The sequence below is a fragment of the Felis catus genome, chromosome F1 (genome assembly GCF_018350175.1).
Source record: "Felis catus isolate Fca126 chromosome F1, F.catus_Fca126_mat1.0, whole genome shotgun sequence".
Lineage (NCBI taxonomy): Eukaryota > Metazoa > Chordata > Mammalia > Carnivora > Felidae > Felis > Felis catus.
In genome coordinates, this window is record NC_058384.1 from 2,101,026 (window position 1) to 2,223,768 (window position 122,743).

Consider the following 122,743-nt stretch of genomic DNA (forward strand, 5'->3'; position numbering starts at 1 on the left):
GGTCCCTAACCGGGAGTGGAGTTAGGGTACTAGACCAGTGGAGAGAGACAGATAAGCCTGCTACTATCCTAGACTTCACATTCTTTGGGGGAAGAGACAGATAATACACAAGTAAACAAATAGGATCACAGAGCCCGATGCGGGGCTTGAACCCACGAACCGCGAGACCATGACCTGAGCCAAAGGCGGACGCTTAAGCGATTGAGCCACCCAGGCGCCCCAGCCAAGAGCTTGAGAAGGAAGAGCCAATTCAGGACTCACCCTGGTGCCCCTTCAGCATCCTGTTTTTGCCGGGGCAGCTCTCCCGCTCCTTCGCCTGGACTGGAAAGCCTTCTTCTGTCGCTACAGCTTTCTGCCACTCCAGAAGACCCCCTTCCTGTCCCTCGTCCAAGCGCCGCTTCCTAGCAATGTTCCTAGAGATCATAAGCCCTATGAGGACAGGGTTGTTGCTTGCGCGGTCACTGCTGTGTTCCCAGCATCCAGAATTGTGCCTGACGCGCAGCTGTCGCTCGATATATATTCACGCAGCGAGAGTGAACTTCCAGAATCCACCAGGTAAGCAACCGGACACGTACCCGGGTGCTTATGCATTCCACTCCACAACTAGAATGAACTTGTGGCCTATCTTCACAGGGATAGATAACACTTCCATTTCACAGATGGACAGCTCAGTTGGTTCAGATCATCCAAGACCCGAACGATTTCATGTAAAAGTCTCTCCCTTCCCTAGGAATATTTTTTACAGCCAAAAAAATAGACGCTCTGGAAAAATGGAGCCCGTGAAGGGAACGTTACCCACGTCATTTAACATTTCTCGAGGAGATAACGAATTTAATTGATGGGGCACGGCTTTCCTGGATCGATTCAACAGCAAATATTTCGCTTCCCTGAAAACAAAACAGAACAAGCAAAACAAAACTCTGCTCGGCCTCAGTGACAGGAACTCTCCGCTAGCAGCTCTGCCTGGGCTGTTTTTTGTTTTGTTTTGTTTTTTTGCATGTGTGGTTTTAGGAGAGGCTTCCAGATCGCATGTGCTCTGCACAGCAACCACGGACACTTAACATCCATTAAATAATAATGAGACAGGAGGCCTGGAGTTTTTCTGCTGCTCCCAGGTCTGTCCCTTACTTAAGTGACCTTGGACAAACCCATTCCCTCCCTGCTCTCTGATTTCCGCGCGCCTGTTTCAGGGTAATGTTTACGACTAAGGTGCTTTATAAAATCTGGGGATCGCGACTGGCACTTCGCCCTTCGCCCGGGCGGCGTAGCTCCCCCGCTATCCCCCGGGGATGCCCGCAGGAGCCCCGGGGGAAGCGCCCGCGCACCGCCGTGCCGCGCTGGCGGGGCCGTCCCGGGGACGGTCCGGGCGTCCCGGGCCGCGGCGGGTCGGCTTCCCGGGCTACCGAGGGCTGGAAGGCGGGTGAAGGCGACCGTCCCCGGACCGCCCCTCCCTCCCGGCCGCCGCTCTGCGCCGCGCGCCAGCTGTGCGGGCCGCCCCGGCCGGCCGTCCCCGGGCACCGGGCCGCGGCCGCGGGGGGCCCCGGGCGGCCGGCGGGGAGGTGCGGGGACCGACAGGCGGGCCGCGCGGCCGCGCATTGTTGTCGCGCTCGCCGAGCACAGCCATCTTGCGTCGGGCGGCCCGGCGCCGCCACCTGCGGGGAAAGTTGCGCGCGGGCGGGCCGTCCGCCCCGGGGCCCCCGCGGCCGCGTAGCCCCCCCCCCCGGGCCGTCCCCCCCCCCTCCCCGCCGCCCCGCCCCCACGCCGCCCGCAGGCCCGGGCGTTCACCGGCCGCGCCCGCCGCCCCTCCCCCACCGCCCCTGGGCGCCCCGACCCCGGGCTCCGGGCGCGGGATGACGTGGGCGCCAGCGGGGTGGGGGGGGAGGAGGGGGCGGCGGGCGGTTTGGGGGGGGGGGGGAGCCGAGCGCGGGCGCGGGGCCGGGGGCGCGCGGGCCGGCCGGCCGGCGGGCGGGCGGGCGGCCGTCGCGGCGGGAGCCGGCGGCCCTCCGGCACGTCTTTTGTGTTTGTACACACTCGGCGCGAGGCGGCCGCGGGGAGGGAGCGGGCGGCGCGCGGGGGAGGGGCGAGCGCGCGCCAGCGAACGAACGCGCGGGGGGAGGGGCGGGGGCGGGGCGCTGGCGGGGGCCGGGGGCGGGGCCGAGCCTTCCCTCCATTGTGTGTGATTGGCTGGCGCGCGGCGCGGGGGCGGGGCGGCGTGTGTTGGGGGCCAGCCTCGGTGTCAGCCATCTTTCAATTGTGTTCGCAGCCGCCGCCGCGCCGCCGTCGCTCGCTAACGCCAGCGCCGCCTCTAGCTCGCCGAGCTCCAGCCGAAGGAGAAGGGGGGTAAGTTTCCCCGGCCGCCCGCCTCCCCGGGACCGGGCCCCGCTCGCCGCCCGCCGCCGCCCGGGCCCCGGCGCCGCGGGCACGGCCCCCCCCCCGGCCCCCCGGGCCCGGCCCGCAAACTTTTTGGCCCAGAAATGGAGGTGAGGAGCGAGTTTCCGCGTCCCCGAGGCGGCGGCGGCGGCGGCTCTCCCCCGTCTCTCGCCGCCTCAGCCCCACAGCAGCAGCCGCCGCGGCGCCGAGCCGCTCTCCCTCCTCCCCGCGCCCCCGGCTCCCCTTTCTTCGGCCAAATCCCGCCCGCCGCCCCTTCCCGGGACCCCAGACCCTCACCACGACCCGCGCGGGCCCCTTCCCTGCCGCCCCCGGGCCCCGGGCCCCGGTTTTCGGGCGGGAAAAGGGGGGAAATCGCCGCCGCTTCGCACCCCGGGCTAACTCGCTTTTTGCTGCCTCCCCACAGTTGTTGCTGAGCTTCACCATCTTGTCTCTCTTCTCTGGTCACCGACCATGTTTTCTCCCCCGTCTCTCTCTCTTCCCCGTTTCGAGAACGGAGGAGAATTTTTTCAGAGAGGGACATTTTTTTTTTTCTCCTTTTTTGGAGAAGCGGAAACTTGATGCATTGGAAATGCAAAAAAAACTTTTGCATTTTGGAGGGCGGCACGTGGCGGGGGATCGGGGCGTTTCGGAGCGGCTTGGGTGCGTCGTGCCCCCGGGAGGAAGGGGCTCCGGGCGCCGATGGTTGGCGTGTGGGTCGGGGCGCTGGGGGCCGCGGCGGGGGCGCGGGGGGCCGGGCCCAAAAGTTTCCGCGGGCCGGCGCGGGCGGCGATCACAGCCCGGCTGCGGGGCGCTCGGCTGCGGCGGAGCCCACGACGGCCGGCCGCGGGACCGGGCTTTGTGGAGAGCCGGCCGCCGGGCGCCGCTGTCCCCTCCCGCGTCCCCGGGCGCCGTGTTGTCAACACGCTGTGGAAACGCGACCCCAGGCGTGTTTTCAGAGCTTCGCCCGGGTCCGTCCGCGGCCGGGCGCCCGGCGGTGGGGGGCGCGGGGGTGGGGGGGGAGACCGGAGGCTTTTTGCCGAAATTTGACTCGACCTTTCTGTGTTTTGTGGCTTCGTTCTTTGGACTTGTTTGCGGGTCGGATGTTTGCAGACGTTTCTGATTTCTACTTTAATTAAAGAGAGGGAGGCCGAGGCCGTTAGGGGGGTCTTTTTGTTTTGCCGTCGGTCTTTGGAGGGATGGTCGGCGTTAGAGGTCCCAATTTCCGAGTCCCACAGTTTGTTTCGAGAAGTCCTGTCTGGGTGGCAGGCGTGATCTGCACCCTGGCGAATTATATAACATGACGGACATTGTTGGGTTTTTTTTGTTTTGTTTTGTTTTGTGCTGGGCCTAATTTCCAGCCTGGCGGGGGCGGGGGCCGGCAGTGGCAGGAAAACTTGAACGTCTGGGGGGGTCGTGTGTATGATTTTTGTTTTTGATGCTGGTAGGTAAGTGAGGAGGTCTCAGTACCATGGCTCGTACAAAGCAGACTGCCCGCAAATCGACCGGGGGTAAAGCACCGAGGAAGCAACTGGCTACAAAAGCCGCTCGCAAGAGTGCGCCCTCTACTGGAGGGGTGAAGAAACCTCATCGTTACAGGTATTTTTTTTTTTTTTAAAGAGGAACTAGTGGGATAGAGTCCGTCTACGGAAGCAGCAATTGTAAAATATAATGAAAAGATGTATAACCAGCAGACTTTTTGATCTAGGGAAACCGATGTTTTTCCTCTTTTGAATATTTGCTAATACTTTAAAAACGTATGCGCGTGTGTGTCCCAAAACATAGTGTTGGGTCTTGTCGGAATGTTTTATTTTGAAGCTACCCAGAGCCCAAAGGAGACCTACTGAATCACCGATGATGTTAATGAGATAGATTCTCGTTTTATTTAGTTGTTATGTTAGTAACGTGTGTTTTTAAAATAATAAAGTGTTTTTTAAGTACATGTGTGAGGATGGACACTCGTTTTTGGCAAAATAATACATTTTGATACCAATTCTATTTTAATAATACTCAAGGTGGGGTGTTTTGTTTGAGTAAAGTTCTTCATTTACTTAAATGGGTGTATTTCCTCGTTAGCAGTCTGGTGTTGAGCTGCCCTCAGCAGTGTTGTTAAGGGCATCCGCCGTTAGAGGGCAGAAGCTGTCTGTACTTAGCCTCTGCAAATGATTTTATAGTTACTCTAAAATAAAAGCTCACAGAGTGGGAAGAAATAAGTCAGACTTGAGGTACGTTTTTGTTGACACTTAATAAAAATAAAAAAAAAAAGATGCACAAACACTCTGCCCTGTGGAAGGCACACCGCGCCATCAGGAGTATCCAGACTTCATCATTCCTGACGGATGAGCCGTAGTCAAAGTAAACGTGTTCTGGGAAATGGGCCTTGAGTATACCTGAGTGTGTTTTTAAATGAAGCCCACTGAGTGGTGTTGGTGCGTCTTTTAGAAGAAGCAAAGCTAGTAATACCAAATTGACAAGAGTCTGAATGTTGACTTTTTATTAGTGGCCTCACACCCTCCCAAGTAATGATACGTTATTGACGCCCCTGTGTTAAGACGAAGAAAGTGAATGGGACTCGGATAAATGCCCTGCTCAGAATCTCCTTTCATGTTACGCTTTTTGCTTTCAAGGAATGGTTCTGTTACTCTCGACAGCTTTGAATATTCAGAGCATAAACTGATGAGGGAAATTTTATACCCAAGCTAAAAAACAGAAAACGGGTGGTTTATTTTTTGGACGATGACTGGATTTGTTAAAGCTAACCGCTTATCTTTGTTAAAGATAACCATTTGTTTAATGTTGTTTTGTTTTGTGTTAAGGCCTGGTACCGTGGCACTCCGCGAAATTAGACGTTACCAGAAGTCCACTGAACTTCTGATCCGCAAACTTCCTTTCCAGCGTCTGGTGCGAGAAATTGCTCAGGACTTCAAAACAGACCTGCGCTTCCAGAGCGCGGCTATCGGTGCTTTGCAGGTAAAGTGGCGGGTGGGGACGGCTCTGAGAGTCGGCCGTCCTGCTGTGTACCAAGAACAGTTCTAAGTCTTTCCACGTGCTTTGATCGGCACAGCCCGTAAGGTGGGCCATACCTTTGCTTCACCGTTGAGATGTCAGAAAGGTTAGGTTGCTCAAGGTCATACACACCGAAAATGCGACTTGAACCCATTTGGGTGACAGTCCTCATCTGAACCCATCTGGCTCCGAACGGTATAACGTTCGTTCCGGTATACCGTCTTTCAGTTTTTTAAACATTGCGTTGAGAACGGTGTCTCGAGGAAAAAAGAACCCTCTTGTTCGGTCATGGGTGCTGCGGGACATTACAAAGATGTGGGACTAAGGTCTGTGTTGGTCATCAGTTTTAAGCAGTGATCGCTGGAAAAGGCATGGAGAGTTGGTGTCTTTCTGGATGCGCAGAGGCCACGCGAGAGGGGAGCGCGGTGTCGGTGGGGAGCCTGTGCACTGAGCTGAAGGAAGCACCCAGCTAGCTGGCATGGGCTTGGCCGTAGGGAGAAAAGGTGCGCTTCGAGATCACACCGTACGTGTTAAGGGGCAGGGATGTCAGGACTTGGAGTTGGCCAAAGAGGATTATGGATCTCCGCTTAAATGGGAAGCACGTTGAATTTAATCTCCACACCAGGTGTCAGAACTCTGAGAAGTACGGTCTTAGAGGTGGTTACATATCCATAATATTTGTGTCTTGTCCCAGCATTAAAACTTGAAATGCCCACGGGTAACATGCTTGATTAGAGGTGAGAATATAATTAATACCAATCACTAACGTGTAACCTGTTTTATATTGTGTTTGGCATGTTTTAGATCGGTGTATCTCAGACTACTGCCTCCATGAGAGCAGGGGTTTGGAAGTGACTAAAAGTGCGGATTTCTAGGCACCACAGACGTGAATCAGAATCCCTGGGGGTGCGGGGACCACAGTCCACATGCGCTCCATTGGAGGATTGTGAGGCTGCTGTTGCCGTGGCGAGCTTTGGCTTTACATGGGAGGGAGATTTGATAGGTGGGTTCTATGCTGAAGTGCGATTGGTTGAGCTGTTTCTATGGTTAGTCTGAACTGGGTTTGATTGGTGGATTCCAGGAGTAGGCATCCATTAAATTCTCAATGAATTGAAATTACTGAAATTTCAAACTACTAAAATCTTCTAGCGCTGGTACTTAAAACTCTTTTTTCTGTTTTAATCGTTGTTTACCGTGAGGTCTCCTTTCGTCTATCACTACAGTTGCAAGTCACATTTTGCCCGCTGTATTTTCCAAGATTGTCAAGCATATGATACAAAGCTGCTAGTTTTGGTTCCTAGTCCCAGTTAGCCAGGACTGTGCTTAAAAAACCCATTATACTGGGAAGTCCCAACGTGTTCGTGTTAAACGGTCGGTCCGTGGTAGAGCCTTGTAAATGGAGATTACTAAGCAATCTGGGCAAAACACTATGTCTTTCCAGTTCATGTGTAAACTTCACGGTCACTGGCACGAAGGTGTGTGGTTTAGGTTAGCAAGTGTTCCTGTATTGGTTTTGAGCACAATGTTTCCTTCTGCTGCCTGTACTCCAGCAGTTAGATGGCTGTTTGGAAAGAGTAATCTTTGTTACCAGTTTTTTTGTGCACGTGTTTGCTTTCTGTATCCACGCACTTCAGTTCTCTCAAAGACAGGGATGGAGAATTTGCTGGTGGAAATAACAGAAGAGAGCAGTTGAAATAAAATTCAAAAAGTCTTTTTATTTTTGGTTTAGAATCACACAGTTGACAAGTTTCCTAATAGAACTAAATGAGATGGGGAGGTGGTGCGGGGGGGGGGTGAGGGGTAAAGAAATTAGTCTGGGTTTGCCATACGATACTCAGGAACGGACGGACTTAAAATCTAACCTTTGTCTTTAATGTCTGAGAGTTTGGACTTGAGGTATCCTCGTGTTAAAAACGTAGACATTGGTGTTTCGAAATGATGGGAGAATCAGACATTGAATATAGTCAACGCGTTGTAAATTAACATTTCCTTCTAGTTGTAAGATACTTTTTCTTTTGCCATTATCTCAAAATTGGTTTGTTGGGCTATAAATTTATGTGGCAGTCTTTCATTCCCATTAGAGCCTTCCCGTTGAGAAGGTTTTAGGATCTGTGTAATAGAATTAGAAATATATGGGTCATGGTCAAATCCCCCGTGGGTATAGAATACTCTCCCAGAGCCGACCAGACATAACCCTATAAAACCAGTAGCCGGGCTCCAAGACAGAAGTGAGAATGGCCACGTGCCATTCGGAGCAGTACCAGGGAGCCCATGGATCATTCTGCTCTTAAATGGTCTCAGAACCACGGGACCTGTTGGCTTGTCCATCTAGCAGCTCACAGTGCTACGTTTTGCAGAAGCATTCTGGATGGGCGTGAGGCCGGGTGAAACAAAATCAAAGTGGTGTCTTGCCTGAGGAACGTCAGTCCTATTTGATGTGTGTGGTGAGCCCATCGGAGCCCACACTATGCCTTGGTCTCCACACCTCTCACCCATTCCTTAGAATATTGTAAGAATGAATCCCCGGCTGTTAAAGGCTTTTGCCTTCATTACATCCTTTGGAATGTTTGCATGGAAAAGATGTAAACTTACTTGGGGTTAGATTTAAAAAGCAAACATTTGTTGAACATCTACTCCAAGGCAAGGTGTCGTGAGTAGAAAACAAGACTCTATTATAAAGTTACGTACATAAGAGGGTGGCTCTGGCCAGAGAAGCAGCAGGGAGTCTGGAGGAAGGAGTTCAAGGCTTTGTGCCCTTGGGAGCTGGGAGTGGAAGTGCTTGCTTCCTCCTGCTCGGAAAGTCTGAGCTAGGCCTTAGTGGGTAGATAAAACCTGACTCTTAAATGCAGCAGGAGGCTCCTGGGGGGCCCAGTCAGCTAAGCGTCTGACTCTTGATTTTAGCTCAGGTCATGATCCCACGGTTCCTGATCCCGCAGTTCCTGAGTTCGAGCCCCACATCCATTAGTATAGAGATTCCTTGGGATTCTCTCTCTCTCTCTCTCTCTCTCTCTCTCTCAAAACTAAATAAACATTAAGAAAAAACGCAGCAGAAGAACATTGTAGGGGTTGTAAAATTTAGATGAAAGAAATTTTCATAGAAGAGAGACATAAGGCAAAAAAATTGAAGATATATAAATGTGAAGGGCGTACTTTTTCATAAGATGATAATGTGAACCAGTTGAATTAATTGTTGCTGCGTTGATGCTTGGGAAAGCAAGTCTCCGTAGTTTTATTGCAAAATCACAAGCAAATCTGCCTGTTCCTGTCTACATATTTTGTGTTATGTAGCATAAGTGGCTGAAATTGCTCAAGTGTCGGGTGGCATCATTTTTAGCTTTATTGTTACCTAAGGGTTCCAAAATGGAAAATATTTTTTTTATTAGGACAAAAACAGCAACTACAGGAATCTTGGTTTTTCTAAGTATCTTGATCAGAGAAGTAACTTTTCTACAGAGAAGGCGACAAGGCCAGACAGCCCCGTCTGGTGCTCCTGAGCCACTAAAACAGCTGGGCGGGTGACTGGACTGGTAAAACGGTTTCTGCCTCTCGGAATGAGGAAGCAAATGTGACTTCGGCTAAAGGACTCTTTAGCTTTTCAGACAGCTGTAAGGTCTACTAACCTGACTTGCCAAGTGTCCGGGAACAGTTCCCACAGCTGGCGGTTTCTGAGTGGTGGTAGAGAGAGGGGGTGCCTTCAAAGACTCCTCGAGTGTAATGAGAAAAACCAGAGGGATCCATATTAATACGAGAGGGGAAAAGGTCACTGCGGGTTGGGGAGCACAGAGGAAGGTGCGCTTGGAGGGGGCACATCTAGGCAAAACAGGTCCAAGAATGTAAACAACGCCAGCGTGTTGTGCTCTGGGACCCGTGGGCCCCACGTGATAGAACGGAGGTGGAAAAGAAAAGGTTGATGGGGGGACCATGTGATGGAAGCCAGTTGTCCGCTGTGTTGGATTATTGGCAAGCAAAGGTTCAGGCAGATACTCCGGGGCGAGCGGGATTCGGGATGAGGAGGACGCTGGCGAGGAGACAGGATTAGAGTCTAAGCTGGAGTTCCTGGATTAAATGGGATTCGCCGAAGACGTTTCGGTGGAGAAGAGATCGCGTGTTAACAGGAGAAAAATCGAAGCTTAGTGACGAAATCGTTTGACTCTTGTGTAATTTGCTGAAGGTTTCCAAGCTCGAGCCTTCCGCTTTTCCTCAACTGCCTTTCAGCCTGTCCCCCAGGTTTTAAAACGTACCCGTTTGGTGAGCAGGTCAGCGTCTTCTGGAGCGGCTTTTCAGAGGTCCGAAAACCTCGTCATCTGAACCGGTACAGACTGCCCCGTGACGGGTGCTAATAACGCCATTGATGCCTTTTTCTTTGCTCCTTTGCAGGAGGCAAGCGAGGCCTACCTGGTGGGCCTCTTCGAAGACACCAACCTGTGTGCTATCCATGCCAAACGTGTAACAATTATGCCAAAAGACATCCAGCTAGCGCGCCGCATACGTGGAGAGCGTGCTTAAGAATCCACTCTGATGGAAAACGTTTCGTTCTTTTAAAAAAAAAAAAAAAAAAATTTCTCTTCTTCCTGTTATTGGTAGTTCTGAACGTTAGATATTTTTTTTCCATGGGGTCAAAAGGTACCGAAGTATATGATTGCAAATGGAAAAATCGGGGACAGAAATCAGGTATTGGCAGTTTTTCCATTTTCATTCGTGTGTGAATTTTTAATATAAATGCGGGGACATAAAGCATTAATGCAAGTCAAAATGTTTCAGTGAACACGTTTCAGCAGTTCAACTTTATAACAATTATAAATAAACCTGTTAAATTTTTCTGGACAATGCCAGCATTTGGATTTTTTTAAAACGAGTAAATTTCTTATTGACGGCAACTAAATGGTGTTTGTAGCATTTTTATCATACGGTAGATTCCATCCATTCACTATACTTTTCTAACTGAGTTGTCCTACATGCAAGTACATGTTTTTAATGTTGTCTGTCTTCTGTGCTGTTCCTGTAAGTTTGCTATTAAAATACATTAAACTGTACCTGCTTTTGGTCTTTATTCTCACCCCTGCCCGTGTAGTTCAGTCACTTGAACCGTTAAGAGTCATTTTAGTGCCAAGCGGTTTGTCACCTCCCGTCTGAGACGAGACCGTTGAGAGACGGAGAAAGGATACGTTCTGTGTGGAAAGGAAGCTGGAGCTGTTGGTTTTCCTCCTGGTTTAAAATTTGCAGAGAGTAAATCTGTTCGTGAAAACCAGATCCTTTGGATCTGACCCTTTGGATACGTGGTGCTCCAACCGGGCGAGTCCCCACCCACCCGGCGGAAGCACATGGAAACGGGGAAACCTTCCTGAGGTCTGTCCACTGACAGACCTGCGCCGTTGAACTTTGTTCCGCAAGTGTAACGGTAAGTCTGGCTCCGCAGCGAGGGCCCTGGAGGCGCGTCCACCCCGAGGTGACCGGTCAGGCCCCGAGACTTGCTTCCCGGCGCGGTTTCCCTCGGGGAGGGGAGCGCACGTTCTGCGGCCGGGAACGCGGCCCTGGTGGGCGCGCTGGTTCCAACGCCGCAGCGCGTGGAGCTGCTCTCGAGTCCGGCGGAACTAGGTCATCGACGGGCCGAGAACAGTCCGGGAGAACGTTGGGCTGCTGCGCCGCTCGTTCACGGGCTCTTTCTTGACTTCATTTTCATTTTTATTTTTTATGTTGATTTATGTTTGACAGAGACAGAGCATGAGCGGGGGAGGGGCAGAGAGAGAGGGAGACACACATTTCAGAGCCTGCTTCCAGTTTGTTGACGTGGGGTCATAGTTTTGTGTGTGTTCTTAAGTAAACTCTCTGCTCCACGTGGAGCTTGAACCCTGAGGTCCGGAGGCACATGCGCCACCGACTGAGCCGGCCCGGCCGCCCCCTAAGAGCCAATTTTTAATGAGCTTCCCCAGTCCGGTTTTGGCAGGCGCACACAATAGGCCCTCGCCGCCTGTTCGTGGAAACGGACGGGAGAGCGGGGGTCTCCGATGGGTTAGGAGAGGCCGCGCTTTGAGCCGAGTCCCTTAGGATTTGTACTAAACTGTACTTTACAAAGCTTTAGCTTTGCCAACTAAAAAGCCTGTTTCTGCCTTTCGCATGAAGCGGTCAGGGTACCCGTTAACCCATCTTGTTGAGTGAGGAGTCCTTGACTGCTGCGGTCTGGGCACGAACATACAGTAAGTCGCAGGTTATAAAACGGAGCGGTTAGAAGCCGCCCGGGACCGCATAGATGAGGCTGGCGCTCCGCGCACGCTGTGATGGGCTCGTCCCGATATTCCACGGTCTGTCAACATCTGACGTGTTCTATTCCGAGGAGGCGGGGAATTCATTCCTACTTACAAAGGAGGCGATAACTTCGGGAGGATTATTCTTCGTTACCGGTGTGTACGACTCGCACAGTTTTAGTTCGGGGCCGTTACCGGACTTGCGGGTGTGAGTGACCTGCCGGCCCCTTGGTCCCTGGGTTCATGTTCAGTAACAGGTGGTAATCTCTCCCCCACTGCTACGCTTTGGAATCCTTACCTGACAACGCCACCTGGGAGAAGTGCCCAATCGGATTTGCCCCCAAAGTGACGTGGGGGGGGGGGGCTGCGGCTCAACTCCTTACGCCTCGTTAAGCTCAGTCTTCCACATCTTCAACAAGCTGACCCACTTTGGAAGACCAAAGTAACTTGCCAAAACAGCTAGTTAGCGCCTCTTACGCTTCCAGAAAATATTCCTAAAGTCTTACAGAAGAAAAACCCGACATTACAGGGTAAGATACAAATAATTTTAGGTTCGGTAGGTCTTGGAAAATCAGGGGAATACTTGAACTGGGAGAACTTCGGGGCAGGAATTTGGAGACCGTTCTCTTAAGCAAGTGGAGCGAATGTCACCTGGCTGATAGACTTGGGTGAGCAGGTGCCCGAAAGTCCCCAAGTTTCCCCTCCGATCTGTACAGTCTAAAATCCGAGAGGAAGTAAATTCCAATTTGCAGGCTTGAGCCCATCAAGGATCTGCTAGATGCTGAGGATGTAAAAGCATAAATGCCTCCAACTCAACAGCCGGGACGGGGTCACCCTTCTCTACCGATGTCCTACATGAAGAAGCTTGTCCGAGGTCACAGTTCACCCAGACAGGATTTGGTCTCCAGTTGACTCTGTCCAGGGCCTCGCCCTCCCACTGCCACGCTCTGAGCGTTATTTTTGCCGGGAGTGACAGACGTTAGGGAAAGTCTCTGACAGTGGGAACAAGTCAGGAAAAAGGACAAAACTGGGAAGGAGGGGGACAGACGATAGAAATCACAGGAAAACCCTCTGCCTTTTTTTGCCACCTGTTCCGTCTCCAGCAGTCCCCTAAATTCCTCCCTCTCCCTCACCTCCGTAAATCCCACTGATGCTTACTCCAAAATGGCATCTGAGACTTTGCAGTGACACTCCTGCCCCCTACTCCAAGCTGCCACCTTCCACCCGGACCACGGCAACACCTTATATCTGCACCCCCACCCCTGGCCCTTCACACAGCCTCCGGAGAAATGCTGCTAAAGCCAATCATTTCAGGACGTCCCCAACTTAAAAAAATACCGAATGGTCAGGGCGCCTGGAGGGCTCTGTCGGCTGAGCATCCAACTCTTGATTTCGGCTCAGGTCGTGATCTCACGGTTTGTGGGTTCGAGCCCCATGTCAGGCTCTGCACTGACAGTGTAGAGCCTGCTTGGGATTCTCTCCCCTGCCCCGTCCCTCCCCCCCTCCCCTTGTGCTCTCTCTCTCAAAATAAATAAACTTAAATTTTTTAAATTTTATTTTGAGAGAGAGAGAAAGCACGAGTGGGGAAAGGACAGAGAGGGAGACACAGACTCCGAAGCAGGCTCCAGGCTCTGAGCTGTCAGCACAGAGCCAGGTGTGGGGCTTGAACTCATGAGTTGTGAGATCATGACCTGAGCCCCCCAGGTGTCCCCCCCACACACACAATTTTTTTAAAATATCGAATGGCTTCCATTGCACACTGACTACCACCTAAACTCGTTGGCTCATGAGTCCCCATGTGACTTGGCCTTCCAGTCTGTCCACCTGTCGCTTACTAGGGTGCAGCCAAACCCCTGCCCACCTGCCTTTTTGTCACCCCCTTGGCTTTATTGCCTGAGGATGCATCGAAACCTGAAATGCCCTCGCTCGCTTTTTTATTGGCCATGCCCGCTAGCACGAGCTGAAAGAACCAGGTTTCGCGAGTTTTCCACGGTAACCCCAGGGGTGGCACAGAGTAAGCCTGTATGAAAATCGGCCGGAGTCCGCTAGAGGGACGGGGTGTTGCCGCTTTCCTTCCGATTTTAACACTTCTGAGACCTTCACGGACGGGCTGCTGTTGGATCGGATCCCCACTGAACCTCATGTCATTAGGTGTGGGGCTCTAAACGAATCAGGACCGGGTGTACCTTCACCATTGATAAGGGGAGTCAAATCGATAACATTAGTGGCGAAACCCTAGGCCAGAAGCATTCTAAAGTCGTCATGAACACTTTTCGACGCTATTAAACGTCTCTTGGAAAGTTCTAGTCAAGGAGAAAATATGTTTTTGAAAAAGGAAATCATTATTTGCAGGACGCCTTCGTGGTTCAGAGTTCAGGCTCTGGGGGCGACGGGGTGACTCCGTCGGTGAAGCGTCCGACTCCGGCTCAGGTCATGAGCTCGCGGTTTGTGAGTTTGAGCCCCACGTCAGGCTCTGTGCCCACCGTGCGGAGCCTGCTTGGGATTCTGTCTCCTTCTCTCTCTCTGCCCCTCCCCCACTCACTCTGGTGCGCTCTCTCAGGAAATGAATAAACATTAAAAAAAAATTTTTTTTTTTAATTAAAAAGAGTTCAGGCTCTGGAGGGGCGCCTGGCTGGCTCAGAAGAGCACGTGACCCTTGATCTCAGCGTCATGAGTTTGAACCCCACCTTGGGTGTGGAGATTACTAAAAAGAAATTTTTTTTGGTAAAGATCTCAGGAGCTGAACTGCCACTCTAAGCCACTCTCCTAGCAGTGTGACTTTGGAAAACTTGCCCAGTCTCCCATGCCTCATTCATGAAGTATGTAGGAAGCACCTACTATGCGCCAGGCGCTGTGGTGGGAATATGGAAGACAGCAAAACAACGTCCCCAGTCCTCTTGGGGAAAGTACAGTCTCGTGGGGGAAGTGGACGATAAAGAAGTAAAACACATTTAAAAAATAAAGTAGGGGCGCCTGGGGGGCTCAGTTGGTTAAGCAACCAACTCTCAGTTTCAGCTCAGGTCACGATCTCACGGTTCGTGGGTTCGAGCCCTTGCATCGGGCCCTGGGTTCTCTCTCCTTCTCTCTGCTCCTCCCCTGCTGTGTCTCTCAAAATAAATAAACATTAAAAAAAAAAAAAAAAAAGACCTGCCTGAAAGAAAGGAGAGCCATTTTATTTTTGAGAGAGAGAGAGAGAGAGCGCGAGTGACCAGGAGCGGGGAGGGGCAGAGAGAGGGAGACACGGGATCTGAAGCAGGCTCCAGGCTCCCAGCCGTCAGCACAGAGCCCGACGCGGGGCTCGAACTGAGAGTTGTCCACTGGAGATTGGCAACACGGAGGTGATCGTGATCTTGACAAAAACAGTCTTGGGGAAATAGAGGGCGCGAGACCCGATGGGAGTGGAGTCAAGAAGAGACCGGGGCTTCAATCAAAATAATTGCACTCGCAGGCGCCTGGCCGGCTGGATGGAACGCACAACTCTCGATCTCGGGGTGGTGAGTTCGAGCCCCACGTTGAGCGGGCTTAGAGCTGACTTGAAAAAATAAATAAAAAGAGAATCGGAGGAAAGGAATTGGAATCAGCAAGAAGAGGGAACTCCAGAAGTTTTGCTTAAAATACAGGGAGATGGAAACTAGCTGAAGAGAAAACAGGACCGCGGGTTGGTTGGCTTGTGTTTTTCTCCCTGTAAGATAAGAGAAATAGAATGTTTGCTACTGAGTCTCTTCTATGTGTTGTTGGGGTTGTGCGGATTGTATGAATCAAAACATGGCAAGTGCTTGGAACTCTTTCCGGCACGTAGTAAATGCTCAATAAATATTCACTGCTAGTTTTGTTATAAAATTATTATTTTTTTCCATTTTTTTAACGTTTATTTATTATTTTTTTTTAATTTTTTTTCAACTTTTTTATTTATTTTTGGGACAGAGAGAGAGACAGAGCATGAACGGGGGAGGGGCAGAGAGAGAAGGAGACACAGAATCGGAAACAGGCTCCAGGCTCTGAGCCATCAGCCCAGAGCCCGACGCGGGGCTCGAACTCCCGGACCGCGAGATCGTGACCTGGCTGAAGTCGGACGCTTAACCGACTGCACCACCCAGGCGCCCCACGTTTATTTATTTTTGAGACAGAGCATGAACGGGGGAGGGTCAGAGAGAGGGAGACACAGAATCTGAAACAGGCTCCAGGCTCTGAGCTGTCAGCACAGAGCCCAACGCGGGGCTTGAACTCATGGACCGCGAGATCATGACCTCGGCCGCTTAACCGACTGAGCCACCTAGGCGCCCCTAAAATTGTTATTAACAAATAATACTTATCCTGAAAGCCTAAGAGTTTCAATTACAAAATTATTGGGTTTAAAAAAAAAGAGTTTAATGTTTGTTTATTTTGGAGAGACAGAGAAAGAGACAGAGCATGAGCAGGGGAGGAGCAGAGAGAGAGAGGGAGACCCAGAATCCGAAACAGGCTCCAGGCTCTGAGCTGTCAGCAAGGAGCCCGGCACGGGGCTCGAACTCACAAACCGCGAGATCATGACCTGAGCCAAAGTTGGACTGGACGCTTAACCGCCTGAGCCACCCAGTGCCCCACAAAATTATTGGTTTTAATGAGATCTCAGTAAGATAGCAGGCTATGAAATATACAAAGGTCAACAGAATTTCTATACATTACCAATAACTAGCTACAAATTTATAATGAAACTAATTGTTGGTTATAAGATCAACATAAAAACTGTAATGTAAAAAATTCTATCTACAATGTCCACTTCTCGATAACACGCCAAAAAATAAGCTTAGGAAGTGTGTGAGAATTATTTTTAAAAAATCTTTTTTGAAGACCATAGAAAAGATCTGACTACATCAAGAAAGATGTATATTCCTTGATGGAAATGCTCAATACCGTAAAGATTTTAGATTCTTCCACACTGAGACAATCTCAACAAAATTTCTAACAAGATTTTTAATGGAACTTGGCGCTAATTCTGAGTTCATCCGGGAGAGAAAATATGCATGCAAGAATTAAGAAACTTTAGGGGCGCCCGGGGGGCTCCGTCGGTTAAGCATCGACTTCGGCTCAGGTCATGATCTCACGGTTCATGAGTTCGAGCCCCGCGTCGGGCTCTGCGCTGACAGCTCGGAGCCTGGAGCCTGCTTCGGATTCTGGGTCTCCCTCTCTCTCTGCCCCTCCCCTGCTCACACTCTGTCTCTCTCTCAAATAAAGATAAAAAAAAATTGAAGAAAAAAAAGAAATTTTGGAAACTTCCTTGAAACAAACGTCAAAGTATATTATAAAGCTATAAGATGTAAAACTAATACCTGCAGAAGGTAAGCAAATAGATCAATGGAACTAAAGAGTCAAGAAACAGAACCCAGACTGTGTGGGAATGCAATATATAATATAGTGGTAAAAACTTGGATAAGAGGGGCGCGCGGCTGGCTCCATCCGTGGAGTGTGCAACTCTTGATCTTGGGGTTGTAGGTTCGAGCCCCACCTTGGGTGTAGAGATTACTCAAAATAAAATAAAATCTTAAAAGAGGAAGAAGAAAAAGAAAACTTGGCTAAAGGTGACCCGTCGAGTTTTTAAAGTGAAAGAGAATTGCACTATTCATGAGAGAGCATGTGTTTTGTTTTGTTTTTTTACTTTTTTTAATGTTTATTTATTTTTGAGAGACAGAGACAGAGCATGAGTGGGGGAGGAGCAGAGAGGGAGATCTGAAGCAGGCTCCAGGCTCCAAGCCGTCAGCACAGAGCCCCAGGCGGGGCTCGAACTCGTGACCTGAGCCGAAGTCGGATGTTTAACCAACTGAGCCACCCAGGCGCCCCTCTTCACATGTTTTAATACGCTTCCCCAACATCTCCACCATAAACCTACAAATGGCAGCACTGTTTTGTATAACCGAGACATCTGAACAACCCAAATGTCTATCAGTGGAGAAATGGCTAAATAAAATTTTATGGAGTGATACTAAGAAGTACCGTGTAGCCATTACACAGAACGAGGCAGAGAAACCTATAGATGCTGACGTGGGAAAAGGTCCAAGCTCTACAGTGACACAGAACAAGCACACTGCGGGTAGTAGGTTTCTTTCTAGGAGTTTAACAACAAAGGCAGTGAACACACACCCCAGAACCTCTGTAGGTACGTGCGTGGAGATGGCCATATTACACACACATATTACAGGCCCGGGCCTGGAAAGGTCTGGACACGCCCGCCGGGTGGCTCATCGCCCCAGCCCCAGGGGGACCTTGGGACTGGGCAACCACTCGCTCAGGAGCAAGGCCTCAGACGCCGCCGCCCAACTTGTCACAACGGCGGGAAGGACGCACGGAGTGCCGAACACCTGCTCGCCCTAACCGCGCCTGGCTCTCCCGGGGACCTTCGGGGCCGAGCGCCACCGTGTGCGCCGCAGAGATGGCAGGACCCGGGCTCAGAGCGTCCCCACCTCCCCAGCCCCGCCCGGTCCGCGTCTCCGTCGCGTCCCTGGTTCCGGTTCGCGGGAGCCGTCGTGTCTGGACCCCCAGGTGGCATCCTTTTGCTGTCAGCAACGCGTGCACTGCGGCACCGGCAGGCGGCCTAGCCCATACCCGCGGGCGGGACACGTAACCTCCACCAGCCTCAGTTTACCAGTCTGAAACACAGGGACCACGGGGACAGGCACGAGGGGATTTCATGGGGCTTATTAGGAGTGAGCCTCTTTTTTTTTTTTTAAGTTTCTTTCTTTCTTTTGAGGAATCTCCACCCGCAAGGCGGGGCGCGAACTCACCACCCCACCGGGAGATCAGGACTCCAACGCTCCACCCACCGATCCAGCCGGGCGCCCAGGACCGAGCATTTTTAAGACGTAAAAGACACGTGGTACAAGAACCCTGGGGTTCCGGGCGGCACCTCTTTGGGTTTGCGTCGTGAGCGGATGAGATCGTGGAGAGGGTGCTGGCAGGGCCCGAAGCGGAGGGCGGCCGTGCGGGGTGCGTACACGACACGACAGGACGCGCGACAAGGGCTCCGCGCAGCCGGGGTCCCCGGGGTCCCGTCCACCTCCGCTCGGGGACGCCGGCCCTCCACGCCCTCCAGTCCCGCACATCGCCCCCACGTTCGCAGGGCGCACCGGGGGCTCTTCCCCGTCTGAGCGCTTCTGCAACCGTCTCCCGACCTCTGCTTGCGGCCTCCGCTCCCCTGCTCTGCCCCCCCCCCCCTGCCTTCCTCTTTCCTCCCCTCTCCTGCGGACTTCCCTCCTCTGCCCTCCCCTCTCCGCCCCTTCGGACTTCCCTCTCCTGCCCTCCCCTCTCCTCCCCTTCCCTCCCCTCCGCTCCCCAGCCCTCCCCTGAGGCCTCCCCTCCACTCCCTGGCCGCCTCCCCTGCTTTCATCTCCCCTGCTCTCTCCTCCCCTCCCCTGTGGTCTCCCCTCCCCCCTCTTCCCCTCCCTCAGGCGTCCCGGAGACCTCCCCACCGAGCTAGCAGAGCGGGCCAGCCCCCGCCTTCCTCCAGGCCCCCTCGCCTCTCCCCAGCACTCCGCGGGCTGCAGCGGCCGTCCCCAGACCACGCCCCTCGGGGTCCACGCCCCTCGGGATCCCGCCGCGCCCTCCCTGACCACGCCCTCCAGCTTCCGGGGCGTCCTCGGGCCCCTCCCAAGCGCAGCTCCCGAGACCACGCCCCTGGAGAGTCTCGCCGCGCCCTCTCAGACCACGCCCTCCGAGACCACGCCCCCGCGCTCCCGCCGGGTCCCAGGCCACGCCCCTGATCACGCCTCTCCGAGTCCCGGCCGCTGCGCGCCCGCCTAGCGCTCCGCCCTGCAGCGCGCCGCGCGCTAGTCTCCCCCGCGACCGTGGGCCTCGGCCGCCCGGAGCTGGACGCGGGCTCGCTGTCCCCGCAGCCCCTCCGGCCACAGGTTCGGGACCCCGGCCCGCGAGCTGCAGCCGCGGCCCTGAGAATGCCGCGCCTCCTGCCGAGGGCGCCCGGCACGCGGCCCCTCGGAAGACAAAGCTGCTTAGTGCTCGCCGCGTCCCGAGCAGGTGGGAGAGAATGATCTCTTCGGCGGCGGAGGAGCCCCCAGCAGCCGCGTCCCCCGGCGGGGCTGGGGGCAACCCCGGGGCAGCCGCCGCCCCCAGCCTCCCCCTACCCGCCGGCTCCCTTGCGCCGGGTTCGGCTTCGTCATTCCCGGGGCCGCGCGGCCTCGGGCTCAGCCTCTGCTAGGAGCTGGGACAGAGGATGACCCGGCGGCCCCCAGGTCCCCGGTCGGGAGAAGGCTCGTCCTACGGGGACACGCGGGAGGGAAGGGGCTGGGACTGAGCGCTTGGCCAGGGTGTCATTCCCGACCGCCTCGACGGTGAGCAGGGCTTACACGGGTCAGGACCAGAGAGAGACACCCGGCCGCGCTCGGGCTCAGGATCAGATTTCACTTAGGAACCAGGCTTGCGGAGTTGCGGCAAAGAGGTCGGTTAGGAGGTCACCCCAAGGCCTGCGGAGCTGCCCCTGGGGAGGAGGGAATCCCAAGTCCTGGAGAAGCCAAGTCTTGGGGACAGGGAAGTGGACGGGTATATAGGTGGCCTTCCACAGTCCCACGGTGGAAGCTCCCAAGGGCAAGGGCGGCTTAAAGGCTCAGCTCCCATTGTCTGGGGAGAGGGCGTGGGGAGGCCGGAGGAAGGGACCCCAGCACAAGCATCACCTGCAAGGCAGCCTTGCCCAGAGGTCTTAACAGGACCATTTTGTACATCAGAGACTGCCTCCCCGCCCCCCAACCAGACAGAATCAAGCTATTTTTCCAAGGAGAGGGCACATCCAGCCAGAAGGTGCTTCCTCCCTTTGGGGATCTCAGCCCAGGATCTCCCCAGAGCCTCCCTCCCTTCCCCTCTGCAGGGGCGGGGGGGGGGCACCAAGGAAGTATTTCCCACTCTGGGGGAGTAAAGAACAATGGCTGAGACCCAGATTTCCAGGGACCTAGGAACCTCATGTTGAAAATGGTTGACAAACCCCTTTCAGGGGGAGATTTGGCCTCGTATTCGGGGTGAACAGAGATGTTCTTGAGTATCTTCTCCACCACGAGCCAAGCACCGTGCTAAGCTTTCACGCTGCCCTCACAGCCACCCTCCCCGCCCCCCGGAAATAAGCGTTGTCCCCCCTGTTTCAGAGACAGGGACACTGAAGCTGCCGGTGGTGAGATGACAGGCCCCAATCACACAGCCATTAAGGGGCAGAGTCAGAATTGCAAAGCAACCTTGACCGCCTTCAATTTTGGCAGGAGAATGACTCCAGATACGGTACCTAGGAAAGGCTTTCCGGCTGGACCGATGGGGACCGTACCTGGGCGTCTCTGCCCCGGCCCGGGTCCGAACCTCCTGCTTTCCTGCTGCCCCAGCAGGCTCCACTGGGAGCACTGGGCAGGAGGCCAAGGGGACCCCTCCCCCGTGGGCCTCCCGTGTTCCTTCTTGGGCCTCCAGGTCCCGGACATGCCACCCCCAGTCTGAAGTGTTCAACCCGGTTCGTAGTCTGTCTGGCCTCCTCGTCACACGGCCGCATCCCCAGAGACATTAGCCCCACGTGGACGGGGCCCCTTTCAGGAGCCCACCCCCCAGCCGAGGCTCAGCGCCCTCTCGGAGGTCCCTGTGTGAGAAGTTTCCACATTCTCCTAATTCCTGCAGCCCTGGGAGGGTGGCCTTTTCCAGCAGTTGCTCCCTTCAGGAGGCCTCACGGCTTTCTCCTTACCTTTCGGTTACTAGCTAATGAGTTTTTCTTACGTGCTTAACACTCCTGTGGTTTTGTTTTTTAAATTTTTTAATTGTTTATTTTTGAGACAGAGAGAGACAGAGCATGAACGGGGGAGGGGCAGAGAGAGAGGGAGACCCAGAATCCCAAGCAGGCTCCAGGCTCCGAGCCGTCAGCCCAGAGCCCGACGCGGGGCTCGAGCTCACGGACCGCGAGATCGTGACCTGAGCCAAAGCCGGACGCTTAACCCACGGAGCGCCCCCCAGGCATCCCAAGACTCCTTTAAAATAAATGTCCGTTGTGACACTTGCGGTGGCTTCTGTCTCGGGACCAGGCGTGGGGTGTCCGGGGCTCTCCCGCCCCCTCCTGCCCAGGCCCGAGTTTTGTGGCCGCGGGAGGGACAGCACGACACAGTGGGCTCTGATTCAGAGCCTCCGCTGGACCCCGGAAGCCAGGAACCCTTCCACAGCTTCCGCTGGAACCCTTCGATGTGGTGTCTCCCCACAGGCCCCGCAACTGGGTCAGTCTATCAGGCCAGCTGCTTCTGAGTGATGAGTGTGTGGTGAAACCAGTTAATTCCAGGGACATCGGCCCCTTTGCTGCTGCGCTTCGGATGTGAAGCGACTTCCTTGATCGGAAGCAGTGTCGCGTGGAAGGTTAGGACGTGAGCGAGGCAGGCCCGTGTGTGGTGGTGCCGGGGGGATCCCTTCCGGGCGGGAAGGGCAGTTCCGTGTCCAGGATCTGGGTAGAATCCGCGGGGGACAAATCTCTGCCCCTTCCACGAGGGGAAGGGACCGGTGTCATCAGCCTGCTGCTAGGAGGCCGGCCGGGCCCCGCGTGGTCGGTCTCTGCCGCTGGCACAGGGACAGCAGGTGGCCCCGTCGGCACTGGGGAGGGGAGGCCACGCAGAGCCCCACACCTGCCACCACAGCCGCTCGGTTGCCTCGTCCCTGGGACAAGACGCTGACTGATGCCCAGAGGACGAGTTTCCTCACCCGTCAGGAGCCTCTTCGGCAGTGGATACCCTCCAGGGGGCAGTCGCGTGGGACACAGGTACCCTGACATGCCTTGTGTGTTTGGAGAGACCCGTCGGGTCCTTCCCCCGGCCTCCTTGTCACCAGTGCCCACCATATTCCCTCCCTCCCCTCCCCCCCCGCCCCCAGCGGACCTGTGCGGATCCACACTTCTGGCCGTCTCTCAGTCCAGACAAATGTGCCTCGGAGTGCTGTCCCCGGGGCAGGATCCCCGTCACCGCCGTCCGCCAGGGCTTCCCCGGACGAGGGCTGGAGGGCTGCCGCTGTCCCCTTGCTGCCCATTCCTGCGGAACCATCCGTAAACTACACCCGAATTCTTTCCCTCTCAGCTGATTACAGGAATTTTCTTTTCTTTTCTTCTTAAGTTTATTTATTTATTTTGAAGGAGAGAAAGAGAGAGAGAAACCCAGGCAGGCTCTGCGCCGTCAGCACAGAGCCTGATGTGAGGCTCGAACCCACGAACTGTGAGATCATGACCTGAGCTGAGATGGAGAGTCGGATGCTCAACTGACTGAGCCTCCCCACCCCCCCCCCAAGGCGCCCCCAGGCCCGAGGATTATCAGGTCTGCTACATCACCCGGTCCAAACAGAAGAGGACCTTGCTCCGCCCCCTGCCCGCAGAACCTTCTCGCTTGCTCAGGTCCTCACTCGAAACTCTCGCCTCCTGTATTTCTTTACAACGACCCCCAATTTTTTACCTGCACGATCGCAACCTCACCCTTAGCAGTGGCGTCTGGGATGGACTGATTGTATTTCTCCTTGTGTGTAAGTAAAACAAATACTTGATTGAAAGTAAGAACTTTCCATCTGAACGCTCCCTGAAATACCCGGGGCCCTGCAGTCCCCCCTGGGGACACGCTCGCAGGGGCGAGGGGGGGCAGGACGGGCACAGCTGTTTGACCGCACTTTTCAGTTCTTGTTTCCTGGAACCAGCTGAAATCTGACTCTGAGCCCTCGGCCACCAGGGTGGGCAGAAATTTGATTTCGGCTGTTATGGCAGATGGGCCACCCTAGGTTCTTCTAGAACTAATGCCAGTCCCACATCGGGGGAGGGGGGATCTAGTTACCATCCCCCTGAACCTGGATGGACCCACGGCTCCCCTGTAGTCAGCGGAAAGCCGCGGAAGTGACTCTGTGCCACGGACAGTGACGCCAGGTGCACCTTGTGAGAGCCCGAGGCACCGGGTAGGCAATCTGACGCCCTTGAAGTGACCGGGCCCCAGGAGAGCCCTCTTCTGGGACCAGGCGTAAGCGACGGAGGCTTACGGGACCCAGGTCACCCCCAGCCCGGAGCCCCAGCCATCTCGGGGTAAAAACAAGCGGCCTCACTGTGGGTTTGTTCTAAAAAAATTCTTTTTTAATTTAATGTTTATTTATTTTTGAGAGAGACAGAGACAGAGCGTGAGCAGGGGAGGGACAGAGAAGGAGACAAAGAATCCGAAGCAGGCTCCAGGCTCTGAGCCATCAGCACAGAGCCGGCCGCGGGGCTCGAACTCAAACTGTGGGTTTGTTTTTTTCTTTTTGAAAACTCCCGCCCCGCAGGAACCGTCTGCCTTCAAGACAAATGGTTGTTTTGTGCCACCAAGTTTGGGGGGTTTCTTACACGGCAGTAGGTGTGGGTGACCCTTCCCGGTGGCCTTCCTTAGGTGACCGTGGGGTCACTCCCTCAGGACCCATTGTCCCCTCGCCCCCAGCGGAAAGCTGCCTTGTGTCCAGGCTCTGGAGGTGGACATCGAGGCTCGGGGCCAACGTTGCCCACACAGTCCCCACGTCGGCACAGTCTCGGGCTCGGGGCAGGGGCCTGTGTGACTCTTTTGGAGCTGATGACAGTGGAGAGGATATTTGATGGGAACTTTTGCATTTCAGATTTTATTTTTAAGTAATCTCCACACGCAGTGTGGGGCTTGAACTCACAACCCCGAGACCAAGAGTCACACGGTCCACCCACCCGGCCAGCCAGGCGCCCCCGATGGGACCTTCTGAGAAAACAATGAGGATTTCTCCCTCTTTGGAGACAGATTCCACAGGTGCTCCCACACACGTACACAGCCCCCCACCCCACGGCCAAAGAAGAGACGCTGACGAATTTGCCGTGACCATGAGAGGGAGCCAGCTTTCGGAGGAAAGTTAAGAGTGTCGAAACCAGATTCGAGGCAGAAAACAGCAACAGCAACAAACCAGGCCCCAAAAGGGAGAGCTGCGCCCCTAAATCAAACCCAGCCTGAAGCTGTCTCTAAGTGACCGCAGGTGAAGCCGGGGGCACGTTGTCGTCTCTCAACCAAGGAAACGGGTCACGAGGAGGCATTTAAACTAAACACATCCCATAAGAATTCCAAGACTTGGGGCGCCCGGGGTGGGGGGCTCAGTCGGTTAAGCATCTGACTCTTGGTTTCAGCTCAGGTCACAATCTCACGGTTTTGTAGGTTCGAGCCCCACGTCAGGCTCCACACTGACAGTGCAGAGCCTGCTTAGGATTCTCTCTCTGCCCCTCCCCTGCCCGTGCTCTCTCTCTCAAAATGAATAAACGTTAAAAAAATAAATAAAATGTTAGGGTAAAAACATTCTTTCTCCATCAGGATGCCCTTGCGTACAGAAGTGAGCCCTGCTCCGCGCGAGGGACGTCAGCATGGGAAGCAAGCTAACAGAAGCACGAAGAATGAGAGAGGGGCAGAGAGAAGTAGCCAGGGCCCTGGTGACGTCAGAAACCTCTGGAAGCCCTCTCCACCTCTGCACTGCTCAGTTATTAAGTTAATACACTGCCACGATGTTTTTTTATCTATTTATTTTTTAGTTGTTTTCAACGGGCTTTCTTACTTATTCATTTTTATGTAAGCTCTGCACCCAACATGGGGCTCGAACTCATGACCCTGAAATCAGGAGTCTCATGCCCCACCCGCTGAGCCAGCCAGGTACCCCAATAGGCTTTGTTTTCATTTCTCTATCATCTATCATCTATCAATCACCTATCTATCTATCTAAAGTTGGTTTCACTGCTCAGCACAAAGCCCAGCGCAGGGCTTGAACTCAGGACCCTGAGATCAAGACCTGAACTGAGATGCTTAACTGTCTTACGCACCCAGGCGCCCCTAGGCTTTACATTTTTGAGTGGTTTTAGGCTCCCGGCAAAATTAAGCAAAATGTACAAAGCGTTCCCCTACAGCCCTGCCCCACACAGGCATGGCCTCGGTCGTTTGCTGCATAGTTCAGCCCACTGTCAACCCCCCCCCCCCCACACCAGAGTGGGACATTTGCTACAGTCAGTGACCCTGTGCTGACACATCGCAATCGCCCGAAGGCCGCAGTTTAGGGTTCATGCTTGGGCTGTACATGCTGTGGGTCCACCATCATTATTGTTTTTTTTTTTAATATTTATGTATTTTGAGAGGGGGGAGGGGCAGAGAGAGAGGGAGAGACAGGCTCCCAAGCAGAGATCAGCGCAGAGCCCGACGTGGGGCTCGAACCTCGAACTCCCAAACTCCGAGATTATGACCTGAGCCAAAGTCAGACACTTAACCGACTGAGCCACCCAGGCACCCCTTGATAAATTCTTATTTATTGAAAGACCTCCAGTCGAGAAATAGAGAAGTAATTATTAGGTAGGAATGCACGGCACATGATTATGAGGAAGTCCCACCGGATCCTATTCCCAAATTATAGTCTCTCTGCTAAATTCCAGAGCATTTATACTAGGAAGCATTGATTTTTTTTTTTTTAATGTCATCAGATGCGTCTTTTTTGCAAATATTTTCTCCCCATCTGGGGTTTCTCTTCTCGTTCACTTGATAGCATCTCTGTCCCAGAGCAGAAGGTTTTAATTTTAATGAAGTCTGGCTTCTCGATTATTTCTTTCATGGGTCACGTCTTGGATGCTGCAGCTAAAAAGTCGTCACCAGGGGCGCCCGGCTGGCTGGTCAGTTAAGCGTCAGACTTCGGCTCAGGTCATGATCCCACAGTTGGTGGGTTCGAGCCTCATGTCGGGCTCTGTGCCGACAGCTTGGAGCCCGGAGCCTGCTTCGGATTCTGTGTCCCCCTCTCTCTTGGCCCCTCCCCAACTCACACTCTGTCTCTCGCTCTCAAAAATAAATTAAAAAAAAAAACAAACATTAAAAACATTTAAAAATAATAAAAAATAAAATAAAAAGTCGTCCCCAGACCCAAGGTCAGCTAGACATGCTCCTAAGGGTAACTTCTGGGAATTCTAGTTCCACATTGTACATTTCGGCCTGGGATCCCGTGAGAGTTCGCTTTGGTGAAGGCTGGAAGGTCTGTGTCTCGCGTCCCCTTTTTTGCAGGCGGATGTCCGGCTGTTCTAGCATCACTTGTTGGAAAGCACAATTGCATTTCGGTTTTTGAATTTGCAGACAGCCGACCCCGCCCCTTATCCTTGGGGCACGCCTGCCAAGACCCCCAGGGGACGCCTGAGACCGCAGCTGGTTCTGAGCCCCACCCAGACTGGTACGCACACACCTCCGAGGAGGTTTAATTTCTAAACTAAGCACAGCGAGGGGTGAACAACAGTAACTAATGATCAAACAGAACGATTATTACAATGTATTGTAATGACAGGTATGTGCAAACGGTTTCTCTTTCTCTCTCTCTCTTGCTTTCAGAATATCTTATTGTCCTGTGCTCCGCACCCCCCCCCCAAATCTTGTGACGATGTGAGACGATGAGATGCCCCCGTGGTGAGGTGACGTGCGTACCTGATGGAGCACTGGGCTACCGTTGACCTTCTGAGGCTGAGTCAGAAGAAGGACCATCTGATCCTGACTGTGGTTGACCACGCGTCGCCGGTCTTCGGGGACTTCCGGAAGTTTCCGTGAGCATTTCTGTACAGGTTTTGCGTGAATATAAATTTTCATTTCTCCAGGGTAACTACGCACGAACGGGTCTCTTTATCTTTTAGGTCAGTTTAATTATTTGGGGTTTTTTTTCTTTATTTTTTTAAGGTTCTATTTTGGGGGCTCCTGCGTGGCTCAGTCGGTTAAGCTTCTGACTCTTGATTTCTGCTCCGGTCCCGATCTCATGGTTTGTGCGATCGAGCATCGCATCCGGCCCTGCGCTGGTGGCGTGGAGCCTGCTTGGGATTCTCTCTCTCCCTCTCTCTACCCCTCTGCCACTCACGCTGTCTCTGTCTCTCTCAAAATAAATAAAATTTAAAAACTTAAAGTTTACATACGTATTCTCCAGGGAAGGACGCTTGCTCGCGGGGCCCAGGCCCCAGGCGGGGAGAAATCCCAGCAGCCCCCGTGGCAGGTTCACGTGCAGGTGCGTGGCCACAGGTGCAGCTGAGGTCCCAGCCAACAAGCAGCGTGTGATCGAGCCCTCCTCTCGGTGATTCCGCCCCCAGCCTTTGAGTCCAGGCCCAAGCCGATGCCACAGAGGAGAGACCAGCTGTCCCCGGCAAACCCTGCCCAAATAGCAGATTTGTGAGCAAAATAACTTGACGCTAAGTCCTGGGGTTCATTCTGCAGGAACAGGCAACCACAGCAGGACCCCTCTTCTGTCCCCGGCTCTCTCCTGCGGGCCTCACAACGTGTCCCCCCCGCCCCCCACCGGGGCACCCAGCTAAGGCCAGAAAGGACAAGATGGTAACTTACTACCTTGCCAGGTGTGTCCCCAGTACCCTCTCCCCTCCTCTATAGTCACGTGGCCCAGTTCAGGTTAGCCCGTGCGGCGGGACCACATTGGGCCGCATCCCTGGGAGCGAGCTACATCTGCCTGCTTCCGTCCCAGACGACGGGGTGTGAGCGGATGTAACGCGTCTGCTGACGTCAGGCCTGGGGCACGTGCCCGCACGCGGGCTGGGACACAGATGGGCTGACCTTACGACCCCTCCAGGGGGTGGAGGGACCACCGCACCCAGGAGACCGCGGTCCCTGAAGGAGGACAGCAGCGGACCCGTCCTGAGCCGCTCTGCTCTCCCCGCGTCGGTGCCTGGGACGGAAAGAAACCGCGATCTTGCCTGAGTCGCTGTCTCGGGGTTTCTCAGTTACCCCGGCTTAGCCTCCACCCAAGTAATACCGGAAGTGAGTGTCTCAAGCCCGGTGAGCTGACCCTCGCTGAGACGCAGGGCACAGGAGAGCCCGTCTGCTTCCTTAACATGGGACAGGAAACACACAGGCAGGAAACATAGCTGGACACTCACCTGCTGCGAGGAGCCCCGCGTAGCAGGTGCCACCGAGGGGGCCGCGGGAAATCCGAAGGCGGAGGGAGAGCCTTCAGAAGGAGCCGTGAGCAAGCGTCCTGCGGAGACAGAGGCCGAAATCGAAGGCCAGAACCGGAGAGACGGAAGTGGGGCCAAGGGCAGTCCAGATAAAGGAAGGAGAGGCACAGGGCCGACGCGGGAGGGCGCCCGATCCTTCGGGGGAGACGCGGAGGCCACGGTACGCGGTTCAAAGGGCTCGGTAAACACCGAGGAGCCGGTGCCGTGGGGCTTAAACCCAACGTGGCCAATCCTAAACGATTCTTTCCTGTTTCTATTCGGGAACTGTCTGCAAACAAATCTCTACCTGATGAGCAGCTTAAGCATAATTGCACCTCGTGTGTTACGTGCATATTTCACTGCTTTATTAAATCCTTCAAACAACATAGTTCTGGGAGGTGTAATTAACCTCTTGAGAACATTACCTCGCAACACAATAAATGAGCCATACGCTTCGGTTAGTCTTTCGAAAGACCCCTCAGTCTGTGCGGTCTGCAGTGGCACTGAGTGGGGCCGTGTGGAGGACCCCCATTCCCCACGCCTGAGTGATTGGGCCAGAGAGGGACACGTGGCCCAGGCAGGGCCAATCAGAGTCCTTCCCTACGATCCACCCACAAAGGCAGGAAGAGAAGTTTGCAGGGGACCTAATCGCAGGACTCTAAAGAGGGGCTGCCCTACGGGGGAAGAGAGCCTGTTGTCAAAGCCGAGCAGAGATGACAGATGGACAGAGACCCAACGGTGCCGAGTCCCCGGAGCTCCTCCCCCACCTGTTCCCGGGCTCCTGCCTGACTCTCGGGCTAGTGCATTCCTCCCCAAGTTGCATTTCTGTCACTTACCACCAAGAATCCTGGCTCAGCGTGACCCTTAGTGCGACATCTCAACAAACTTCCAAACCCTTGACTGCAAAACATACTAACATTTCACGAGCCACGTCCCCCAGGGGGGCAAGCTGCCAAATAGCTATGACAAGGCCCTGACCATAAGATGCATCCCGGTTTCATGAGGGGCGCCTGGGTGGCGCAGTCGGTTAAGCGTCCGACTTCAGCCAGGTCACGATCTCGCGGTCGGTGAGTTCGAGCCCCGCGTCGGGCTCTGGGCTGATGGCTCAGAGCCTGGAGCCTGTTTCCGATTCTGTGTCTCCCTCTCTCTCTGCCCCTCCCCCGTTCATGCTCTGTCTCTCTCTGTCCCAAAAATAAATAAACGTTGAAAAAAAAATTAAAAAAAAAAAAAAAAGATGCATCCCGGTTTCAGAAACAGAAGAATAAGGGGGGGAAAGGGACTCCCTAGAACGGATAAATATGGCAGCCGTGTGCCCGTGGATGCGTCACCGAGTCTCTGTCATGGTCAGTGTCCTCATCCACAAAGCAAGGACAGGACGATCATACCCACGACACAGGATCGGGAGGGTTAGAAATACAACACAGTGGAACTGTCTACACACAGACGTTCTTAGCAGCGTTACTCAAGAGTCAAAAACTGGAAACACCGTCAACTGGTTGGATGGGTAGGCGGAGCGGGGGCCAGCCGGGCTCCCCAGCGAGAAGCAGAAACGACACCATGCTGTGCCACGATGTGCCTTGGAAACATTCTGCACCGGAAAGAAGCCAGACGTGAGAGACAGCACATCGTAGAATTGATTTATGTGAAATGTCCGGAAAAGACAAATCTATAGAGACAGAAAATAGATGAGTGCTTGTCTGGGGCAGGAAGAAAGCAGGAGCGACGGAGAAGGGGCGTGAGGGATCTTATCTGCGCCGCAGTCGCGTTCTACAAACCCACCCACCGTGACGGGCGCGCGGCCGGGCGATCTACTAAAAATTGGTTGGGGTGTATCCTCGAAATGAGTGAATCAGACAACATGGAAAACACGACTCAATAAAGTGATTACTATTATTACTTTTATTTTGAGAGAGAGAGAGAGGGGGGCTGAGCAGGGGAGGGGCAGAGACAGAGGGAGACAGAGAGAATCCCAAGCAGGCTCTGCGTCCATCGCCCAGAGGCCGATGCGAGGCTCGAACCCACAAACTGTGAGATCATGACCTGAAGTCAGGAGTCGGCCATGCAACCGACTGACCCACCCAGGCGCCCCGATAAAGTTATTATTAAAGAACTAGATGTCGAGGTGCGGGGGGGGGGGGGCTCAGTCAGTGAAGTGTCCGGCTCTTGGTTTCGGTCCAGGGCACGATCTCACGGTTCGCGAGTTCTAGCCCCACATAGAGCTCTGCGCTAATGGCGTAGAGCCTGCTTGGGATCCTGTCTCTCCCTCTCTCGGCCCCTCCCCTGCTCAGTCTCTCGCTCTGTCTCCCTCTCAAAATAAATAAATAAAAGATTTAAACAAAAAGATGTCAAGTGTCTAGAACAGACACGGTGGGTGCTCAAGAAATGGCGACCCTCCTCTGATCCTGGGGTCCAGGTTCCTGACTCCACAAGGCCGCGCCTTCCTGGGCAGCTGGGTGGGAGGTGCGCTGTTCTTTGACATGCTGCAGGGGCTCCCCGGGGGGCACCCAGAGGAAGCACTGCTTCTCGAAACTGCTGTGGTCAGAGACCGCAGCAAGGCCCCGTCTCCAGAGAGCCGACTGGGGAACCTCCCTCCACCCTCCGCCACCCCCACACACAGACCGAGAGGCTGGTGACCTACGGTGTCTCAGATCTGTCCTGGACTCAGTAAAACTCACAGGAACACCAAGAAACGAGGCTCATTTCACCTCCTGGAAAACGAGTCGCGTCCCCGAGACTCTGCAACCCAGGTGAACCTTAGGCTTGTCCGCCTCCCGAGGGCGGGGCGGCAAGGACGAGCCTCGGGACCTGTCCGCCCGTCGGTTTAGTGACCCTCAGCGTGCCCAGATGCTCGGACACCGCCAGGAACTTGTGACACCGTCCCAGAGAGACTCTTCTCGGAAGGCCGTTCAGCACAAGGCGGGACTCGGCTCCAGGAGAGGCCCTGGCCTCCCTTCCCTCCCCCTGCCCGGCCGCTGGACAGAAATGCGGGCTTCGGGCTCAGGGAGCCCGCCAGGAACCACGGCGCTCTCTCTCTGCTGCGCGGGTCACCTTGCGGTGGACATTCTGGGACGCCGTGAGTGGCCACACCGCGCTGGCGGCTTCCTTCCCGGGGCTCCTTTCCGGCACCTGCTGGGGCCGATGGGGAACTGAGCCCCCTTGGTCCTTCCTGCCTTCTTCCTTCCCGGAACTGAGAGGCAAGGGTCAGAGCGCCAGCAGCCATCTTGTGTCACGAGGCAGCCTCGAGAACGGTGGAGAATTAAATGAGAATTAAATGGTGAAGCCCGGGTTCCTGTAACCGTGGGGCTGCCGTCCCAGCCTGGAGTCCCTGCCTCCCGACTTTTTACGCAAAGTCATAGACACTCGTAACTCCGTTCAAGTTGACGTCGTGTCGCACGAGCCGTGCCTTCCTGAAACACAGCCTGCCCGTCAGATAAACTTTTCATTCACTGACTTCCACACGTAGGACGATCCTGGGTGCTAATCAACGGTCCCCTAAAACGTTCTGTGCGAATCATCTCTCTGCAGATTCAGTCGCTGTTCCCCGCGGACTCACTTTATGAGTCTCAGGGAGGCCTTTGGGAGTCGGTATTCCATTGGCAGTGATGCCCTGCCCGTGTTGGCACAAGGCTTACAAATGCGTCACTCCCCGCTCGGGTGGGCGATGACTAAACAGCACTCGAGAGTCCTGCAGCGTCACTCGAAAGAGAAGAATCTTTCTGCCAGATGGGTGTAATTCCCACCCCTAACGTGTGTGCGACCTTGCAGTCAATAGAGCAGCCCACGGCTGAGGGGAGGTGACCCCGGGTCCACCCTAGAGGGTGGAGCCGGTGTTTTGGGTGGATGTGGCCTCAGAGGCAGGCCCCCGGATAGAGGCACAGCCCCTGAGCAGGTGCATCCGGGGCCCCTGAGCTGGCTGAAACGAGCCCCTCGGGAGAAATTCCGAGAGCGCATCCTCCCTTGGACATTCACGGCCTCGGGTGTTATTAACAAGCAAAGTTTTAAAGGGGTCGGAGGTCAGATCCATTTAGGAAAAGTGCCCACAGGGATCTCTCCAAGCCTTGCCCTCGCCCCAGTCCCACTGTTCCAGGACCCTGGGGGTGGGCGAGCGCAGGGCACCCTCAGGGGGACTCTGCCCACCACGCAGGCCGGTGCTAGGTTAAGGCGCCGCTTCTTCCCAAGTCCCAGCTTCCTTTCGTTACCGACCACCGGGCACCGGGCACCGCGCTGGGCTCTGCTCAGCGCCCCGGGACCCAGGGTCGTAGGACGGCGGGTGGCCAGTGAGGCGCGAGGCAGGAGCTCCAGGCTCGGCGAGGGCGGCGCCCGTTGGGGTGCACAGATCCTCACCTGGAGGACTGCCAGCCGCACCCCTCCCCAGCACGCTCCCCGAAGGCGGATGGGAAGGACCAGGTTCCTTGTGTCCAGTGGGGCGCCAGGCCCCGCCCACAGCCCGAGAAGAGGAAGTAACTCTCTGGGGGCGGGGCGGGGCCAGCTCTGCCCGAATGGGGGAGGGGAGAGGGGAAGGGAAGGGAGGGGAGGGGGAAGGGTAGGAAGGAGGAGGAAAGGAGAGGGGAGGGGGTAAGGAGAGGGGGACAAGGGGGAAGGGAGGGGAGGAGGAAGAAGGAGGAGGAAAGGAGGGGGAGGGGAGGAGGAAGGGAGAGAGAGGGGAGAGGAGAAAGGGGGAGGGAGGGGCGCCCTGGGGTGCACAGGAAGCAAAGGAGAAATGCCACTTCCTTCTCCCCTGGCTACTTCTCTGTTTTGTAGTCAAAGAGATGAGCTCTCCTCGCCCAGCTCAGTCCCTGGAGAGCGCTCTTGAGCTGAGTTGTGAGTTCGAGCCCCACAATGGATGTAGAGATGACTCAAATCTCAGAGGAGAAACAAAGGCGGGCAGGATTGGGAGGGGGGGCACACCCACCTAGGGGCAAATCAAGTGGCTTCCGGCAGCACTGGAACAGCACTATCCAGCGGCCGGGCCACCCATCCGGACACCCACCCATCCGGCCACCCGCCCGGCCACCGCCAGGCCCCAGCTTGCCCTAGGTCCTGTGGACGCTTCACGCCCCACAGAAGGCCTCTGCTCTCTGTCCCCTCAAGGACGTGACTCCAGCCGCTGTCCCCTCTCCACCGGTCACCTCGGGCGGCAGGGACAGTGCCACCATTTCTCTCACTTCTCGGGCCACAGGAGCGCTTTCCAGCTCACCTCCCTCCCAGCTACCCGCTCCTCTCCCTTTACAGGGAAACTCTGCGGTGCGCCTCCCCCTTCCTCCTGGACCCACCCTGGGCTCCCCTCCTGGCCCCTCCAGCAAGGCTCTTGCCACCTCAGCAGTGACCTCGTGGCCGCTGGACCACGTGCTCAGTCCTCATCGTCGACCTTGCGACAAGGGACAGGATGCTCACTCCGTCCTCCTGGCGACACCCTCTCTGGGGGTTGTGGGACACCACACCTGCCCGCCTTCCCACCCGGCTCCCCGCTCCTGCAGGCTTTCCCTCCCTCTGACTGGCTGTGTTATGGGGGGTCTGTGGCTCAGTCAGTCCGTGGACCCCTTCTCTCTCCAAGTCCCTCCCGAGATGGACACTGTCCAACGCAAGCCTGATATGAACCGCATGTGTCCTTTAGCATTTTCTCGGGGCGCCTGGGTGGTCGGTTAAGCGTCTGACTCCTGACTTCAGCTCATGTCATGATGGCGGGTCACGGGATGGAGCCCCGAGCAGGGCTCCGAGAAGCCTGCTTAAGATTCTCTCTCTCCCACTCCTCTTCCCCACCTGTGCCCCCTCTCTCTGTCTCAAAATAGAATCTAAAATAAAATCAATTTTCTAGGAACCAGGTTGGAAACGTAAAAAGGAAACAAGGAGGGGCGCCTGGGTGGCGCAGTCGGTTAAGCGTCCGACTTCAGCCAGGTCACGATCTCGCGGTCCCTGAGTTCGAGCCCCGCGTCGGGCTCCGGGCTGATGGCTGGGAGCCTGGAGCCTGTTTCCGATTCTGTGTCTCCCTCTCTCTCTGCCCCTCCCCCGTTCATGCTCTGTCTCTCTCTGTCCCAAAAATAAATAAACGTTGAAACAAAAAAATTAAAAAAAAAAAAAAGGAAACAGCGAGATTGATTTTAAGACTACATTAACCCTAGGGGCACCTGGTATTCGATGTAAAAATTATTGAGATACTTAACTTTCTTGTACTAAACCTTCGAAATCCAGTTTGCATTGAACACCTGCAGCGTCTCTCAATGTGGACACTAAATTTTCACTGGACTTTTTAAATTTATTTTTCATAGTCTCGACACCAAGGCCGGGGCTCAAACTCACCACCCCGAGGTCAGGAGTCCCATGCCCTTGCAACTGAGCCAGCCAGGCGCCCCTCATTGGAAACTCTTTTTTTTTTTTTAATGTATATTTATTTTTGAGAGACAGAGAACGCGTGCGGGAGGGGCCGAGAGAGGGAGACACGGAATCCAGGCTCCAGGCTCCAGGCTCCGAGCTGTCAGCACAGAGCCCGACGCGGGGCTCGAACCCCTGAACCGTGAGACCGTGACCTGAGGCGGAGGCCTAACCGACTGGGCCCCCAGGCGTCCCTCCACTAATTTCAAGTGCTCAGTAGCCACAGGAGGCTGGTGGCTCCCGCAGGCCACAGCGCGGAGCTAGATAATCCCAGCAAACTGCGGCTGTCGACGCCAGGAGGGCTGTGTGGTGACCTCCCGTATTTATGTCCGGCCCGCGCATCTCCGCACTGCAGGCCCGTCGGACCGGTGTCTGCTCAACCCTGCGCCTGGCTGTCTAACGGGTGCCTCGACCCGGCCTGTTCAAACCGGGCTCCCACAACTAGCAAGGCGTTTTCCCCCGACCCGGTTAATGACAACGACTCTCTTCCGGTTGCTGAGGCCCAAACCGTAGTGCTCCTGGACTCCCTTCCCTCTCTCCTACCTCCTATCTGGCGCGGCCATAAGCCCTTCGAGAGACTTCCAGAATCCCACCGACCACTTCTCCTGTCCCTGTCACCCTCCTTGGCCACGCCCGGTCGGCTCTCCCGGGATTGGGATTTGTTCTGAGGACCTTCCGTCTGGGCCGGCGGCTCCGGGCGCGGCTCCTGCCGTCTGTTCCCCACACAGAACGCTGCCTGGAAAAGAAGTCACACTTGCGCCCCCCTCCGGTCACAAGCCTGCAGGGCTCCCACCTCCCCCAGGAGAGAGTCAGCGGTGGCCCACAAGGCCATCCAGCGCGCGACCCTGCCCTGGTGCCCCTCCACCCCCAGCTCCTGCTGCTCCCGCCACACTGCCCCCCCTCCACCTCTCCCCCCCCCCCCCCCCCCGCGGTTCTGGAGCGCGGCGGGCCACCACGTGTCTCTCTCTGCATGACTGCCTCCTTCAGGCCTGTCCTCAAACTCCACCGTCGCCTTCCCAGTCACCTACCTGAAAGCCACCTCTCCTGTGAGCACACTTCCTATCCCCCCCTTCCCGGCTGCTCTTCCCCGAGCCCTCGTCGCCAACATGTGGCGCATTCCACTGAGGCTAGTCTGTCTCTGCCATCACAACCTCCGCTCGATCCCCAGTGCCCGGAACGGTGCCCTGGAAGCTCTGAGGCCCCGCATACACATTTTTGAACGAACGGATCGAGTCGCAGGCGGGGAAAGCCCTGGCGCAAACCCGGGGGCGGCTGCTACCTTCCGAGGCCTGGAGGCGGGGAGGCCTCGCGCGCCGGAACTGCCCTCTGCGGGAGGGCGGCGGGGCTGCGGGCGAAGGGGTTGCGGGGAAGGCGGGGGCGGCGACCGCCTCCGGGCCCAGGGGGTCCGCGCAGATCCGGAAACTCGGAAGCAGCAGAGCGCGGCTTTCAACGCCAGGTGGGGGGGTGGTGTCGAGGACCCTGAACGACGCACGGCCCCGCGGGCGGGCCGGGCTTTGTCCCGGGAGGAGGAGCCGCGGACCCCGGGCCCCGGTGGGCCCAGGGCCCAGGCGGCCCTCCCCCCGCTCCGTCCGCCGTCCCGCCCGCGGGGCCGCGAAAGAGGCGCGTGGAGGCCGCGGAGGCGCGCGCGAGGGCGCGGGGGCGCGCAGGGCCGCGCGGAGAAGGCGGGCGCTCGGCCGGGAAGGGCGCCGGCGCGGGGAGGCCTCGGAGGCGGGGGGAGGCGAGCGCGGGGGCGGGCGCGGGGGCGCGCAGGGCGCGGGGCCGTGCGCGGAGGGCGGGCGCGCCCCCGCGGGGCGCACAAAGAGGCGCCCCTTCCCGGGCACCTGCGAGCCGCGCGGGGCTTCCCTGCTCGCGGCCGCCGACCCCCCACCCCCACCCCCACCCCCACCCCGCGGCCGGTATTTATTTGCGCTGGCGGAGGGGGGCGGGGCCTCCGTCTGGGACCAGAAAATCTTTCCAGGAAGTTTGCTCCTATTAATACTCGAGTTCCTGGCAGCTGCTCTCTGCGCGGGGGGGCGGGGCGCAGTCCTGGCGCCTCCCGGGACCGTCCCCGTCGGTGCGGGTTCTCGGGAGCGGGGCGGGGTGGCCGGGCCGCCAGCTTTGGGCGATTAGCGGGCGGGGTGGTGGGGGGGGGTGGTGGCGGTGGGACCCCTTGCCGGGCGGGGGCGACCTGGAGGCCCCGAGGTCCGGACGCCCGCCGCGACCTTGGTGCAGCCACGGGGCGGGAGGACGCTGCGGCAGCCGCTTGACCTTTGAAACTTGCGTGCTTCTCGCCGCCACCTTGCAAGCTCAGCGTCAGCTCCAGTCTGCAGAGGGGGACAATGGAGCTCAGAGAAGTTCGGCACGCTGTCTGAGGTCACGGCGCCGCCGCCCAAGCGAGGGCCCAGGTTTCTGACACGTGTCTCGCGGGACGCGGTCCCTTGGAAGCAGGCGTAACAGGATTGATCCTGTCGTAGCGGCCAACGGAATCGGCCCCCAAAGGGGCACCGCGGGAAGCTGCCGGCCCGCACGCGGCACCTGGGAGCCTGCCGGGTGTCGTCGATCCCCTTCGGGCGCCGCAGAGAGGCCTGCGCGGCGCCCATCACCAACCCCCCCCCCCGCCCCCCGGCGCATCAATCACTTCGCCAAAGAAAATTTGTTCTTAACATCCCTCAGGTGCATGTGTAGATGAGATCGGAAGCGGTTGACAGCTGCCTCTGGAGTCGTGGGTTCCTGACAAATGCTAAGGGACACGCACAGCCACATGGCACTGTCTCTTCCCCAGTATTTTCTTTCTTTCTTTTTTAAACGTTTATTCGCCTTTGAGAGACAGAGCGTCAGCAGGGGAGGAACAGAGAGAGAGGGAGACACAGGATCCGAAGCAGGCTCCAGGCTCTGAGCTGTCAGCACAGACCCCACGCGGGGCTCGAACCCATGAGACCATGACCTGAGCCAAAGTCGGAGCCTTAACCGACTGAGCTCCCCAGGCGTCCCTCTCTTCCCCAGTATTGTGAAGGCAGCCGTGGACACAAGGGCAACCTTTCCGCTCCGGGGTATCGGCCCCCACCTGCTCAGGGACTCTGTCCAGCTCGGCGTGGAGGTGGGTCACCACTCCAGGGCCACACTTAGAAACTTGGGCCAAAGGAAGTTTGGCTCGTGAGCCTTCTTACTCTCGTCGCCAGGGTCCCCTCCCCCTCCCTGCCTCCTCCGCCACCCGTGTGTCTCCCAGGTGGCCGGAGGAGGATGGAACACATCCGGGCATTTTCAGGTGGGACCTGCCATCCAGAAAGTCCTCCCCGACGCGCCCTCGCAGGAACAATACTTAAAGCCCCCTGATGGAGCACGGAGAGCCGGCTGTCGCATCTGTCTCCCTGGGACGCCGGGCTTGGTGATCAGTGGGGGGAATCTCAGCCCTCTGCTGGCTGCAGTCAGCTGAGGAGGCTTTCTGGAAGCTTAAGTCCTCAAGCATGGCTGCCTCCGGGAGCTTCCCCCGCTGCCCTGAGCTGGACCCAAAGGGCCCTGCTTCTGTTTGCATTCATGCTACCAGAGCGGTCCGTGGGGGTAGGGGGAGGGGGGGTCCGCGACACAAATGCCCACTCCCCACTTGGGTGGCCCGGGCCCACCAGCTGCCTTCACTTTTGGTAGCATCAGCTATTTTAATGCAGAGTTAGGCACACAATCCTTGCTAAAAATAAATACAAAGGAAAACCCCAAAGTAGCTGAGCCTATTTGAATACCTTTTACTTTTCTTGTCCCTGGTTCTTTTGTCTTCTCCTTGTAAGTCTGGAGCTGCCTGTCGCACAGGGCCCACCCTGAGCGGCTCGGGGCTCCCGCCCTTGTCCTGTGGCCGCACAGCCCAGACGTGACCATGGGCAAGAACAGAGTCAGAGGGACTGAGGGAAGGAAAGAAGGGAGCCCGGACAGCCATTTCTTGGAGCGCGGTTTATTGAAAAAAAAAAAAAAAGAATTTTTTTTTTTTACATTTATTTATTTTCGAGAGAGGGCACAAGTGGGGGAGGGGCAGAGAGAGAAGGAGACACAATCGGAAGGCGGCTGCAGGCTCCGAGCTGTCAGCACAGAGCCCGACGTGGGGCTCGAACTCATGAACCTCTAGATGGTGACCTGAGCCCAAGTCGGACGCTTAACCGACTGAGCCGCCCCAGCGGCCCCAGGGTAAAGGTTTTTCTTGGGTTGCTGGGTTCTGATTGCCTTGGGCTCTAAATAACCCACGGACCGGACCGAGGTGGCGTATTTTGGGGTGTTGTGTTTCCCCCTCCCACTGACGCAAAGTGGACAGACACCTTTGGGGTATCCACTGTTCCATTTAATTAAACAAGGAGGCCACGAGACTGATGTGGCGGCAATCCCCTGGGGGCCCACCTGAGCAAACCAAAATCCTAGTCTGTAAATGCCTCAAGGTCCCAATATCCAAGATGGAGACAGGATCACAAAGCGGGGGGCTTAGGCTATGGCCAAGTGCACCATTTCCTTTCTCTGCTCTGCACTTTCTCTATTTAAGTCCTGCCCCTGGCTCCTGGCCGAGCCCTCCTCACCACTTCCTGCTTGGTGCTGGGCCAGGCCAAACGATTTTTGGTCAAATAAATTCTTAAAATACCTTTTTTTTTTTTTTTTTTAATATACAACCTGGACTGGAGTCGATGACCCTTCTATTTTTCTGGGGACTGATCCTCATCCAAGGAGGTAATTTCCACCTCGCGTGTCATTATAGCCTTCCCAATCCCTGGTCCCCTAAGGTGGACAGCCTCAGGGGTGGACAGGCGGCCAGATCCCTGGAAGTTGGCACTGGGCAAGGGAGAGAAGGAGAGGGACAAAGTCCAACACCTGGGTCCCTCAGTGAGTTTCTACTCCCTCCCTTTTTTTCAGAATACGGGTCAAACTTGCCTGTTTCTTTGCACGTCTCACACTTTTTTTTTTAATTGAGAAATGGACATTTTATTTTCTGTCATGTTACGAATACTTTTTTTTTTTTTTTTTTTTACAAACGGGCATTTTAAAGTTTATTTCTTTTGAGAGAGAGAAAGAGGGAGAGCTTGAGCGCAAGTCGGGGGTGGGGGGCAGAGAGAGAGAATCCCAAGCAGGCTCTGTCTGCACTGTCATTGCAGAGCCTGATGGCGGGGTTTGAACCCACGAGCGGTGAGATCATGACCTGACCCGAAATCGAGAGTTGGGCACTTAACTAACTGAGCCACCCAGACGGACCTACAAACGGACATTTTCAGTTTATTTATTTTGAGACAGAGACAGCGCAGTGAGCGAGGAGCAGAGAGAGAGAGAGAGAGAGAGAGAGAGAGAGAGAATCCCAAGCAGAATCCACGCTATCAGCGCAGAGCCCCATGCGGGGCTCGAACACACGCACTGTGAGATTATGCCCTGAGCCCAAACCAAGAGCTGGACGCTCAACCGAGTGAGCCACCCAGGCGCCCCCCAGTGGACATTTTAGATAATACATGGTACCAGGTCTGGGTTCCGGGCCCTCCCCTTGCCATGGTCATTGTTGGATTTGGGGCGTTCATTGGCTTGATAGGAAGAATCCTGTGGAGTGTGGCTCCTGCTCCCTGCTCAGTTTTGTCTTTCCTTTTTAAAATTTATTTTGAGAGAGAGAACACGCGTGAGAATGTGAGTGGGGGACGGGCCGAGGGAGGGAGACACAGAATGCGAAGCAGGCTGCAGGCTCCCACCCGTCAGCACCCATCCCGACACGGGGCACGAACTCACGAACCGTGAGATCATGACCTGAGCCCAAATCAAGAGTCGGACGCTCAACCCACGGGCCTCAACCCCAGGAGCCCCTTCTTGTTTTGTTTTGTTTTGAACAGTATGTGACTCTGTTGTGATTTTGCACGCCTCACTCTTGATACGAATTTGACTCACTTATTTACTTGTGTAGATGACACAGTCACGTGGTTCAGAATTGGAAAGGATCCAAAAGGTACCGAGGGCCAAGCCCCCTCCATCCCCGGGGCCCCGCACACCAGCCCGGTCTGTGGAGGCCCACCCAGCTCGGCATGCCCGGCGGAAGGTTCCAGCTCCCAGCCACACGGCAAATGTGTCCCTGCCACCGGGGTGATGCGGCCACCGTGCAGGCAGGACCGCCTTGACCAGAGGGAGGCCTTGTCCTTCAAGGACCCAGCGCGTGTTCGTGGGAGGGGTGGGCAATCAAGGGGGCAACACCGTTTAACATTTTAACTCAGGGGAAACTGAGGCTCAGAAAACTCAGGTGACTTCCCAAAGGACACTCAGCTTTTAAGGAGTTTTATTGGTTACCTACTGATGGGTAACAAATTACCCTAAGACTCAAGTCACTTAAAAACAACACATCTTGGGGCACCTGACTCTTGATTTCAGTTCAGGTCATGATCGTGTGGTTTGTGAGTTCAAGCACCACGTCCGGCTCCACACTGATAGAAGCCTGCTTGGGATTCTCTCTCTCTCTCTCTGTCTCTCTCTCTCTCTGCCCCTCCCCCACTCACTCTCTTTGTCTCTCAAAATAAACAACAACAACAAAACTAAAAAAAACCCCAATACATCTTGCTTATGCCTCACATTGTATGTGGGAGTTCAGGTCTGGCTGTTTCTGGCTCTGGGTCTCTCAGGAGGCTGTCGCCAGGAGAGGAGCCCGAGCTGCAGTCATCTGAAGGCTTGACCGGGGCCGGAGGCTTCACCCCCAAGGCCGCTCACTCCCGCGGCTGGCGAGTTAGTGCGGCCTGTTGGCCTGAGCCTCAGCCCCTCGCCAGGGGCCTCTCTGAAGGTGGCTCAAAGGGCCTCACGACACGCTGGCTTCTTCCCCCAGAGCGAGCAAGGCCAGCGAGAGAGAGGCACACGGAGGCCGCGACACCCTTTGTGACCCAGGCTCGGATGTCACCTGTCATGACCGCCACCTCCTGTTCCCTCTACGGGAGTCACCAGGCGAGGTCCAGCTCGCACCCCACGGGAGGGGACTGTGCCCCATCCCTGGAAGGGAGTCGTGCCGAGGAATCGAGGGCACGTTTTAACACCATCACAGGGCTGATCCAGGCCTTAACTTTAGTGTGCAGGACCCCAAAGCCCTGGGGGCTCGTGGGGCCCACTCTCAGGATGTGAGGCACTGGGGCAGGCAGTGAGGCCTTTGCCCTCGCGATGCCCCCATCTAGATGCATCACGAGGACAAGACCCCACGAGGCAACAGAGGCCCTGGCTTGAGGGATGCAGACGGCGCTCACGGCCAAGGCCAGAGTGGGCCCGGGGCCCGGGGGAAGACTGACATGCTGACATGGCAGGAGGGAGGAGGTGTCCCGGGCCAGGGCACATGTGACAATGAACCCGGAGAGACGGAGCTGGGAGAGCGGCCGGGGGACACCAGGGGGCCCCCGAATTGAGGGGGAAAGCCACAACCAGGTCCCGGGACTGGAGAGCTAGGCCCTTGTGTCCCAGCCCACCTCACGCTGGCCATGTCAGCTGGACCGGGACACTGCATGATGCTCCCTTCCCTCTGGGCGTCACGGCTCCGCCTGGGCCCCGGGGACGGGTGCCGATGGCCTCACATGCGCCTTGTCTCCCCCGTGATCACAAGAGCGCCTCTCCTATCTGGGCTCGGATTTCTGCTGAGCCCCGCTCACCCTCCCTCGGGCTGCTCGGGGACCCGGCCTGTCAGGAAAGCGTCCCACTCTGGGTGTCTCTGACCCCCACCTCCAGGCAGCTCCCAAGGGTGACCCCCCGTCCCTGGGAGAGAGGCCCCCTCTTGCCAGACGTACCCTGGATGATGCGAGGGCTGGTATCCTTGGGGGGGTGGGTCCGAGTCGGGGGGGATTCTCCCCCGTCAGGTGATCCCGTTCCAGGGGGGGCGATGTCACCTCCTGAGGGGCAGTGTCTGCCATCAGCGGGGAGGTTCATTCAAAGAGCCCCCCCTTTGACGCTGACGGTAACGATGATGACTGTGAGGGAGCCCGAACCCATCAGCCAGGCCCCGCACCCCTGCAGGCTCCGCCGGGGCTCCTCGGCAGGATGGCCGAGGGGGAGGGCGATGCTCTGTGACATCTGTCACCCCTCCGACCTTGGGCTGCTTTGCGCTACGTTCAGGAAGGGAGGAGGGGGAGGGAGGGAGGGAGCGATATTCAGTGACAGGGAGAAGGGAGAAGGGAGGAGGGGGAGGGAGGACGAGGAGGCTTCTGAGGCCGGGCACCTGCTTTGGTGGGTAGGAGGAGGAGTAAAAGGCCCATTTTGGGGAGCAGGAGGGAGTCTGAAGGAGGAGGTGATGGGTCGGGATGAAGCAAATGTCTTCCTGCTGACTGCAGGCAGGGAGACTGAGGGGCTTGGTACCTGCCCGAGCAGGCCCTGGGGGGGGGGGGTGGCGCGGGTGAGGCCGAAGGGAAGAGGGCCCTCGGGGCTGAGCCAGGCGGGACAAGGCCTCCTGACTCTGCCGCTCTTGCTGTCCTCATGGGACATCTGTCCCTATCCCAGACAGGGGTCCCAAAGGGCCGTGGCTATTCAGTCAGTGGATAACCAGTCCTGCCTCCAGGAGGCGGGGGACATGAGGGAAAATGGAAGGAAGAAAGCCCAAGGGGCTTCAGGGAGGAGGGTCCAGGCTACGTGCACAGCCCCGAGCCCCAGGCTATCCTGCCGTGGCCAGAGAAAGTTCCACGGGGAACCTCTCGCAGCCTTTTGGCCAACCCTGGCGGTGGAGGTCTCTGGGCAAGGCACCCCTGGTCTCAGAGAGGCCGAGGGACTTGGCCCAGGCCACACAGCTCGTAAGCAATGAAATCAGAGTCCTTTGCCCCAGTATTAGGAAGTAAGAAGTGCTCTCGGGGAACCCCCAGCTCCTCGGGACAGCCTGATTCAGAGGAAGGGTCAGGAAGTGCGGGCAGGACAAATACATGAAGAACAGACAGAACAGGACGAATGAGATCTGCAGCACCAGGGCCTTCTGCACCTGCCGCCCACGGGACGGGGCCCCTCTCTCCTGAACGGCCTCTAAAGCCTCCCACGTCGCAAGGGTCCGGGACAGTGGGGGACTGTGTGGAAGGCAAGCAGGTGGCCCCAGGTGGCCCTCACCCTCCGGCCAGGGCAGGTAGGGCGTCACCCCCAGAGGAGGCACAAGGCTGCTGGGGAGGGGGCTTAACAATCCAGACGGGTGTCAGGAGGGCCCCGCCAAAGACCGGCCTCCCTGGCCTCGGCCTCCTCCCGCAGCCCGGGAGGCCGCCTCTTCGGACTCGGGAAAAATTCACAAAGTTCAGGGGACTTCAATGCAGCGAGCTGGCAGTGACATCTACTAATGGACAGGTCCTGCCCAGCACCGAATGGCCCAGGGAAGGGCAGAGTGGCCACCCCCACGCTGGAGTCTCTCCTTGCCAGAGGGTCCATACCCCACATGGAGTCCTTGAGCCCAAGATGCCGTCTCCTCCATCCTGGAGTCCTGTCTGGACTGGGGTGGTGGGGAGCAGGGAAGGAGTGGGGGTCCCCACAAGCAGCACCCACTCCAGGCAGGGCTGGAGGTCCTGACCAGCACACCTAGGACAGCTGGCCAGTGAGAATGCTCCCCAGATGGTCTCCAGATCGCTTCCAGCTGGGGCATATAGAGTGGCCAAAGAATCTGTCCTAGGGAGTGGGGGTGTAGAAGGGGAAACTGAGGCAGGACGAGACCCAGCTTTAGTAGCCCCGAGCTAAGTGGGCCAGGATCCTGACTCCCTTCTGGAAAGGACTGAGGGACCAGGAGGAAACTGGTACCTACTGACCAGCCCCGAGCCGGCTCCCCATCGCATACCTGCCCTTGGCCCCGAAGGGGTTCAGAGCAAGTCTCCCCAGAATGTGCCCCTCTGTGGGCTATTTGAGGTGAAGGCCATGAAGGCGTAGCCGACTCAAGAGACACTTGTGCTCTTCCCTTAACGTTCTAGAATGAAAATCGTCCTGCGGGAAACCTTGGCACAGGGAGGGCCAGCACCTGCCCTGAGGTCACACAATGACCCAGCTGGGTTCTCCGACGGGTGACCCCGAGGCAGGGGTGGCCAGCCCGGGTCTGGGTCTCAGGCAGAGTGTGCTCCGGGGAGAGGGCGACGGCGCCGAGGCGCCCTCCGGTGGCCGCCGCGCGCGGAAGCCGGCCGCCGGAGTGCCCCGGCCGGCAGCCGGACGGGGGCGACAGCGGCCGGGGACCGCTTCGCGCTCGCGTTTCCTTTTTAAAAGAAGCACGTCGGCGCCGAAAGCGAATTTCTGTAAAATCGAGGAGATCGCTAGGGCCCCGCGGTCTGCAAAGCCCCCGCCGCCCAGCCGGCGCGGAAGAGCGAGAGCGGGGAGCGGCGGCGAGAGGCCCCCTCGCCTATTGTTGTGGCCGCGCGGGGCCCACCCCGGGGGGGCGGGGCGCCGGCCCGTGACGTCAAGCCCCGCCCACCGGCCCGCGCCGCCTTTGTCCGCCGCCGCGCGACTCCTCCCCTGCGGGCGCCGTCGGCCGCGGGTCCCCAGCGCGGCCGGGCCCCGAGCTCCGGGACAGACCCCGGGCCCCTCCGCGTCCTAAGAACCGCCTTCCTTTGCGGACGCAGCGGGAGGCGCCCGGGCCTGGCCTGTGAAGCCAGAAGCGAGGGCAGTTTTTCGGCGGCCGCCACCGCCCGGGACTGCGTTCCGCTCCTCGATGCTGCCGGGCGGGGGCGGGGCGGGCCCTCCGGCGGGACGAGCAGGGAGTCACAGCGGGGCACTGCAAGCACCGCCCCGGGACTCGCACGCGTGGTGGCGGGGGTGGCCGAGCGCAGAGGACTGGAAGGGGGGCGGGGGTGGGGGCCGGGGCCTGCACCTGGCAGGTGCCCGGGGCCTTTCTGCGAGGGGTGGGGGGGGAACCGCTTGGAGGAGCAGAGGCTGCAGGTTGGCCAGGTATTGGGGGAATGGGGGGGGGGGGTGTGTGTGAATAAGGCCGAGGGTCCCACAGGGTAGAAAGGGCACCTGTGAGGTGGCCCTCGGGGCGGAGCGGGGCCGAGCCTGGGTGAAAGGGTACTAAGCTCACGGCTCGTAGAAGTGGCAGCTTACTGCGGACCTAGGGACAGCACGGCAGCAGCCAACGCGGGCCAGGCGGCTCTTCTCTCGGGCTCCTTCCTGCGACGTGCTGAGGGCGACCGCGGTCGGTCCTATCGGGATGAGGCTCCCAAGTGACAGCTCACCAAGCCTCTTAGGTCCTCAACTACTTTGAAAACCCGGGCATATCGCCTCCTATGGTTGTGGAAACTGCTTTCATAAGGTCACCCCCCCCCCCCCCCCCCCCCCCCGGCAACACCTGGGTCCTGACCCTTCTTGCTAGGCCGCAGCCCCTCGCTCCGCAGACTACAGGTCCCTGCTCCGACCAGGTGTCCCTCACACCTGTGGCACTTGGAAGGAACCCCTGAAAGGTGCCTGGGCCCCACAGGGAGGTGGCCGGCAATCACGACCAACCCTGACGACCTTCAGCAGAAGAGTTATTGGTCGGGGGACGGGTGGCACATGTCCCTGCATCTCCGCCTCGCTGGCTCCAGGGGGAGCTCTCGGTGCGCCCCCGGGTCTGGGTTCTGCGCCCCAGCTCCCCACAGGGGGGAGAAAGGGTAGCTGGACCCTGTCACCCCTGGCGACTCACAGGAGGGGGATCGCTCCCCATAGGAAGGCGGTGTGGACGCTGGAACCTCCCCCCACCCCCTTAATTGGGGCAGCAAGACACAGGCCTCAGAGCCCAGTGCTGGGCGTGAGATGTTGGAAGGCGCCAGCATCCCAGGCTGAGGGCACCCCGAGGGGAGAGGAGAGGGCCACTGGGGGCCTGGTAGCCCAGGAAGGGGCGGAGTCAGAGGACGGCAACACGTTTTTTTTTTTTGTCTTAGAAACTTTAAAAAAAATGTACAGAAAGAGTATATAAGAGGAAAGCCTCCCTCCCCCCACCCCGCCCCCACCCCCAGAGGCCCGTGTACTGACCAGCCGCCCCCACCCCCCAGTTTCAAAATTCTAAGAGGCCAGGTTTGGGTTTCTTTTACTGCCCACAAGCAGACTCAGGCAGGAGGGGGGCTGGACTGTGGATTTGGGACCCACAGGCGGGTGGCGTTGTGTGTGACAGGGAAGTGGCTGGTTTCCCTTTTGTTAGTTTGGGAAACTCTCTCTCCTTCTATTCTGAAGGAGAGCCCTGCTGGATAGTGTTCTTGGCTGCAGACTTTTGCCTCTTAGCACCTGAATACATCATGCTGCTCCCTTCTGGTCTCTGAAGTTTCTGCTGAAAAATCCAGATAGCCTTATGGGATTTTCCTTGGATGTAACTGCTTTCTCTCCTCTTGACGCTTTTAAAATTCTCTCTTTATCCTTAGGTTTTGCCATTTTATTTACTGGCTGGCCTGGTATGGAACTCTACGGGTTGGTTTTTTGGGGGGCTCTCTGAGCCTCCTGGGTCTGGGTTTCTGTTTCCTTCCCCAGATTCAGGAAGTTTTCAGCTTTTATCTCCTCAAATAAATGTTCTGCCTCCTTTTCTCTCTCTTCTTCTGCTGCTACCCCTGTAACTCGACTGTTATGCTTGATGGTGTCGCGGAGTTCCCTAGGTCTGTTCTCATCTTGCACAACTTTTCTCACTCTCACTGGCTCCGCTTGGTGACTTTCCACTACTTTGTCTGGGCTGCTGCTCTGCCCTTGTCCGGTCTCTTCTTTCTTATTTTTTCCAGATGGTCTCTTGTTCGTTTCTTTTAGTGAGTTGATCATCTCTTCCCGGTCCTTTTTTAGGTGTTTTAGGTCTTTCTGGATGTTCTCCAGGCTTTCCTCCACTGTAGCCAACATCTTTAGGAGGGTTACTCTAAATTCTAGATCAGTTACAGAACACGTCTCCGTTTTGGTTACGTCTCTCGCTGTGGTTTTGTTCTGTTCTTTCATTTGGGACCTATTCCTCCGTCTCCTCATTTTGTCTACTGCTGCGTCTGTGTCTCTGTTAGCAAAGTCAGCTGCGTCTCCCGCACTTAAAGCAGTGGCCTTAGGAAGACGAGGTCCTGTAGTGCCCCGCGGTGCAGTGTCCCCTGTTAACGGGAAGATGGCGCTTCAGGGGCGTCCCTGTGTGCGTTGCTACGGTAGCAGTTGCTACTGCTGTGGCTGAACTGCGCTGGCCTTCCGTGCAGTGGCTCTACCTGTTGTGGGCAGGATCGGGTCCCTGTGCGGTTAGTGGGTCGGTCTGGGGCGCACTGGATCAGACCCGGAGTTTGCTAGAGATCCGGTAGCTCCAAACTGCAGGGCACTTCCCCTGCGCTGTCGGGGAGGGGGGGGGGGGGGGAAGGTTTATTGGTGGGCAGGCCGAAGTCACACTGGTGTGTACCTTATCTTCCCCTCTCCCAGGGGCAGGACTCACTGTGGAGTGGTGTGGCCCGTCTGGGCTGCTCGCACACTGCCAGGCTTGTGGTGCTGCTTCGATGGGAACTGGCCACGAACCGACCTAGCGGATCCCAGGGAGTGGATCTGCACAGGGGCGGGAGGGACAGGTTTAGCTCGCTTTGCCCACGGCGGTCCCCTGCGGGAGGGGCCCTGCAGCACCGGAAGGACAGACCCGGCGGAGGGATGGATCCCCAGAAGCACAGCGTTGGGGGACTGCGCGGTGCAAGTTCGGTGGCGGGAACTGGTTCCCTTTGGAATTTCCGCTGGGGGATGGGAGAGGGAAATGGCGCCCGCCAGCTCCTTTGTTCCCCCGCCGAGGTCTGTCCTCCCAGGCTCAACAACTCCCTCCCGTAGGCCCCAGGCGCTTTTCAAACTGTGGTTCCGGCCGGTATCCCCGCGGCTCTTTGTCCCGCAGTCTTTGTAGAGGGAGGACTTGGCGTCCACTCGCCCTCCCCCCTCCCCGCGAGCAGAGATGCTGACTTTTAAAATTCCAGAGGTTGAGTCCCGCTGGCTGTCAGAACCCACGCAGTCCGGCCCCTCCGCTTTCGCGGCCAGACTCCGGGGGCTCTGCCTGGCCGGGCGGGCTGCCCCTCCGCGCGCGCCGCTCCCTCCCGCCAGTCCGTGCAGCGCGCACCGGCTCTCCGGCCTTCCTACCCTCTTCCGTGGGCCTCTCGCCTACGCTTGGCTCCGGAGAGTCCGTTCTGCTAGTCTTCTGGCGGTTTTCTGCGTTACTTAGGCCGATGTGGGTGGAATCTAAGCGATCAGCGGGACCAGGTGAGCCGAGCGTCCTCCTGCGCCACCATCTTCCCAGCGTCTGCGCTTCCCGCCTCCAGGCTTCCCAAGTCTGCGCCTCCCGCTTCCCAGCGGGCAGTGCGGGGCTGCTCCGGCATGGCCACTAGAGGGCGCCAACGCCAGAACATGAGGCCCCCGGAGGGGGGGGGGCGCGGGCTCGTGATTCACTGCACTTCCGGGAGCACCAGCGGGGGGCCCACAGGAGCGACTGCGGGGTCCGCGCGCCCCGTCACCTGCCCCTGCAGGGGAAGCTGGCGGGGGTTCTCTCCGCTGGGCACCGTGGTTCCGGACGGCTCTGGATGGCCGCACCGGGGGGCCTGCCATCAGGTAGAGGAAGGAGACGCTGGACGGACCACAGTAGGCGTTCTGGGCCCTGCTCTAGTGGGTCGGTTCCCAAACAGGGTGACGTGAGGGTGACGCGCGGGAGCCCCCAGCCTGCAGCCAGGGGAGGGAGGAGGTGATCCTTGTCCCCTTTATCCAGGAAAGCAGTAGGATTCCTGTCCCATCCCCAACCTCCCTGTCTCCAAGTTCAGCGCCCCCAGCCAGGTCACCCACCCACAGCAGGGCCACGTCTCCCCCTCCTCCCCGCGCCCACCCGGGGACTGGCACTCCTGTCTGCCTTTGTTAAAGAAATGAATGTGCAGGGGCACTCGTGTGGCCCAGGTGGTTGAGCCTGGGACTTCGGCTCAGGTCGTGATCTTTCTGTTCGTGAGTTCGACCCCTGCATCAGGCTCTCTGCGGTCAGTACAGACCCTGCTTCGCAACCTCTGTCCCCCTCCCTGCCCCTCCGCAGTTCACGTGCGCGCGCGCGCTCTCAAAAATGAATAAGCATTGGGGCGCCTGGGTGGCGCAGTCGGCTGAGCGTCCGACTTCAGCCAGGTCACGATCTCGCGGTCCGTGAGTTCGAGCCCCGCGTCAGGCTCTGTGCTGATGGCTCGGAGCCTGTTTCCGATTCTGTGTCTCCCTCTCTCTCTGCCCCTCCCCTGTTCATGCTCTGTCTCTCTCTGTCCCAAAAATAAATAAAAAACTTGAAAAAAGAAAATGAATAAACATTAAGAAAACATGAATTTGCAGAGAAACATTAGCCCCCAGCCCCAGTTCCCGCACACTGTAGGTGCTGGAGGGGGTGTGTGGAGGAGAACAGAGTCCAGGCTGATTCGAATCCCCATCCCAGAGTCTTCTGTCTGCGAGACAAGCTGTGGCCCAGAGGATTTCCCAAGGATGGGTGAGCACCCCCACCCCGGGGTGACCTTGCACACTTGTGCAATGAGGGGGGGGGGGGTGTGTGTGCTCCGTTTCCTCCCCTCGGATCTGGGGAGCCTGGGACTACTTCTGAAGCCACGTTCGAAGATGGTAGTCCACGCACTGGCACTGGATGCTCTCTCCAGGGACATCTCACCCACCCTCCACGCTTGTGCGCCGCGGAGAAGTCCACCTACCCCGAAGATGTTGGGCGGCGGGACCGCAGGGAACCAGACACGCCGAGGCCTCGCTGTCCTAGTCTCAGTGGTGGAGTCACGGCAGCCTGAGCCAGAGGCAGCAGTGAGCCTTCTGGTGGCCGCACCCAGAGGTGACAGAGATGGGCACCGATGGGCTGGCCCGACCCAAGCTGCAGATTCGCTACCGACATAGGTAGCTTTAGGTCACTCCATCCTGGCTTGGTGGGTCTCACAGCATCAGACACTGAAACACAACCCCAAAGCCGGGGATGACCGACCGTCCCGATTCGCTTGGGCCTGAACGGTTTGCTAAAACTGAGAGAGCCCCGGGACTGCGGAGGGGGGTGAAGCAGTGACTCCCAAAAGGCTGCCAGATGGCAGGGCCCTTGCTGGCTCGATGTCCCAGTGTCACGGGCATCCACACCGCGAGGGCAGGTGCTCAAGGCTATTTGCTGTGACTTGTCACTGAATGTTGTAGAGTCCCCGCTCCAAAGTGCTCCTGAGCCCCAACAATGCATTTGTGTGGCCTGGTGACCTCCCTGTCCCCGACAGCATCTAGTGTCAAGCTGAGACGATCGGGTGTCCCCCTCAACGACAGACTCAGCCACCTTCCCCAGCACAGTCCGGGGCGTCGGCCCCATCGCCTGCTCTGGGAGTGGGGGTGAGGAACGACACTCCTTGTAGGGACACCACCCACTCCTTACTCGGGTTTGAAGGTGGCCTGACGGTACCGGCAGGAGCTGGTGGTTGCTGGAGGTGGGAGACGGATGGTCCTGGGCGCAGAGCAGGTGGGTGAAAGCGGAGAAGGCCCCCGCATCCAAATCTGGCTCATCAGGTTTCCAGAGGGTAACTGTGTCTCCAAACTGGGCGCCTCCCACTTACTGACCGCCAAGGGCGTTTACACACAAATCTCTCCGCGCCAGCTAAGAAGGCCAAGCAGGATCTCCCATTTCCTGGATTACAAAGGCGGACGCCCCTAAACCGGCCTCCCCTGGTCCCCGGGAACCCCGGCCTGAGAGACCCGTGGCCCAGGAACCGGCACAGCGCCAGCAGGACACTGGGGGCCAGCGGAGCAATGATCTTCAAGAAACAAGCGGTCACTGGGGTCAGATGCCGTAAAGCAGCCGGGCACAGAGGTAGCGATAGCTTTACCCACAGATCGTTGGTGACCTTCGGGGGGGGGGGGGGGGGGCGGGGCACAAGCCAGCCTCTTGTGGAGACGGCAGAGGCCAGGACTCCTTCCGCGGTGAGGGGAGAGCGGGCAGGAGCAAATGGGGGCGGGGCTCAGGGGACTCTTTCTTCCTCTATGATGATCGTGAACCTGCTTCTTCCGGGCTAACGAGTGCGGCCAGGTGGGGGCGGCGGGGGACAAGGTCAGCAGAGGTGGGGGGCGGGGTGTGTGTGCAACAAACCGGCTCCAGGCTTGCGTCTCTTTGCCCGTCCTGCAAACCTTCCATGAGCCGGCAGCCTCGTCCCCACTTTGTCGGTGGCGCGGCGCCCCGAGTGGCGCTCTTACCAATGAACCACAGTCACGGGCCTGTATTTACAGGAAAATGGTAAATCCATTGGAGTGCACATATCGAGGCCCACAGGATGAGAAGACCAGGGTTCCCGTGTGAAACGGTAGCTTCAAATCTAGTTTGGGTTCTGCCGCAAAGGACACGTTTGAGGGAGGCGTGGGGTGGCTGGAAGTGGGGGGGGGGACAGGCCGCTGGGGACCGTGACAAGTCTGGACTTGGCTTCCGCTCATTTTTCCTTTAAATGTGTCTCCAGAACCTGGGGCTGTTTGTGGCCAGGGTGGAGGACGGAGAGCTCTGTGGTAGGGGTACCAGCACCGATGGACCCCCGCGCCCGGAGGCTCCTCACCTCCTCTCCTGTCCTTGGAATGTGGCCCCAGGGGGCCTCTCCGGGAAGCTGCCCCAAGGACGGCCTTGAGACAGAGATGTGGCGCCGGGAGCATCTGGAGGGTATGGGTGACCGAACCCCGTTGCGGCCGCTCTGTGAACTGTTAGGACGTGGCGGGCAGGTGCGGGGGTCCAGCATCCTGCAGCCCCAAGACAGGCCTCGTAGGTCAGTTCCCTGTGTTCACTGCACCTGCCCCCTGCCCACCTGGAGCGGCCTCTTTCCTCCGTCCCTCCCTGTCCTCCGTGTCCGGGGGCCGGACTCAGATCACGGCCGGGAGCCAGCACTGCGAACCAGCCCCCAGGAGGGAAGATCGGTCACGGGCATCTCAGACGTCAGTCGTCTGGTCCGACCCTCCTACTTCACGGGCAAGGAACCCAAGTCTGGCCCAGGGAAGTCTACCGTCCCGTCAGCCTCAGAGCTGCTGGCCGTGCGCACCCGTCACGCTGGGTGACGGGTGGGAGCGGCCGTCCCGGGAAGACGGGGAAACTGAGGAAAAGACACAGGCAGCCCGTTCGGACGCTAGCAACTAGCACATGGGGCCAGAAAGTACTCCCGAGACTCCAGCACCCCACTCTTAGGCCAGGAGAAACAAAAACCCTTCATCGTACGTGATCGCCCAGGACTGGCTGGCTGTCCCCGTGCTCTGTGCCGGCTTCCCCCGCGACTCCACGGACAGCCCCTCGGCCAGAGACAACACTCACAGAATAGTGGTAAATGGGACGTGAATGTTTGCCGCGGGATTTCCAATCCTTTGAGGCATTTAATCATACGAAAGAGCTAAATGAGCCTGTTCCAGGAGAGACTCTGGCCCATTCTCCCAGGCAGCTCACCAGGAACGGCTTCTGGGGACAGGTATCAGCCCTGTCACTCCCCGACCCCCCACCCCACCCACAATTAACTGAGGCTTCGGGCTATCGCTGGTTGCATATTTACAGAAGGCTCGGCTCTGAGGACCCCTGACCACTGTGGGGGAAAACACAGGCCGAGCCCCTCAGTCTCCTCCCAGACTGAGGAAAAAAAAAAAAACAAAACAAGGGCAGAAACTCCTCGAAGAGCATTCAAATAAACGTCTTTGAAACGGCAAAGGAAACGCTTAACCGAGCGCTCACCTCAAAGGATGATCGGCCACCAGCCACGACAGGGCCGTCCCTCCGACCGGACGGGGACTCTGAAGTCCAGCGGGTGGGCTGGTGTGTCAGCCCCTCCTCTCCGTCCTCTGTGCTGGTCGTCGAACGGGGTTAGCAATCCGACTCGTGCCGCTCAGTCAAAAAGCAACGGCCTCCCCCAAATTCGTCCGTCCAACCCACAGCATGGGAGAAAATATTCGCTCATCACAGAGCTGCTAAGGGATGGCTACCCAGGATCCAAAGAACCTCCACGACTCAAAGACAAAACGACCCGATTTAAAAACTGGCAAAGGACTCGAATAGGTGTTTCTCTGGAGCAAACATATAAACAGCCAAGAGGCAGACAAAAAGATGCTCCAAAGCACAGAGCTCCATGTGGGCTCTGCGAGCTTCCCTATGTTGCCCACATGGAATTAAATTACAAACCAACAACAGAAAAACACTCGGGAAATACCCAAATATTTAAAAAGAAACCGTGCACTTATCTAAATAACTCCTGCATCAAAGAAGAAATCACACAACAAACTAGAAAATATTTTAAATGAAGGCAAAAAAAAAAAAAAAAAAAAAAAAGCCAAATACCAAACTTACGGGATGCAGCGTTTTAAACCAAAGTTTAACGGACAATTTACACCTTCAGATTATTAAAGAAAGATCTCCAATTAATAACCTAAGTTTCTACCTTAAGAAACTGGTGGGAAAGGGGGACAATTAAGCCCAAAATAAGCAAAAAGAATGAATAAGTAGAATCAATTCAATTTAAAATATAGAGACAATGAGAGGGGAAAAAAAAAATCAATGAAACCAACAGCTTATTCTTTGAGAAAATCAATAAATTTATATTTCTCTAGCCAACGAGATCAAGAAAGAGAGAAGAGGGGGCGCCTGGGTGGCGCAGTCGGTTAAGCGTCTGACTTCAGCCAGGTCACGATCTCACGGTCGGTGAGTTCGAGCCCCGCGTCGGGCTCTGGGCTGATGGCTCAGAGCCTGGAGCCTGTTTCTGATTCTGTGTCTCCCTCTCTCTCTGCCCCTCCCCCGTTCATGCTCTGTCTCTCTCTGTCCCAAAAATAAATAAACGTTGAAAAAAAAAATTAAAAAAAAAAAAAAGAGAGAGAAGACAGAAATTACCTATGGGAACAAAAGAAAACACTACAGATCAAGATAGTATATAATGTGAAAAGTTATGATAGAATTTATGCATAGAAGTGAGTTGATAAAATGGAAAAGTTCCTTGAAAGGAAAAAACTACAAAGCAGCTCCACTCAAGAAGACACCAATAACCCAAATATACACATCAAAGAAAAGGAATTCACAGGTAAAATCAATCAATAAATAAAATTCCAGGCCTACATGTGGCTTCTCTGGAGATTTCTCCCAAAATTTAAAGAAGAAATAACTATTCCAGCAAATAGAAGAGTATACTTCCTAATTCATTTTATGAGGCCTTCATCAGTGACACCAAAGGCAGACCAACACACTACCAGAAAACAAACTCCATATTGATATCCTTCATGAACACAGGCATAAAAATCCTTCATACGTATTAACAAATTGAATCCAGGGGTATATAAAAAGGATCATTACCAAGTGGGGTTTATCCTAGAAACATGAAGTTGGTTCAACATCTGAAAAGAAATCAGTGTACTTTACCGCAGCAACAGGCTAATAAAGAAAAGTCACGTGATCTCATCTCTGCAGATGCAGAAAAAGCATTTGGCAATATTCAACATACAATAAAAACTCCCAGCAAACTAAGAGTAGATGGGAACTTCCTCAACCTGATAAAGAAAAGCCTAGAGCAATCATCATCCTTAATGGTTCAAGACTGAATGTCTTCCCTTTAAGATGGAATGAAGAAAGGACTTCTTCCTACTCTTTCTAAACATTGTACTGGAGAGATCCTACCCAGTACAATAGGCGAGAAAAAGAAATAAAAGGCATACAGACTGGAAAGAAAGAACCATCTTTATGGAAGACATCATCTTCTACAGACAGTCTTTTTTCTCTTTTTTTTAATGTTTATTTTTGAGAGCGTGTGTGCGAGCGGGGGAAGGGGAGAGAGAGAGAAAGAGAGAGAGACAGACAGACATAGGATATGAAGCAGGCTTCACACTGTCAGCACAGAGCCCGATGTGGGGCTCGAACTCCCAGAACCGTGAGATCATGACCTGAGCCAAGTCTGACACTTAACCGACTGTGCCACCCAGGAGCCCCACTACATAGACAGTCTTAAATAATTTACAAAAAAGTGACTAGATGTAAAAAAAATTAGCAAGTACACACTCCATACTAAAAAAGTCAACTGAACAACTGGAAATTGCAATTTAGGGGAAAAAAAAGTACCATTTATAATATTATCAAAAAAACATAAAATACCTAGAAATAACTCTAAAAAAATGTTTAAGAATTGTACAGTATAAATCACAAACTACCGGTGAGAAAGTTAAAGGCTTAAATAAATGGATCTATACCATGTTCATGAACTAGAAGACCCAATATTGTTAAGATGTCAATTCTCCCACACATATGATTGATTCATTCATTCCTTCACTCATTGTAAAAGTAATCACTGTATCCAACATGAGGCTTGAACTCATGACCCTGAGTTCAGGAGTCCCATGCTCTACTGACTGAGCCAGCCAGAAGCCCCTATGATCAACTCGTTTTTGACAAAAGATGCCAAGGTAATTCAAGAGGAAAGTTTTTTTTTTTTTTTAATTTTTTTTTTCAACGTTTTTTATTTATTTTTGGGACAGAGAGAGACAGAGCATGAACGGGGGAGGGGCAGCGAGAGAGGGAGACACAGAACCGGAAGCAGTCTCCAGGCTCTGGGCCATCAGCCCAGAGCCCGATGCGGGGCTCGAACTCACGGACCGTGAGATCGTGACCTGAGCTGAAGTTGGACACTTAACCGACTGAGCCACCCAGGTGCCCCGGAAAGATCGTTTTTTAAATAAATGGTGGCAGAACAAGCAGGAGACAGGAGACCATGACGACAACACAGCTAAAATAAAAACAGTCACTCTTGAGGGGCACCGGCACTGAGCGGCAGGGGGGAATGTGGGGACTCAGTCGGTTAAGCGTCCGACTCTTGATTTCAGCTCAGGTCATGATCTCACAGTTCCTGAGTTCGAGCCCCACAATGGGCTCCGCACTGACCGTGCAAAGCCTGCTTGGGATTCTGTCTCCCTCTCTCTCTGCCCCTCCTCCACTCAGGTGCCCTCCCTCTCTCTCTCTAATAAACATTCCCACACTCAGTGCGGAGCCTGACACAGGGCTCGATCTCACAACCGTGAGATCATAACCTGAGTCAAAATCAAGGGCCAGACGCTTAACCGACTAAGCCACCCAGACGCCCCACAAAATAATTTTCAAGTGAAGACAGCTACAGAGTGTATTAAGGGAGAAGGTAGAAATGTGTACTTATCTCCTTGGATTTCATATAAAGTTCAAAAGCATTCTGCATAACCATATTATCTCCCTTTTCTGGCAACATACATCGTTACAATCATCATATGGAATTAAAACATCAAAATCAGGGTAACGATCTTTGGAAGGAGGAAAGGGCAAGTGTAATCAGGAAAAGGTCCACAGGGATCAAACTCTTTCATTAACGTTTTAATACTTAGACATGCTCTGAAGCACAGAAGGCAAAGAAAAAAAAAAAAAAAGGCAAACGTGACCAGTGTGGGTGGTAGGTACATGAGTCTCATACCGCACACTTTTCCGAATGCTAGATTTTTGTTAACTGAAAATTAGGGGAAAAAAAGACCAGAAGGAAATTCCCAAATGACAGCTATTCTTAGTGGTAAGGTTATAATTTTAGTTTTCTGCTTTTCATCTGTATATACGGTCTAAATTTTCCACAATAAGCGAGTAGGACTCTTGTAATGGGAAAAAAATTAATGAGAGCTACGTATTTCAACACTCACCTGACAAACGCAGTCTGTCCACTCCTTTTTCAGAGCAGACACGCCGTGTCTTGAGTTTGGGCTGGGCCCGAGTCTGCAGCTAGAGGGGGCCATGGAACTCAGTACTTGTGGGTGGAAGAGAAGTGAGGGTTCTCTCCTTAATAGTGGGCATGCACCCCACCCCCAAAGTGGAAATGTGTTCCAGGCAAGCCTGCTTTTTTGTTTTTTAATTTATTTGAGACAGAGCGAGAGAGAGAATCCCAAGCAGGCTCCGCGCTGTCAGCACAGAGCCCGACATGGGGCTCGATCCCACAAACCAAACCGTGAGATCATGGCCTGTGCGAGACCACGAGTCGGACGCTTCACTGAGCCCTCCAGGCGCCCCTAGGCAGGTCTGCTTCTAACCATGCACACAAAACACCACCATCCCAGGGGATGGTGCTGTGGAGAAACAAGATTAAAGAAACCCGGGGGAGGCGCCTGGGCGGCTCACTCGGTTGAGCATCCGGGCCCTTGATTTCGGACGATCCCAGGGTCACGGGATTGAGCTCTGCGTCAGGCTCTGCCCTGAGCACGGAGCCTGCTTGAACCTGTCTCTGTTCCTCTCCCCCACACTCTCTAAAATAAAATTAAGAGAAACTCGGGTCTCTCACTCATCTCATGACGTACCAGACAGATTCGCCCTGCATTGCCTGCCTCCTCTGGCCTGTTTGTAAGATCAAATGATCTTATTTGAGCTACTTTATTTTCGAGCCTCTGTTGTCCCAGGTTAGACCGCATCATAACTAATGACGGCAGGGAAGACCGCTACAGGGCTGCGTTTTCCATCTCTGCTACTGAAAATACCACCTAAGAACACGGATCAATCTTTTATTTATTTATCGTTTAAAAAAAAAATTTAAGGGGGCGCCTGGGTGGCTCAGCTGGTTAAGCGTCCGACTTCGGCCCAGGTCGTGAGTTTGAGCCCCGTGTCGGGCTCTGTGCTGACAGTTCAGAGCCTGGATGGAGACTGCTTCCGATTCTGTGTCTCCCTCTCTCTCTGCTCCTAACCCACTCACATTCTGTCTCTGTCTCTCTCAAAAATAAACAAACATTGAAAAAAAATTTTTTTAAATAAATAAACTTAAAAAAAAAATTAAGAGAGCACACATGGGTGCATGTATGCATGAACAGAGGAGGGGCAGAGGGGGAAAGAGGGAATCTTAAGCAGGCTCCACGCCCAAAATGGAGCCCAACACAGGGCTAGATCTCATGACCCTGGGGATCATGACCTGAGCCAAAATAAAAGTCAGATGCTTAGGGGCGCCTGGGTGGCTCAGTCGGTTAAGTGTCCGACTCCGGCTAAGGTCATGATCTTGCAGTTTGTGAGTTTGAGCCCCATGTCAGGCCCTGTGCTGACAGCTCAGAGCCTGGAGCCTACTTCTGATTCTGTGTCTCCCTCTCTCTCTGCCCCTCCCCTGTTCATGCTCTGTCTCTCAATAATAAATAAACGTTAAAAAAAATTTTTTTTTAAATAGAAAAAAAAAGTCAGATGCTTAACCGACTGAGCCACCCACGCACCCCTCAATCTTCTATGAAGGCAATCTAAGCTCTCTCAATCAACCTAGAAAGTACTACAATATTCCAAAGTAAATCCCACGAAGGTCTTTCATGACATATGACAGGCTAATGATTAAATGTTCATACAGAAAAATGGTTCAAAAATAGTAAAGAAAAAGCATCAAAAAAAAAAAAAAAAAAACAACCCCAGGGGAGAGTTGCTTTGTATGAAAATGTATTTTAAAACTATAGTAATTTATAGTATTAGCACACTGAATTGTCAGATAAATGGGACAGAGCTCAGAAGCAGACATATATAGATATACATATATATTATCTATGGACACAAACAGAAGTCATAAACGAAAAAGCTGAATAAAACTAACAATGTGGTTTAGAATGTCTACGACCAAACACAGACACGTATAAACACACCTAACGCCACAAACAAAATTAACAGACCTGCAAGAAACTGGAAGAAATACTTACATCTAATGAATGATCAGCATACAGCTTATGTTTTTAATGCTAATAAATCCATATAAAAACGATCTAATTGAAAAATGGGTCAAAGGACACAAACCGGCAATTTATAGGAGAGGAAATACAAAGGACCAATAAAAATCGATGCGTCACCTTACTGGTTATCAGGGAAACACACATGAAAATGAAACTTCATCTTTCACCCGTCGGATAGACTTAGACTGAAGTCTGATGATATCAAGGGTGGGAAAAAGCAGTATCTTCTCGGACACGATGGAGCTGGAGGGGAAATTAGTTCAGCCGCTCTGGAGGACAATTTGGCAGGGTGGATTAAAATAAAAAATGCACAGAACTCATGATCCGGCAGTTCTCACTTCTCAGTATCTACAGATGTGCGGAAAGACACGTAAAAGAGCGCTCACTGGAACAGCACTTAGGATGAGAAATCAGAAGCAACCTCAAAGGTTCAATTCACAGAAAAATGGCCAAAGAATAACTCTGTGGAAGAGACCCAGCCGATGGCAAGAACACGGCAGACCTACACTTAGTAAAAGGAAAATCCCCCATTAACACAGACTGGAATTTTAAAAGTTGCAAAACGCAGGCCTTACGAAAACCAGGTTTACATTTCTCTATTTTGCCACACCAAAAAAAAAAAAAAAAGAAAAAAAGTTATGTCACCTTCAACGAGACACTTAAGTTAGTGATCTTGGCAAAGGGGAAAAACTTGGACTTGTGCAGACACGACATTAAAGAAAGGTTAAAACAAATCAGCACTTGTAATCAAAGTTGTACCTGCTCTCTTCACAGACTTGCAAGTTGCCAGTTCAGCGCCAGGCTGAACTGGGCAATCACGCTTAAGGCCTGGTTAGAGAACCACAAGGAAGGAGTTAAGGGCTCCGGTCTACATACTGTTATCCCACGTGTGATGGCCTGAGTCCAAATGCCAAGGTCAATTCTGGAGAAGCCAGCCAGCTGGTTTCCTGGTACTTAGATTAAGTATCCTAATCAAATCACGGCCTACTAAGGGGCACGTCAGCCAATGGAAATGGAGCCAATGCTTCTTTCGTTACAAGAGAAATCGGGCAAAACAGTTAAGTACCTGAGACAGCGATCATGTAGTAAGTTCAAAATAAGGGTGTCAAAAGGACAATAACCAAGTTGATTTCAAAAACTTTGAATAAGAAGGTCAAAGAATCCTAGGCAGATAATATGCGAGATCAAACTGCAACTCTGATCAGTACCCACTTTTGAAAAATTAAGTGAAGGGAAATAAAGTTAAGATTCGCTCTACCCCGAGTAGATCACATGCACACATATTTGGGCGGCAGACAGGAGTGCTGGATTGAGCTTGGGGAAAGACAGGTTTGGCTGCAGACTGCCAGTGAATTATCAGCAGTCGCGTATTTCGAACCGGCTGCCTCTCCTCTTCCAGAAGGCAGATGGTCAAGGCTCAGCGGCACGGTCCAGGATGTGCTCACACATCAACAGCTCTCAGCTGTTCTCTGGTCTGGCTTCCCGGAACCCCAACAGCTCAGAATGACCACCTCATTCGGTGTCTCCAAGTTTCAACCAAACAGAATTCAAATTTAAGGTCCGAGCGGCCCTGCGTCTCAGTGGGGTCATTTTTAGAGGAGTTTCTGGCACTCCGCGTGATACGGACCGGGGAATTCCCCTGATGGGTACTTCTCGGGCGTCACACCTCAGGAACTATTTGAAAGCGGGTGGTCCCCACGTCCTTCAAGGAATGCACTACGCACGTGGTTGTACAGGGAAAACGATTTTATACGTCCTCAAGGAGTCTTTCCGTCGTAAGTCTGGAAAGTTCAAAATCTATTTTCACTCACGGGGATAATTCATGGCAAAAACTATCAATAATCAGTCAGAAATAGTTTGTTGTTGGTTTTTAACTTCTTAAAACAGGAAAGATCATTTAGAACATCTCTTCTGGTCCGTCTAAAATGAGGCAATACGGAACTAACGCTTCCGAGAGTAACGGTATCAATGAAACGTCAACAGGTTACAGATAAACATTTTAATTGATTAAATATATTATTTTCAAGATCTTTTTGAAATCGCACTTGTACTGTACTAATCAACAGCCAAAGGCAATAGAAAAGTCTAAAACCAAAAATGTTCTGACGTGAGCACATGACGAACCACCGCTACGTAAAGTGACATAAACTGCTCCCGAGAACGAGGGTCTTTTCAGAAGACGATTTATCTTAACATGGGCAAGAACAAATCTGTACTCAAAGGCTGGAAGAAATATATATTAGTGCCTGCTTTTTAAAAGTTTATTTTACATTTTAAATACAATATTTTCTCGTTAAAAAAAAAAAAAGCCAAGAAGCGCCTAACCCCATGGTTCCTCTACCGTACGTACGCGCACGCGCATGGACAGCCTGAACGTGTTCTGGACAGAACGGTGTGGACGTCTTTGAGCTGGAACCAGTGAATCCAAATTAAAGAACACAAATCAAGCACTGCTCAGAGGAGAAAATAATCCAGTTTCCGAATAACCAAAAGAGAAGAGGGTTAGGTATGTACAAAACCAGGTATTAAAAACCAGAAAAGAAACGCACACACGACAAACAGCCCCTCGTGTAGTGAACTGTATAGAACGCAGCTTAATCAACGGAGACCCTCCTACAAGAAGTGATTTAAGATCTGAAGTTTTAAAAATCTAAAAATCTAAGTATTTCAGTAACAACATCCAGTAACGTTTCGTGTGTAGTGCCGTCTCGGTCACGTTCTATCTACACCACCCTCCCTCCTGAAAACAAGAATCTCTACGCTAGTCCATCACTTCTACCAACTTGCGGCTGTTTATCCATATATGTTCTCGGTAAGGGACACAAAGGTGTCCTCTTCCCATCTACAAAGACATAATGCAGATTAAAGCTATAGAACAATTTAAGCATGGGCATCTGTTTTTCCAATTCTCTCCAGTACGCAATTCCCCACCGGAACTGGGTAGGGTTCGTGCCTAAGCATGAACACAGGAAAGGAAAACGGACTGTCTCTGGCAGTGATTTCCTTGTAGTGCAACGTTATTCCCCATACACTCAATTGTACTGAAGTGATTTTACATACTTTAATTCAGTAGGTGTCAATTTGAGTTTACAAAACCCCCTAACTATATGCTCGTGTAGAAAACAGGTTCAATTTGAGATGCTCTACAAAGCCAAATCGAGACAAAAAGGAATTAATTCTGCTTTGTCACCGGTAAGGGGGAGTCCCGGAGGGAGAGAAAAGGACTCGAGTTGGCAGAGGCCTGCTAACAACATGGACCTCTGAGGTGTTGTGTGTCTTGACGGTTCAATTACCAATCGGCTTTGAACGTTCTTAAGATCATCTCGGAAAATAATTCTCTGTAATAGGCCTCTGAACTAGACGGCCGTACTCAATGCAAACACAATCTGGGTCGTTCAGAACAAAAGCGAATCGAGGCAACTTTTCTATTATAACCTGTGGGGTCTTGAGTCTGTAAGTTTTCAAAACGATGACCTTCATTTCAAAACGATGACCTTCGTCCAAGTCAGCTGCACCTCAGGCAGACTGCGAACGTAAGGATTTCCGATCCGAGGTCACCGTGACCACGGGCTCTCGTCAACCACGTGCAGCGGGCAGCAATGGACTCACCGTCAGCCGGGTGGGGTCAACGTGGGGAGGTTTTATTTCGGAGACCTTATAGATTTCACACGTTGCTCGCGTAACTTCTGCATCCACTAGCGACCCTGCCGGTCGGCACCCAAGGGCCAAACGGGTCCGAGGACTCCCTCTAACCCCAGAGGATTAATGCTAGAGTCTCAAGGAAACCCTGAGTCCCCCCCGACGAGAGTTCACGGACCATCAGACCAAAATCAAAAGGGGAGACGCTGACTGCAATGCTCCACAAAAGTCAAAAGAAATTCCGAACCAAGTGCCGTCTTCTGCCCAACCCTAGACTCCAGACTCCGCGACACCATCTTTATCTAGTATAATAGACTCTGTAGTAGACCGACTTTGACCTCCACAAAGAGTAGGAGTTGTCAAACTTGAGGAGGTAGACTCCTCTCCCTGGGTATTGGTGGCTGCCGGCATACACCTCCTCGTGACAGTCCCGCCGGTACACAGGCACGACCTCGTCCAGCAGGGGCTTGGTGGCGTTCTTTCTGGCTTTCTCCTCACTGCTGACGTTCTCTGTGGGAAAGAACGGAGGCACGTCAGTGAACGGGTCCGGGAAAGCCACGTGCGTCCAGCACCGAAACCCCATCCTTCGAGAAACTGCTCATCGGGAACTCTCCGGAGCCATCTGTGACTTTCGCACGCGGGCTTATTCCCGCCTTCCTTGGTTCGCTCACTCCTCTCCCTAGCAGCCACAATCGGGGGGTGCGGGCGGCGGGCGCCCTCTCTCCCCCTGGACTCTGACAACCGCTCCCGCTTCGGAGCCCCGGTCCTCCCTCCCTGTCCGCACCCAGCCAGCCTCCTCTTCCTCCAGGTGGGCGGCATCTCACTGTCCGAGCGACACCAAGGGAAACGAAGCTCTCGTTCTCTCCCTCCTCGACAATATGAAAACCCCGTTTCGGGAAGGGGGACCGAAGGACTGTTACCTTCTGTCGATCTTAGATATAAAGAGTAAAATGGGGAAGCCGCAGTAGAGGTAGGCACCGAGAGATACTCTGAAAGCCCATTACTGTCATCACAGGCCCGTGTAACCCAGGGATGATCCCAGTGGCAAAACACGAGCTCTGATTCTGGGTTTGCCCCTGGGAATAGTTCCCGAACTGTAATGAGATGAGGTTAGGAAAAAAGAGCGAGCGAGAACAACGTCGAACCAGCTTAAAATCGGTTTCACGTATTGAACATAAACACTGTCGGGAAAACAGGTCAGAAGAACATGCAGGTTCCTAACTCGGCACGGTGAATTCCGGCCACGGCAGTTAACCGCGCAAGGGCTGTCGTCAGGAATTTAAACCAGGCAAGTCTGAGAAAGTCTTCCGGTCCAGAGGAACTGAATGAGACAGGGTGACTCAATGTAATGCGGCATCCCGGATGGGACCCTGGAACGTTAGACAAAAACTAGGGAAATCTGAATACATAACGGCCTTGAGCTCATGACGACGTAGCCACATGGGTCCATCGGTGACGATGAACGTACCACAGTACAACACGGATGCTAGCAACAGGGGAAGCTGGGTGCGCGTATACAGGAACTCTTTGTACTATCTGCAACTTTTCTCTGTAAGTCTAAAACTGTTTTAAAATAAAAAATTGAAGAAAAAAAAAAAAAAAAAAGAGCAAACGACACTCTGATAAAATAGGCCCAAATCCAATTTGCTTTATCGCAGCAATACTGAAGTGTTTGCAAATGGGAAATACAGAGTCATTCAAAATGCAAAACCCTTAGGGCGCCTGGGTGGCTCAGTTGGTTAAGTGGCCGACTTCGGCTCAGGTCATGATCTCACGGTCCGTGAGTTCGAGCCCCGTGTCGGGCTCTGTGCTGACAGCTCAGAGCCTGGAACCTGTTTCAGATTCTGTGTCTCCCTCTCTCTGACCCTCCCCCATTCATGCTCTGTCTCTGTCTCAAAAATAAATAAATGTTAAAAAAAATTAAAAAAAAAAAATGCAAACCCTTGCCTATAAGGATACCCATGGATTATTGGTCCATTAACCCAGGATCCCGATTCTGTTCAAAATCTGTAAAACTGGAGGCCGCTGGGATACATGAGCAGTGCACCTTTCGTCAGTTAACCAAAGACTCGGGACCTGGCAACACTCATGCCAGTGACGAATCCGGACAGGAAGGAGTTACCGGCCACAGAGGAAACCAACCCCTCTGGCTTTCAAGCCTGAGTGGAGAAAAACCAAGACAACGAACAGGAGGACTGGCCTGCCCTTCCCCCTTAAACCAAGCTACGGGGACCCCCATCAAAAGCGCAGTGGCCTTTGCAAGGGGGCACGCAGACAAACGCGGCCTGGGAGCTCATCTCCCAAAGGAGACAGGCTCTCTCCTGGCAAACATCTCCCGGGAGCCGGAAATCCTCACTGCGGTCTCTGTCCACACAGAGGGACGAATGGATTAGCTGCAGATGGCAACCATCTCATGACTGGGAACAGCACAGGCACCGGGGACTCCATTCCCACCCGAGGGGCACCGAATGCTAGGGCAAAGATCCGGGGTCACGGTCCCACCTCTGGACAGGCACCGGACCCCAGCCCTTTTTACCAGCGCCCTTCCCAAAATCGAGAGCCCCCAAGCGACTCAGCGGAGGGCTCACACCGGGAAGCAACCTCCCTCTAAGAGGCTCCAGCAGGCAGGCCTGGAGAAATCTGTCTCCTTCTGAACCGAGAATGCCTCTCTCTGATTCACAAAGCCCTTCAGAATCACAACCGTCCGCACGCAAGCTCCCCTTCCCAGACTCCTGCGATGCCTGTCCTTCTGGTGCGGGCAGCAGCGTGCACGGGCAATGCTTTCTCTCGCTGCTGCCCCCTCCACCCCGAGACAAGGCTGCTGCGAACAGAATGCCACGTGAAGACAGAGCTCCCCCTCCAGGCCCCGGGCCCACGCGTGTGTTTCCGTGAGTGACCTGAGGGCCAGGCGTGCGCACGTGCGGTGATGCGGTCCCACTGCCCACCTCGAAAGCCGACTCAACTTTTAGCCTCCCTACAACTACCTCTTTTAATCTACCCCAGTGGGATCTCCGTGAAACACCGCCAACCCTCTCCAGGACAAACGGTCTGTTCACAAGTCAGCCGAAAGTTGAGCTGGGCCCCAGGACGGAGGAGGTGCCTCTCCACTGTCACGGTCAGGACATTCCTCCCATGCCGCCCTCCACCAAGCTGACATACGGACCCAAGCGCCCAACTAGTACGCGCACAAGCCCCGGGCTCTCACTTCCATGCAAACAAAACCAAGGAGACCATCTTCTCAATTAGTAAGCGTGTATCTTATAACCTACCTCCCAGACGAGAGAGTTTACACTGCTCTTGGAAACACTCCATTTTGCTTACTTAGAGAAAATAAAAAATTACTTTCCTGTAAAATGGGGAATGGCTGAAATTTTTCTTTAGCTACGATATTCTGGCATGAGCTTCTGTATCTATGTAAAAACAAAGTCTTAAGAGTAAAATCAAAAAAGCGAATGATCAGAAATGTAAATTTAAGTAAATTCCAGAGTTGGCAGAATTTCTTGCTTACTCTTTAAAAAATTTTCAGAATCGTCTTGCACATTTGGCTTTTCAACACAAAATGCTCAAAGTAAAACACTATTCAGGAGGCAGTAAAACAGCCCCCTGCCAGAGAGCCCTGCTGGGCACTACAACAATGTCCCGTTCAGGCCCCAGTCCCTTCCGGGAGGCTGGCCCGTCCCTCAGCCTTTATGGCTAAGGTCACGCTAATGAAGACACGAATCCCTGTCGCAAAAGCGTTAACCGAGAAGCACGAGGCGGGCTGATGCGTGACACCCCCCACCCCCCTCGGCACCTGCCACTGCGGACCCACGGCCTTACCTTCCTCTTCCTCGTCGTCGTCACTGGACTCGCTGACATGCACGCTGACAGCAGTGTTTGGAGAGTCTGTCCATTCAAAGTACACCCCAAAGCCAATGTCATAATTGTCTGTAGCAAATTCCCAAAAGAGATACGATCCCTCTTCGTGGGTGGGGACGCGAACGGTGACCACTTCTCCTCGGCCCACTGTAATCACAGAGTCCGCGTCCTGCCGAATCTTCTCTTTGAAGTCTTTGATCTGGGGTCGTGTCCACATGGACGGAGCTGCTATTACTGGAAGAGATTCTAAAGACAACAGGAATGCAGGAATGACACACACTGAAGAGGACGAGCCTTCACCTGGAGGCACCGAACCCGCATACCGCCCCTGCCCGCCCCAGGCAGGCGCACCAAGGGCCATCTGGTCTACCTCAGTTGTACTTGGGGTTGAGGACTCCGAGGAACATACAGGCTTCCCGTGGAAGTCTCCCCTCACTGGCTACATCTGCCAATGTCACCAGCTATCCAGAGGCCACCACACCACTTCAGGGGACAAATGCAATCCACAATCTAAGAAGTGATTTTTTTTTTTTTTTTTCCAACACTCTGATTATGTATGGGGATTTAAGACTGACCCTGGAAAACTCGTAGCTGGACCCAGGAAAATATTCTAATAAAAAAGGGAGATCCGGGGGCCCCGGATGGCTCAGTCGGTTACGCATCCAGCTCTTGACCGGCTCAGGTCATGATCTCACAGTTCATGGGTTCGAGCCCTATGTTGGGCTCTACACTGGCAGTGTGGAGTCTGCTTGGGATTCTCTCTCTCCCTCTCTCTCTGCCCCTCCCCCACTCATGTGCACACACGTTCTCTCTCAAAATAAACAAACTTAAAAAAAAAAAAAAAGAAGATGGGGCGCCTGGGTGGCTCAGTCGGTTCAGCGTCTGACTTCGGTTCAGGTCACGATCTCGCGGTCCGTGAGTTTGAGCCCCGCGTCAGGCTCTGGGCTGATGGCTCAGAGCCTGGAGCCCACTTCCGATTCTGTGTCTCCCTCTCTCTCTGCCCCTCCCCCATTCATGCTCTTTCTCTGCCTCAAAAATAAACATAAACATTAAAAAAAAAAAATTTTTAAAAAAAAAGAAGAAAAAGAAGGGAGATCTGGATTTAGGAATAAATTCACTTTTGGATCTGGACAAAGAAAACCGGGCTTTGACTTCAATCACTCTGTCAAAAACAAACAAACAAAAACAACAACAACAACAACAACACTCTTGACCTCTGAAGTCAAGTTCTAGGGGCTATTCTAAAGGAGCTCAAAGAAACAGAAAAACTCGGACAGGACTGGCCCCGCTAGGGACTGAACAGAGAGGATTAAGTCTTGTCGCTTGAGCAGCGTTTATGTGCACCAGACTACTCAGGTTTTCCAGATGTGGTCACAGAACCTTTGACAAAGGTTCATTTGAAAATACTGACAAACGTGGGGCGCCTGACTGGCTCAGTCGGTAGAGCATCCGACTCTTGATCTTGGGATCGTGAGTTCGAGCCCCACATCGGGTGTAGAGATTACTTGAAAAAAACAAAAACAAAAACAAAAAACTGATAAACTCTTACACGGAAAAAAAGAAGAGGGGTTAAGCCACAGGACATCAGGTCTTTTCCAAGCTGTTTTCTGTTACTCTAACAAGACAAGGCAGATGTCTGAAACCGCCTTTCTTGTGAACCACACCACCGCCCAGGCCGTGTCCCTGACACGCTCTCCCTTCCTTCCTCAGTTAGCTCCTACTCTGGCTTCGGCTCTCGCGGCTCAGTCGTCTCTTCCCCAGGAAGCCTCTGCCGACCTCTGTGACTAGGTCACAGTCCCCTCATCACACACTCTCCACCTACGACCGCGGTACTCCAGTTTCTAAACCACAGGTAACGCGTGACAGGCAGCCTCCAAGACGCACCCCACCCTGTGAGCCTCACCTCTGGGGACTCACGCACTTGGGAGGTCGCCAGCCACCATATCCCGGGGCCGGTATGTGGGACCAAGAGAATACAGCAGAAGCGCGGATACGTGATTTCCAAAGTCAGAATGTAAGAGACATGCCACCTCTGCGTTGATCTCTTGGACCGTGTTCCCTGGAGGAGAGGCTTCACGGGGCAAGGAACCGAGGTCTCCCGCCAAGAGCCAGCCCCGACTTGCCGGTCGGGAGAAGGAACCACCCTGGGCAGAACCTCTGCCCCCTGGCAGCATCCTGACCCACGGGACCAGGACGACCACCGCTCGGCTGAGCCGCGCCTCCGTTCCCGAACCCCCCGTAATCCCTCACCTACCGTGTGAGATGACGACCACTGGTTACCCGTGAGCTGCGAAATTTGGGTCTTATTTGTTACACAGCAGCAGATAACCAACACACAACCCCAAGTGTCCAAAAGACATCCGATCTGCCCTTCCTTCTATGCTGTCCTAACGGTCACCAGAAGCATCAGATTCTGACGTAAAGGGTAAAAAAGCATCCAACTCTCACAAATAGGTAACTGCTCTCCGAAGCTAGTTAGCCGGACTCCCGACGTGCCTTCCGTGAACTCAGTTACGACCTCTGGACAGATCAACACAGAGGCCAAACCATACCTTTTGGTCCATTCTCCACGGCTTCTTCTGCAGCTTCCGGTTCGAGGTCTTTCTCGGAGCTGTCCGTGTGGGCTTTGGCCTGTCCGTTAACCGACGTCCTATCACTCGGCACAGCTGTGTTCACCTTTGCCGGCGTAGGCAAAGCGGCTCCCCCAACCGCTACCTCTTGCTGCTTCTGGAGCGCCGCCTGCGAGTGGAGAAAGAGTGAATATCCGCTGACCGGGCCAGCATACAACACGTGAGCCCTGGGGCAGACTCTGGCCCATGTTTGGGTCCTACCAAAGCACTCCGCTCCAAGAAATTACTAATAGACTTCATCCACTGTATCCCATCTGTGATGAACATTACAGATGTGACATTGGAATAAAAGCTAAAAACGATCCAAATTATCATGGACGAAACCTGCACCGGAAGGTCATGTTTGCGTGACCTGAGGATCGCTAGAAAAACTGACCAGGAAAAATTAAAATAGAGAGACATAATCAACCCCAAATACAACCGAAGGTAAACACTGAACACAGTAACGTTTGTTCTTAAAACGGACAGAAGAAGATCTCGATCAGATTCAGAAACCTACAATCTGAATCAGGACAATTACACTGGGTAGAAATAAATGATCACGAAGGAAAACTCACAAAGGCAGAAACTACCATTGGTAAAAGCTCCCTTCCGGGCCTTCCCTCCCGCTCCCCCTGCTGTAAGCGGTATGACCAGCCTCACCTAGAACACTGCAGATGTGCTTTGCCTGTGTGTCAACATTATCCACTTGGAATGTATAATAAATGCTCTTTTTCGTGTCTGGCATCTTTTACTAAACATTATCTCTGTAAGGTTCATCCACAGAGTGGTAAGAAATTGTAATTTGCGCTGCTAGGACATTTCATTGTGAAATTACAAAATTCATCTGTTTTACTGTTGGTGAGCCCTCGGGCATTTAAGTAACTTTAAACTAAAACAAGAGGTCATAAGTAAGCGTACGTTTATGAAAGTAGAAAACAAAGCACAGGGGAAAAAGCATCGGTAATCTCACGGTTCAGGACGGTGACGCAGTTTAGCGTATCTGTATTTACATTTAACGTGTCACCTGCAAACCGACTACTTCAACGAACAGCGACACTTTCTCCGGTGCTAACGCAGGCGAGTGATACGCGGAAGACTTCAAAATACCTTCTTCCGAGGCCCGGATTCTCAGTCTTTCCCCATCAGTCTCCAGAAAGAGTACCAGCGTCCAGAAAAAGAGCATGCAACCAACCCAAGTGGGCAAACCCAGAACATTCAGTGAATGACAGGCAAGCAAAAGAAAGCATTTCTGTTGGTGATCAGCAAGCCCGGGCTCACACGGTCACTGTCCAGGAGGCCACGCTTGAATTCCTCCAGCAGAGCGAACCCCCTTGGGGATCCCACTGTCCACCAACGGATTCTAACTATCACGTAGAACAGATCATACCTCTTTCTTTATATCATCTCTCATCTGTACTTTGGGAAGTTTTAAAAGCACCGGAAGGTATAGAACAATCACCCACGTAACTACACCTCCACACGAACAAGTCTTAGCATTCTGTCACTTTGCTCTGTATTTATAAAGAAAATTAACACTTTATGAGGGCTGAGGTCTCCTCTGATCCTTCCCCAACCCCTTTCCTTCTCCATTCCCAACGACATCCAATATGGTCGATCACTGTAATCCAAATTACGGATTCCAGTTCTTTCTGGTTCTCCTTCCAAGATTCTTGGTTTGCAGGTATCTTGATTTGCAAGATTCTTGACTGCAAGATTCTGTTCTCTTATTTAAACGGCAGCAACCTCTGAACAGGACGGGGCGTGTGAGCCACCCTGCTGAAAAACCACCTCGAGGCCCGTCACAGAAGCAGGGACGGGGGTGGCAGGCTAAAATAAGAACGGGCTTTCGAGGACAGCAGAGAAACCCCTCGGAATTCCCATTTATTGTCTTGAATAAACCAGGCGAACGTCATTTTCATCCTCTCACGAACGACAAAAATCTGCCCTTTCCCTCTCGGTAACGCTGAAGACCCCAGGGAAGAGGTACTTGAAGCGAGGAGTGAATTTTCAAAGAACTTAAAGAGGTTGGCAAGACGGCTAGGAACGCAGAGCCACCACCGCGCCCCACGTTCTCCTCGCTCTGACTTTTGGACCGGCAACGGGTGCTTTAGGAGCGAAAACTCCATGAGTAAAGCCGGCCAGGTTAACTCCAGAGGCAGTCACGCCTCGGCCCGATGGGCAGCGCGAGTGTCAGACCGGCCCTCTGCTGGAGGCACCGGACACTTTCACGTGGCAGCTCGCTCTGTGAGGGGAACGGGACGGGCACCGGGACTTTCGTCGCCTTCTTGCAGACCAGGGGAAAGGGCGGGAAACTCAGACGGCAGGTGACGCGTCTGATAGGCAACAAGACAAGGGCAGAGCCGGGACAGGATCCGAGTGTCATGTGACCCCCCCCCCCCCCCCCCCACTGCCGTGCCTCTCCCCTCCTGCGTGGGGCAGGGAGCCGGAGAAGCACTGGCGGCCACGGCACCTGCCGCTGCCGTCAACGCGGCCAGCCCGGCTCTGCCGGATCAGCCGACGGCCTCCGGGGACGGTCCTCCCGCGGGCGGTGGTCCGGCCCGTGACCCCCGCCTGCCAGGGCCGCCCTGGGAGACACCGCCCCCGCCCCGCTCCCCTTACCCCTCCCCCCCCCACCCCAGCCCCAGGCGCACCTGCTGCTGGGCCAGCTGCGCCTGGTACAGCTGCTGCATGTACTGCTGGTAGTGCTGCTCCTGCAGCTGGCGCACCAGGAGCTGCTGCTGCTCCGAGCTGCCCGGGTACTGCTGCGCCGCGTACTGCCGGAACTGCGCGGCCGTCTGCGAGTTCAGCGCCGCCATGATCTGCTGCCTGCAAAACGCGGAGAACGCCCGCCGGTCGCACCACGGCCGCCGCGCCGGGCCGCGCGTCCCCGCTCTCCGTCCCGACCGGCCGTCGCCCCTCGGAGGCTCCGGGCGGCCGACGCGGACCCGTCGGCCCGGGTCCCGGGCCCAGAGGAAAGGTCTCGGGAAACACGCTCGGCCTCGGGTCCATCGGGAGGCTCTCCGAGGAAGAGCCGGCACGGACGCGGAGGGTACTACGTGCCACCAGGCCCGGCGCCGCCGCCGCAACGACGGACCCCGCAGCCCCCGGTGCGCGCCCCTCGGCCCGAGCGTTCCCGCGCGAGGCCGCCGGGGCGCTCAGCACCCCGGCGGGGGCGAGGCCGAGAGGCGGGGCGCGGCGTCCGGGGACGTGCCCGAGATCACACCAATGGAGCAGCCGGGGCCGGGGTTCAAGTCCCGGCAGGCCTCTCGGACCCGGCCGCTGTCAGAGGGGGACTGGCCTCTAGGCCAGAGGGGAGACACTGAACCGTGGGCCGCGGCTTCTCGACCTGAATAGAGGAGGAGCGGCGAGGGGCAGAAGAGTGACTAGAAGAGGACGCGAGGGGCCCTGGGACGTGGAAAGAAAGCCAGTGAAAACCTGAGGGTCTCTTGCATCTAATTGAAAGCCCGCCTCAGGGCGCCTGCATAGCTCAGTCGGTTAAGTGGCCGACTTCGGCTCAGGCCGTGATCTCACGGTTCGTGGGCTCGAGCCCCGTGTCAGGCTCTGAGCTGTCAGCGCCACTTCGGATTCTGTGTCTCCCTCTCTCTCTGCCCCTCCCCTGCTCGCACTCTGTCTTTCTCTCAAAAATAAACAAACATTAAAAAAAAAAATTTTAAGCCCGCCTTAAATTTAGGAGAACACGGAAAACGGTATCCAGGCCCACCTGTTACTATAAATGTCTGTCGTGTTCTTCCAGACAGGCTCCACGTGCTTAACTCAGTTATGTGACCAACTCCACAAAGACCTCAACAGGCCAATGACAGATAAAGCAGAATGTCACAAAGACACTGGGCCTGGCCGCCCCCAGAGGGGTGTACTCCTAGTCTCTCTCCAAAGCAGAACGAGGCCCGGGGTGGGTCGGGGACTAGCCCGACGCCTTTCCGAGGAACTACCAAGAAATATCGAGACATCAGCGGACCCTCACGTTCTCTGCAGACCTTCCCCGACGTCTGCAGTGTTAAGCCCTTCCTGCCTGTACCCAGAGCTCCCTCTGCAAGAGCCGGTCCCCTGGGAGACGGCTGCGCTCACCGCCCCGAACAGGAAACGGTTTCGGGTCCCAAACCCCGTACTCAGAACGGCACCTGCCACGGGCCGCACCGCCCGGATTCTCTGTCCCGGGCCCGTGTCTCTGGGCCTCTCGGACTCTGGCCGGTCTGGCGGATGCACGAACACCCAGAGAGGGCAGAGCAGACGCACAAGCGGGGAAGCAAGACAAGGTCACGGGGACCCGGAGACAGAGCGAGCGGACGGCGGGCACAGGTGGCTCACTTCTGCTGTTCCAGCCGCAGCCGCTCCTCCTCCAGCCGCCGCCGCTCTTCCTCCTCCCGCCGAAGCCGCTCCTCCTCTTCTCTCCTGCGCTTCTCCTCCTCCTTCTGCACTCGCTCTCGCTCCTCTTCTTCCCGCCGCCTTCGCTCCTCCTCCTCCTTCCTATGGGGGAGGACAGGGAGGACAGACACCATGAGCGCCGCACGAGGGCTCCCGCTTCAAAACAACCGAGGCCGTCTTTCCCAGTGACCACGGACTCGGCCCCGAGAGGACGCGGTGGTCTTCTCACACTGCGAAACGTGCGTGCTCCGCCGGGAGCCATCTCCCCTCCGGAGCCCACGTCGCCGCACGCAGGACCATGGCAGGGACATCGGCCACCGGGCAGCACAGAGAGGTGTCCGTCGGGAAGACACCACTGCCATCACTACCATACGCCCATAGCCCGAAGGTTTCCCAGCCCGGCGCCCTCCCAGCCCGGCACGGTGCTCTCGACACCAGTACAGAAGTGAACGTTGCCCCTGTAGTGCCACGGAGCCACAAAACTACGAGTCGTGGCCGAACGTACTGATGTTTACTCTGCTCGTGTAATGCGAAGAGCAGGCAAATACAAAGGACGCCTTCCTGGGTCCGTTACCATCTGCGGAGAGAAGACGGCACTGACAGCAAAGCGGGGACAGGGCTCTGGCCTGTGCTTTACGTGTTGCTAATGAAAAACATTTATAGGGCACAGATCTGTAGGTTACTTCTGAGTTTAAAAAATACCAAAGCTTTCAGACGCCCACTGGCTTAGTCGGTAGAGCATGAGACTCTTAATCTCAGGGTTGTGAGTTCAAGGCCCACGTTGCGGTGGAACCTACTTAAAATTAAAATAAGGGGCGCCTGGGTGGCTCAGTCGGTTAAGTGTCTGACTTCAACTCAGGTCACGATCTCACAGTTCGTGAGTTCGAGCCCCGCGATGGGCTCTGTGCTGACAGCTCGGAGCCTGGAGCCTGCTTCGGATTCTGGGTCTCCTCCCTCTCTCTGCCCCTCCCTCCTTCACGCTCTGCGTGTGTGTGTCTCTCTCTCTCTCAAAAATTAACAAACATTTAAAAAAATTTATTTAAAAAAATAAGTTACAAAGCTTTGAACATAAAAGAGAAAAAGAACAGCGGGAAATGCAGGCGCCGCCCCATCCAGCTCTGGCCCTCCCCTGGTGCCTCTCTGGCTACGCGCGGTGTGGACGGCAGGGTGGCTGAGGACGGGACACAGAGACCTCTGAGGACCTGAGAAGACACCACACTTCTTGGTCTTACCATGACAACTGCTTGGGTCACCCCGCTTTTCTCCCAAAACTCCTATAATTGATCAACAACACATCCGAGCCACAGCCAAGGCTCAAAATATAGCGATAACATGACCTACTTGTAACCTGTCACAGCTGGCAGGGGGTAAGATGTTCCAAGGCCAGAGCGAGACTTCTGGACTGAGGAACTCTAGTCTTAAATGCTTTCAAAGAGTGCTAGATGAACTTGATCTCATGACAGAACTACAGTTTTAAAAAGAAAAATACAGGGCGCCTAGGTGGCTCAGTTGGTTAAACTTCCAACTTCAGCTCAGGTCATGATCTTGAAGTTCAAGAGTTCGAGCCCCACCTTGGGCTCTGGGCCAACAGCCCGGAGCCCGGAGCCCGCTTCGGATTCTGTGTCTCCCTCTCTCTCTGCCCCTCCCCCGCTTGCACACGCTCTCTTAAGAATAAACAAACACGTGGGGCGCCTGAGTGGCTCAGTCGGTTGAGCATCTGACTTCAGCTCAGGTCATGATCTCACAGTTTGTGAGCTGGCGCCCCACATCGGGCTTGCTGCTGTCAGCACAGAACCCGCTTGGGATCCTCTGTCCCCCTTTCTCTCTGTCCCTCCCTGGCTTGCGCGTGCTCTCTCAAAAATAAACAAACATTTAAAAATAAATATCTAAATAAGTAAACAAGTAAATAAATAAATACGTAAATGAACGAACGTTTTTTAAAAAATCAAAACTTGTCCTTTGGATAAAAACAATCTTCTTTGGGGCGCCTGGGTGGCACAGTCGGTTAAGCATCCGACTTCAGCCAGGTCACGATCTCGCGGTCCGGGAGTTCGAGCCCCGCGTCAGGCTCTGGGCTGATGGCTCGGAGCCTGGAGCCTGTTTCCGATTCTGTGTCTCCCTCTCTCTCTGCCCCTCCCCCGTTCATGCTCTGTCTCTCTCTGTCCCAAAAATAAATAAACGTTGAAAAAAAAAAATTAAAAAAAAAACAAACAAACAAAAAAACAAAAAACAATCTTCTTTTGGATAAGTGCCTTCTGAAAACATCCGAAACGATTTCCTATCATCTTACACAGGAACGGACTGCACCCAGGGCTGTCCCTTGATGAGCCGGTGGTTACAACCACAGACACAAGGGCTGTCTACGTCCTTGTGCTGTGACGGAGAAGTTCACCTTCACGTTAAGTGGCCCTGACAGCTATCCTTCTCTAGTGTTTGTGCCTATTTTTCACGGTTTCTGTCTTCTTCCTATCAGGCTGTTTTCTCTTCTGTTGTTTCCAATTCAGGTTAAGGTAGAACACCAGAGAACCAACTGTTTCCAAAGTAAATACAATCTGAGGAAAAACTGGCTTTATGGTGTCACTTTCATTGCCCAGAAATTTAAAATTTTTTTTTTATGTTTATTTATTTTTGGGACAGAGAGAGACAGAGCATGAATGGGGGAGGGGCAGAGAGAAAGGGAGACACAGAATCGGAAACAGGCTCCAGGCTCTGAGCCATCAGCCCAGAGCCTGATGCGGGGCTCGAACTCCCGGACCGCGAGATCGTGACCTGGCTGAAGTTGGACGCTTAACCGACTGCGCCACCCAGGCGCCCCCCCAGAAATTTTAGATAATCAAAGTCATCGGAAGTATACCCTGTAGATAAACGCGTTCACCGCAATGCTGCTGGACTCACAACCACGACAGAAAACTCCATAAACTTAAACAGCGTATTCAGCAACTCCCCCTCCAACCTCTGCAAATACCTAACAGGCCATCTGGGAGCCAGGGCCAATACGAATGTCTCCATAAGGCCGACCGAGTAGCACGGGTGACAGCCGTGCTACGGAGCACACTGTTCTAGAAGCTCGAGGGAAAAGGCAGCAAAGGGTGGGTCGGACCAGGGGCGCAGGGTGGGGACGGTGGTCCAGGTTACGGGGGAGCTGGCTCAAAACCTCAGCGTGACCAGGAGGAGGAATGCCGCCATGACGGGGAGGCGGTGTCTGCGGAAGGGACAGCCAGGCGAGAGTGGCAGCCCAGCCCCCAAACTCCCAGGACAATCGGCCGCTCCCACCAGCGGGGCTGGACGACCGCCCTAAGGAGTGGGCACCCGATGGAGGACAGACCCCACACGCAGCAGCGTCGGGCCGGGCCGCACCGGGAGGACACGCGCCGTGCCCTCGAACCTCACCTTTTCTTTTCTTGCTCCTCCTTCTCGATTTTGTGGGACGCGACGTACGTGGAGAAGAGATGGCAACACCTGTTCAGGAGCTCGACAAACTCTACCATGGCGTCCTCTTTAGAGGTATTTCCCAGGGCCGCCCACTCTCTCCTGGAGGGAAAGCGGGACAGGTCACCTCCTCGCCACAGAGCGGGAACGTGCCTCCACATAAGCCTACGCACGAGCAATTCTCAATCAGAACTAAATCGGAGAGGGACCCTAGCATAAGGCAAAGGCCCAAGTCCTCAGTTTCAACGAGCTAGCGGGGTTGACTGAACGAGCTAGGCCACGCGCGGCCCAAACTCACAGCCGAAACCGCGGACTGAACGCCCTGCGGGTCCTTTCCACGCTAGCAAAGGGGTACAGAAGAGTCCCTCTCCTCCTGTCACCGCATTTTAGTCGTAACTGAACGCGCTCCACGGCGCATTCTTTTTCTGCCACAACTCTGTGCGCGTCCCACAAGGACACGGCTTACTGTATACTTTATGTGGCTGCTTTTCGTGTTATTTGGGGAGGATCAACTTTAGCTGCACTTGTCTTATGTTCATAATCAGATGAGTAAACTTCTTCCACATTATTTATGCAAACACATCTCCACGCCAAACACACACACACACGTGAAGATTCCAGAAGCTGCGAGCAGCAATGTCTGTTTCAGTCTGACTCTAAGCTAAGGAGCCCGCTGTTTACATCTTAACCAACTGGCTCTCCACTCGACTCAACATTACTGTCGCTAAATCCGTTATACAACAAAACATCGTTACCTCCTGTCATTCCCCAACACATCAAAGAATCCAACCTCAGGACAAGTGTCTGGATTATATGGACCCATAAGAACCTGCTTATGCAGTGCCACAAGCTTCAGTTTTTCTTCGTAAGTGGGATGAAAGGCTTTGCCATCTTTTTCTGCAAGAAAAAGAAACACAGAAACAATCAAAATTGGCAAAAAAAAAGTACTTTTGGTATCCGACGACGCCGTTTCGCTCTCTAAGGTAGTCACAAACTACCTGCGATAGATACAGATCTTACGGTGAGAGTTTTATTTCATATACTGAATTTTAATAGAGTCTAAGGCAGAAACCCTTTATGTGGAGTTGTTTTCAATGAAGCCAAACACCAATATCTATGTTAAAACGTCTACAGAAGAAACCAATCTGTCAAGCTAACAGGCACACCAATACAAACTGTACCACCTGACATCTTCTACACATATTAAAACTTGTGCAACAATCATTTTTATAGTTATTTAACTTCATTTCAGAGAGAGAGCATGGGAGCAGGGGAGAGGGGCGGGGGTGGTGGAGGAGAGGGAGAGACAGAGAGAGAGAGAGAGAGAGAGAGAGAGAGAGAGAGAGAGGGAGGGAGGGAGGGAGGGAGGGAGAGAGAGAGGGAGAATGAATGAATTCCAAGCAGGCTCCATACTCAGTGTCGAGCCCAATGCGGGGCTTGATCCCACAACCCAGGATCACCCCCTGAGCCGAAATCAAGAGTTGGACACTTGGGGAGCCCAGGTGGCTCAATCGGTTAAGCGTCCAACTCTTGGTTTCGGCTCAAGTCATGATCTCATGGTTCACGGGTTCCAGCCCTTCATCGGGCTCCACCCCGCGAAGCCTCTTTGGGATTCTCTGCTTCTCCCCCTCATCCTGTGCACTCTTCCTCTTTCCCTCTCTCTTCAAAAAAAGAAAATTTTTTAAAATTAAAAAAAGTAGTATGTATTGCCTACAAATTTTATCCTAGTACACAGTCGTCACCAAAATAAAATCACTGATGAGAAAAGAACGTGGGTTAAAACTTATGAACAGGAAACTCAGCAGGAAAAAATAAAAAAGAGGCCAATAAGCATCCCAACATATTTAATCAACTAGTCACGAAAATGGCAATCAAAACCATACCAAACCATAACCAAAACTTGTGCCGTGATATGGTCAAAAAAAGTCAGGTAACATCAAGAGCTGGTAAGACCGGGACAAAGAGGCACCCACGCTCCCGGACGATGCTGTTAAGTATACGCGGTTACCTCGGAAGGTAACAGTTATGTTAGAAGTTTTCTTGGAAGGCAAGTTAGCGATAGATTCCGAAATCATAAAGGTGCACACCCTGCCATCCAGTCCTTCCGATTCTCGTTCTCTCCCCTTCATACTGTCCCGAATACGGACAGAGGCATGTGCAGGGACATTCGCTGCCGCTGTGTGCTTGCCATCCTAAACAATCTAAAAGTTCTTCGAGAAAGAAACGGCTAAATAATGTAACATATTTGGACTGTGGCATATAGGACTTATAGGAAGCAGTAAGTGAAAAACGCAAGCGGCAGAAGATGACACACAGTCGGAGCACACAACACGCTTCATCAATCCTAAGCACTCCCCCAACCACACACTTGAACATCTCTAAAATCAGACTTGGTTTTACCAGCTGACGTTTTCAAGTTACAAATAAGCAGGTTTTCTTTCTTAATAGCATGGAAGATATTAGGGAGTCTTAAAGCTTTTAAAAACGGGGCGCCTGGGTAGCTCCGTTGAGCGTACACGACTCCGGATTTGGGCTGCGGTCATGGTTTCAGAGTGGAGTTCGAGCCCATCGGGCTCCGTGCTGATAGCGCAAAGCCCGCTTGGAATTCTGTCTCCTCCTCTTTCTCTGTCCGCTCCTCCCACGTGCACGTACTCACGTGCTCTCTCAAAACTAAACTTTTAAAAAACAGGAAAAAAAAGATCTTAGAGTCGACACAATACAGCATGTAAACACACCCACATGCATATTCTACAGGTACGTTTACATGAATGTAAATGCAAATTAAAAAAATCCAGGAGTCACGTCACACCAAAGGAAGCCGAAGGAGTCTCACAGAGAACTTAAGCCTTACTTGTCATTGTAATCTTTCAAAGGAAAATGTGCGGAAAAGTAAGCTGAACTGTTAAGAGGAGTTTCCTTTTTTTTTTTTTTTAACGTTTATTATTTTTGAGAGAGAGAGAGAGAGAGAGAGAGAGAGAGAGAGAACATGAGCTGGGGAGGGGCAGAGAGAGGGAGACACAGAATCCGAAGCAGGCTCCAGGCTCTGAGCCGTCAGCACAGAGCCCGATGCAGGGCTCGAACTCACGAACCGTGAGATCCTGACCTGAGCCGAAGTCACACGCTTAATCGACTAAGCCACCCAAGAGCCCCAGAGAACTTTTATATACTTCTATGTGCCTATGTACCTGCACTTTTTTTTCCAGCAAGAACAAACTCACGCGGTATTTGGAAAAAAATATTAAGAAAAGACACTGGGACACTGATCTTATTTATTTAATACAAATCGAAACAACTCAAGCAACCTGTGGACCTGCCATCTGTCTTTGCTACTGAGCAAACAGTATCACTAGACAATTAGCACCAAGGAGGAACTTCCTCTAAAGCTTTTTGGACAGGATTATCAGAGTTATTTATTTACCAAGTAAGAGGCAATTCCCACTTCAAAATCTCTTAGAATGCTATTTCAGGGTGCCCGGGGGGTCTCAGTCGGTTAGGCATCCGACTCTTGGTTTTGGCTCAAGTCATGATCTCACGATTCATTGGTTCAAGCCCTGGTCAGGCTCTGTGCTGACTGTGCGGAGCCTGCTTGGAATTCTCTCATATTCTCTCTCTCTCTCGCTCTCTCTCTGCTCCTCCGCCACTTGCGTATGTGCTCTCTCTCTCTCGCTCGCTCTCAAAATAAATAAAAATAAACCTAAAAAAAGAAGAAGGTGTCTTGGGTTTTTTTAATATTTTTAAAAAATGTTTATTTTTGACAGAGAGAGAGAGAGAGAGAGAGAGCGAGCGCGCGCACTAGTGGGGGAGGGGCAGAAAGAGAAGGAGACACAGAATCCGAAGCAGGCTCCAGGCTCTGAGCTGTCAGCACAGAGGCCGACAAGGGGCTCGAACTCACGGAATGCGAGACCGTGACCTGAGCCGAAGTTGGATGCTCAACCGACTGAGCCACCCAGGTGCCCCATGTTTTGTTTTTTAAAGCCAAAAAGAACTACTTCTAAGGATACCATTTTGGGCCTTATAAAAAGAAATTACATGCTGGTGACTCAAGGTGAAGTGAGCCTAAGAAACAGCAGGGGTGGAGCACAGGAGGAACAAGTCCTTGCTTTGTTCAGTCAGGATTCCTGGGGTTTGTCGCTTTCTCCTTTAGGGGAAAAAAAAAGCCTGAATTGTATGGAAGTGGTTGCTTTGACCTAAATAAATGTAAATAAAGATAAAATCAGATGGAAACTTTATCCACTAGAAGACCAAACACTTTCCCGATTAGTCATGTAATACAGCAATTTTCAAACCCACACACACACACACACACACACACACACACACACACACACACATTCCTACTTGCTGCAGGGAGAGGATTTGACACCAACAGTCTAGTAGATATCAACACAATTTTTCTAGCCTATGACTACTACAGTTATTTCAGTGGAGGGAGGGTCCATTTCTTACCAGGTAATGAATTTACTCCTTTATTTCAAAGACCTAGCCCTGCAAACTAGGAGCAGGGGAAGAAGGGAGAGGGTAGGCAAACAACGAAACTGTGACAATTAATTAGCAAGTTGTCAGCCTAACCTCCCGCCCTAAAAGGTGACTCATCTACAGGCAGGGTGAGTTTCCGGATTTCTGAATGTCGTTTTAACATCTGCCCTTTTTACTGCCTGGCTCAGCTGGAGCAGCATGGGACTCGTGACGTCTGGTCTGTGAGTTTGAGCCCCTGGCTGGGTGTAGAGATTACTTAAAAATAAAATCTCACAGGGGTTCCTGGGGGGCTCAGTCGGTGAAGCGTCCGACTTCGGCTCGGGTCATGATCTCACGGTTCATGGGTTCGAGACCCACGTCGGGCTCTGTGTGGACACCTCGGAGCCTGGAGTCTGCTTCGGATTCTCTCTCTGTCTGCCCCTTCCCTGCTTGCACTCTGTCTCTCTCTCTCAAAAATAAATAAAATGTAAAGAAATAAATAAATAAAATCTCACACACAAAAAAATAAAGAAAGAAAGAAGAATACATTTTCAGTGTTAGCTCTGGCCCAGCGTCAAATTAATCTGTTCACCACCATGAACCCGAGCACTCAGCACCACGCTTGGTTCATGGGTACCACCTAACCCATGCCCGACTAAAGAAAAAATTAACTTCACAGGTCAATTTCTGTGAGAATTAGCAAAACGGTACATTCGTTCTTATCAACTGTACTGGCATTTCCACAGAATCATGGGCACACTTGTTCAAGAACTGTTCTATCATCTTTCGTTAAATTCTACTATGGGATCTTCACATTAATCGGCATCATCCAAGCTGGGGACCAAATGTGTCTGAACCAAAAACAAGCACGACAAGACAAAGAAAAGGAAACGCATCGAAACGTCATCTTTCTGAAAGATCGGCTTACAGAGTTTTCTTTAGTCATTTTTTACATTCCCAAATTTTCTTCAATATGCATAATGTACTTTCATATCAAATACATATACACTTTTTTCTTTTTTAACAAACATTTGTAAAAAGTCAAGACAACTCATCTTTCAGCCTTTGGGACAAGGTTAACAGATCCATTATCCTCCCCGGAGGAAGAGACACAACCCAGGAGGATGTGCAAATCCCGCCCTCGGTACACACAGCCCACACGGTGCTCGTGTTCTCAACGCAGGATGTGTTTTGTTCGGTTTTCCAAGTCAGATGAGAATAATTTTCTTCTCAATTACTTACGGTTCCACCGGCATTAAATACGCTCAATAGGGAAGTTGTAACTGCCATTAACTACACAGAAAAAGCCTTGATGAAACTCAAAAATCTCTCACCAGGACCACATTCCTAAAGGGAAGTTCTAGTTCAGTGCTGCCGGAAAGGAATACAGACTGGCATCACCTTAGGTTCCTGCAGTCACACGGTTAATTATTACCAAGTTATACTCTGTTTTCTACGGCAACCAAAAAACAAATGTGAAGTACGCTTAGAAAGAAACGGCAGGGCTATTTTTCAGGTACAACCGCATAAAGACACAGCAACAGACGGCTACCATCACCAAACGGAAGCGTGACTGCAAAGCTAGTCATTCTTTTTTTTAACGTTTATTTATTATTGAGAGACACAGCGAGACAGAGCATGAGCATGGGAGGGGCACAGAGAGGGGGAGACACAGAATCCGAAGCAGGCTCCAGGCTCCGAGCCGTCAGCACAGAGCCCGATGCAGGGCTTGAACTCACAAACCAGGAGATCATGACCTGAGCCGAAGTTGGATGCCTAAATGACTGAGCCACACAGGCGCCCCGCAAAGCTAGTCATTCTTAACTGACTGGACTGAAAGAGATCACCTGTTGGCATCTGTCCAGCAACAACGATTTTAAAAAGTTCATTTTCTATAAAACCGAAGACCGATAAAAGGTTACAAATCAGTTTTACCTAAAGGAGACAGACTAAAGCAGGGAGTGGCAAACTGGATCGATCATGCCCACTGCTGTCTTTATAAGACCTGGGAGCTAAGAATGGCTTTTGTAAAGTTTTCTTGTTTAAAGTAAGCGCTATGCCCAACGTGGGGCTTCAACTCATGACCCTGAGATCAAGAGTCACATCTCTACTGAATGAGCCGGCCAGGTGCCCCTGGCTTTTACGGTTTTCAAGGGCTGTAAAGCAACAACAAAAAAGCAAAAATGGAAAAACAAAAACAAAGAATATAAATGAACACAGACCATATGTAGCCATTAGAGACTAAAATACTATCTAGCCCTTTTTTTTTTTTTTGATGTTTATTTATTGACAGAAATAGACAGACAGAATGTGAGCAGGGGAGGGGCAGACAGAGAAGGAGACACAGAATCCGAAGCAGGCTCCAGACTCTGAGCTGTCAGCAGAGCCCACAAACCGCGAGATCATAACCTGAGCCAAAGTCAGACGCTTAACCGACTGAGCCACCCGGGCGCCCCCTATCTGGCCCTTTTATAGGGAAAGTTTGCCGACTCCTGACTAGAGAAGAAGTAAACTCAGAAGCCAAATGACTTCCAGGTATTCAAAAAAAAAATGCCAGTATAATTAAAAGGATAGAGAAAGTACTTACAAACTTCCAGCTAACCATGATGAATTAAACACACACCATTAGCTCTGATCCTCGATGAAAAACCTCCACGCAAACAAACAAGGGAGGCAATTTAGAGAACGCTGGGAAGGTTCAGGAACCGGGTTCCTGAGGCTCCAGGTTCATAAGAAGCTGGAGTCTAGATGGAAAAAGTAATGCTTCTTAGGGGTACTAAGAAGGAGGCACCCCTCCCTCCCACTGTGTTCGACAACCCCAAGCAGGCAGGCGGCTACCCGGCCCCTACTTCAGCAGAGGGCTGACGTTTACTGGAGAACCCGAATCACACGTGCTCCAGATGGGGGAGCACCAGGCTGGGAGTGAAATGCAGGACTAAAAACCAAGCAACGAGTTGCCCTCATCAACCCTCATCAACGGTCAACAACTTCCCCCCACCCTCCCTTCTCCGGCCTACTTCCTGAATGCTGACAGCTAAGTTCCTACAACCCAGGAAGCAGCCAGGAGTATCTGCGGGAAAAACTGACCCCAAAGATAAAACCTACAATTACTGGGGCGCCTGGGTGGCTCAGTCGGTTAAGCGTCCGACTTTGGCTCAGATCACGATCTCGCGGTCCGTGGGTTCGAGCCCCGCGTCGGGCTCTGTGCTGACAGCTCAGAGCCTGGAGCCTGTTTCAGATTCTGTGTCTCCCTCTTTCTCTGACCCTCCCCTGTTCATGCTCTCTCTCTGTCTCAAAAATAAATAAATGTTAAAAAAATTAAAAAAAAAACAAACCTACAATTACTAATTCAAAAGGTACTGATGGTTTGAGGGTTCCCCTATGAAACCTCTGCTTCATCACCCTACAATTAAGGCTGCTACTCAAGGCTACAGTAACTGTTAGGTCCCTTACCCTCCAACAGGAATGAATACTTGACGATCACCAGATATTTGAGAATGCTTCCAACACGGGAACACCCACACCCCCACACCTAAACTTTTTTTTTTTTTAACATTTATTTATTATAGAGAGACAGAGGGTGACAGAGCATGAGCAGGGGAGGGGCAGCGAGAGAGGGAGACACTGAATCCGAAGCAGGCTCCAGGCTCCAAGCTGTCGGCACAGAGCCCGACGTGGGGCTCTAACTCACAGACTGCGAGATCGTGACCTGAGCTGAAGTCAGACGCTTAACCGACCGAGCCAACCAGGCTTACACTTAATATCCTTCAACTTTCTTTTTAAAAAAAAATTTTTTTTTTCAACGTTTATTTATTTTTGGGACAGAGAGAGACAGAGCATGAACGGGGGAGGGGCAGAGAGAGAGGGAGACACAGAATCGGAAACAGGCTCCAGGCTCCGAGCCATCAGCCCAGAGCCCGACGCGGGGCTCGAACTCACGGACCGCGAGATCGTGACCTGGCTGAAGTCGGACGCTTAACCGACTGCACCACCCAGGCGCCCCCCTTCAACTTTCAATATTACTTCAACTTACACTTAATATCCTCAGAGACAGAAGCTAATGTGTCCATTAAGCAAAACGAGGGATGAGAAAGAAAATTTAGGGAATAAAAACTCTTAGAAATGGAAAATGTAAAAACAAATTAAAAAAACAAATCTTCCGGGGCGCCTGGGTGGCTCAGTCAGTTGGGCATCCGACTTTGGCTCAGGTCATGATTTCGCAGTTGATGACTTCAAGCCTGGCCTGGCTCTGTACTCACAGCTCAGAACCTGGAGTCTACTTCGGATTCTATGTCTCCTCTCTCTGCCCCCCCCTCTCTAAAACAAACATTAAAAAAATATTTTTAAATATTTCATTGGCTAGAAAATGGAGTTGAGAATATCTCCTAAAAGACAGAGATGGAAAAGATAAGAGAATTAGAAGTTCAATTCAGAAGATCCAATGTCTTTTTTTTTTTTTTTTAACGTTTATTTTTGAGAGAGAGACAGCACAAGCAGGGGAGGGGCAGAGAGAGAGAGGAAGATACAGAATCGGAAGCAGGCTCCAGCCTCTGAGCTGTCAGCACAGAGCCTGACATGAGGCCCGAACCCACAAACCGTGAGATCATGACCTCAGCCAAAGTCGGATGCTCAACTGACTGAGCCACCCAGGTGCCCCAGAAGTTCCAGTAACTTAGTATTAACATTATCATAGAGTGAAATCAGAGGAAAAAAGGGTGGAAATTATCATGAAATAATATAAGGAAATTTCCCAGAAATGAAGGATGCAGCTTGAGACTAGGATGACTATCAAATATTGAACATAATCATTCAAAAAATAAACAGAAAGGAGATAAACAGAAATTCCCAAATGCTAAAGACAGAGAAAATTCTCAAACTTGTAGGAAGAGAAACAGGTCACAACACAGGATCAGGAATAAGAAAGACTACAGACATCTTTAGAGCTGGAATACTGAAAGCTAGAACACAATGGAATTATACCTTGAAATTCTGGGAAGGGACTCATCTTGAACTCTTGACCCCCAGCACTGTAAAATAGGTGTCGTTTTAAGCCACTGAATTTGTGGTAATTTGTTTCAGCAGTAATAGGACACTAACACAATACACAAAACATATTTTCCCAAGCAATTAAAAATAGAAGTAGCTTCTAGATTATGTTCTTATTAAATTCATAAAGGGGCGCCTGGGTGGCTCAGTCGGTTAGGGATCCGACTCTTGTCTTCAGCTCAGGTCATGATCCACGGATGGTGGGATCGAGCCCCATGCTATCAGTGCAGACCCTATCTGGGATTCTTTCTCTGCCCTTGCCCCGCGCTTGCTCACCTCACACACTCTCTCTCAAAATAAACTTTAAAAAAATTCACAAGTATTTACAGTTCTAATATGACAACATAATCTGATAATAGTGTCATATTAAAAAATGCACAAGTATTTAACAGTTCTAATACAACAACATAATTGGTAACAGTACTGGAGTCAGTTACCAAGCCCAAAGCTCTGAAAAATTAAGTCCCTTCCACCTGAAATTAATTACACAAAAGGTTATTAGTCTCACACATCGACTGCAAGAACAGGTTTATACACAGAAATCCTATTTTTCTCTTTTCTTTGGAGGTAAAGGTGGGGTGATGTAACAAACCATTTCAATGTCCCTTCTGGCCTTTATCTGTGAAATGAAACCATACAATCTACGAGCCGGAAAGGACAGTAACGATCAGTGACTGAATCTCGCAACCAAAGCTCAGGCCCCCTGTACATTTCCACATGGCCCACAACAACGTGTCTCTGGATACACAACATAATAAAGATGTGAACAGCAGCAGCAGTAAACCTGAAGTGTGACAGAGGAGAAGCGGTGGAGGTTACAGCTTAAACTAATGTGAACCAGAAACTATTTCACTAAGTCTCGTGGTCACCGCAAAGAAAAAACCTGTAGCAGATTCACCAACGATTAAGAAAGGGGACCCAAAGCATATCCCCCCTAGCAACTGCTACCTTACGCCTGAGCAGGTGCAGGTGATGGGAGCTCCCTGTCCCAGGCACGCGATTCCATCTCCGCGTGGCTGTGGCTTTTAGTCCTTTACTGAGTCGATCTCTCGCACTTCTTTTTTTATTTATTTATTTTGAGAGAGAGAGAGAGAGCAAGTGTGTGCAACCAGGGGCGGCAGAGAAAGGAAAAGAGAGAGAATCTCAAGCAGGCTCCGTGCTGTCAGTGCAGAGCTTGACACGGGGCTCGATCTCACAAATCGTGAGATCATGACCTGAGCTGAGATCGAGCAGGAAGCTTAACTGACTGAGCCACCCAGGCCTCTCGATCTCTCAAATTTCTATCCACAGGGTCTATTTCCAGCTCTCGGCATTAAAGAAAACACATTTCACAGATAAGACCTCAAAAAAGCCACAAAATACCCATCATGTTTGCCCAGAGTTCTCTATGCTCTAGGCTAAACATCCGTAGCTAATTCCCTCACACTTGCTAAAGATCTACGTTTTATATCCCAGCTCTGTTAAGTATACAATAGGAACAAATTATTTAACCTTTCTGAGCCTCAGTATTGTCACCTATAAAATGGAGATGACTTCTCCATAGGGTTCTTGTGAGGGTTACAAACAACGTGTTCCAATGTGCTGGTGGAGTGCCCACAAAGCACACACTGACAGCGGCCATTATGCTAACGATGTCCCACACCTGGAGAAGTGGCTCTCTTCTGAAAGACTCGATTTGTCTTTAACCCTAAAGGATGCTGCCTCAAACAAAAAGCATTACCCAGGGATGGTCGGATCTGCACAGAAGAGAGCAGCATGTCTCTCTCTTCCCTCACCCTAGATACTGTATTTCCATCAAACCAGCCCGAGATCAGATTAATGTGCTGGTTGGGGGGGAGGGGGGACAGAGAGAGAGGGAGACACAGAAGCCGAAGCAGGCTCCAGGCTCTGAGCTGCCAGCACAGAGCCCAATGCGGGGCTCCAGCCCACAAACCAGGAGATCATGACCTGAGCCAAGTCGGATGCTTAACCGACTGAGTTCCCCAGGTGCCCCACAACAAACCTCTGAATAAAGGAAGACACAGGGTTTACAAAACTGAGTGGCAGGATAAGAAAAAGCACCCTAGACGGTGCTGACTCCAGAGCTCAACTTAGTAAATATGAAGCCACAGTAGCTCCCATGTAGCAAACAGATAAAAGCACAGTAGCCCTCCCTTACCGTGGGGTACACAATACAAGACCCCTGTGGATGACTGAAACCACGGAGAGGACCGAACCCTATATATAGAATGCTTTTTCCTATACATATACATCCGTGATAAAACTAAATTTATCAAATTAGGCACAGTAACAGAACAAGAATAATAAAACAATTCTAACAATACACTGTAATAAAAGTGATGTGGACGTGGCCTTACTGGCCCGTACTCACCCTTGTGATGACGGGAGATGATAAAACACGCACGCGATGAATGAGGTGACGAACGAGGTGATGTGGGGTAAACGACGCAGGAGCTGGGACGCGGCATCAAGGCTACCAAGACCTTCTGACGTGGTGTCAGGAAGATCACCAGCTTCCGGACCCCAGCTGACCACCGTGGGGGGTGAAACCAGCGGTGAGGGGAGCTACTGCAGACACTATCTCCTCTTGGGGGCGGTTTCCAGAGTGGGCGCCTTGTGGAAGTTCATCACCACACACTTATGAGCTGTGTACTTTCCTGAATATGTATTAAATGAAGGGGAGGCCTCCGGGGGAATGTCAAAGCAACTCACGTGAAACACACACGTACACATATCCCTGAATCTGTCTTCACGTGAAAATTTCAGTTCAGCTCAAATGTAACATGAACTAGCCAGTAAGAAAATCAGACGCGTGAAAGGTATTACTACTCTCAGTGCCTATCGTTCCTTTCTTGGGACGGTCTCGTCAGTCTGTATGTTCTCTTACACTATTACACCCTTGTATCTAAAGGTGAAGACAATAAAGAAAGCAGGAAAATATACATTCAAAATTTAATAGATGTTGGATGGTAATAATTCAATTTCAAATCATCTGGGGCTAGACCACTCAAGTCCAGGAGGCACACGCTAATTACACAGGCTACCAAAGAATGAACGACAGCTGCACATCACTGTAAAACCTTGATGGGGCCATTCATACAAATGGTGGGAAATGCCTGTGCTTAAAGATGACAAAACGAATGGAACCATCTCAGCATGTCCACGTGACTGCCTCTGAGACCCGTAACATAACTGAGCGTATGACCAAGTCTAATCAACAGGAATGCTAGTGGAAATGCATCAACAATTCCATAAAGACACTGAGTCCAAGACTTACGACTAAAGTTCTTCCAAATTCGACTACAGGTTTTACATACCATACCCTCAAAAATACTCCTGTCATGCTCGCTCGCTCTCACACATGCACACACACACACACACACACACACACACACACACACACACACCAGATCCCTAGATCTGTCTACTGAAAAGGCCTAGAAACAATGACCAATCCAGTAGCAAAGAGCACCCACTCCTATCACCCAGATGATGGCTCCTCAAAGGCTGTTTCCCACTAACAGGTTGGAACCTCGTCTCCTTGGACAAACGGCTAATTCCTGCTGAGGCAGGAAATGTATACGAATAACCTGGAACATCTCGTCATACCAGATAGCAAGGAAGCTATGAAAAACTACTAGTCATGTCAAAGGAACTTATGAGCGAATTTGACAAGGCTCCCACTTGCTAAAGACAGTACTGAGCATCGATAAGAGCTTAAAAAAAAATAAATACGTTTAAAAGCATGAGTACATAATGACATCAAAAAAAAGTGTCACCTGTTGAGGCCACTGGAGAAAGAACTCATTATTCTGAAAACTAATAAAGGGAAGGACGCATTCTTCCTTTCCTGTTTGAATTTCTACTCCAAACCAAATAACATTTGAAGAAAAGCATTCCAGTGAAAGAAAGACCATTAGACGATCACCATTTTTCAATCCCTAATGAATTAACACATCCATTTTCAATTTACACGAGTTTAAAAAGATCATTACATTAGCTAAGTGCAGGCCTCCCAAAAAATCTAATACTGTATTAGCAGCAATGGGATTTAGCAGGTCAATGTTTTGATGAGCACATTTACTTCAGTCCTTTGGAGGCAATTTTTGCCCCATCACATTCAAAATCTCGAACCTGATAGCAATATTACATAGGAATTCAGATGGCTCTCTCACGCTTCACTCCTCCAGATATCCAAAGAGACTCCATAAAGTGATCACGTGGAGAAAAACCGTATGCATCTTTCCATGAGCCCTTAATATTTCCAGGCAAACATATTTAAAAAGTTCCCAAAAAGCGATGAGGCAGCAGGGCAGGAACTCTGAATATTTTCCTCAGCACACCTTCAGAAGAAGCAGGGTGTGCTTTCCACCTCCTGCAGTGGAGAGACCTCTCTGGAATCAGAGAGCGAGCCGGCCCTGCCTCTAACGCGCCAGTGGCCTGGATCAAGTTTCTCAACTAGGAAGCCCCAACAATACCCCAAATACTCAAAGGTCTGTGGCAACAAAATAGCATATCTAGGGTTCTCAAAATGGTACCTGATATGACTGCCACAGAGTCTTTAACTCCTCTTTTGGACCCTAAGTCCCTTCACAGCAAAAGTGAATGTACTGTTCATCTATATTGGTGACCTAACCCACCTACTTAGAACGTTATCTGTACTAGAGACTTAACACCGTCTGAAGTTTGTTTATTTAGTCTTAAACTCATTTGTTTAAATAATCTTGACACCCAGTGTGGGGCTCGAACTCACAACCCCAAGATCAAGAAACACAGGCTCTACCGACCGAGCCAGCCGGGTGCCCCAACGAGGTCTGAAGTTTAGATGGGAAGATGCTAACTGACATTTACCTGTATTTTCATCTATGATTTTATTTTTACCTGTGTAAAATTAAGACAGTAGGTAGTTGACATACTGGGTCCGGTTACGGGCTTGTGACCACAGTGACAGGGGTGGAATGAGAAATGGGGTCTGTGACTCCCAATCCAAGTTATTTTCAACAGATATCCACACTCTCAAGGTTCCTATTTATTCCACAGCAGAAGATAAAATGGAATGTCATTTCTAATTCTCGTTGAGATTCTAGTACAAAACCACAGAACAGCGATCTATTAGAAAACATTGCAGGGCACCTGGGTGGCTCAGTCGGTTACAGTGTCTGACCTTGGCTCAGGTCATGGTCTCATGGTTCATGAGTTCGAGTCCCTGCATCAGGCTCTCTGCTGTCAGTATGCAGCCTGCTTTGGATCCTCTGTCTCCCTCGCTCTCTGCCCCTTCCCCACTCGCACTCTCCCTCTCAAAATTGAACAAACCTTTAAAAAATTTTTTTTTAAAGAAAACCTTGCAAAACCGACAAAAATGCCAAGCACCGCACTGGGATTACACGTTAAAACAAAGGCAGCAACAGTTGACTCACCCATCATTCTGACTGCTTTTAGACGCCCCCCCACCAGGTGTCTCCTATCCTAACAGCCTCATCATTGCTGACCACGAAGTGACCTACACAGAAAGGTAACTTTAACTGCCATGTTATTTCTCCTTTTAAGTATGTGAATGCCGCTTTGAGAGCTTAACTTAGGAACTAAATGAACCATACCTATCAATGTAGCTTTTATTCTCCAAGGTCACTGGTAACTAGGCCCCCAAATTACAGGTTCCTCAAGGACTCCTACTCCTCAACAAGAATGTTAAAGGAATGTTAGCTTTAGACCAAATCTTAAGTCGGAGACGTCAAATATCATCATCTAATCCAGCTGTACACACACACACACACACACACACACACACACACACACACAAACTGAGTCTGGAAAAGTTAACTGCCTAGGAATTTACATGGTAAATAGAATCCGGGGCTTCCCGACCCCCAAAACAATGCCAAATTTACTGCAGGTTTTACAGTGTTTTAATCTCACAAAGAAAATATTACTATTTTCAAATAAGACAAGCTCAGAAGATTGTTACCTTTTTTGTTGTTGTTGTTGGTCATGTGGCCAAAGCTAGGATTAGAGGTTGGCCCTTTCCTATTCTCAAATACCTTTGTGCTACAATATACTTGAAGCTTACTGAACATTTGGAAAAGTTAAGTTCCAAGAATAAAAGTTTGAAGTAAAATGTAGTTATAGGAGTTGTATAGGAGCCACCAGATTTTGATCTAAGTGGTAATCTATCACCACCATAGGAAACACGAAATTCAAGCCAGTGACCTAAGACCCATTAGCCATCACCAATTCCCCACGCTGGCCAGTGCGCAGAGGGCTGAACTCAGTGTGCAAGGACAATGAACATTTCAAGGGTAAGCTTTTTAATTAAAAAAAAAAAATGGAATGAATGTGGAATAACCAAATGTTCAAATGTTCTAGAAAACTTATAAAACACTTCCATTAGTTTGCACAAAGTTATGCCAAGAGAAAACAAGTAACTTCTGAACGTATCCCTACCACGAACTACACAACTTCAGCTACTCAAGTATGTCCTGCCCTCCAAAAGGAACTCCCTCTGGGAAAAGTGTCATAAATATGCTGTTCTGGAATGTACCCGAAACCTAGCAACCACTTTTAAAGTTGCATTCGGCCGCGGATCCGCCCCACAAGATCTAAATATCTCTAAGAATCAAACTAACAGGCGTCTCATCAGTCTTTCCCACTGAAAAGATCATGTGATTGGTATCGCCACCAGTGAATCACCCAAAAAAGGAGAAAGAAAAAAAAAACAAAAAACCCACACACCACAATCCTGCTCCAAGACAAGAGACGTCTTACAATTAATTGTGCGAGAAACAGAGGGTACTTGTAGGCCTTAACTGAGAACTCACTCTTGCACATTGCTTCCAAGTACAATTTTAACCATCTAGAAGTTACTAGAACACTGAGGGCACCCCTTCCTTTTAGAGGTGGACGAGCCGGAGGGGACGCATTAGCTTAATACTTCCTCCTCGCGGCCACATCAAAACCGCCAGGTGTGCAAGTCCTATTCGAGTTGATGGTTCCCCGGAATGACTGCAGGGGGGAAGGTAAGGAACCGATGGGAAGATATCTTCCTCCCCAGAAAAGGGGTAAAAATCGGGGGAACCTGGTGTGCCAAACCATAGGAAGCGAGAAAAGGAATACGACCGTTAAAAAAAAGCAAAGCAAAACAAAACGAAACCAAGACCAACCGCAAACAAAAAAACCATCCCAGAACGGGATCCTCTAGGAGAGAAAAGGGCTCGTTCTTCCACCCCGGCCCGTGGAAACCCGAGAAGCTGAATCAGGTCAAACGTCCTGGTAACCTCGGGGAGGCAGGACCAGGACCGCAAAACCCAGGTTCCGGGCCCGTCAGAGGTGTGTGACCCAGCGGCCCAGAGGGGGCAGACAAACTTCGGGGACCCCCCAAGGACGCAGCCTGCTCGGGTCGCCGCGGCCCGGGCGGGCCAGGCGGGCACTGGCCCCGTCACGCTCGGGCCCCGGGCGGACTCCGCGGGGCGGCCGAGGCGGGGGTGCGGCCGGGCCGGCTCACCTTTGAAGAAGCGCAGCGCCAGGCCGTACAGCTCCTCCAGGCCGAAGCCCCAGCGCTGCTCCAGCCGCCGCGCCTCCTCCGCCGCGCCCCCGGCCGCCGCCTCCCCGGGCTCCGGCTGCTGCCCTGCGGCGCCCGGCCCCCGGCCCGCCCCGGGAGGAGAGGGCGGCGGCAGCGGCGGCGGCAGCAGCGGGGCGCCCTCCGCGCCGGGCCGCTCCTCCGGGTCCGGGCTCAGCGTGAGGCCGTCGACCGAGACCTCGAGCCGCTCTGCGTTCAGCACCGCCGCCATCTCCGGCTGCTGCGCCTCCTCGGCGGGGGACAGGCGGCGGCCACGTATCGACTTCCTGCTGACCTCTGACCCTCGGCGACGCCGGAACTTCCGCCGCTGAGAAGGATCTCCGGCTCCGCGAGAGGGGCTGAGGCCCGCGCCCCGCCCCTCCGCGACCCCCAGGCCCGCTGGCCCCGCCCCGGCCAGCCCCGGCCCGCCCCCCCGGCCCGCGTCCGCCCGCGGGCGTCGTCCTCCCTCCCCCCCCCCCCCCCCCCCGCTCCTTCAGCACGGCGGTCAGGGCCCCGCGGGGCGGGGTCGCGGGGCAACGGCGGAGCCAGCGAGGCCCGCGGGGCTCGGGTCGGAGATGGGGGTGGGGGTCGCGGAGGGGAGGTGCCTACGGGGCCGGAGTCGTGGAGGGGGTGGGGCCCGCGGGGGCTGACGCCGCAGCGGGGCGGGGGTCACGGAGGGGCGGGGCCAGCGGGGCCCTCGGGGTTCCGGTCGGAGGGGGGCGCGGGTCACGGAGGGGCGGGGCCCGCGGGGCTGGGGTCGCGGAGGGGCGGGGCCACTGGGGGCGGGGCCAGAGGAACTGGGGTCGCCGACGGGAGAGCTGGGGTGACTGCGGGCACGTGTCCTGCCCTACCGGCCGAGACTCCTCCCGTCCGCGGGGTCGTGTGCTTCCCACAACCGCCCCCCACTCTGCCTTGGTCTCCACGCAAACCGAAGGAAATGCTGAGCCAATGCCTTTTTTTTTAAGGGGTAACTGAGGCTGCAGAAAGTTCCTGGGCTCCTGTGAGGTTGTATTAAATTGGTAAACGCTGGTTTTTCAGGACCGGGAGCTCATACGATTTGTGGGGCCCCTATTAAAAAAAATACCCAAGGGGCTCGTGGGGGGGCTCGGCTGGTTAAGCATCTGACTTGGTTTTGGCTCAGGTCATGATCTAGTTAGTGAGTTCGAGACTCCGCCTACACGCTGGCTGTCAGTGAGGAGCCTGCTTGGGATTCTCTGTCCCTCACCCTCTGTCTCTCCCCTGCTCATTCATTCTCTGTCTCTCTGTCTCAAAATAAGTAAACTTTAAAAAAAAAAAAAACCCTTCTTTAAAAAAATCCAAAAATTATGTAGGTAAATATGTTTAGAAAGAGAAATCACAGATGATACTTTGATAAGTTGAAAAAAGCCACAAGCATCACACACGACCGTAAAATATTTAACTTCCTGACACACTTCTACAGGGTGTCTAAAAGTCCAGAAACACAGTTTATTTTTTTTAAAGATTGAAAATGCCCTTGGCAGCATTATGCATATTTACCTGTGTGTCTAGACTTTATGGGCACCATTTATGATAATTTTCCCCACATTTTCAGGCCGCATACTTTCTTCTTTTTTTTTTTTTTTAACGTTTATTTTTGGGACAGAGAGAGACAGAGCATGAACGGGGGAGGGGCAGAGAGAGAGGGAGACATCGTGACCTGAGCTGAAGTCGGACACTTAACCGACTGAGCCACCCAGGCGCCCCTTATTATTATTTTTTTAATGTTTATTTTGAGAGCGCGGTTGAGTGCAATCAGGGGAGGGGCAGAGAGAGAAGAGAAAGAGAATCCCAAGCAGGCTCAGCATTCAGCACAGAGCCCATCCCGGGGCTCAAACCCACGAACCGTGAGATCGCGACCTGAGCTGAAACCGAGAGTTGCACACGCTTAACTGACTGAGCCCCCCAGGCGCCCTGGTTGGGCATTTGAGATTAGGCATTGAGAGACTTGATTCTTCCACAATAATTTTTTCCTCTTGACGGTTGCAAGGATTTCCTGTGGACCAGTTTCTCATTTCCTTTCACATCTTGTCGCCCACCCCCCCGGCCCCGGTCCCCCACTGCCCATGTATTTTCTGTGCCAGGTGTCACAGAGCTCCTCTGCCCCCTGGCCCTGCACGTTTGTAACACGGTGCTGGCTGAGTTGACATTACAGGCAGTAGGTGTATTTCAGAAAGCCGTTCCTACACCCACCGTGAGCACTGATTTAACAGAGCTCCAGTTAAAGGTATCCCTTAATCATCGTCCCCAGGTCCCCAGAAAGTCCCATTCCTGAACCCTCTAACGCGGAGGAGTGACAGAGGGAAGTGAGGACGCAAAGAGACAGTGGTCTTACGTATCTTGGTTTAGAAACTTCGACAGAAGCTTTGGACCAGGCGAAAATACCGCAGCGGCCTTGGAAGGGCCTGTGCGCGCGCGGGCTTGGGAACGAGCTTCGTTCATTGATGGTGAACCCGCCTCTGGTCCTAGGGGACTCCATTCTGCTACTCTGAGCCCCAGTGACTTGTTTCCACTTAGCCTGGATCTTTATTCGTATTACATATTACATAGTTATTCGCATTCATATTACGTGGCCAAAGCGCCAAGAAGTCCCAACTGTATTTCCTTGATGTGCTAGGCTCACTGCTCCAGCCTGAGTAGCCAGTGACTGTCACGTGACGGGTAAATAGAATTCTTCTTGGAAATACAGATTCCGTCTTCTGAGTTTTCTGCAATAAGCATTCCTTTCGTAACCTGAAAAAAAAATATTTTTTTCCAACAAGCATAAATAGGGGCGCCTGGGTGGCTCAGTGGGTTAGGCATCGGACTTCGGCTCAGGTCAGGATCTCCGGGTTTGTGAGATCGAGCCCCGCGTCGGGCTCCATGCTGTCCGCACGCAGCCTGCTCTGTATTCTCTGTTCCCATCTCTCTTTCTGCCCCCCTCCCCCGGCACTCGCTCTCTCTCACTTTCTCTCAAAAATAAACATAAAAAAAAAGATTTAAAAAAACAGTATAAGTATTAAAACCTATAGAACATACCTAGGAAGATGGACAGGTAAAATCTGATAAACTAATCATCGACTTTTTTTTTTTTTTACTGTTTTGGAGTTTAACATATTGAATAATCTTTTTTTATGTTTATTTATTTTGAGAGAGAGAGAGCATGGGGTAGAGAGAGGGAGGCATAGAATCCCAAGCAGGCTTTTTTTTTTCTTTCAAAAAAATGTTTAATGTTTATTTATTTTTGAGAGAGACAGAGTGTGAGCGGGGAAGGGGGGCAGAGAGAGAAGGAGACACAGAATCCGAAGCAGGCTCCAGGCTCCGAGCTGTCAGCCCAGAGCCCAACACGGGGCTCGATCCCACGAACCATGAGATCATGACCTGAGCCAAAATCAAGAGTCAGACACCCAGCCAACTGAGCCGCCCAGGCATCCCAGTTTTACCATTTCTGAAATTCTTTTAAAAGTTTCCTCCCTCAGGGGGCGCCTGGGTGGCGCAGTCGGTTAAGCGTCCGACTTCGGCCAGGTCACGATCTCGCGGTCCGTGAGTTCGAGCCCCGCGTCGGGCTCTGGGCTGATGGCTCGGAGCCTGGAGCCTGTTTCCGATTCTGTGTCTCCCTCTCTCTCTCTGCCCCTCGCCCGTTCATGCTCTGTCTCTCTCTGTCCCAAAAATAAATAAACGTTGAAAAAAAAAAAGTTTCCTCCCTCAGATCAACGTTTCCCTCCGTTCCCTCCGCACAGTATTCACCTTCTCTGCGAAATGTTATTAGATTCCCAGAGACTGAGTTCAACTCCGTGCATTTCCTGCTTTCTCTGTGATAATCAGCACTCCATAAATGTTGCGCTTTAGTCACACAGAACGCTTTAGTGGGGATAATTATTTTGTACTCCTCGACTGCAAGCACAGGGAGGGCCAAGGTCATCCCTCTGGAGCCCCACAGCCCCTGTCACAGGATAGAAGCGTTTTATGAGGCTTGCGAGGTTGTTAGCTTGAATTGGTTGTTACCGCCTTCAGATCTGCGCCTGCCCTTGGCGCTGGATGACCCTGACCGGAGGCTGCCTCCTTGAGGAGGGACATGTGCTCTAAGTTTGCAACAGTCGTCCCAGCCAGTCGTGAGGGACACCGTCCTTGCTGTGACTGATCATTTTGCATCAATATCTGTTTACAGTGGTACCTGCGTGGCCACCATGGGCATGTATTCGTGTTTGTAACTCCCTAATACAGAAGAAAGAAAATGGCGTCCTGCCTGGAGGGTTTGAAGAGAGAATTCTGATTGATCATTGATCATTCTTTAAAAAAATTTTGTTTAATGTTTATTTATTTTTGAGAGAGAGTGTGAGCGGTGGAGGGGCAGAGAGAGAGAGAGGGAGACACAGAATCCGAAGCAGGCTCCAGGCTCTGAGCCATCAGCCCAGAGCCCGATGCGGGGCTCGAACTCACGAACCGTGAGATCATGACCTGAGCCGAAGTCGGACGCTTAATGGACGGAGCCACCCAGGTGCCCCTCGATCTGTCACTTTTTAGATGCTGTGACCTTAGACTCACTTTCCGGACCTCTGTCTCTTTACCTGGAAAAAAGTCAAAATTGTTCTGGGCTGTCAGCCTAGAGCCTGCATCGGATCCTCTGTCCGCCTCTCTCTGCTCCTCCCCTACTCTCTCTTTTAAAAATAAATAAAAATAAATATATTTTTTAAAGTATGTGCTTTTAGGAGCACCTGCGTGGCTCAGTCGGTTGAATGTCCGACTTCGGCTCAGGTCATGATCTCACGGCCTGTGAGCTTGAGCCCGCGTCGGGCTCTGTGCTGACAGTTCAGAGCCTGGAGCCTGCTTCGGATTCTGTGTCTCCCTCTCTCTCTGCCCCTCCCCTGCTCATGCTCCGTCTCCCTGTGTCTCTCAGAAATAAATGTTTAAAAAAATTTTTTTAAGTATGTGTTTTTAAAAACAAATCTCCCATAATCCCATTACTGAGATCTTTGCTTAAAAATTTTTTTCTAACATTTATTTATTTTTGAGAGACAGAGCATGAGCCGAGGAGGGGCAGAGAGAGAGGGAGATCCGGAATCCGAACCAGGCTCCGGGCTCCGAGCTGTGGGCACACAGCCCGACGCGGGGCTCGAACTCACGAACCGGGAGATCATGACCCGAGCTGAAGTCGGACGCTTAACTGTCTGAGCCACCCAGGCAGCCCCCCATTACTGAGATCTAACCAGCGTTAGCAATGTGGGGTACATTCTTCCCGTCTTGCAAATGCTAAATCCATATAATAATAATGATGATGATGATGATGATGATGATGGTAATGATAATAGTAATAAATAGTTATTACGAAGTGGTACCCCCCACTGACAGTAGGAAGAAGCTGTTTAGGAGAGGAGGCCCTTGATTCAAGGACCTGTTAAAATGCTGCTCAGACTAATGCTGAAGCTTCAGGGCCCCGCAGCCCCACCTGCTGGCCGGAGGCGGGAGCGCTGCGGCAGGTGGACTCCCTGCGCTCCCGTCCTCTCCCGGCTGCGGACTCAGCCCGGCGGCCCCAGCCCCGCGGCCCCGTGGCCACCTCCTAGGTGGGGCAGGAGGTTGGGGGCGTCGGTGGCGACGGCCTCTGTGGCTCCGCCTGGGCCCCGCAGAGCCAGAATAAAGGCCGGGGCTCTGCGCGGAGGGGCGGGGGCGAGACACCGAGCACGGTGACACTTCCCCTAAATGAAGGATGTGAAAACCAAGAGCCCATCAGCCATGCTGGAGGAAGGACCGAATTACCTTTCCTTTCTCTCAATAGGACATTGTTATCGCCTGGAGACAAGGGACACGCAGCCAAAAGAAAAGTCGGAAGAAAAATAAGCGCAGAGGTGTCTCAGGAAGTCAAGCGACAGGAATGACAGCGGCGATTCCCGTGTCGTTTGAATTTTGCCCTACCGGTCAGGGTCAGCTCTTTTTAACATTTGCGAGTCATCGGGGTGTCATTTCTCTTTCTAAGTAAACACTCGTTTCTGTACCTCATTGTCTATTCTTTGTGCTAAAGAACTCCCCTTCAGGGGTGGCTCCTTCGGTTAAGCGTCTGACTCCTGGTTTCGGCTCAGGTCATGATCTCACGGTTCGTGAGTTCGAGGCCCCGAGTCGGGCTCTGCGCTGACGGTGCAGAACCTGCTTGGGATCCTCTCTCTCCCTCTCTCTGCCCCTCCCCTGCTCTCTCTCCCTCTCTCTCATTCTCCCCTTCCCAAAATACATAAACTTTTTTTTAAAAAATGCTGTTTGAAATAAGTCCCCTTGTCCCTATATTAAAATGAGGAAACTGGGGGATGCCTGGAGGGCTCAACGGGTAGAGCATGTGACTTGAGATCTCGGGGTCGTGAGTTTGAGCCCCACGCTGGGTGTAGAGATTACTTAAATAAATTAAAATTTTGAATCAATCAGTAAAACGAGGAAACTGAGTCACAGAGCCGGTGGAGAAGTCTCCGTGTGTGGTCAGGTCTGTCCGACTCCTCAGCCCGAAGGGCTGGCTGTGTCTCCAGCCCCGGTCGGCCTGTACCCCCGGAGTCTTAGCGGCCTGTGGGGCCCCTGCATTCAGCCAACTAACACTGCTAACAGCTTCTCAGGGCTCTGAACGTCCCTGCCACAGAGCCTAAGCTGCCACCAGCCGTCACTCTCCCTGCGCAGAGCGGATCATGGGTGTTGCTCAAGGCGATGCGTCCTTGCAAGACCTTGGTTGTCCACAGACACCCCGGCCCTGGAACCCCCATCTGGATAAACAGCCCCCCCCCCCGGGATATTCACGATGGTCGGTGAATTTATTTCGCACATACCATGCCCCAAGCACTTCCTGTGCCTTGCCTCATCTGGTCCTCAAAGTCTTGTGAAGTAGGTATTATGAACCCATTTCACGGAAGAGGAAACAGAGGGTCAGGGAGATTTATAATAATAGGACGAAGGCGGGTGAGTATGGTTACTAAATATGCTAGACCTTAGAGCTGGTCCGTACAATTGTGGAGCCCGTTCTCCCACCATTCTCGCTGTGTGATCTCGAGCATGTTAAATAACCACTCTGGGCCTCAGTGGCACAGCCACAAAGTGACAATAATCGTACCTTCCCAGACGTGTGTCAACACACACAACCACACTGGCACAATAAATTCTTCGTAAATGTCTGTTCTTTTAATATCACTTTTGTTGTAATGTTTCTTTATTGACTTTTAGACAGAGAGAGAGAGAATCCCAAGCAGGCTCCACGCTGTCAGCACAGAGCTCCATTCGGGGCTCGAACCCACGAACCATGAGATCATGACCTGAGCTGAAATCAAGAGCCAGACGCTTAACCGACTGAGCCCCCCCCACCCCCCCAGGCACTCTTTAGCATCACGGCTTTTACAGAAGCCTCCCAGAGTCCTAAAGAAAAACCATCATGCAGAATTCTGCCCCTCAGATCACCGCGGTGGACATGGGGTTCTGTTAGCATATGGGCAACGTTTCCTAACTGTGCGCCCTCCCGGCCCAGCCAGGCAGAGGTTGCTATTTGAGAGACTAAGTCCCCTCCGCCCCCACTCACCTGGCTTGGCCTGGGGCTGGTCAGGTGAGGACGTTTGATTTCAGTCTCTTGGCAACGGGTTCAGAGAGTCCCTTCAGAGGGTGCCAAGATAGAGGCCCAGGAATGTTTATTACAACGGCATTTTATTTATTTTTAATGTTTATTTATTTTTGAGACCGAGAGAGAGAGACTGAGCATGAGCGGAGGAGGGGCTCGAACCCACGAACTATGAGATCATGACCTGAGCCGAAGTCGGACGCTTAACTGACTGACCCACCCGGACGCCCCTACAACATAAGGGACAAGGGGGATATATACATCCACTAAGTGGAATTTATTTATTTATTTTTTCCAACGTTTTTTTATTTTTGGGACAGAGAGAAACAGAATATGAACGGGGGAGGGGCAGAGAGAGAGGGAGACACAGCATCGGAAGCAGGCTCCAGGCTCCGAGCCATCAGCCCAGAGCCTGACTCGGGGCTCGAACTCACGGACCGCGAGATCGTGACCTGGCTGAAGTCGGACGCTTAACCGACTGCGCCACCCAGGCGCCCCATACTAAGTGGAGTTTAGTACCTGGCTGGCTCAGCCAGTGAAGCGTGCAACTCTTGATCTTGGGGTTGCAAGGACACATCCCCAGGATCCGCTCTGCGGAGGGAGAGTAACAGTCACTTACTACAAGCACAGGACAGAGCAAGGGGCTGGTGGCAACTTCCCCAAATTATTGCCGTAATTGAGATATTCACTCAACGAATATTTAGTGGGCGATATATTTCGGGCGCAGACAGACGTGGTCCTGTTCTGATGCGCCTGGAGGTCCGAGGGCTGTGGACCTCAACCTTACGAGACCCAAAGCGTCTTATAAAACGGATCATTTTTGGTATCCCGGTTACTATCTGAAAAAAAAAAAAAATCCCGAGGTAAAAGAACATGTCTGCACAATCATTTTTGCGCCGGGTCTTAAATGTTATATGAAACAGAAAGGCAGGCAGAGCTTCTAGTAACAGAACTCTGTACGTTTAAGTGTGACTTCCGGGGTGACAGCCAAGCGGGTCAGGGTTTCGTCCGTGCGCGGAAACGCCTGGAAAGCATCTGCCACAAAAGCAACTGGATCGCGGGGGGCCGCGGTCGGTGATAGGATTTTCGAAATTGCGAACAACTCGAGAGAAATTAGTGTCCGCGTCGATACCGCCCCGGAAATTTTAGCGTGGGTTCAGAGTGTGCAAACCGCTCACCGTGTTCATTGGTCAAATTCAGGTCCTGGGCTCGGATTGATCGCCGACTGGCCTGTGGTCTCCACGGCTGTCCAGCCGCAGGAAGTGAGAGTCTGGGGGAAGGATCTGAGCCTGTCAGGACAGACATCCTAGTGTCCCCAGCCCCGCCCACGGATCCCCACCCGCCCAGGCTGCTTGTCCCCCAAGGCCGAGAAAAACAGAAACGCCTGTGAGGCTTCAGAGGCAGAACCTCCGAGAACAGCCCCGGTCACACCGCATATCTTCAAACAGCAGGATGTCCTGATATCCAGGAAAATGTGGTGAGCGAGCCCCCAGAGCAGGGACCTGGGGGCTGTCTTCTAGGTGTCAGACTGCAGGATTCCGGCAGACATCAGGGTGATAATCAAATAAAATCTCCGTTATAAAGGACCTTAAAATAAGTACCAAGAGTGTCCCCGCGGCACACAGGGCCGTCGTATATCAGGGTCATCTGTTTATTTGAAAATAAATTTTTTAGGCTGTCTGGGAGGCAGGGCTGTGGGAACGGACAGTCTTTGCTCATTCTTTTCATTCCCTGCCCATTTTATTCGTGAGTCTTTCCTAATACTAAGCACAAGTAGTACATCTCCATATACGTTGTATCTGAACAAATACAAAATGCGAATGTATACCGATAACGTCTCTTTAATGCCTTTACTTTGTGAGCAGCCGCAAAATAACACGGATCGGTGGTGAAAATGTATTCCCGCGGCACCGAAGGGTGGAAGGTGGAGAGTAGGAGTCCCCTCCCCCACCTGAAAAGCCTGCTTCCCAGAGACTCGAGTTGCTCACGCACCCTTCTTTCCCTGCATTCTTTTCTGTGCATCTGCAAATACACGGGCTCATGTGTATTTGCACACAAATGTGCCTCTCGTACACATCTTGTTCGGCAACTGGCTTTCTTCACGCCACAGTCTCCTGGGGGACTTCTTTCCATGACAGTACGTTTAACTTTAAAAAAAAATTTTTTTTTTAATGTTTACTTATTTTCGAGACAGAGAGAGACAGAGCACGAACGGGGGAGGGTCAGAGAAAGAGGGAGACACAGAATCCGGGCTGTCAGCCCAGAGCCCGACGTGGGGCTCGAACTCACGGACCGGGAGATCATGACCTGAGCCGGAGTCGGATGCTTAACTGACGGAGCCACCAGGCGCCCCCATTTAACTTTTTTTTTTTAATGTATTTATTTTTGAGAGAGAGAGAGAGACAGAGCACGAGTGGGGGAGGAGCAGAGAGCGAGGGAGACACAGAATCGGAAACAGGCTCCAAGCTCTGAGCTGTCAGTGCGGAGCCCGACGCGGGGCTCGAACTCATGAACCGCGAGATCGTGACCTGAGATGAAGTCGGACGCTCAGCCAACTGAGCCACCCGGAGGAGCCATACTGGATCCAAAGTCCCCACGGCTCTGCTGACCCACCCACTGTCCCCACCTCGCGCCCCACCTTCCTGGATTTCCTGCAGAGAAGGATCCTCCCAGCTCTGGGAGAAGCTTCGCAACGGTTTCTCCTTGTCCGCGGAGGAGAAATGCAGGTGAGGGCAGCAAGCGGCCTCTGGGGCAGCTTCTCTGGGGAGTCCTCCAACTGACTGATGGATTTTTAAAGCAGCATTTATTGGTGGATCCCCCCCACCCCAGATTTAATAAGTGAGTGCAACCTATAACCTTCCTTATCTAAAAATAAGCAGAGTTAATATTTTGGGAGATGCCCCCTCCCGAAGCTTTTTTACGAATATACCTGTGCGTATTTTCTTTGTTTGTAGAAACTGGTGTATTTCCCGTATTGTGTTGTCACGAACATTGCTTTTCCTTCGCTCATGGCGATAAATGCCATTTCACAACACAATTTCTTTTTCCTCTTTTAATGTTTTTTTAATTTATTTTTGACACAGAGAGAGAGAGAGAGAGAGAGAGAGAGAGAGAGAGCATGAGCAGGGGAGGGGCAGAGAGAGTGGGAGACACAGAATCAAGTCCAGCCGCGGCCGGTAAGCCGCTTGGGTGAGCGAGGCCTGAGTCAGTTATTCCGTCCCATCCCCAAAGCCCCAATTTCTTTACCTGTAAAATAAGTGATGTCCGCACAACTGGATATTACCCAGCCATAAAAGGGAACGGAGTAGGGGACACGTTAGGTGAGCCTTGGAAATGTTGCACCAAGTGGAAGAAGCCGGTCGCGAAAGGTCACACGTGATATGAAATACCCAGAAGAGGCAAGTCGGCAGAGAAAGACAACAGACCGGCCGGTGGTTGTTAGAGGCTGGGGGAGGGAAAGAGCGGGACTGGGGAGTGGGCCCGGGGTGGGGGGGGTGTCTCCCTCGGGGCCGAGGACACCACGTGTCCAGACGCAGGTGACCGCGGACGGCTGCACGTGTACAAAGCGTCACTGTTTCCGACGCTCAGAAGTGGTTAATTTCATGCTGCGTGAATATCACCTCCATGAAAGCAGGGCAATAAAGGGGCCGATGAATGTAGTTACCACCCCGGGGCTGCTTCGGGGCTTCGAGTAGAGAATGTTCCAGTAGGGACCGCAGTGAGTACAGAGCTCAGCACAAGGGGACGCAATCAGTGGCTGCTGTCACAGATCACCGCTCAGGGCGATCCTGGAGCCCCCACCCCACCCGCTGTCACCTCCCCCTCCCCCCACCTGTCTCTCCTCTGCCTCCTACCTCATACCCTGGACCTGCTGTCCCCGGGGCCTGCTGCGGGCTGTCCCTGCCCAGGTGGCCACGGCCACCACCACCCGGGAGTCGTTATCCAGTGTAGCCTTCTCCCCGGGGGCCCTGCCCTGCGTTCAAGAGCATCGGCTCCGCACACCCCCTCCTCCTCCCCACTGTTTCTTTGTAGCACCTCTAATAAGCCATGTGGGTATGCCGTGCTAAATTGTTGTATCATCAATCGCTTATTTTGTTTCTTCTCTTTTCTCTCCATCAGAACGCGAGCGCCGTGTTCACTCACGGTCCTCCCAGCGCCAGGCTCAAGGCAGGCACACGGGGGACACCGTGAGATCATGACCTGAGCCGGAATCGAGAGTCGGATGCTCAACCGACCGAGACACCCAGGCGCCCCATGATCCGCCTGTATTCTTACGAGGACTTTAACCAGCTGTCAGCACTGGGCTTAGGCTACAGGCTTGAGTGCTGCTCTATACAGAGAGAGGTAGTGTCACCCAGGTGGCTCAGTCGGTTGAGCGTCCGACTTCGGCTCAGGCCACGACCTGGTTCGTAGGTTCGAGCCCTGCGTCGGGCTCTGTGCTGACAGCTCAGAGCCTGGAGCCTGCTTCAGATTCTGTTGTCTCCCTCTCTCTCTCTCTCTCTGCCCCTCCTCTGCTCACGCTCTGTCTCTGTCTCTCTCAAAAATACATAAATGTTAACAAACTTTTTAAAAAATAAAACTAAACTAAGTAAGTAAAGATTTTGGACTAAAAGCTCAACGTATTGAGTCCTAAGGGTTTTGAGGCCTCGGATGAAAATGCACCTGCAACACAGGTAGCTAGGAGGTGGCTGTCTGGGCAGTCGAGGGCCGCCTTCTGTCCACTGCACACTGCAGCCTTGTTGTATGAAGTGACACAGGCCACAGAGCTTCAGACGTGGAGGCAGGGCGGGGGGGGGGCGGGGGGGAGGAAGGGAGGGAAGATTCTGGAAAATGAGGAGGGGCAGGCAGCGATCCTAGCAACAGGAAGGAGGGGCCGGGGGCCAAAGGACTTGGTGCAAAAGAAAAACCCACTGGGTGTCTGGCCACCTCTGTCTGTCCCTTCTGTCCCTGCAACTCCCAACACATCACTCACTCTTCTCCCATTTCCTGTAGCTGTGGGGACAGACGGCCTGAGGGCCGTTCTGGGTCAGGAGGCCCCCGCAAGGTGTGTTCCAAGTGGCCAGACTCTGCGGTAAAGAAAAAATTTAGCAGGACACTTGTGAAAAGTGGAAAGGCAGACTTTATTCGAGACAATCTGTTTTTTTTTTTTTTTTTGTAATGTCTTTATTTTTGAGAGAGAGCATGCATGGGAGAGGGGCAGACAGAGAGGGAGCATAGAATCTGCAGCAGGCTCCAGCCTCCGAGCTGTCAGCACAGAGCCCGACGTGGGGCTCGAACTCATGAACTGCGAGATCATGACCTGAGCCGGAGTCGGACACTTAACTGACTGAGCCACTCAGACTCCCCGGGACGATCTTGATACAATAGACTCTTGCAGGGGAGGGACAGAGATCGGTCGGTCTCATCTGGGAACACCGCACGGGCAAGTGGGGGTACAGCCAACGAGCAGGTGGGGCAGTGCAGGAAAGATTACTGAAAGGTCATTACTAAAATTACATTGAATTATAGCAGGAGGCGGGGTGCGGGGGGGTTCTGGCTGAAATGACCCAACAGGATCCTTGTCGGAGGCAGGCCAAGGGGGCCAGAGATCACCTGGGGGCAGTGGAGAACATCGGGGCACAAGGCGGGGAGGGAGGGCGTGATCCTGCCAAACTGACCCAGCAGCGTCCTTTCTAACACTGGGTTTTTACCCGGAAGTTTCCAGATGGGGCTGGGAGAAGGTCCAGGGGACAGACTAAAGCGTGGCCCAGCAAAGAATCCTTGTTGCCCGGCAAGGTCCCGGGGCAGGTCCAGAGCCCCTCGTGGGACCCGGTGAGACTCAAACCAGCACCCCTGCAAGCATACCCCGGGCGGGGATAGCGTGTTGACTTGGGGTCTCCAAGCCAGGGAGGGCAGCAGAGTTGGGGCGCAGCCTGCAGTCAGGGTTTTAAAGTCATTCTCCTTTCACACGTGGGGAAACTGAGGCCCCGAGGAGGGGCAGGCCTTGTCCAAGGCCCTGCCTTTCTGGCCTCCACCCTGTGGGCCCAGGGGCCTCGACACTTACCCCAAACCCCCCACCCCCAGGGAAATGACAGATTTTCCTCCCAGATAAGGGCCCCTCACGCCCCAGGTGTGGCCGATCCGATCAGCTTGCTAATTCTCCACCCTCATCACCCTCCGGGGCTTCACAAGTACCCGTCACTGACCACTTCCTGCAGCCTCCAAGGCTTCAAAACTGCGAGAAACTTCCTATGGCCCCGAGAACGTTTCATCCCACCAGCGCCTTTCATCGGAGCCTTTGAAAATGCCCTGAGAAGCTTCCAGCCTCAGAGAACCTCCAGGAAGAAGGTGGCAGACGGGTACCGCTGCACCCATTTCCCTGCTGGTAACACGGAGGCTTGGGGGGGGGGGGCGGCTCAGTCAGCCCAGCTGAGCCCCCCCCCCACCACCACCCGGGTCAGTTCCTCGCGACATAGACGTACAGGGGCTGACAGAGACCCCATGGAGCCTTCTAGAAAGAGACGGTGAACCTCACGGTTGCTCTTGCACGGATACCCCCCCTCCCCGTGTCCTCTGTCTCAGCGATCCTCACCGCGACACCCTCGGCGGCTCACGGCCCTCGTGCACCCTTTGAGCTGGCCCCAGAGCACCCCTCGCCCCCCACCCCGCACACCTGGGGTCCTGCCCTGCGGGGAGCTCGCCGGCCAGGTGGGCGCCCAGGTGAACACAGCTGAGGACACACTGCAGGGCAGCTGGTGAGACGTGACAGACGGGCGGGGGGGGGGGGGGTGGGCAGAGCCGGAGAGAGCGCACAGGGTCCCTCCAGCACCGCCGTCGGGGTCATCGGGACCCCCAGGGCCGTGTTCCGGTGCGTGTTCATTACCGCGCGTGTTGGCCCGGACTTCCGGCTTGGAGAGCCCTCTCTTGCCCTTGGCCGGCACTTCCGGCCAAGGAAGGCCCCTGGTGGGTAAGCCCCTCTGCTCCCCCAGACACTGCAGCCCGAGAAAAGCAAAGCTTTGAGGGGTGGGGGCCTGCCCCGGATCGGACAAGTGATAAGGGACTGAGTGAAGACCAGTCCGAGAATCGGTGCTTCCTGTCGGAGTTCTTGACCCCGAGACGGCAGGACCTGCCCGAGCTCACTCACGAGGGACGCTGCGGACCCCCGCCTGTTATTCATGATGAACCGTGCCCTGAGCCTCTGCGGGTTCCAGATACTGCGTTGGGGGCGGGGAGGGGGGACAAGCCAGACCTAGCCTCTGAGGTCCCCAGGGAGGGCAGGCAGGTGCTCGCGATCCGGGTCAGGTGCGGCGGGCAGGAGGGCCGGGAGGACGCCGCAGAAGCCCTCCCCACCCCACCCCCCCAGCCGGTCTGGGGGCCAGGGCTCCTTCTGGGGGTTGACACCCACACTTCGTGGGGACAGAGCCCCGAGCTGTCCTCCCCAGGCCCGGAGCTGGGGTGGCTGCGTGGACGAGGCCATGTGCGTGGGGAGGACACAGAGCTGGGCTCAGTGCCAGGAGCAGCCGTGGGGCCGAAACAGAGGCCTTTTAGAGTCTGAGATTGAGACCCCAGCCCTCAGGTCCAAGGTGCCTCACGGACCCCAAGTAAGAGAGACTAACTCCTCATCCCGGCAAGCCCCCTACTCAGCCTCCTCTCAGGTGCTCTCAGAGCAGGGTTTTCCCAGAAGGGGGGGAGCGGCTGGGGAAATGCCCTGGGGCATCCTGGGCCTATGCTGAGTCCTCCCAAGCCTAGAACCCATGGGAGATTACAAGAGTTTCAGGGTAACCGCGGTACGGGGCGCCTGGGGGTCTCAGTGGGTTCAGCATCGCCTTCGGCTTAAGTCACGATGTGGCGGTTTGTGGGTTCAAACCCCGCGTCCGGCTCTGTGCTGACAGCTCAGAGCCTGGGGCCTGCTTCGGCCTCTGTCTCCCGCTCTCTCTGCCCCTCCCTCGCTTGCACTCTGTCTCTCTCTCTCTCAAAAATAAATAGACATGAAAAAAATTATTTTCGGGTTAGGTAAACAAGATTGGTCTGTATAAAAACCACGCGTGTATAGTTTTCCTGCACAGTTACATATGTGTGTACATTGCACACAAGCACGGAAGAGGTTTTACACGAAAGGGTTGAGGGTGGCAAAAATATGACACAGAATCGCTCTCATAACACAAAAAAAGTTAACCCCAATTTCCTAATATCTTCTCATAGCTCATGTTGAAATGCCTCATTGGTCGAAGAAATGAACTTTCTTTTAAAGTCATCTCTGTGCCCAATGTGGGGCTCAAACTCACCACCCCGGAGACCCAGAGTCCCAAAGCTCCACCGACTGAGCCGGCCGGGTGCCCCAGAAGTGAATTTTTACGGGGGGGTTTGTTCATGTCAGGATCCCAGCGTTGCATCGAGTCGACAGGGCTCTTTGGTCCCTTTTGGTCTATAGATGGTTCTCCCCCTCTCTCTCTCTTTCTCTCTCTCCAATGTACTTGATGAAGAGGCTGACGTTTGTCCTGAATTTCCCACAGTCTGGGCTTTGTTGACGGTGTCCCTGTGGCGCTTCGTGACCTGCTGCCGCTCCCCGTTCTTCTGTTGACCCGGTGGCGAGCTCCAACCGCCGGCTTACGTTCCGGATCTCTATTTTGGGGAGAATGACTCACTCCGAGGTGGTGGTGTATATTTCTACAAGGAAGGACAGCTAGCAGCCATGAGGATCGCTGTCAGGCTCACGCCTTCATTAAAGGTTGCAAAATGAGGGTTGTGTACCTCTGTCATTCCTTCTCCGCTGATCAGAGCATTTCCACGTCTGGGTGTCGGCAGAGCGCTTGCGTCCCGAGGGCCTTCTCTTTATCCACTGTGTACCTTGAGTTACAGTCGTACAGAAAAGGCAGGATAAACACTTTGTGTATCAGGTTGTTGTTTTTGTTGTTGTCAACCTTTTTTACACGTGTTATTTATTCTTGAGAGACAGAGTGGGAGCGGAGGAGGGACAAGAGAGAGGGAGACACGGAATCCGAAGCAGCCTCCGGGCTTTGAGCCATCAGCACAGAACCCACCGAGCTCGGACCCACGAACTGCGAGGTCATGACCTGAGCCGAAGCCGGGCGCTCGACCGACGAGCCACCCAGGCGCCCCTGCCTGCCAGCTCTTAGATAAAGGGATTGTTCCCTAGAACCGGCCGAACATGATCAGTTTCGTTTTTTATGACCATCACGAAAGAATGGACTTTAACATGTTCGATGTGTTGCAACCTATTGCTTTTGTTATTCTTGTTGGCGCTCCACTTGTCCTGTTTGACCGGCGGGGGCCTCTTCGACTTCTTCCTCGAGAGAATGCCTCAGTAGTGTTGAATACTTTTGTCCTCTGCAGATATGACTAAATATTCCAGACTCTGGAATACTGGCCTGGAATGCGCCATTTCTCCACAGAGCATTTTTTCTTTTTCTTTTTCCTTTGCATGGGAAGTGGCACGGGGAGACCACAGTCTGCCCGTGGATGAGTTTAAAGAAAACCTGGAATGGTCAACCAAGTTCAAAGCAGGGCCCTCTCTGGCAGGGTTTTTTTGTTCAGGTGATATGCCCGAAGCGAAAGCACATTTTGGGCATTATGAGGGGGCGGGCTGAGTCTCTACCGCCCGCTCCCCAGGGTCAGTGGCGCTTGGGTGGGCTTTATTAATGCAGGATTAACTTGGCCCGCTGGCCAGGCAGTCCGGTTGCTAACCAGGAAGGCCCAGCGGCGAGGAGAGCTTCCTCTCCCTCCTGGAGCGCAGTGCCCGGCTCAGGGTTGGCGCTCGGGGCTTGCTGAGAGCAATCGGAAAGAAGGGGCCTGTGTCGCTGGCTCCTCCCCTGAGAGAGTGCGGGAAGTTCATGTGGCCGTGACAGCTACACGCCCACAGGCCGAGAGGTCCCTCCCGGGACCAACGAAAATGGAACAGTACCTGCTGGACAGCGGCTCATCTCCCACACCCACCGGGAGCCTGCGTCTGACTGGACCAACTTGGCTTTGTATTTTACCCGCACGATGTCTCTCCTCTGTTAGAGGCAAAAATACCCAGCAAAAGGAAGCATTTTGGGAACACACACCCAATACTCTTGCCGGCCGGGACACCAAGGCCGGAGTGGGTCCTCGGTTACTCTGGGGAGCTCGAGCCCCGCGTCGGGCTCTGTGCTGATGGCTCGGAGCCCGGAGCCCGCTTCGGAGTCCGTGTCTCCCTCTCTCTCTGCCCCTCCCCCACTGGCTCCCCGTCTCTGTCTCAAAAAACAAAGAAAAAACAACAGTAATAAAAAGAAGACCGTGCACGGATGCTACAGCGATATTCAACACACCGTTCAGCCAAATCTGTATGAGACTGTCCGCGACGAAACCGAGGTAGTCATTTCGACGATCCAGAGTTCTGTTCCAGCCACGTAAAAGGAGAGTCTAGAATTCCAATCCAGCGGGCGATTCTGAGCCGCCTACATACGTCTTTGTAAACAGTTCTCAGGGAAGAGGGATTTGCTGGGTGATGATTTAGAGCCGTCCTGTCAGCTGCCGTAGCCACGAGAGGCCGCTTCTATTGAAATCAGTTACCGTGAAATTTTATTTTTTTTATTTTTTTTATTTTTGGGACAGAGAGAGACAGAGCATGAACGGGGGAGGGGCAGAGAGAGAGGGAGACACAGAATCGGAAACAGGCTCCAGGCTCCGAGCCATCAGCCCAGAGCCCGACGCGGGGCTCGAACTCCCGGACCGCGAGATCGTGACCTGGCTGAAGTCGGACGCTTAACCGACTGCGCCACCCAGGCGCCCCAGTTACCGTGAAATTAAGCAAGATACGAGCTCAGGGGCACCAGGCCCCATTCAAAGCGCTCAACAGGCGTGTTGCAGGGACAGGTGTAGACAAATGTCGGGTGCGAGGGCCAAATCTGCTGCCGGTCGTTTCTGTTCTTTGTTATCGAGCGTGTGGACAGAAACCTGGAAAACCTATGGTTCTCTGTCTCCGGCGTGGAGGGGTTCTTTTTAACTTCACTTGCTTCTGTGAGTCTGGGTGGAGAAAGACGCTACCCAGAGGATTTGGGTGGGAATAACTGAAAGAAAGGAAAAAAAAAAAAAAAAAACAACTCAACGTGTGTGTCGAGTTCAAAAGCGATTTGGAGGTTGTGATTGGAATGTGTTTGGCGCTAACCAAACAACAAAAGAGGCTCCTTAACCTTTTATCGCTTTCCTGGTGCATTAATACCTTTTCGGGGGGGGGGGGGTGTCGTCTCTCAATCTCTTGTAACCTCTGTTTCCAGAATACACTTCAGGAACTGAAGAGGCCGGGCAGGGCAGCGAGAGGAGGGGAAATCAAAGCGAGGCCAGGATCAAAGGGACTCAGGGTGGAAGCAGAAGCCATCGACCCTCCTTTTCCTGGGTCTCTGATCAATAAACACCAGCCCCGGAGCAGGGCGGGGGCGGCTCTCAGGGCCGCGTGGAGGGCCTGACTTGAACAACAAAGCCGGGAAGAGGGTACTTAGCACTTGGAGAGGAAAGGCAGGCGTCTGTGATGTTGGGGGCGTCAAGGACAGGAGCCGTGGGGGGAAAGGTTAAGGATGCAAAGGAAGGACAGTGACCCCGAGTGGCTCCCGCCTGCCCGCTGGGGCTGCTGCAGATCGCGATCCTTTTTTGTTTTGTTTTAGCTCATTGCTTTTCTCTCTCTTCTTCACTTCTCTTTCCTGGATGTGCGTCGTCTATTTCCCCTTGCCCACCCCTTCTGGTTCGACAAGGGTGACCGACACACCAAATGCAAATAAGGGCCCAAGCCCTGAGCAGGCCAAGTGGTGAGTGGGCGGAGCCCAGGTGTGGATGAGGGGGGACCGCGACCCCGGATCTCCGTGGCCCTTGCCTTGGGCTAACCCTGAACCTCAGGGTAGCCATTCCAGAACTGGTAAACTGGCTTTGGTAGAGGAAAGTGCCTTACGGAGCCTCGAGCAAATAACTTGCCGGAATGATTTTGTTTTTCAAAAAAGTTTTTTAACATGTATTTATTTTTGAGAGAGAGAGAGAGACAGAGTGTGAGCGGGGAGGGGGGCAGAGAGAGAGGGAGACACAGATTCCACAGGAGGCTCCTGGCTCCGAGCTGTCGGCACAGAGCCCGACGCGGGGCTCGAACCCACGAGCCACGAGATCACGACCCGAGCCAAAGTCGGACGCTTAACCAACTGAGCCCCCCAGGAGTCCCACCAGAATGATTTTTTTTTTAAAAGATATTGCCAGGGATGGGGCTCTCTCTGTTTTCCAAAAACGGGTATAGAAGAATGAACAAAAACACTCATCGTATGCTTCCAACAGGATAACTGGGTAGGGGATCCCGACCTCGGGGTTGGCAAAAACCACTTAGGAGTTTAGACGTGTCTGGCAAACACAAGGGGAGAGGGAAGCCTGTAATTTTCAGCGAACGGATACACATCAGATGAGATGTGTGGAAGCTTCTAGCTTCCTAACGCTGGTCAGCGCAAATCCCGAACCGGGAAATCTATTCCCACGGTGAAACAGTATCTCGTTCCAGATACATTACGTGCATCCTCTGCTTCCGTGTTCTAACAGTTTTATAAAAACATTCAGATTTTACCAGTTTTTCCCACTAATGTCCTTTGTCCTTTCTAAGGATCCAACCCAGGGTACCCGGCTGGCTCGGTCGGTGTGGAGCATGTGATCTTGGGTTGTGAGTTCCAGCCCCGTTGGGTGTAGACTTTACTTTTTTTATTTTCTAAAAATGTTTTCAATGTTCATTTATCTTTGAGAGAGAGAGAGAGAGAGAACAAGAGCAGGGGAGGGGCAGAGAGGGAGACAGAATCTGAAACAGGCTCCAGGCTCTGAGCTGTCAGCACAGAGCCCGACGCGGGGCTCGAACTCACAGACTGTGAGATCAGGACCTGAGCCGAAGTCGGGCGCTTAACTGAGCCACCCAGGCGCCCCAGGTGTAGACTTGATTAAAAAAAACAAAAAAACGAAAAAACCCAGATCCAACCCGGAATACCACATTGCCACTTACTCATCAAAAACTTCATTTTGGGGCCCCTGGGTGGCTCAGCTGGTGGAGTGTCTGACTTCAGTTCAGGTCTTGATCTCTCCATTCGTTAGTTCGAGCCCCACATCAGGCTTACTGCTCAGTGCAGAGTCCCCTTTGGATCCTCTGTCCTCCGCCCTCTGTCCTCCGCCCTCGGCTTGTGCTCTCTCAAAAATAAGTGACACATTTGAAAAAATAAATAAAATACCTTCAAAAAAAACCTAGGTCTTCAAAATATACGTATAACACCGACATGTGCACAGTTCAAAAACAAAAATACAGCAGCACCAGCAGGTGTAAAATAAAGTCTCCCTCCGCAACCCCTCATTCCCGACCGCGAGCCCGGGTTTCCACTGTGTCCCCACGAGGTTATTTCTCAGGTAAATACCAGCACACGCAATTAAAACCTCATCGAGAGCAGAGGGAGGAGAGAGGGAAAGGCTGCCATCTTGTTTCAACACGGGGGATATACCGCGAGCCTTCCAGAAAAGTCATGAAGGAAAATGATTGTGTAGTCAGTGTGCGGGATGACCAGGCTGCAAAATGAATGCTGGCATTTCTTTTCTTTTTTTTTTTTTTAATGTTTATTTATTTGTGAGAGAGAGAGAGAGAAAAAGAGAGACACAGAGAGAGAGAGAGAGAGAGAGAGAGAGAGCGCTTGAAGGCATATAAGCAGGGGAGGGGCAGACACAGAATCCGGAGCAGCCTCCAGGCTCCCAGATGGACGGAGGGGCTGGAACCCACCAGCTGTGAGGTCACGACCAAGTCGGACGCTCAGCCAACTTGAGTCCCCCCAGGCGGCCCGAATGGGGGCATTTCTTACCGCCAGTTCAAAAAGCAGAAAAGACCGCCCACGGGCAGCACCTCGTCCCTCTGGGCGGGTCTGTCCTCTGGGGGCACAGGGAGCAGGTGCCTCAGACGGTTGGGGCTGCGACACAGGACTGCGGAGGCGTCCACACAGCCCGGGATCGTTGTGACTCCTGACCCTGGGCAGAGTTTCTGGCTGGGCCACCCGGGACTGTAAAACCTCACCTCGGCAGCCACACATCCAGCAAAGCTCGGCCTTCCTCGGAGGCTGGCCTCCTGGTCCCGGGGGGAGGTGGGGGGGGTGGCTACACCCAGGGCACTTTGGGGCTGTGGGGATCTGGCTCCATCATCACTACCTGAGACCGGGAACCTAATGAGCCCAAGGGGCCTAAAAGACGACCCCCAAGACTGGAGGGGACGGGGGTGTCGGCCTCCCATGGGAGGTTGCAGGGGAACTGACCAGTGAGCACCCGAGTCTCTTGTGGAGGCCGGCTTGGGGCCTCTCTGGATTCTGGAACTATCTCCTGATCTGTAAACCCGGCATAGGAACTCAGTAGAGCACAGCCTCCCACGATTCAGGAAAGAAGGACCCAGCACAGTCAGACAGAGGGTCTGACCTCCCGTCCCACTTGCCCTCTGCCTGAAGACTCCAAGATCCAGGAAAGGGAGAGGAAGGGCGGGGGAGGGAGACCGAGAGAGGAGGGGTGGGGCGGGTAGGTGGAGAAGCGGGCTGCCCTGCCCGGGAGAGCCCAAAGGGTTGGACACACAGTCCCTGCCGCCCCAACCGCCCACCAGGAGCGAATCGGGCCCAGGGCTCCCGTCCCTCCCCGCAGTCTGTCTTTCTGCCCGGACACCTGGAAAGCCCGTCCGGGACATCCAAGGTCCGGGACGCCCAAGGTCTTCCGGGGGTGGCCTCACGGGGCCCTGAAGGACCCTGCCCACAGAGCGCGGTCCTGGTGGGATCAGGGCTCGGACGGCGGGGGCAGGAGGCCCGGGGCCCACGCCCGTCTCTTCCCACAGGGCGACCTGAGTTCGCGGAGCGCCTGGCACAGCGCGGGGGCCCTGCGCCCCTCACCCTGCAGGGGAGGCACCCACCCACGACCACAGCGCAAGTCCCGGTGAAACGGCCTCTTCTAACGGGGCCCACCGGGCCGGCCCGCCTCCCGCGAGGGCCCCGCGGGCACGTCCGGAAAGGCGGGGTCCCGCGTCCACCAGCGTCCCTGGTTCCCCCGCCGCCCAAGGGGTGGGCGTGCGGCCCCCTAATCCGCGCCCCCGGCGGATGCAGGGCGCGTCGGGGAGCGAGGGGCCGGGCTGCTTGGCCCACCTGGCACAGGGTCTCGCACATCGCGGGCGGGGGTGGGGGTGGGGGGGATAAATAAATACGTCCCAGGCCGCGGGCCGGACGGCGGCCAAGGGTCGCTGCCCGGGACTCGCGGGGCGGGACGGAGGCCGACCCCAGGACCCGCCGCCGAGTGGGAGGCCCGCCCCGGGGGATGTGGATTGCGGCGACGGGCGGGAGAGCGGGGGTCGCCGGCGGGGTGGGTCGCAGGGTTGGGGGGGCGGGGGTCGCCGGGGTGCGGGTGGGAGTCGCCGGAGTGGGGGGCGGGCCAGAGGGCTGCGGGGGGGGGGTCGCCAGGGTAGAGGGGGGCCAGCGGGCGGGGATCGCAGGGGTAGGGGCGGCGGGCCGGAGGGCGGGCGGGGGTCTCCGGGGGTCCCGGCCCGAGTTCGCGCCTCCCCTCCCCCCACGCGCGCGGCGGCGGCGGAAGCGGCGGTTCCCACGGCGTCTGGCGGGGCCGCCCCCCCGGGGGGACACGGGCCTCCGCGCGCCCGGCCCTTTGAGGCCGCCGCCGCCCCTCCCCCGGCCCCCGCCCTATATCCGCGGCCCGCGCCCCCCGGCGGCGCACAGGCTGGCGCAGCGATGGCCGCGGCGGGGTCCCGGGAGCTCGGCTTCGGGGCGGGCGCCGCGTTCCCCGCGCCCCCGCCCGGCCCCGCCGCCCCGCCGCCCCCGCGCCCCGGCCCCTTCGCGGGCTTCCCGGGCGGGGACCCCGCGCCGCCCGCCCCGTCGCAGCGCCGCAAGCGCACGTCGTTCAGCGCCGAGCAGCTGCAGCTGCTGGAGCTCGTGTTCCGCCGGACCATGTACCCCGACATCCACCTGCGCGAGCGCCTGGCCGCGCTCACGCTGCTCCCCGAGTCCCGGATCCAGGTGAGGGGGGGGGGGCTGGGGACGGGGAGCCTCGGGGTCCCGGGCGGCGAGCCGGGGCGGGCGTGCGGCGGAGCGCCTGCCTCGGGCGTCGGGTACGCTCGGGGCCCCTCGAAACGGTCAAAGCCGAGTCCTCAGCGGGAGGGGGAGAGGGAGCCCTTGGATACTTTTTCTTTCTCCGGTTCTCCGGGAAGAGACCGATGAGGCCCGGCTGGATCTCCCCCCGCTGGGAGAAGGCCCCTTGGGACAGGGCCAGGCGACTCTCTGAGTCACCCCCAGGAGCCCCGAGGCCACGCTCTGGGCCGGTACTGGGTCTGGAATCTCGGGGTAAAGCCTGAAGCCCGGGCGGCTCCCTGGAGCCGGCTGCGTTTATTGCACATTTAGATCAGAACCCGGGGGGCTCGGGGGTGATGAGGCCCCTGTCCTTCGGCCTGTGTCCAAACGCAGGTCTAAGCGGGAGCCCTCATCTCAGCGCTGGGAGGAGCGGATTTGCTTTTGCGCATCCCCGGGGAGGGGGGGGGGGCGGGGAATGACCTGTGGGTCTCAGCAGTTCGCCCCGGAGGCTTCCTACGCAGGACACCCTCAGGATTGGTTGGGACACCGTGAGCAGCAAATTTGTCCACAGTGGTGGAGTCCGCAGAGCAAAGTGCCTTCTTGATTGATTTGATGAGGGGCTGTACTTTTCAGGAATTGATTTGCTAAGTTATTTTAATGCCTATCTTTTAATTTTTTTAATTTTGAGAGGGAGAGAGAGGGAGACAGAGCATGAAGGGGGGAGGGGGGCAGAGAGAGAGAGAGAGAGAGAGAGAGAGAGAGAGAGAGAATCTTAAGCAGGCCCCACGCTCAGCACGGAGTCCCAGGTGAGGTTCGATCCCGGGACCGCGATCGTGACCACGGCTGAAATCAAAGAGTTGTAGGTAACCGACTGAGCCTCCCAGGGGCCCCCAATTCTTCTCCTCTTTAAGCCTAGAAGCATTTTATCCTCAAATTCTGAGCCCTTCTGTTTCCGTGACCCTATTTCTCATTGCAAATATCCCCGTATGGTGCCCAGGCACCCGGCAGTGGTGAGTCAGGGAAAGCGGGGGGCTCTGAACGCCGACCCATCGGGTGGCCCCAGTGCTTTCTGAAACCCAGGGGGTCCCGGAGCAGGGAGCTAGGGCCCGCCGCCCTGGAACGTGGGGACGGTGGAGGCCATCGTGGCACAAGGACTCCAGCCCAAAGCCCCTCTTGTCTCCCCGCTTCCAGGTGTGGTTCCAGAACAGACGGGCCAAGTCGCGGCGTCAGAGCGGGAAACCCTGTCACCCCTCGGCCAGGCCGGAGCTGTTCCTCCTCCGCTCTGCTCAGGGGAGCGAAGCGAAATGCCTAAAGCCCCAGCTGCCTCTTGAAACCGATGGGACCTGCCCGCCCGATCCCCACAGGCTGGGAGAGGGCATCTCTGCCCCTCACTGCCACGGTCAGCGTTTTGAAACCTATTGCCCCCTCTCTGAAGGCCCCGGTTCAAAGCTGGACTCCTGGGAGGAACACATCTTTTCTGCCTTTGGAAACTCTTGAGCACAGGCGGACTCGGGCCGAGCCCACAGGAGCTGGAGGCTGGAGGCAAAGGGGACACACCTCACTCTCCCTAGAAGCCTGGAGAAGCCTCCAGGGGCCACCAGATGGGAAAGACCTTCCACTTACCTTCCCAGACTAGCAGGCGACGTCTCTGGCCAGCAGGGCGGTTGTGCGGGTTGGAAGGTCACCCCCGGACAGTGCGCGACCTTCTCGGAGCCGCTCCTGTCTGCTCCTGTCTGTCGGGGACCAAATGAGCCCCCCTCTCTCTCTTAAACGCTCGAGACCCCCTCCCCCCCCAAGTCTGAACCTTCCCCTGATCTTGATTCTGTACCTCTTCCTGCCTCCACGCTGTGTCTCTCTTTCTCTCAAAGATAAGTAAATATTAAAAGAAATGCGTGCAAATGACCGTTTGCAAGTTAGCCTGAGATAAATGAAAATCTTGTCTTGGTACGTGGAGACTTTGCGCCCTCCTGAGGGCCGATGGAGACCGTATAGGCGGTGGCCGGGGGTGAGGTCTGTGTGTAGGCTGTGCAGTCTCGACATTACTAGAATAGTCTGAGCTGTGTTCAGCGTCTCTACGCCAGTTGCCCTAATTTTCAGAGGTGTCATTCAAATGACTCGCGCTTTTCCGAGCAGCACATCCCCTCCGAGAAGCCATCAGGAGACAGTTCAGGCTTTGGTGGCAGACTTGAGTTGGTTTTTTTTTTTTAATGTTTATTATTATTATTTTTTAAGAGCGAGCGAGTGAACGCAGGGGAGGGGCAGAGAGGGACAGAGAACTGGAAGCAGGCTCCATGGTATCGGCGCAGAGCCCGATGTGAGGCTCGGTCACGGACCGGGAGAACGTGACCCGAGCTGAAGTCGGATGCTTAGCCTAGGACCTCTGAGAACATTAGTCTGTATCTCTCGAACTCTTATGAGACCCTAGCTGCTGTGTTACGGGCGTTATGAGACTGACTTCCAACTGTCATGCAAGGTAGGGACTATATTTTACTTTAATTTTATTTTTTCAAATGACTTAAAGCAATTTTTAATGTTTATTTTTGAGAGAGAGACAACATGAGCAGGGGAGGGGCAGAGAGAGAGGGAGACGCAGAATCCGAAGCAGGCTCCGAGCTGTCCGCACAGAGCCCGACCCGGGGCTCGAACCCACCTACCGTGAGATAGTGACCTGAGCCGAAGTCGGATGCTCAACCCTCCGAGCCCCCCCCCCCGGGCACCCTGGTAGGGACTATATTTGAAAGAGCAAGGAACTGGGCCAGGACTCCAACCGAATAATGCCTCCTGTGTCAGCCTGGCCTTTTCCGTCAGGACTAATGATCACGTGATAGGCTTAAAGGCCCCCCCCCCCCCCCCCCCCCCCCCGCCCATGCAGAATTTCTGCTTCTGAGTGAGTAGTCTCCTCTTGCAAAGCCATCCTCACGGAAAACCGTATGCTTATTCTCTAGAGACACTCGTGTCGCTTCGAGTGCTTTTGAAACTTGTCTGTTCCCTGCACAGACACTTGCTGGCTACGAACAGGCGCTTTATGAGGGCCTGGAAATGCGAGGGCCCCGGAGACGGGTGCGTGGTGGTCAAGGAAAGCTTCTGTGAGAAACTGAAGTGTAGGACGGTCAGGAGTTAGCAGGGTGAGGAGGGGGACCTGCACGTGCAAAACCCTGCGGGGTAAGGAGCAGAAGTTGTTAGAGGTCAGACCGACCGTGACTTTTGGCTGCAGTTGAGGGGGCAGAGTGGAATGCTAGAGAAGGTGGGGGGGGGTGACCTCCCGGTTCCGGGCTGGTGGGGATGGTGGCCGGGCGGGGCGAGACAAGTGGTAATGGCGAGGATTCAGAAAGCGCGTGCATTCGAGAGAAAGACTCCCCCCCCCCACCCCGTGTTACACGTGGAGCCCAGTGCAGGGCTTGAACTCGTGACCCCGAGATCGAGACCCGAGCTGAGATCAAGAGTTGGACGTTTAAGCGACTGAGCCACCCAGGTGCCCCTCGAGAGAAAGGATTCAGTGGGCGCATCTTTTGATAGATTCTCAACGGTAGCAAGGGAATGTGGTTTCCGGAACTCAACCGAGGGGAGCTCAGAACCGAGCCCGCAAGCACGCGGTGTGCCGGCTTGTGGGCTCCCTCCGGCTTCCACGGCTCTCTTTGGAGCTCGTGCTCAGCGGCAGCGGCGTGGCACAAATTCACGTACAACGGACCCCAAATGACTACTCTGAACGATTGAGGTTTCTTCTTCCCGAAACAGAAGTCAAATTCAAATATGATCTCAGGCACAGTTCCTGCCACCAGCACTTGGGCACTGCTTAACTTGGGCACTGCTTAATTAGTTACGTGCGGTCTTTTTAATGTTTATTTATTTTTGAGAGAGAGCGAGCACGCGCGAGAGAGAACAAGTGGGGGAGGAGCAGAGAGAAAGGGAGACACAGAATCCAAAGCAGGTTCCAGGCTCCGAGCTGTCAGCACAGAGCCCGACGCGGGGCTCGAACTCATGAACCGCTAGATCATGATCTGAGCCAAAGGCGGATGCTTAACCGACTGAGCCACCCAGGTGCCCCTAGATACGTGCGTTTACGACCAGGTGGGATTTACGTGTGACAGTCTTAGGTAGCGCGGGGGAAACAAGTAAAAAATGTTTTACATAATTCTAGGCAGGATAGGTTAAAACCAACCATTCACTAGGTCTACAGTAAAGCCAAGAACTTGCTTGCTTAACGTTTTTCAAAGATTTGCAGAGATGGAAAAACCCCTCCCTTGAAGTCTTATTGGACAGAGTCGCAATTCAAAAGGACTTGGTAATTAATCTGCACTGATTCCCCTAAAATATAACTTTGTGGGAATTACAAATCTTTAAAATTTATTTTTATTAAAAATTTTTTAAATGTTCATTTTTGAGGGGCGCCTGGCGGGGCTGTCGGTTGAGCATCCGACTTAGGCTCAGGTCACGATCTTGCCGTGTGTGAGTTCGAGACCCGCATCTGGCTCTGTGCTGACAGCTCGGAGCCTGGAGTCTGCTTCAGATTCTGTGTCTCCCTCTCTCTCTGCCCCTCCCCCGCTTATGCTGTGTCTCTCTCTGTCAAAAATAAACAACATTAAAAAAAATTAAATGTTTATTTTTGAGAGAGAGAGAGAGAGAGAGAGAGAGAGAGAGAGAGAGAGAGAATGAGTGGGGGAGGGGC

At 53.7% G+C, this 122,743-nt stretch overlaps 3 protein-coding genes and 5 long non-coding RNA genes across 11 annotated transcripts; 4 read left to right on the plus strand and 4 right to left on the minus strand.

The window, feature by feature from the left end:
- Positions 1-2,188: 2,188 nt before the first annotated feature.
- On the plus strand, positions 2,189-10,406 carry H3F3A (H3 histone, family 3A). The gene is made up of 4 exons (XM_023247314.2): positions 2,189-2,340; positions 3,816-3,966; positions 5,184-5,337; positions 9,751-10,406. Exons 2-4 carry the CDS (start codon positions 3,839-3,841, stop codon positions 9,877-9,879), a joined length of 411 nt encoding a protein of 136 aa, XP_023103082.1. The 5' UTR covers positions 2,189-2,340; positions 3,816-3,838; the 3' UTR covers positions 9,880-10,406.
- Positions 10,407-36,847: 26,441 nt separating this feature from the next.
- Positions 36,848-38,629, plus strand: LOC109495513. The gene is made up of 2 exons (XR_002150935.3): positions 36,848-38,014; positions 38,183-38,629. It is a non-coding gene; the product is annotated as an uncharacterized LOC109495513 (long non-coding RNA).
- Positions 38,630-41,171: 2,542 nt separating this feature from the next.
- On the minus strand, positions 41,172-46,140 carry LOC123382722. Its single transcript, XR_006591559.1, has 2 exons — positions 44,274-46,140; positions 41,172-42,767 (listed from the first exon to the last, which is right to left on the minus strand). It is a non-coding gene; the product is annotated as an uncharacterized LOC123382722 (long non-coding RNA).
- Positions 46,141-46,865: 725 nt separating this feature from the next.
- Positions 46,866-49,836, minus strand: LOC102900052. Its single transcript, XR_442202.5, has 3 exons — positions 48,904-49,836; positions 48,227-48,333; positions 46,866-48,126 (listed from the first exon to the last, which is right to left on the minus strand). It is a non-coding gene; the product is annotated as an uncharacterized LOC102900052 (long non-coding RNA).
- A 251-nt stretch (positions 49,837-50,087) lies between these two features.
- LOC109495429 lies at positions 50,088-51,655 on the minus strand. Its single transcript, XR_002150823.3, has 2 exons — positions 51,185-51,655; positions 50,088-50,724 (listed from the first exon to the last, which is right to left on the minus strand). It is a non-coding gene; the product is annotated as an uncharacterized LOC109495429 (long non-coding RNA).
- Positions 51,656-61,465: 9,810 nt separating this feature from the next.
- On the minus strand, positions 61,466-94,769 carry ACBD3 (acyl-CoA binding domain containing 3). Of its 2 annotated transcripts, none has more exons than XM_023248105.2 (8): positions 94,402-94,769; positions 78,158-78,299; positions 77,364-77,504; positions 73,917-74,075; positions 72,242-72,416; positions 69,531-69,717; positions 66,940-67,224; positions 61,466-63,630 (listed from the first exon to the last, which is right to left on the minus strand). In XM_023248105.2, the coding sequence occupies exons 1-8, from the start codon at positions 94,685-94,687 to the stop codon at positions 63,419-63,421; spliced, it is 1,587 nt and encodes a 528-aa protein (XP_023103873.1). In that variant the 5' UTR covers positions 94,688-94,769; the 3' UTR covers positions 61,466-63,418. The 2 variants fall into 2 exon arrangements, with proteins under 2 accessions (XP_023103873.1, XP_023103874.1); XM_023248106.2 differs by lacking the exon at positions 94,402-94,769 and adding an exon at positions 89,275-90,236.
- A 450-nt stretch (positions 94,770-95,219) lies between these two features.
- On the plus strand, positions 95,220-101,666 carry LOC109495514. The gene is made up of 3 exons (XR_006591465.1): positions 95,220-95,460; positions 96,725-97,134; positions 100,226-101,666. It is a non-coding gene; the product is annotated as an uncharacterized LOC109495514 (long non-coding RNA).
- A 16,075-nt stretch (positions 101,667-117,741) lies between these two features.
- On the plus strand, positions 117,742-119,980 carry MIXL1 (Mix paired-like homeobox). Of its 3 annotated transcripts, none has more exons than XM_023247558.2 (2): positions 117,742-118,026; positions 119,245-119,980. In XM_023247558.2, exons 1-2 carry the CDS (start codon positions 117,742-117,744, stop codon positions 119,572-119,574), a joined length of 615 nt encoding a protein of 204 aa, XP_023103326.1. In that variant the 3' UTR covers positions 119,575-119,980. The 3 variants fall into 3 exon arrangements, 2 of the variants coding, with proteins under 2 accessions (XP_023103326.1, XP_023103327.1); XM_023247559.2 differs by having other exon boundaries at positions 119,269-119,980; XR_002739139.2 differs by lacking the exon at positions 117,742-118,026 and adding an exon at positions 118,125-118,350 and having other exon boundaries at positions 119,269-119,406.
- Positions 119,981-122,743: the final 2,763 nt, after the last annotated feature.

What these genes read in the sequence shown, in the direction of transcription:
- ACBD3 (XM_023248105.2), bottom strand. Translation starts at nt 94,687, where the DNA reads ATGGCGGCGGTGCTGAACGCAGAGCGGCTCGAGGTCTCGGTCGACGGC. An exon ending in GGCGCTGCGCTTCTTCAAAG is followed by an intron (nt 78,300 to 94,401) that starts GTGAGCCGGCCC and finishes TTTTTCTTGCAG; the next exon opens with AAAAAGATGGCAAAGCCTTT. An exon ending in GAGGAGCAAGAAAAGAAAAG is followed by an intron (nt 74,076 to 77,363) that starts GTGAGGTTCGAG and finishes CCTCCCCCATAG; the next exon opens with GAAGGAGGAGGAGGAGCGAA.
- MIXL1 (XM_023247558.2), top strand. Translation starts at nt 117,742, where the DNA reads ATGGCCGCGGCGGGGTCCCGGGAGCTCGGCTTCGGGGCGGGCGCCGCG. An exon ending in TCCCCGAGTCCCGGATCCAG is followed by an intron (nt 118,027 to 119,244) that starts GTGAGGGGGGGG and finishes TCCAGCCCAAAG; the next exon opens with CCCCTCTTGTCTCCCCGCTT.
- H3F3A (XM_023247314.2), top strand. Translation starts at nt 3,839, where the DNA reads ATGGCTCGTACAAAGCAGACTGCCCGCAAATCGACCGGGGGTAAAGCA. An exon ending in AAGAAACCTCATCGTTACAG is followed by an intron (nt 3,967 to 5,183) that starts GTATTTTTTTTT and finishes TTTTGTGTTAAG; the next exon opens with GCCTGGTACCGTGGCACTCC. An exon ending in CGGCTATCGGTGCTTTGCAG is followed by an intron (nt 5,338 to 9,750) that starts GTAAAGTGGCGG and finishes GCTCCTTTGCAG; the next exon opens with GAGGCAAGCGAGGCCTACCT.